This window comes from Vidua macroura, chromosome 6, assembly GCF_024509145.1.
Source record: "Vidua macroura isolate BioBank_ID:100142 chromosome 6, ASM2450914v1, whole genome shotgun sequence".
Classification (NCBI taxonomy): Eukaryota; Metazoa; Chordata; class Aves; order Passeriformes; family Viduidae; genus Vidua; species Vidua macroura.
The window spans coordinates 52,777,470-52,911,898 of NC_071576.1; the positions used below are offsets into that span (position 1 = coordinate 52,777,470).

A 134,429-nucleotide genomic window follows, 5' to 3' on the forward strand; every position below is an offset into this window, starting at 1 on the left:
TGCTTAAAGTTTGCTTCTCCACACTGTAACAGCTGGAGACTTGCTTTGCTTTAAAGAACATAAAATAATTGGGAAAAGTATCTGGCGTTCACACACGCACATGAAATTCTGCCATGCTCTCAAGGTACCAAGCCAACACCAGAATGGCTGCCACGGCATCTCAATGCCCTGACTCTTCCCCTGCTTGCCAAAATTAGGCTTGCATGAGTGCCAACATCTGGTGTAAGCCATACTGTACTTTGGATCTGTGCCTTGTCACCACCTGGAAGAAAGACTATATTAAAGCCTGGAACTGAAAGGCATTTGCTTTTGTGAGCTGTAGGGAACATAACATTTCTGTTTGTGTCTGCTGCTCTGAGTATTTCACATTCAATAATAAACTGAGAGGACTGCATGTATCTAAATCTAAACTAACTACTTAATGATGGAACTTTTTATAACTTAGTCAACAGCAGCTAGCAGTCAAACCTAATGGCAGCAGATGGACTTCATGGTGTCTATTCCAAACCCTTTGCTACTCTGCTAGTCCCTCCAAATTCCACTCTTGTTGCAATCTCTTTGTTTTAAAAAAGCACAGTTGCCTTCTTTCTCCTAATATTTGCTCAGCTGCTTTACCCAGAGGGTTGTATTGCAAGGGATTACAAAGGCTTAGTCTGCAGCTGGACCACTGAGTCCTCACTGCCTTTGTTGTCCCTCCAGCATACTGGCTCTTGAAGCAAACATCCAGCTTCTCACCTGTATTTTCAAATTAGATGAAGGATTTTCTCAGCACTGCTTTTCTTTTTTGGGAGGTTTCTCATTTGTCCTCTGTAGTTGCATCTACATTGCCAACTGCCCTAGAATGCCAAGTCCCCTCATCATGGCCTGGTATCTTCCCTTTCTCTGAGTTGTGTCCTTTACAACAGAGTAGGTAATAATAGAAAACAGGCCCTGACATGCTATCATTTACCCTGCCTGCAAGTATGAATCATGGACTCTGCAGCTTCTCTTACTTCACTGTTCATTTTTGGGCTTGGTTTGGGGATTTTTGGTCAGTGAGGTTTCTTTCTTTTTCTTGATCACTCAATGGCTAGAATTTTTGTACGCTAGCTTGCTGTGTCTCTGTCCATGGGTTAGTTGTCTGTCCATTGGCAGCAGCATTCAGGAATAGTTGGCACTTGCAGCTCCCTGAGCATGACAGTCACTCAGCTGCTGGCTCTGAGCTGCTGTTCTAGCCCTGCCTCTGGCCACAATGCTGCCTGCTGTGTTTAGGGCTCTTTTTCAGCTACTCATTTGTGAATCTATTTCATAGGCTGGGGTCCCTGTTCACCTATGGTTTTGGTGTCTACTAGCAATGACTTCTGTAATGGGCTGTGTCATGCTACCATAGTTTTCCTGCATCTTGCAATATGCCTTTGCAGTTCCACTCATGCAGCAGGTTTACTCCAGCTCCCAAGGAGGAAGGTTCATGTGTCATGAAGATTGGTTGCTTATGTTTTTGGGATAATGTACTGAAGTCCCTCCAGGAGGCTGGGCAGGAGGTTTTCCTGGCTGTCAGACTTTGGGTTGTCCTTAGTACCAACCCTGAGTTGAGACTACCCCCGGTACTTTGTGGGTGAATAAGGGAAGATACCAGTGAGAGCCTCTCACACTTGTTCTCACCATTTGAATTCTGCTGTTGGCTTACTGCCTGAACCCAGTCTGGTGGTTGTCCTGGATCTTACAAATGGGATTCAGGGTTTTTCTATTACATTTGTTGTCCAGTTCTAATTCAGGTGGCCTGCATGGCTCCTTATCTCAGTGCCTTATGACATTTGTTGACAAGACAGTGTTAGTAACAAACACAAATCATGTGACATCAGACAGCAATATATGAACTTGAATGCTTATTTCCCATGTTAAAAAATAGACTAATATAATGTAGTTTCTGTCAAACTATCCTCTGAGCTTTTTGGAAGCATTCTGGGCATGAAGAAGCTGTATATAATCTGCTGTTCCTTCCATGTGCCAGGAGAATTCAGACATTATTCCAGAATATCCAGAATAAAGTCTTGAAGTCCAAGATTAGACTGCAGCTGTGAACATTTTGCTGTGGCACCCTGAAAAATAGAGTATGCCCCTTATAATCTTAGTGTGCCTCAGGGATAAGAGTAGTGCAAATGGAATCATCAAACCAAAAGACATACGCTCCCAAGACTCTTCTTATTCCCTGGGGAAGCTCCTCTCCCTCAAAACCAGCTAATGAGAAGTTAACTCTCAAGTAGGTCACTTCAGTTACTGCCATACCGTGGACAGCTCCAAACTAGATCAGATACAGGGTGAAAGATTTCATTTGTTTAGTAATTCATTTTACAAGGCTCTGCAGCAAATGAGTACATTAAAATTGGTTTTATAAAATAAAAAAAATGCACAGTATTTTGCTGATTTTGCTAAAATAAATCAAAGCATAACAAAATTCAGATAGGATTAAGCATGAAAAACTGCTATGCCATTTTAAAATAATTTGGTACAACACAGAAAAAATAAGGCAGATTATTTCTCTTGTTCTTGCAATAAATAGAACAACTTCTGTGAGTCTCAGACTTGAAACATTTCTAAAGTATCAGATGTAAGTAAATGGATGGGAATGCTTTACTGGCATTTGCAAGTAGATGTTGTGCTCTCCTCATTTACAGAATCTCCTCAGATGTTGTACTTCAAGCCCTCTCTGGATATTTGATTCTGTGAACAGCTGCTGAACATTCAGATTGATTGCTTTTCCTTCACATACTACTGAAGAGTTCATTTATTCCGCTGCAGTCTGGTGGGATTTATATTTGAGTACTATCCTGAGCCTGTGTTCCAGCCCAAGGCTCTTCAAAGTGCATCCATGCTGCTCAGACATGGCCCTGTGCTCAACAGCAGACCTTAGGAGACCTCGGGGGTCCAGCAGAGGCATATGCTGAGAGCACTGAATGAATATCTTTGGAGTGCAGAGAGTCTGGACAGGTCTGTTCCAGTCTGGTAGCAGCATTGGATGGTCAGTGTTGGGCTCCTTCATCCATCAGCATAGCACACAGATGGTAAAGCACTCAAATGCAAGGTGTTCTTCTGCCAACAGAGGGGAAAAGCCAGGCACAACCAAGGATGTTGCTGTCCTTTATTATTCAATCTGAGTACTAATACTCAATGACAGGCCCTGCTGAGCCTCTGGATGCAGACTAAATATTGATGCCTTAAAGACCTAGAAATAAAGCAACACATTTTAGAGACCATATTCGTATAGGATGTAATCTAAAGGCTGGTCTTTATTGGAGGCCACCAAGGGGCAGATATAGAAAGTGACCACCCCCTTGTGGGGTGAATACAGTTTTATAAGTTTAGCAAATTAGCATAATTGACAAAAATCCCCAATTACAGACATAAGTGGTGAGGTAATTCCCCCTTTTGGCTCCACCTCTTACTGTAGCCTCCATTTAGGTAGGAACTAAACTTTGTTTGTGAAAGGTGTCTCAAAGAGCTAGTTTCAACCTTGGCTCCCAGGAAGAACCAAGATAGGTTAGAGGCCCTGGATGCCCTGTCTCGGAGCCTCTGGATTGTGCTTTGTCTTTCTACCTATCAGGGTAGGGAGAAGTACGGGGGCTAGCTAGGAGCTATATAACTACATAGCAATAGACCTATGAATATATATGAAGGAAATAGAAAAGCAAAAATCATTCTGGCATCAATATGATTGTTGGGGCAGCAAGCTCAGCAGCTCATGTTTGTAGACAACACGTGCCTTCACTACCCTCTCAGAGGCAGCACCCAACAGGCACATTCCTAAGTTCCTGAGTTCACCAGGCCCAGATCTTCATGGAATCTTGGTATGGTTTGAGTTGGAAGATCATCTTGTTCCAAGTCCCTGGCATAGACAGGGACATGTTATACTAGACCAGGTTGCTCAGTGCCCTGTCCCAGCTGATCTTGAGCATTTCCAGAGACAGAGCATTCACAGCTTCTCTGGGCATGTGTCTTCCCATTGCTTCAGTAATTGCTGTCTTCACTGTGGTTCAATAATTTAAAAACTGGGAAACGGTACTCACTACTTTCCCAAGATCTTCATGCCAGAATGAGGATTTCTTTTAAAAGTAATTCTAAAATAATTAATCACAATTTTCTTTTCCTTTTCCATTTATTTTTCCTTAGTTTTAAAGTTAATGATGCAACATTTAAGATAAGGGGTGTTAGGCAATATCCACTAAAGAACTTCTTCAGCCCCATCCAGCTGGTGCTTGGTTGTAAAAAGCAATGCTGCATTTCATTTAATTTTAGAGCTGAACAGAAGCCCCTGTAACTGTCCTAGGGACTGGGTCAACTGACTTGTATGTCTAGAGCAGTCATGGAAAGGTACTAGTCTAGATATAAAACTGTATAAAAAATGAGGCAGCTGCAATAATTACATAGCACTTCCCTTTTCTTATGACAAAGTCTCACTTTAGATGAAGGAAGAAACTGGATTTTCTACCAAGATGAGTGGAAGTGCAGTAAGACCTCGGTGCCAGTACTGCCCAACTGCAGGAAGGGCTGGGCTCAGCTGTCCTGGCTGGTGTTGGAGATCCCTGCTCAGGAGAGGAGCGTGCTTTGGGCTTTGCATCAGTGCCTGCCTGACCAGAAAGAGGCCACTTCTTGGGGATGACTGCCCCCTCCATCAAGGAAAAGGTCTATGAGGTTGGAGCTTCTCTGGTGGTATAGATGGAGGTCACAGGAGTGTGGGCTGTAGGCTGTAAAAATGATTCTACAAACCCAGTAAAAACTGGGAATGCCTCTGTGAAATTTATTTTGTCAGTCTAAATTTCAGTTAGTTCTAAATTACTGATTATTCATCAGTCTAGTTCTAAATTACAACAGATTAAAGATGACTCAGAGATCCTAGGCCCACACAATTTCACATTGTGATTCTTGCCCAGAGTTTACCTAAGGACCTGGTATTTTGCACTCTGGCAGACTCAAAGTTCATGGACACCCTCTGATGCTCTGCTCTGACCATTGGTTTTTACAGAGTCACACCAGAATAAATTTTTTTCTGAAAGGATGAGCAAAGCTACTAAACACAGAGTGGGGACTGAAACTGGGAGTTGATGGTGTTCTATAAAATGGTTCTGTACTGGCTGCAGTAGGTTCAGTACTTGTTTTAACACTGTTAGAAGGGAGCCGGTCTTTTGCCCTGGATTTTGTTGCAGGGCAACACCAAGTATAGGTTTATTCATCCTCTAAGTGGCATCAAAGAAGTGCAGCGCCACTATTTGTTGTCTTTAGTGTGGTTTTGCCTCTAATTTTACACACATGGTTCATGTGGGATGGTGCCTTGTCCCATTCCTGTCCTGTGCTGCCCCAGTTCTTTGCTGTGTGGGACAGTCCTGGGGGTTTGCTGGAGCTTATGGTCTCTTTCACGTTTTTCAACAGGTTAAAGCCAAGTGGAAACGTCCTTATATGTGTATTAGTACCTGGACTGAAGTTGGGTCATCTTGGCCTTCTGCATTTCGTTGTCTTCATGTTCTGAGTAAGTCCAGCAGGATGTAGGCTACAAAAAAGAAAGGAGGGGAAAGGTGTAAAGAGAGCTCTTTTGGCATTTGAAACAGCACATCTGGACTTTGCATTGTCTGATTTTCTCCCTCTAACCCAGTCTCCATCCTCTCTTGGAATAATTTGGATTATGTTTTTTTTCCCCATCCAATCCCCTCAGTGTTTTGGTTTTTAGTTTTTTTCTGCATTTTTTTGTTTGTTTGCTTTGGTGGTTTTTTTTTACTTGATTTTTTTTCCTTATGAAAGCTGGGACAATTTACCTCAAATACTTGAAGCAAAGATGAATCCAGTTTTTAAGAACTCACAGGGGTCTGTTTTTAAGAAACTCGGGGGGCTCGTGTTTGCACAGGGCAGAAAGTCCCCAAGCAGATGTTGCTGCTCCTCCAGAAATGTGCATGGATATTGAGAAGTGTAGCTCTTTGTAGCTTCCTCCCAAACGGCAACTGCTAAGTAAGGTGCCCTTAACTGTAGTCTTTTAGTAGCCAAAACCATAAAGTGGAAAATGGGCAGCTGAAGGGTCTCAGTGACCTCCAAGAGGCCCAGAGAAGGACGGCACTGTGGTGAGAGGTGATGGATGACATCAGAGTCCTGCTGGGGCCAAGACTCTGCTAAAACTTCATGTGATGTAAAGAGATGGAAGACACCTTCCACCAACTTCATAACAGTTTCCTAAGGAAAAGCAGCTGCCTCTTGCCCTTCCCTCCTAAAATAAAACAGGGCTGCTTCCTGTTTTGCATTGTTGACATCACATTTTAAATGGTGCTGTCTGTTGGGGGAAGTAGAGGGGGAGATGCACGGGGGTCACCATTCTTACTCTTCACGTGCTCCTCTCAGAGGGTACTGCCTGCAAGCTGCACTCAGGGCAAGTATGTCATGTAAATCTTCTAGTGGGTTCCTCCCACTCCAACTCCTTCCAAATGAAACTGGATCTGGAGAGCCTCTGAAAGCAGCTGGGATGTTACAGTTCAGCAGAAACTGACCTTGGGCCACCCCAAGGGATATAACTGGTACCTCTGTACCCTCAAATGATCCCAAGGAGCCAAGTGGGGGATGATAAATTATAGTAGGGCCTAATTTTTGAGCCCCATGGGAGCCCAAAGGTCTTTTTGGGTATCAAGATGATCTCAGCAGATGTCCTGAAGCACATTTGGTCCCCAAGTAACTTCAAGAGACACTGTGGGCTCACAGGGACATCTCAGGGGACTTCTGAGAAAGAAATACAGCACAGGATGGGCCTGAGCTGACCTGCAGAGTTCGATTTGGTGCATGGACATCTGGAACTGACCTCTAGGAGCTAATATGGTAACCCCAAAACAACATGCACAGCATGTGTGTCTGGGGGCAAAAGAAGTCAACAGTTAGGACATGGGCATCATCTGTGGTTGCTAATGAGCACAGAGAGTTGCTTGAGATCACCAATTAATAGATGGAGTTACTAGAGGTCACCTTTACTCCAAAATTTTGGCTCATGGTCAACTGAAGTCACTAATTATCACACAGAGTTACCCCTGTACCCAAAATTTCAGCTTGGGGTCATCTGAGATCACCAATTATCACATAGGGTTACTAGACGTGAGCTGTATCCCAAAATTTTGGCTCATGGTCACCTGAGATCACTAATCATCACATAAAGTTATTAGAGAGAAATATTATGCCAAAATTTCAGTTTGTGGTCATCTGAGACCAACCAGTCACTGGCTCTTTGGGGTATCAGTTGAGGTCACCAAATTAACAGACATTTAATTAAATTAATTTATAACAACAAGAGTCTCTGCTGAGCGTTGTTCAAAGACATAAAGGAGAATTACTGCTGGGGACAGTGTCAAACACATAAAACCACAAAACTTATTTTATACCATGGTTATTAATTTCAAAAATTGCAGACATGTTCACTATCTCTCCAGCTGCTCCCATCCATCACTTCCATTAGGCCATCCCTTCCAGTCATCCAACACTATCTTAACAGTGCATTTTCAACTGCAGTATGATGTGAAAGCAAATGCCTGATTTTTTACTACAAAAATAAGGGCAGGAAAAACAGATAGGAATTAATACTTATAATCTTAGGGAGAATTATTTTTCCCAACCCTCTACCTCCTTAACCATGCTCTGTTTAACAAAATGTGCTTCCTAAACTTCATTGCCTACTGTGCACTAAGAACACAAGACACTATACAGGTGTCATAGGTGCTGTGTTTTAAGCAGGGGAAAACATGGCAGATATCTGCCATCTATGCAATACTACATACAGAGCTCTTCTCTGTAGCACAGAATTCAAACCACATTTTTCAACTATAAAAAAGAAAGCCAAACCTTGCTGTGTTCAGACCTTCTTGTCTTTAGCCAGGGTTTAGAAGATACATTGGAGATGATTCCATTTCACTGAAACTGTGCAGAGATGCAGCACAAACAGGAGCCCTCTTCACTGCCTCAAGGCAGAAGTGGATGCAACAATGAGAATAATGGTCTGTCTGGAAGGACAAAATTGTTTGATCAGATCAAAAACATTTTTCAGGAGAAAACTCAGAAACCAGGGAACAAAAATAAAAATTCCTTTTTTAATCATCCAAAATGTGCTGAGTTCAGCTTGGACTTTAAAAGGAACAAGTAAGTTGCTAACACTGCAACCAAGACTAGGTATGATTCACGCTAGGTACGATTCTTCACACCTTCAGTTAACCACAGCATGTTCATTTGTGTCAGCTGAGACACAGACAGGTCTCCAGCCTACAAACTGCAAATCCCATAAGGAGCTGCTGCTTAAACTAGTTTAGTGCTGAATTAATTGTCGATGGTAAATAACGACTGAAGTAATGCAGTGATTTATGTAACATTTAAAGTCACACCTGCACTCATATTGGGCAGGTTGGAGTGTACACCAATTCAGTGATTCTGGATTTGTATCTTTGGCATCCTCAGTCATGAGGATAACCTGACTCTTTCCATGATGACATACTCTACTTGCCAACCCACAGCCCTTCCAGTGAAATCCTGCTGCACAGTAGCAAAATTTGACACGCCAGCGAGAACACAGCTGCTCACAGAAACAAGGTTTAATGCTCATCCAATACATGGATTCTACCTTCCACTTGCCCTCTATTTCATTCACAGCTCCCTTCTTTTTGCACTGTTCTCCAGCTTCTTTCCTTGGAAACCAAGCCCCTCCACTTCCTCTTCTACTTTGGGCCAGCAAATTCCTGCAGTGGGAACAGGGGCCTAGATATGAAAAAAAATTCCCCCCAAAGGAGGGAGTTATCTCCTGGTGCTGTGCTAACGAAGGGCTGTGGCTGATAGAATTGTAATGCTTAAATAAAAGCAGAAAAGACATGGAACCATGTGCCATGGGGAACTGGGTTGCTTTATAGAAATAAAAGAAGGGATGAATAGGTGAGACAGTCTCTCATCACTAGACATGACTTCACCTATAGACTCTCCTCCTCCCTCCCAGCAATGACACTGGCTTTCTTTCATAGCATTTCATGCATTTCAAAGGGCCAATAGCATAAAAGGATTCCAAAAATAGGTTACAGCCTGAAACCAAAAAGCAGCTGTTTCATTAGCAACAAGAGAAGCAGAAGGGGAAAGAATTGTAGGACAGAGCTCCCTAAGTGTGCCAAATGACTTGCATTTCATGTATTTTATGCTATCTAACAGACATTCTTCTAGAATCAGGACACATTTCAGATGTACAGGAACTGATATAGCTGGAACGTGCTGTGTGTGCTCCTTTCTCCTTACACCAAGAAGGATTACTGAGAATCAGAGTCTTGGGACATGACTATCAGCACTCCCTTTTATAGGACATCCTACAGGATCATCTTGCACTGGAACAGGAAGCTTGCATCACTGCTTCCTGGGTTCTGAGTAACAGCTGGACACATACTCTGAACTTGTGCTTACAAAGTATCACTGTCACAAGGTAGATCCTCTGCCTCCTACACATCCCTGGACTTCTCCCATAGAGAAGAAATCCTATCCATGAAGATCAACATTCGCCCTTTATCCAAAGCCTCTGCAATTCATCACAGGCAAAGTTCATCATCTGTCTTGGAATGGCAGCCTGGAATCAAAATGCAAATGGTGAGCAGAACGAAGAGTGATTCAGTGTCCTCAGACTAGCCAGGATTCACTGTGTTAGGTGGCAAGAGAGGATACAGAAACTCATCCTATGTGTGTAAGTACACAGATATTCCAGTTTAGAACAGGTACAGGATTCAGACTGAGTTTAGAGATGGCAGATCTCAGAGCTCATTACATCATTAGACAGCTGGTCTAACGATTCAGGTCAGAACTGAGATGAAAATAAATATCCAGCAGTTTGTACTGACCACTGACACTATATGATGTGAAAAGGGATGAAACAAGTAGAAGATAAATCCTTCTGATTAAAAAGCAAGGGCAGGAAGAGAGATGTACCAATATTCAAGCTACAAGCAAGGCTTGGAAATGAGAAATTCAATCCTAGTTCTATTAGACAGCTGAATTGATCACAAATGCCTCATTTCTCAGTCTTCATATAACCCACCCCTAGGGCCAACTCACCCTGAGACTGTCATAGCAGAGACCCCCCTGTAAGAGCACTCAGCAGTGGGACAGCTGATCTTCCCAGAATTTTGCCAGGCAGGGTGTGGGCAGCCAGCAGCCACTGATGGCTTGTGTCCTGTGGTGTCCTCAAGGAGTGCAGCTCCTCGAGTAGCCAGAGGCTCAGAGATGTGCCACACATGAGTTCTGTTCCCATGGAAAACATCATGAGACCACATCAGCTGTGGGAAAATGGTGTGGGAGACAAAGCAGTCTCTCATCATTCTTGTACTTCATCCCTACTGACATGCTTTGCTGCCTGCACCTGGTCCCTGCACATGGACCCCCACTGGGGAATTCCTGCTCCTTTCATCAGCTTAGGAATGCTCAGCAGGACCCAGCCTTCCCTATTGCTGCCTCTCCAGCCCCACAGCAAGCTCTGGGTACGACGTGGGAAGCAGAGGTGTGTGGGTCACACGCAGGGATCTGTTATTCCAGGTCCCACAGCAGTGACTACTGAGGTGCAGCGGACATTCCTGCATCTGTGCAAGGGAGCTTAGTTTCAGCAAAAGGTAAGGAAAGTCAGCAGCCTCAGAGGAGTTACAGAGAATTACCAGGTCTAGCTGCATCAAGAGCGGTCCAGACAGACAGCCATAAGGAAAAGGAGGGTTGGGATAGGGCAAGGGAGGGAAAGGAATTTGTCAATAAAACAGCAGATAATTGAGAGGGAAAGCAACTGAAACTCCTTTTCTTTTTCCAGATAGATGGAGCTTGTTACAGATGGAGACCGTACTGCTCCTAGACAAGGACCAATGATACTTTTGACAGTACAAAATGACCACGGCCAATTCAAGTGTTCAGCTGCCAAAGTCATACCTGAAAATATGCTGCTCTGTGGGCAAAGAAAGCAGAAGTGCTTTCTGCACTGCCTCTCTCACTGTTTGCCTCAGTTTTAGCCTTGGAAGACACCCAGTGCTTTAAAGACCTAGGCAGATGGGGTAGAACTAATCCAAATAAATCAATTAAGAGGTCCACATCTGAGCTACTTGGATTAGACTCTCTCCTGAATTGTTAATGGACATCATACAATTCATCATGCACTAAAATAGAGAGCTAAAATAGGACAGGTGACTCATGCCTAAAAATAGATAATCACTTCCATTAAGTAATAAGGGAAGCCTGGAGTGCCCAGTTCAGCTGCAAATGTATATGCATCACAGGTGTCTTTTTTCTGCAAGCAGTATTCTTAATAACACATTGTGAAAGACCAGGGGCTCATAAAAACACTACTGTGGGAAATCAAATTACATTCTCTTAATTTGAGCCCACTCACCATCACTATATGAAGCTGACATCCCTGATAAAAGCGGTCTTTGTTTGATATTTTGAGCAATAAAAGAATTTTCCCAATCTTGAAGGGGCCTGGCTAAGCCACACATCCTTATTATCCAAGCTCTGGTGCAATATTATGACCTTCCTTGCCACATCTGCTGATTTACATAATTGTCCCTCACCAGGTGACAAATTTCACTCTTCTCTTTGTCAAAGAGAATTTAGCTTTTAGAAGCAGTGAGGTATCACACTTCCCAAATAGATGCTATTTTTCTTAATGTTTTGCAAGCACTGCAGAGACAGTGCAAGCAATGACTCAGCTCCATAACACCTACCTAAAAATGGAGGGAAAAGGGGTTAACCAATGTGTACATAAATGTATCCAACAAAAGCAGCTGGCTGTCTGGGCTTTGGGCAATCTGTCAGAGATGAGTACTCCCTCCCACTGTCTTGTGATCTTCTTTTCTTTATTATTAATAGTAATATTTATTGTTATTATTTTGTAGGAAAGGGTTTAATCTTATTTTACGTATGTTTTTAGTCTGTTTATTGTTCTCCACGTTTGTCCTTCAGGGAGGAAGAAGAAATGTTTCAAAACACACTGAAAGACTATGGCTCATACCCACCTCATGTACACAAATTCAGTATACAAAAGACCAGGAAAAAATACTGTTGCTAAGCACATGAACCCTCTTTTATCTGAAACAGAGTAAAAGACACTGCTTCTGACTCTGAAACAAATTCTGTAATGTGACATATTAGCTAGAAGGTGCAGTGTTCTCTCTCTGTTGTTGTACCCAATTCTTGGTTGCATTTTGAAATAAACATCATAGTTTGAAATATGGGTTAGCAGAATCTTCCAATCAAATTTTTAATTATTTTATTTCATTATACTGGTGAAGCAAACAGGTGTATTTCTCTTCCTCACTGGTACCCTGCAGCAGATGGTTCAGAGAAGCTATTTCATTCAAATAACCCCACTAATTTCACATTCTGTTTACAACTTGCATATGGCAAGAGGAGCACCTCACCTCACAGACTTCCAGCATGCTGTGCTGGTCAAAATGAGGGCAGTGTGTTTTCATGAAATCTTATTCCTCCAGTCTCCATCAGAATACAGAATATTTGGGGCTTCTTTTTGCAGCGCCCAACCCTTCAACAGTGATTCAGTGCAAGCAATACTGACCTTCCCAGAGCTGAGCCTACCTGGGGGTCATCCAGGGTCTTGCCTACGTGTCTATCTTCTCCTGACATCAGCCTGGCTCTTGATCTTCTGCTTCCCAAATCAGCTACAGGAGGTAGGAGGGATGGGGCTCCCCATGTGAGTGGTACAAGTCAGCACCAGAAATGGTAGAAATGCCTCTTATCCCCAGTTGCCTCAGGACTATCTGAAGGTTATGTCATGTTGCTTTGACTTCTCACAAAAAAGGTATTTTCAACATTGCTCCATTCATCACTCATTTTACAACATTCAAATAAACCAGAGGAGTACTCTTAACATTGAAGAATTCATTTAGAAATACATGACTTTTCACCTATTTTATCTATGGAATCATGAAATGCTGTAAAATGTGCCATTTTTTACACAGACACCCCCTGAAGAAGTTCACTGCTGTGATTTTATTGAGTTCCCCATCAGCTTAGGACAATGTGTAAAAAGCTAACTTAGCTGGACAATCTATAAAATATTGCTTTGAAAATCATTATCATTCCTCTGCATTTTTAAATTATGACCCTACCTTATCACAAGGTCTTCTAATAGCCAGAATTCATAAAAGATGGGAATGTTTTTTCTAAGTAAATTTATATATTTTTGTTACAAATTTTTATTTTAATTATAGATTTTAAATAATAGAAAACAGCCTTTGAAGTTATGGACATGATAAAAAAAAAAAACAAAAAAAAACAAAACAAAACACAAAAGGAGGAGAAGAGTTTTTATAGAAAACTCATATAACTGACTAGAGATGAAGTAAGTGAAATGCCAGAGAAAGGACATAATAACACTAGGAGCAAGTTGATCTGTACCTCACAGAAGTTAAAACTGGATCCCTTCTAAAGAGTTTTAAACTCACCTGATAAAATACCACATAAAAATTATGTATAAGGCAAATAACTGAAAAGATGGAAAAACTGTAAGGCAGGGGAAAGGCAGAATTAGCATCTTCACCATAGTTTTATTGCTGCTTGCTTGCTGTAGTGGCACCCAGAGCCCTACAGCCAGTGAGGGCACACAGACTGCAGGAGCCAGAATTAACTCCTCATGGAGCCTCATCCTTTGTCCTCCCATAGCAACAACTGACAAACTCCTTTGCACTCATTAAAAATCCCTCTCTGCTCATGCTCTTGGGACCTTATTCTGCAAATATGGTGCATAGAGAATTTGATGTTATTTGCATAATTCTAAAAAATTAATGATGAAGATGCTGAAAAATGGAAAACAGATGCTGTAAAAAGCAAACCAAAGCAACACAGACATACCACAGATATGTTGCTCTATCACTCTGCTGAAACCTTGAATTGGAAAACCACCTCTTCCCCTTTTGTGGGCAATTATGCTCCCCAGCAAGCCCACTTTCACTTCAACCCTTATCAGAGCAAGGTTTCACAGCTACTTGCTCTGATAATGGGAGCAGTGCAGTGGGTCACGCTTTGGATGCCCCTCCTGTGGGAAGCCCTCAGGACCTGGGGCCAGCACCCTGCATGGCTTGGGGTGTTGACAGACAGACAGACACCCTCGGTGCACCCCATTCTGGCCTGAGACATTGCTCAGGAACTCCCCGGTCACTTGGGAACACCATGCACAAGGATGGAAAAAAAAAGGCTCTGCTGATCATTGCTTACCAACACAGGACTCCCCGGAAGGAGAGTAGCTTCCATTGTCATGGAAACCGCTTCTGCACTCACAGTGGTACCACCCTGGGAGGTTAACACAGCGTGAATGGTTGTGACACTCAATGATCCCCTCTGCACACTCATCAATATCTGCCTCAGAGAAAAACACAAGCCAGCCAGGAAATTAATTTCCTTTGACACCAATACTGTAGGTTTGATTTTTTTTTTCTTTTTTAATCTTATTGGTTTGGAGTTTTTTTAAAGATTTCCTTTAATAGATGGATCAAGGTTTATTACAGTTCCAAACAACAGACATTTAAAACATGACTCACAGAACAACAATAAAAAATAACAATAATACATCATGTAATCTATTACAGACAAGACATTCTTTTACACCATGATTTGCTGAAAATGCAAAGCAAACATGCAGATTTTTTGTTCCTTGTTAGGTTTTTTGTGGTTTGGATTTTTGTTTGCTTTTTTAACTCAGAAATTACATTTGTCTGTGCATTTAAAGCGTTGCAGAACAGGTTGTCCACTGAAAAGGCAGTTTCAGCAATATTCCTGCTTTACAAACTGCCTGTGCCAGGACACCTTGGAAAGAAAAGGCATTTTCTTCAGGATTTGTGTTGCCAGCATTCAGCTGCAATATTGGCAGCTATCTGGAATTGAAGGTGTTCAGAACATTTCACAAACACTGGTTAATCTCTTTTGTTTATATGATCAAAATAAATACCCAGTACAAGTGTAACTGCGTGTGACAAACAGAAAAAGCAGTCCATGTTTCAGCTGCAATAAAACGTTTAGCTGGAAAAGAGTGAGGCAAATGGCAGCAAGTCTGTAGCAATGGAAAGATACAGCATGATGAATACCCTGCTGAGGTTCAATAAATGTGCTGGTTTTAGAAAGGGGTTTCTCAAATTTCTGTAACATGTTTAATAGAGACTTCGTAATTGCCAGTAACCTTGGCTAATCATGGCTGGCACCTGGCTGCTTCTCCCCTTTGAGCATTTTTCAGCACATTTTGTAGGGTTGTAATTAAAATTAGCAAATTAATTATATGCTAACCTTGTGGTAATTTAAGAAGTCATTATATTTTCATTCCTCTATTCAGCTCAAGCTTTTTTTTTTTTTTTTTTTTTTTTTTTTAAATTTTGGACAGTTTTCAGCTGAGTAACTTATCAATTAAAAGAAGACTCAAATTATTCCCAAATAATTCCCACTTTCACCCACTGAGAATTTTTTTCTTGGCACACTTAAAATGTGCATAAAACTGTGCATACAAAACCAAAAAATCTGGGTGAAAATAGGTTTGGAAACAACATTTAGCTCCACAAGCATCAAGGACAAGTGTCTCATGATCCTGATGCAAGACTGATGCAAGGTGATTAACTAACCACAGAATGTAGCTTTTATCTCAATTTCCAAAATACATACACCAATATGGTTTCATGGACTGCACTGGAGTCATGTTGATGTACGTGGAAATCGATTTGAATGAAGTATCCTTCAACACAATCCCATTGTCTTACATCTTACAAGCAATACCATAGAGAAGTTTGATTTTTCCTCATTTCAGTAACAATACTTATTCTTGTTGAAATATAGCTGAAAAACCTAAAAAACGCTGTTTTCCAAGATTCGTGTTCACCCTCACTCAAGCATGAACCAAGTTATCTACATAACAGGATCATAAATGCTATTTATTTCTAGCTTTATTCAGCTCCCATCTAACAATAAAGTCAATTTTTAAATGCTTTACGATCTGTCACTGCTGTCACCTTTTCTGTACTTTGTACTTTGTGGAAGTTAATTTTAGTGTTAAAACACTGCACGAATGTAGCTGTCCATCAACGGTGAGTGCTGCTTGCAAACTCAGACACTTTCAATTCATTACAGCAAATGGAATTTATAACCATGATCTTTTCACATGTCATGGCTGATGAAACAGGTTTAATCCTATTTGGAAAGTGAATGACTTTGCTACTGCAGGTCAATTGCACATGAATCCTTCTTCTTACTTTCCTTTCTTTCCCAGTGTTGGATTGGAGAATGTTTCTGTTTTTAAAGATTGCTTTCTTGTGTCAGTCCTGTACTGAACTTCAATCTGTTCAATTTTACATTTTTAATTTTAAAAATTAACAGAGATTTCCTAAAGTTCATTTCTAAGCTTAAGCCCATTCAAGAGTATATGATTTAGGTTCATGGCAAAGGACACTAACTGACTAGCAGTCTACTTTTCAGAAAGCCTGTCTGCCAGGGTACCAAAACTAAGCAGAAGACTTCAACAGAAGAAGAGCCGTTAGGTTATGCCTGTACATGATGTCAAAAGGTAAAATAATACACAGAACTCCTTCAAGACTAGATGACTTTACTGTGGCAGTACCATACTTGTTACAGCTTTTGCTCCCTCATGCGTAGGGAGATGCTAACCAATTTCTTCAACCAGCAGAGCTAGGTAAAAAAGACTTGCTTTCAGTTTTACAGGTTCTTCCTTTACTTCCTCAATCTCCTTAAACCACTGGAGCTATGCCAGCATTGTCCTACACATGCTGGGGGCAGTGGGCAAAGGACAAGAGAAGCTATGTAGGCTTTTTGGGAAAATATGCCATGTCACACACCACTGGTGTGGAAGCAGCTAGTAAAAAACTCTTCAAGCTCTACTTCCCACCACTACCTCTCCCCTTTAGGTTAAGCTCAGCATTCCTCCTTGTTCCCCAGCCCAGCCTTCTCCTGCATGCAGGTGCTGGATACAGGCTGGGAGGATGGTGGAGGAAGGAGAATGGGGAATCAATTCTCCCTCTGCTTCTGCAGCAGGTTAGGATTCCTTTGGGAGCACATCAGCAGCAGCACCATGAAGAGCATGACAAGCATGAAGAGCATGAACACCATGACGTGCATGAAGAGCCGTATCAACAAGGAAAACCCTTAACAGCATCTCTGCTTATCTAACACATTACTGTTTCTTGAAATGGTGCACATGAACACTAAAAGGGTTGGAAATCCCATGATGAGCTCTACAAGCTTCTCCTATGATCCTGTATGATCCTACAAGCTTCTCCTATGATCCATGTGTTTGTAGCATGTGTATAAACACAGGTCTGCAGGAATAGGAAAATCTTGTGGATGTTTTAGAAACTGAGATTTATGATGCTCAGAATACCAAGAGGGAAAAGCAAATAACAGCTTCATAAAATGGTGTGTCATACACCATGACATTATTTAGTTCAGTTAATAGACCATTTCCAGCAGGACATCCTATGTCTTTTCAAAACACTTTTTTTGAGCATTTCTTCTGCACAGAGAAATGTTGATGTAGATAAGAGCCAATTCAGGGAATAAGAATCAATTCACTTCTCTTCATCACTGCTTTTCCATCTTTAGATTCTAGCACCATATTTGCCTCAGGATAGAAGTCTTTCTATCCAAGTCTGGTTTGGGGTTTTGCTATAGAATTTGAGTTAGATATACACACTATTTTTGTGTGTGCAGATGCTTACCAAAATGTGCTATATGTACTTTCTTTTTAAAGTTATGTTAAGCTGAAATGGAAGTGTACAGTTTTGACCTGTGAGTGAAAACAGTTGTCATGGTTGGACACTGGCGCAATGCCAGCGTCCCTATGAAAATGTACTTTCTTTAAATAAATGTTGTGAGATGTTATCAGGAATAGAGCAGAGCAGGCCTAAGCTTAATAACAAAGGAAAAAAACTTTATTAAACTACTACTAATACAGAAAACACATAAACTAAATCTAGGATGAAGACTTTTTAAAACACCCCTCCTCTTCCCAATTTCTAAAAACAGTCATGAAACATCACCCGGGATTCTTGATCAAATTACCACCCTTCAGGTAATCTATACTCAAACTATCAAGGGAGAGAGAAGTCTCTCTTGCACTACAGACCCCCCAGGAAACACAGCTGCTACTCTGTGTTTCCCTGTCACACATGGCAACCGCCTGGAAAAGAAATCTGCCAGTGTGACACTCTCCATTCCATGTCACAGTGCTCTCACTACCGTGCATGGACAGACTGCTCATAGGGCTCCTTTAAGGATGCTTTGCCACAGACCTAAAGATACAACAGTTCAGTTTCTCATCCTGGGACTACAGTCCCCCCCCATTTTCCCCTGGGGCCGAGGGGTCTAAAAACAGGACTCATCTTCTTCCCAAAGACAGAGGGTATCACCATTCCCTCCTCAGCTTTCTTCGTTTCTCGTCATTCTTGTGCTGTTCGAAGCTGAAACAGGTCTCCCTGGGTCACTACTGCATCCCCCTAAAATGCAGTCTCTATTGCAGGAGATTTTGGTTCAGTCCATGGCTAACAAGAAAAGTCCAGCTAAAAGCTACTTCATCATCTCCTCCCACCTAAATATTTCTTCTTCTAACATCTCAGTTCCCGGACTATCTCTCTTCTACTACAAATCAAGGAGGAGTAATACTTTTACAAAGCCCTCATTTCCTGGAAAGGGTTAAACGTTCAGACTCCCTGGACGGCTGATATCTCGGTCCGGTGTTCCGCCGCCTCCCACGCTGGACATCCCCCCCCTTCTCTTTCTCCTCTGCCGGCAAATTTCCAGGTGCCGCCAGGCTCTCTGTCTCTTTCCCTCTTGGGGGGGGGGGGGGGGGACAAAGGCATCTCCACTTCTCTCCACCCTTCCGTCCACAGGAGCTAGCTCAGTTCCAGACTCTCAGCCCCTCGGCCTACCTGGACAAGGCCGCGTGGCTTCCCCTCCCCCACCCAGCCTAAGGCTGGGCAGGGGAGGTCTGCACTCTCTGATGACCAGAACCAAAGAAACAGTTCTCCTGAGAGTTCTTACTTTTAACCCCCTGTGTTCTCAGAAGCGTGTCTATACTTTCAGTGGTCACTCCAAGTGCTAATATTTAAACCTAACCACTGATTAGTTTGACCCAACTTCCTAGAAAAAATTCACTTCCATATCAAACCACGACAACAGTGTAGAAATTCTAATCTTTTTTCAAAGGAGCACATTAAAACCTAATCAGAAATTCTGTCACTTCACACAGGCCAGAAGAAATAATTGATGGGCATCTTTTGGCTGTGTTGCCATGCTGCAGGTGTTGCTTGCCCTCGATGCTCCTGGCAGCAGGATGGGCAGTTTTGTATGGACTTTCTGCAGGTCTGTGTTAGTATCCAGATAGTCTAAAACAAAGTGCTTGTGAGAAACTGCCTATTTAATGTTTCCTTGGGAAGTGGAAAGTTTCATAATCTTAATTTTCCTCTGCAGTCTCTGGCTAAGTATCTGCGCTACCTTTGCATTAAGGGTGGTATTTTTCTTTTCTTGCTCTAAGACACGGCTGCTCTTACTACCATGACATTGTTTTGTAGTTTTTTTCATTCAAGCCTTGTTATAACATCCATGTAAAAGGAGATCTCATACAAACCATCCTGTTGCCTGCTTTTACCCTACTCAGTCATTTGACTGCCTTTAGTAGAAAACTGTTAATGGATGTGCAACACTCCACTATAGTGGCTTTGCAAATGCCCATAAATAGCACATTTTTGTATTGGAGAATAAAGGCACCACTTGGTTTCATAAAAGCTCTTGCAAGATATTAATTCTGTCCTTTAAGGACAGGTCTGTAATTTTTACTTTTAGCAGCTTCTTGCATTATTCATACAGGTATTTATGCAGACAAGATAAATAGGATAATTTATCTCAAAATAAAACACAATGGCTTCAGAACCCTGTGAAAAAGTAAAATTAAATTAATTCAATCTTTTCTAATGTCCTACCATGTTTAAGTCACTGTGTGATAATACTAAAAGGAAACCTGTGCAGTGTCATGTAACAGCTAGCAGTCTACAGTTTCAATGAGACAGAAGAGTTTTATTGTAGAAGGGTCTATTCATCAAGCCATTACTGCATTCTTTTTCATGCAAAAAAATATACATTCCTTATCTTTAGTTTCCACTGACTAGGAGACCAATAAGCAGGAAAAGCGTGTACTAACAAGAAAGGATCACAGAGGTCTCAAGCTCCCTGAATTAAAATTGTACCTTGAAAGCTGACTCCATTGCTTCCAGAGCATTTCAGCTTTGTTTTCCACATCATAGTATTTTTCTTCAACATAAAAACACCAGAAAAATGCACCCAGACAACTGAGGCATTCGTTATATTTAAAATACAGCCTCTTCTCATCTCCTACTCCAGCCTAAGCCTCACTTCCACAAGACAGAGATAGCAAGAAAGGGATGGCACTGACAGCACTATGCATACAGCGTCCCTGCTGCAAAAGGATTCATTCCACTATTTCAAATAAACCCTGAAAGCAAAGACAACTACTTTGGATGAGAACAGATGAAAAAATCTCTTTCTCTCTAAAAAACTCCAGCAAACCCCACCCCGTCTGCCTACCACTTCAGTTTTACATAAACTTTTATAAAGACTGAATTTTATCCTTTATTATTAACCCTTATATTTTTTTAGATCATTAAACCTCTATATTAGCTTTGACAGTTCACTACAAGAGGGGCCTGCCTTTATTTTTAAACATATGCAATACAAAACAGAAATACAGTGCCAGCAGGCACCCTTAAAGTCTGCTAGATTTTCCCAGTCGAAACAGGAGAGGCTAAAACACTCTGACCTTGTCCCAGGTTTGCAACCTAGTGTGCCTGGAATACCAAGGATACAGCTGGTACTGCAATTCAGCTGTTAAACAAATGGTAACTTAGAGAACACAGATAACTCTGTAATTAAGTTACATTTGAATAATGACTGGTGGCTGTTCCTCAGCCTCATGGGGCCACTTCATTCTTAAGACAACAGAGATACTGAAAACAGGGAAGGACAGGAAAGACATCTGTCTGAGAACTATCTGCTGGCATTTTTAATAATCAAGTTTTAGTTTCACAGTTTTAGGTATCTCAGGTGATAAAGACTGCCCCCATCTCTGCCTGAAGCCAGCAGCAAGCTTTGGAATAACTGCTTAGGAAATTTTTCCTTGACATTTAGCCTCCTTTTTAATTATGTTCATTTTAACTCATTTGGAGACTCAGGGCAAACAATTAACACCAAATAACATATTCCTCTCTCTTCAGTAGTCATGGCTGTTTTCACAGACTGATTTTAATTGCTTTATATTTATATTGGCCTTTGCAATTCCTTCTCAGGCAGGAATAGTTTTGCCTGTATAAATGGTACAGGCTTTGGTCCATTTTTCTATTTTTAGGATACAGTGGTAAACCATAAAATTTTTCATTTGTTAAGATAATGAATGACACTCACATTCATGAATAATCAAACCACACAAACAGTTTAATAGTACTATATGGCTTTCAGGGATGAAATGTGTGCTCACTATCCTTTATAATTAAAGAACAGCTGTAATATGCTTTATTGTGTAATTTTGGACTGGTATAAAGATTTTTAATCATTTGAAACTCACATGCAAATTCAGAATTATGAGCTCACCAAGAATAAATGGAATTAAACCAATATCAGCATAATAACACAGACTAGTTGTACCAGCATTTTTTAAGATTAATTCTTTTAATATATAACACCTAATTTATTGAAATTAATTTTAGTACTTTATATACTTATACACAGTCCAAGATGATGTCTTTATTATTTTAGTGCATCTCTCTCTCATACCCTCATATTCATTGATTACCGTGCTAAATATGCAGCACACTTGGAGTACGCAACTGAAAGATCCTGGCTCATTCAAATAAATCTCACTTCACAGGACTGGAGTTGAAAAGAATTTTTTCTTCTCATATCTAAAGATTATTGGGTGATGTGGGACATAAGAACTGGAACAAGACCCTTCAGTAGAAAAGCCTGGCAGGGTAAAGAACTGTTTCATATTTAGTCTGGCATTTGAGTTTTCATTACAAACAGGATTTTAATTATCACTCCACAAGCCAGAAAAAGACTGTCTTCACAATTAGTGGGTTAAGTTTCAACCTGAGGCAGAGACTTTCTGTCAAATTTGAGGCTGATGGTCAATTTGTCTTTCAAACTACATCATCTTGAAAACAGCAGGGCTACTAGCCCAGAATTTAATGTATTCCAGCTCTTGGAACCATAGTGCCAGCCAAGCACAATGTAGCTGTTTGAAGATGGGCATGGGGAACACACAGGTCAAAATAACCTGTTTGCCAACTCCAGCCATTACTGAACTAATGACACTGAACTTGAGGACAGAAGTTCAGCTCATTGCCTACTAACACCTTGTACCCGCTGGCAGTATCCACAGTTCTCCAGGAACATCCTTGCTCTTTTTGACATTATGCTGTTCCTAAACATACGGAAGCACTTTGTCAGGACTCCAAACTCAGTGTTTTTCTACCTCTTGAGGAACAGTGTGTGGTCTTCATGCTACAGGTACTCATGCAAATCAATCTGGAAGCATTTCTGCAGAGAAACTGAACCACAGACCACTAGTAAATCAACAACCACCATGATTTAATTTCTGTAATATATATTAATATATATTTATTGGTAGAGAGATATAATGTGCAATTAACAGGTGAGATAAATAAGGCAGAGAGAGATACAAATACCTTTCCAAAGTTGTCCAAAGCCAAACTGTGAGAAACTTCTCAATTTTATAATTCCATTCCACTCTCCTGCCATTTAGGTCACCATTCTCTATTCCCTATAAAAATATTCTCAAGCAAGGCCAACCTTTGCTACCTTCCTGATTCATGAATGTGAGCTTTTTTTTTTTTTTTTTAATTTTTTAAGTATCTTCATCCACGACTGCTAATTCAATTAAATTGTGATCCTGGAGTTGTACCGGCATATATAATATATAAGCAACTATTCAGAGTATTAGATATGCATACTAGAATAAAATGACAACCAAGATCAATAGGAGAGGATTGTTATGTCAATTAACTTTAAACAATGGAGCCCTCAGCACAGAGAGGTATTCTTCTACACAGCCAGGGTTATACACATTTTTTTAAAGAAAGTTCAAACCCATTCCTAAAGCAAACTACTTTCACACACACAGCTGCTTGTTATTGCTACTGGAGGCCAAGAGAGACATGCCACCACCCTCCTAGGAATCTGTGCCCATGGTTATCACCCTGGGCAAACCAGTCTTTATTGGTTTCTGCAGAGTAGAACACCAACATCAGCAGACCTTAAAAGGGACCTTCCCTCACACCCTGCTCTGGGAGGAGGGGAGATGTGCCACACCTCAAGCACAGGGAGTCATCCTAAATAAAAAATTTGAGATTAAGAATATTAGTAGCCACTCTGTAAGAGATGTACAACCACAAACAGAAATGCTCTGCCTAATGTCTCTGACCAAAAGCAGCAGCTACAGCTGGGTCAAGCACGTGTTTCGAGGAGCCCAGCTCCAGGGCAGGATTATTGGAGCACTCCAGTTAGTTGGGTCTCAATAAAGCTTATTTCAGAGTTTTAGTTACAATGGCTTTGGCATGAAGTGCAGGGCTGGGCATCCCTGATAAAGTAGATAAACTGGATACATACAGAAGCAGAATTTACGGCCTCTAGGACATTCCACATGTGAAAACAGGAGCATTCACAGACATACAATTATAGCATTTAATGAGGGGCTACACAGTAGGACATCTACATTCTTCACAGCCCCATTACAAGTGACTAAATTGCTTTGGAGATCCATGCTTTTCCAACGATGCCATCTCAGTATACTCACCAATAAAAACAGAGTAATAATACCCTTAAAGTTCATGGAAGCTTACTGATTGAAAAGAAAAAGAACCGGGGAAGATAATTTCTTTAAACATTTGTCTTAGAGCTCATCTGGTATTTTTATCAAAGACACAAAAAAGGAGGCACAGCTTTGGTTGGTTAGACTGGTACAACTTTGGAAAGCACTGCCAATGCCAGGAAATACTGGAATTTCGTTCTGAAAGAAAGGAAAAGTCTTGCCTAATAGAAACTGAACAAAAAGTAATGATATAATGTGCTTTGTGATTCTGCTCAAGAGCCTAGTATAATAATAAGTATTTCTACTAAAAGTAGGGAAATTATCAGTGAGAAATTAGTGGGGAGGATGAAGACCATGTTAATCAGTCAGAGGATCATAGAATAAGGAAGATTAGCTTTGTAGAAAAAGGCAAAAGCTATCTAGAATTTATCAACAGAAGCATTTGTAACAACAACATAAAGCTATTAATGCCATGAAACAAGCCACAGTGATGCTTATCTCAATACAATTCTTTTTCAGCTCTGCTCAAGAATAAAAAAAAAAAAGGCAAGTGAAGAGAGGCACTAAGACATACAACAATCTGTTTTATGAAATATACTGTTCCTCACTTATTTTGCCTGGCACATTCAAAGCCAAGAGGAGATATTATCCCTTTGTGTAAACTCATTAGGACAAGTGATAAAAAGGGTTTTGTTTTTTTTTTCATTTAAGAGGAAAAATGACAAGTGGCAGAACACCAATACAAGTGAATATTAACTGTCAGGAGTAAGTCTTGAATAGAAATCAGTGGAGGACTCCTAGCCATAAGAAAGCAATATCTGAAATATCATTTTAAACTGAGGAGCAAGATAGTAACTATTTATTTTTAAAGAAATAGCTATTTTTAGGACAGATCTGACAAATCCATAAAGAGGACTATGTGACACAGTCTCTCATGGTAAGTGAGAACTAAATTAGATCATCTGAAAGCTCCTTATGCAGGTATAAAGTGCTAGAGACTTTATTATTTAATTAATGATAGACGTTAATATACAATAAAATACCAAAGGAGACAACATTGTTTATTTTTCAAGATATGAGATACCACATGGCAAACTCTGAGCCATTTTTCCCTTTCCTGTCTAAACAGAACTTGCCTGATTTCCATTGTAATTTTATTCTTTGTTATCAAATCCTGGCCATCACGTACCAAGAACCCTTGCTTCTTCCCAGACCAGCCAAGCAGCGCTCTGATACAAAACATGGGCTTCCTTCAGACAGCAGGACTGAGGAAAGGAAAAGTAATGATGACTCAACACATATTTTTCAAAAATGTTTGTTGCAAATGCAACTTCTGCAATGTTGCTGGAAACCAGCCAGATCTAGCTGGATATAAACCTCATCTCCGCCAAGGAACTACCTTCTCCTTCACATAAGACCCAATAGATCCTAAGAGCTAATTTAAAAACATTACAATTTCTTGTTCAAATGTGCAATTAAGAAGAGAAATGAAGATTGAGATTAGCAATGGCAGAAGATCTCTAAAGTTTATATTACACAATTAACATTTTAAATAGAGTGGGTCAAAATAACAAGGCTTTTTAGTTGTTTGCAACATTGGAAAGTGAAACAACCATGCTTCAGGTCAAATAATGCTTCCTTTATTTTTTAGCATTATTTTAATGTTTTCAAGGGTTTGTAAAAGCTGTTTCACATTGAAAATGGGAAACATTTGCAGAGGTTTCCAATGCTGCTCCCATGCTTACAAACAGATACAAAATCACACCGGACTCTTACATCTGGAATCGCCATACAGGAACTCTTGGTGTGTTGTCAATTACTCTCTCTATGTGTGCAGGCAGATTTATTCTCCTGGAAACAACTCATTTAATCAACCTCTGACTACTGAAATTAATGAAAGTTCAGGGCTCAAGGTTACAAATTATCATCTCACAATGCTCATTAAGAGGACTGCTGAGCAGCAGTGTCATACAGAAATATTCTGATTTATTTAGCAGAAAGTGGGTAACTAATGCAGGCCAATTTTCAAGAAATTAGTAGAGATGAAATAGAGTTGAGTCATTATGCTCAAGGCTGTTCTACCTTGAACATTTTTGCTGGCCCAGCTCCTCTTCCCTGACCATCCATGCCAGGAGAACTAAGCAGCAGAGTAAGACCTGGAGCAGATCACAGCCTGAGTGTGATGCCATACCAGAATGAAATCAAAGCCATCATCACCTTGGAAGGAAGGGACAAAAGCACTGTGTATCCTCTCCTGATGTTCACATTCCTGAGGGTCTTACCTACTGTATTATGTCCACCAAAGAGCAGGTAACAAGGTTAATGGCAACGTGGATCAACTCAAGATCCAGAGGAGAGGACAGCAAAATAGATGAGAGGTCTAGAAAACACGGATTCAAGGCAACAGTGGGAGGGAAAATAATATATAGGTGAATATAAACTGAAGATACTAGAAGAGGTCTTAATTCTGAAGAGAACTGAAGTAGTATGCTAAATTATAGCAAAATAGATTTAAGATATTAAGTCTCAAGTTCCTATTCTGTCCCTGACTTCAGCAAACTCAGGAAGTGAGAAAATTCTAATTTCCTTACACATCTCTCATTACTTTAGTGCTCTGGTAAATGGAGCTATCTGGGGAAGAAGAAAAAGCAATAGAAATTCCTGAATTCAGGTCTTGGCATTGAAGAAAGGAAGAGCCAAATGCCCCAGATACTGTGTTTAAAATTGTTTCTGGCCCACTGGGAGATACATTTTTATATCCTACTATGAATTTAAGCACAGTTTGATACTTGTAAAAGCCTTCCTAATCCTCTTCCTGGCAATAACTCAGTGGCCTACCACAGCCAGTTTGGCAGGATTCTTTTCTATTTCAGCTTTTTACCTTGGTTTTCCCAAGGTGTCTCACAGATCACAAAGCATCTGGAATTTTGCTGAAGAACCATTCCATTAAAGAGTTTTACCTCAGAGAACTGGAGTTTGCCAGCTCCCTAGAATCAGGATCTCAAAAATTTCCTGAGCAGAGGATGACACTTTGTTCAGCCAGGTTCACAGATGAAGCATTAATTGTGTCAATGAGAAACCTCAATAGAAGAAAGAAAAAAATTAAGTCACAGATTCCAAGAAGATGTACTCAACTGCAATTCATTACTGCCAACTAACTCAACAAAGTTACACTATGGTAAAACCAGTTTGAGGCAAAGAATTTGATCTTATTCTGATCAAAGGCAGCAATATATTTGATCCCATTTTAAGGCAGTTCTCTACATTTTTTATTTGGTAAATAGAAATTTTAAGGGTATTAAATGCAAAATGCCACAAACCATACATACATAGAATGGAATATATAAATTACATCACAAGATATTGAAGGATATCTCCATGACATTTTCACTGAAGAAACTCACAGCTCTGTTATTGTCTAGAAAGCTGTCTGTTAACTCCTAGGTAACGTCTGATTCATAATTAAAATAACACTAGCATATTCCATTTGCATTTTTAATGAATTTCCAAAACTATTTTGGACATTAGCTAGCAAGGTGATATTGTGGAGGAAAGAAACACAAGCTCTTGTACATGAGTAGCAATGAGTGAGAAGAATCAGATGAGAGTGAACTTTAACAACAAACCTGGCCAACACAGAGGCAGTGTGGAAAAAGGTAAAGAAGAAATCCATCCCCCATACTACCACCTATATTTCTCAACTGCTAGAAAGACACTTGGTTTTTGGAGTACAGCAATCCGGTAAAGGTGGTGTTAAGCATGAGTTTATGCCCGTTCTCATCACCACTCCTACGAAGAACATTTGAGAGTTGAAGTTGTTCAGCCTAGAGAGGAAAAACCTCCAGGAGGATCTCACTGTGGCTTTTCAATAATTGCAGGGGGCCTATAAGAAAGAGGGGATAAGCCTGTTGTGATAAGACAAGGAGTAATAGTTTTAAACTAAAAAGGATCAATTTAGATTAGGTAAAGGGATAAAGTTTTATACTGTGGATGGCAAAACACTAGAAGAGGTTTCCCAGAGAGGTGGTGGATGCCCCATCCCTGGGAACATTCAAGATCAGATGGGACAGGGACCTGAGCAACCTGATCTAGTTGAAGAAGTCCCTGCTCATTGCAGGGGGTTTGGACTAGATGAACTTTGAAGACCTCTTCCAGCCCAAACCATTCTATGGTTTCCCAGTGAAAGCAACTCAAGCCGTACTATGCCTGCCAAGCAATCCTAGGCTGGCTGAAAAAGATGCCTTTTTTGAGAGGAGGTTTAGGAAACGCTTCTTGCTGCTTCTCTGCTATTATTTGTCTCTTCTAAGGGGAGACAGGAGGGGAATTCAAAATTCTTCCCCCTCCCTCCTACCTCAGAGAGGCACCAGATGCCTCACTTGGCTGCAGAATGCCACTGCCTCTCCACAGGGGAATGGTGGGGAGCACCAGTCCTGCTGTGGTTCTTGGCTTGGCTGAAATGGAGCCCCAGCTACGCTCATGAGAGGGGAAAAGGAGGAGTTCTCACACCTCCCCAGAACAGCTCCAAGAGCAGCAGATCCACAGAGAGGCTCTCTGCAGAGCAAGGAAGCCAAACCTTTTGAGGTGTCACCTTCCAGCTGGGCTGGCCGTAAAAGAGACAGAGAGAAAATTCAGTGTGAGATAAGCCTGAAGCATAACCGGCTACTGGGGCTGCTCCTATAAAAGAAGAAACACTGTTATGATCGAACCATCAAAGCATCTGGTTACAACTTGGCAGTGGTTTGTATATGAGCAGGTGATACCTTAAAAACCAATATATTTTCTTCTTTTATTATGAGGTAAAAACAGTGGAACTATGTATTTTGGACTTGTTGTATTAGTGAAAGAAAAAGGGACTCTCAGGCAGAAATGGACCCTGAAAACCAGAGCATTTTAACAGAAGTGTCAGTCACAGTCTGTAATTACTTCCACTCCAAATTATGACACAGGTGTTGACTGAGATTTTTAAAGCAACATATGCAGCAATACCAGGTGGCTAATCTGCAGATTACTAGGACCAAGAAAATTCATTCATGATGTTGCCATCATTCATGCCTCTTCCTGTTCATGAAGTGAACTGAACATATTGTAAATGCGGCTCTTGCTTAAGCCTTATTTTAATCACTTCTAAATTGGATACGGTTCTCTCTTCACCTTGTCCTTTTACAGTATTACCTAGCCTCCTAAAAATCATCATAAATCACCTGTGAAGGTCATGCATTAGAGTGCTTTCAGAAGTAAGACTCATAAACCTTGTCAAAACGTACACGCTGCGGGGTGGTGTTTTGAATTGGAATATAACCATTGCCTTTTAATCACAAGACATTTTCTAAGAAACTGTTTTATGTGAAAGAACAGCGCTCACATATGAATTAACAGCTGAATTTCTATCATACCTGTCTATGTTGATTTTGTCAACAGAACTACATTTTCCTTCAGCCTATGGCTGAATGATCCTAAATGACAGTAAAAAAAAAGCCCTGATTTTCCCCAGAGATCTGCCAAGATCAAAGGACTGGGAAGGTCAGCTTTCATGAATGTTTCCATGGGCAACTGGTCATACCAGAACTGGATGTAGGGAACCTTGTGGAGATACTGATTTTTAACAGCAGTAATGATAGAACTGCATTCTCCTGTAAAGAAGTAGCACTTCTGACCTTGCTCACCTTTGACATCTAAAATGTGTCAACATATTGTTCAATGCAGAGAGCTTTGAAATATTCACAAAATCAGAACTGACACAATTTCTTGTAATTAAAGGAATGAAAATATTGTGAAACATTCCAAGCCTCAGACCAGGTCATAACTGTAGAACATTAGCTTTGTGACACCATACCTGTGGTCACAAAGCTTACATTCCACAAGTATGACCTGGTCAGAAAGCAGCTCTGCCCTTTCTCTACTGCATGCTCAGGACTGAATATCTGTCCAGCTCACCCAGAGACTCCCAGCCAGCTCACACACTGAGCCTGAATGGCACTTTGAAACAGAAATGGGGCAAGCAGGGGAATGAAACTGCGTTTAGTCAGTGGCTGAGCATTCTGCACAGAGTGCACAAAATTCTGTTGAAATTCTGTATGATTTTCAATCTAAAAATACTCAGATAACATGTAAAGAGTGACAAAATGTACTGCCAAATCTCTACTATTATTAACACACTTAATATCCTACCATTAAGCTAAACTGACTGTGTTGACCATGGTTCTCTAAGGAAGTATTTGTATTTTTCCAGCACAGGAGTAGATGAGGTTGGAACCCAAGCTATCTGTCCACACTGAGCAGCAACTCTTATCTTTCCTTCAGATGTGTGGGTCAGATAGAAAGAAGATACAGAATGCAGAACTGCCCACCTCAGAAAGGCAGCACATTCTTTACCATTTCTTTAGCTCTTCTGGTGCTCAAGTGGTTTGTTTAGGGCTTCACTAGACACAAAAACTCCCCTCCCCACCCCCCCCCCCCCCCCCCCCGCCAAAAAATGGTGTTTAAGAGAAAAGGTTAAATCACCCTGTGTGTTCTGGCTGAGAGAACTACACATAAAAGAAATCCATTCATACCTGCCATGAACAAGAACAACAGTATTAACTGAAGAATAACATTTAAGCAGCCAAAATATTTAACTCAAGGCACTGGGAGAAATTATCTGATATTCAGAGGATTACATATGTCTTTTGATTAGCACAGCCAGTACTCTGTTTCATATCCTTGACTAGAAAGACCAAATCAGCATAATCTTATAGTATACATATAAAAACCTGTAAGGTTTTTTTATAAAAAAGAGATGCAAGTTTTGGCTTTCCGTAAATCTGAGATCATTCTCCTCCCTCAAAAAAAAATGTATTTAACTAACAATGATAGAGTAATTTGACATGGCAAAATACAGCCTTCTTTTCTTTGAAGGAATGGAATTCACCTAGAATGGTTATCAACAAGGAAAGCAGTTCCTGAAACTCAAGACCTACAGATCAACTTGATATGGCCGTTTTTCTTCTCTGTTATACCGTCTCAGACCAGATAAGGAAAAAACAAGAGAGAACATGGGGCAGTCAGGGAAACACACAATAATCTTCAGCAGAGAATCAAAACAAGCGTTGAGCAAACTAACTCTGGGTTTCATTTTCTTATAAAAGAAATGCATTTGTTTCCCAGGGTGCTTGAGCAGCAGGACATCTATGAGTAACCAAAATAATGTGCACCTCAAGCCCAAAAGTGCCATTATTTATTTTAGTCACAGAGTGTAAGAAGCTGTCTTCACAAAGCAGCTTCTTTCCACCCTTCCCCAGACTACTTGCTGCATTTTAAGAACAGACACACAAACCCATTTGGAGGATCACATCTAATTAGTTTTTGTTGAATTGCATGCAGCATTCCCTGAGCATTATGTGGATTTGACACACTCTAAGACTCTAGTTCAGCTGTCTGTTAAAAGTTAAAAATATTTAAGGTCTTGCTCCCTTTTTTTCCTTTCCATATTGATTCTGTAAGATAAGACAAATGCCAAAGAAAACCACTGTTTAGCTACAGAGATGAACAACAACATTCAAGGGCAGAGTGGGTGGGTAAGAGAATGAAAAATAACTCAAATGCTCTGGCTCACCAAGAATGAAGCACAAATAAAATCGAGCAAAAAGGCCAGTAAGAGTTATCATCACAAGGTTCTTCATGCAGCCCCAAGCAAGCTCCACTACAGTTGAAAGCAGTCAATCAGAGTGCTTTAAAACTCATTAGGATCCTCGTTTTATCAGTCACACACCAACACATTCGATCTTTTTTCCTAAACCTGGAGAAAGCATCTGTTTTCTTTCCTCCCTGGGCAAATCCGTCTTTCTGCACCAAGACAACAGCCCACAGAAAAGTGAGCCACAATGAAGACCGTGCTGTCGTCAGCTCCAGGAAAAGCCATGGCCTAGCTCTAGCTCTACCAACAGATTCCTTTCAATAAAGTCAACAATTTCAAACATCAGCTGAGAAATTCACAATTTTCAGTTGCACAAACACCACTCTCACACGGCAGCTGACTGCCATCGGATTTATGAGATCCTCAATTTCCAGGTATGTCCATAAAATCTACCACAAAGTTTGCAGTACAAAAAAAAAGGGATAGAGGTTAAGAGACCTCTCTTGACCAAGCAAATTGCATAGTCTCATTTCAATTGTGGGACCATTTTTCATCTATACTCACAGAGGAAAGTAGGAAGAGGTAGAAAAGAACAATTATAGTTTAAGCTTGTATCAAAGGGTTTTATAAAATGCATTTTTGTTTGTTTGCCTGTTTTTGTGGATTGAAAGAAAAACAAGAAAAAAACCAGTATTTCAGAGGAGTAGCTGCTATCATATTCATGGAGGTGCATGATCTTGTTTCAAAGAATTGGGACAGTGAGAACAGTTCCAGACTTACTGTTCTTATTCAGACTTCCAGCAGTGAAACCACTGATACATTTCCTACAGTTTCTTCCTCACAGCATCCTGTTATAAGTTAAGAACAGATAGAAACATCTATCTCTCACACAATAAAAGCATGAAGTGTTTTTGGAGAAGTATGCCCCACAGTTTTGATTTCAAGAAAATAGTTGAGCATTCTCACTGGTATTCTGTAGGTGGAGGTTCTTTTGTTTAGATCTCTGTTATTTCTCACTCACACATAAAACCCAGAACAGACTGTAAGAGACCTCAATGAACATAAGGGGTGACATTAAACATGTCTGAAATTTAGAATAATCTACTGCTCTTGGAAAGAGACAACTATAACTCTTGAGTGTTACACAGTTTTGTTTTTTTTTTTTAATAGACAAACTACAACCTTATAATATATCCCAATATTTATAAAGCTTGATGCTCACAACATCAGATAAGTGACTCATATATTCTGAACCAAATGTTACTTTCAAAATGTTTTTTGAATACATATTACCACTTAATATTCCTTTCATTAATTGCACTTTTTGGATTAATTTTCCCGGGCTAGCATTTCATTGAGCTGTACTTTACATCATTATTAGACAATTGAAAGCCACATGACTACTCGTAGTGGAAGATAACTTACTGTGGTAAAGACTGACAAAGTCTTTTATCACTCTGTCAGATAAATCAGGTTCTCACAAAATCCCTCTTCCTCAAATTTAATAGGTCAAGGTTTTCAGCCTGTTTCAGTACAACTAACAGTATAAATGAAAAGCTTATGAAAACCAGAAAGCCTATAGGTCTTTACAGGTTGATAAAATACTTTGATTTTTACCTTTTGCTTCTGATATGGTCAGTCCTTCACATTAGGTATAATTTTTTAAATTGATATTCAAAAGTAAGACATTCTAATAGTGAAAAGTAAAACATTTAGGGAGTTACTCCTTGGTTTGGTTGGACCCTTTTCTTCATGACTCTAAAAAAGCTATCTTTCCTTCAGTGGAAAACAGAAATTGGTTGTTGCACATACAGGCAGTTATTTTTAGCTTTGACTGACAAAATTCTTCCTTCCTTTTACTTCTCAATTTGGCTTAGAAAAAATGTCTATGCCCTTTAAGTCTGGCACTTAATATACAGAAGTGTAAAGAAGAGTAGAACATGAAATCTAGAAATGTGAATACACTGTATAGAAGTTTCTTTAACTAGATTGAATTTAGCATTCATGAAAAATTACATTAAATGCAATGAGGTGACATGTCTTCCATTTTCCCACAAGTTAACAGAGTAGCAATGCCAACTATATCACATTTCTTGCTTTGGATGTTCCTTCTCCCTGGAAGAATTTCCTCCAATGGAGCTATTTCAATTTATTTTTACAGTGAATCAGTTCACTGTTGAAGCTATACTGCAAATGGACTAAGTGACCAATTTAATCTTGTGGATTGTACCAAGAAGATATAATAATGGATTTAACACAGCGGTTAATTTATTTAACACACACTAAGGCAACTTTTAGCACAACTAGGACAACCTACAACTGTAACAAAGAAATGTGTCTTTTTATAGTGGCTGGACGAGGGAGTGGTGGACTACCTCCTTCTGTAATGTTGTATTTAACTCTTTTCACATTTGCAAACTATATATATCACGGAGAGGATCTGAAAAAATCTCCTACAGTCAATTCAGTGAGACAGACATTAGAGATAGAGAAATTCTGTTCAGTATTAATTAGATTCTGCATCCTCAGTGACCCACCATCATCCATCTACACATTCAACCTTCTTTCATCTTATTCAGTAATGTATACACCTAATAAAACCTGCTGAGAAAAGATAAGGGGAGGAGGGATTGAAAAAAAAAAAAATCAAATCTCTCTTCAAAAAGAAACCTATGACTCAAGCCATCTCAAAAGGGAGGCTTTAGGAATAGCCAGGTATTATCACACCATATCTGACTCCCTAACCTGCAAATGATTAATGGCATCACTGAGGGAGTTGTTACTGCTATCAGCACACACACCTCAAATAGCATCAGCTGTGACCTCTATCGAAGTTGGAGATTTCTCTATAGAAGAACAAGATTTCAGATGGGAAAATGGAAGAAAACTTCTGAGGGATGAATAAAATCTTTAATTTCTCCACACAGTTAATGGAAAGAATTGAAAAACTCTGTGTTGGATATTCCAAGGGTGAAAACCAAAACAACAAAAGGTGGGGGAAAGAAAGGCTTTTCTAGAAAATTGAAGTCCCATCTCAAAAAGCAGCTTCCATTCACTTTAGAATTCAAACCTGCCAGGGTTGTAACAGACAAAAACCAAAAATCTCTTGAAATACACAGAGATTTTCCCCCCATTTTTAATTCATTTTGGACTGACTGATAGGCTTTCCAGAGCTGTGGCTGGCACAAGAAGTGGACAGGACAGGTGTCCTGGGAGAATGAGTATCAAGGAAAAAGGCCCCTGCCCGGTCACACTACTGTAATGGAAGATTAATCTTTCTCTAACATCAGAATCAAAACCAAGCACAAGGTAATGAAATTTATAGATGGCACAAAACTGGGAGTTACAATGTCAGAATGCACCAGGAGCGTTTAGTAAATATTTTTATTGTCTCTCTCTGTGTAATTTCACTCTTCATCTGGATGCCACACATGCACCAAAGCCTCTCTGTCTCTTCCCTTCTTAGCTGAACAGGGGAGAGAAAATATAGCAGAAGTTCATGAGTTGAGATAAGGACAGAAGAGATCACTTACCAAATACTGTCAGGGGCAAAACAGGCGAGAATTAGAGATATTAATTGAATTTATCAATAAAAGGATCAGAGCAGGATAGTGAAAAGTAAAATAAACCGTAAAACCACCTTCTGTCCATCCCTCCTTTCTTCCCAGGCTCTACCTCCTCCCCCTCAGCAGCACAGGGAGATGGGGAATGGAAGCTATGGCCAGATCATCACAGGTTTTTTCTGTTGCTAGAAGAAGCATCCTGCCCCCGCTGCAGTGTGAGGTACCTCCCATGGGAGATAGTTCCCCATGAATTTCTCCAATGTGGGTCACTCTACCACAGCGTGCAGTCCTTCCAGGTACACCCTGCTCCAACATGGGTCCCCCAGGGTCACAAATCCTACCAGGACTACCAGCATGGACTCCCCTCTCCATGGGTCTGCAGGTCCCTGCCAGGTCCCTGCTCCAGCATGGGCTTCCCACAGGTTCACAGCCTCCTTTGGGCATCCCCCTGCTCTGGTGTGGGCTCCTCCATGGGCTGCAGGTGGATCTGTGCATCCCTGTGCCCTCCATGGGCTGCAGGGACACAGCTGCCTCACCAGGGGCTCCAGGGGAATCTCAGCTCCAGTGCCTGGAGCAGCTCCTGCCCCTCCTTCAGCCCTGACCTGGCTGTCTGCAGGGCTGTTCCCCTCACATGTTCTCAGCCTGCTCTTCTCTGACTGCAACTACTTCTGCACAATACCTTTCCCTCCTTCTTAAATCTGTTATCAGAGGCATTACTCCCATCACTGGTTGGCTGGGCCTTGGCCAGCAGCAGGTCCATTCTGGAAGTGGCTGGCCTTGGCTCTGCTGGACATGGGAGAAGCTTCTGGCAGCTTCTCACAAAAGCCAACCCTGTGGCCTTGACAACTGCCAAAACCTGGCCCCTCAAACCCAATATAACTACTAAACTCACTTTCTGCAGGGGCTGACACAGCTCACAGGACAGTCTTTACCCAATCTATGGCAATGAGAAAACAAGCAAACCAACCAACACCAGAGAAAACACTAGGTCTCCTTCTAGGAAACCTAATCACAAACAATTGACAGAGACCAAGTTTTCCTTACATAACCACTACTGATAGCTAAACATCTCTCCCACACTGCAGTACCACCTGTGCTCCAAAACATCTAATGAAAAAGTAGAAGATCTTCATAAAACATTGGAATTCAATCCTCCTAAGTAGTCATGTAAGCAAGTAAAATAAACATACTGGCCATACATTGACTTGTGTGATAAACAGTGTTAATACTTTGGTAAAACTCAAGAGAAGAACCAACCTTCTCCTCACAACTACAAAGCAATTTCACTTCTGAGCCTGAAAACTTCTATTGGTTTTCAAGGTCAGTGACTCAAATGCAAAAGAAAGTACAGACTCATGCTGGCAACTTGTTGAAACACTGTCTTGAAAATGAGAAAAATCTATTTAATCTCTCTTGAACTGAGTGTGTCTACATCCCAAGTTGGCAATGAACAGGCAGGCTATTATAAAGAAGCTGGGGGGCTGCAACACATGCAGGAGTGATACGTGGGATTCTGATCAGAGTGTGAGTGCCCTCCCAGTTTTCTCGGATCTAAAAGCACCTCTGCCTACCAGATTTGCAACAAGATGATGTGGGAGGGCTGCAAGAACCAGTAAATGGCCCTGCTGAACTGTGCTGTCCAGTTCAGAGATACCACTGCTTCCAAGACAGTCCAGTGAGAATGGTGGATGAGCTCACCTTCACACATCCACACACCTGTACTCCACCTAAGAGTCATTCGCATTTAAAACTATGGAATTACCATCAAAAGCTGTAGGGATCCATAAGCTATCACAGAAATATGGCCATCTATGATATTAAGACATGGGTGCCACTCCACGTTTGCCAGACAGCTATTTCAACTGGTAATTTCTCTGACATTGCTAAAGAAGGCAGAATTCAATTACACCGGCTGAAACAGGATACAGGTTCAACTGGATCTTTGATGACCAGCAGTGTTTAGGGCTTTCATTTCATGTCTCATTCAAAAGATACATGAGTACCATTCTGAAGATGAGATTGCCAACAGAGAATGTCTCTTCAGGAAAAAAATCAACCAAGAAAGGTAATTTCACTCTTTCACATATAAACTTTACCATTCTGTTTGTCTCTGAAATGACTGATCTACTTAGTAGATACTACATGCTGAAAGAAATAATTCAGATGTTGCACATCTTAAGCAGTAGGAAACTCCAGCTATTGAACTGCCTGAATTGCTAAATCAGAAGTTCCTTTTTAAAAGTAAAAAAATTATTGATGCATTTAGGAAGAACTCTATTTCTGCAAATGTGAAGGACTGAATGATTTTTATCATAACATTATAAAAAGATTGAAAATAACATTGACATATAGCTCCCGCAGGTTCAGTGTGGCTGTTATTTTAAAGTTGCTTCAATCATAATGGAACTAGCAAAGGAAATATTCAATCAGAACCATATGAGTTTCCTTTTATGCTTCATACCTACCCCACCTTAAGCACAGTATTATTTTAACATCTTGCATATTCCTTCTCTGGGGACTACAGGCATGGGGAAAAAAGCCTATCAAAAGCAACAGGAAACTGCAGAGTGAGTTAGTGAGCACTAAACCTGGAACGGGCTTTAATGCCACACTGACAGATTAGTAAGCTTCTTCCAAACACAACAGGTATTACTCTATTGATTTTACTTATTTTTAATATGATACCAGGTATGGTATGTTGGATTATCCAGAAAAAGTCTACTGTGAAGGGAAGTCTTTGGGTACATTAGGTACTTTCTGCAGCAAACTGACACATCACTAGCAAAGGAACAACAGATTATAAAAATGTTTCACTTGATACAGAAAAAGCCTGGGAGGGGAAAAGAAAGTTTCTAAGGTTCCGTATCAGCAAAACTTCTATTTCATTTCTTCTCTGCACATACATGTGAGTACAATCCTAAGGATAAACTTGTTTTCTCGACTCCACATGCTGCATGTAATTTAGCAGATTCTGCAAAGAGTCACCTCCTTTAGTTGTGGCTTCTTCACTGCAGTGTAGTATTGTACAATTCATGAGATCTTCCTGGAGTAGACTGTTGAAAACCATGGGTTTTACTCTTGCAAAAACAGATACTCTGACAGATTGAAATTCAACACAATTGTGGATGTTACAGAGGTTATGTCAGTAAAGAGGGGATGGCACTTCCTTCAGCAAGGGTTTAACTCACATTTTCACCCTGACTCCTTAAAGCAAAATCATTGGATTAGTTATCCTCATTGAACATAAGCTACAATCTACAGAAGTCACCTAAGAAAGTGATTTATCCCATTTTATTCAGCTTCCAAGGATTACATGAATGGGGACATGATCTCTTTCTCCAAATGTTAGCCCAATGCTTTTGCGGTGATGAATTCTGATCAACATGGGAAAAGCTCTCGCCCAAGAGTCGCCCAGCTGTGTGTTCTCCCTTCCTCCTGCCGCTTCCACTTTTACACTATGTTTACAGGAGCTCGGAAAGAGTAGAAAAGAGAAATGAGCTCCACAGCAAATTCCTGGAAGAAAAATCCATCTAAGGCCAGGAGGCTCATGTGGCTCCTTCCTGCAAAGCTGAACCTATAGGGAGCATGGGGTGGGAAAGGCGGCCATCAGGACACAGAGCTGGACACTGATCCTTCCTGGATTTCCCTGGAACTGCTGTCCCAGGCAAGGATGATGCTGAATATCCTCCTGGATATGTCCCAGGAAGGTCCCTGTTCCCTGGTGTGGGATGGGAGGGGTAGAGGTGGCCGTCTCACACTCATCCCGCTCATTCCCCCCCGTCCTGGCCTTGCCCCCGGGGTGTTGATCCCCTTTTTAGAATGTCAAGCCCTGTTCCCACGGGGAGAGACCTTGGTAGCAACCATGTGCATATTAAAACTTTGTTAGGGGCTGGGAGCACTGGTGAGGGAGGGGCTGCTCCTGGTGTCCTGAAAGTCGGCCCTTGCTGAGTGCCAGGGGCTTCCTGCCTGCTGGGCTGGGGGAACACCCTCTCTCAGCTCAGCCCCACAGATTCCCACTGCCCCTTCAAGACAGCATATGCTAGAGACACATCTCCTGCTGCTGTCCCTAGGCAAGGGGGCTCGTGGCTCATGCCAGAGCCTTCTTCCTCCCTGGGGAGCCTCCTCCCAGTAAGGGAGGAGCCCCCCACAGCCCAGGACTCTCCAGCTGAGTCCCCCTAGAGCCAGGCCGCCGTCTGAGCCCCACCTGCCCTGGGCCAAGCTGGGATTGGCGGCCGTCTTGGCCACAGCGACCACAAATAAATGGAGCCTCAAAGCTCTGACGAGAGGAAAAGGGCCAGCAAAGCCTCAGCTCGCAGCACGAGGAGAGCAGACTTCAGGCTGCTCGGGGAACTGCTAAGCAAGGTCCCCGAGGAAAATGTTTTTGAAGGTACTGGGCTCCATCAGTGCTGGTCGCTTTGGAAACATCACCTCCTAAGGCCACAGGAGCAGGCGATGCCCAAATGTGGGAAGCCAAGCAGGCGAGGCAGAAGGCTGGCTTGCCTGGACAGGCATCTTCTCTGGGCAAGAGGATGCAAAAGGAAGCTGTGTGCCCCGTGGAATCCAGGTCAGGAGAAGAATACACAGATGCTTCTAGCCACCGTAGGGAGAAATTTGGTGTGGCGAAAGCTGGTGTGGTGGAGCTGAAGGTGGCCAGAAATGTGGGGCACAATAAAAAGAGGGGTTTTAAATACATTAATGGAAAAAAAAACCATTGTAGAAATAACATTGTCCCCTTCCAGGATGTGGATGGTCACCTCACAAACAAGGACAGAGACGCGGCAAAGCTGTTTAAGGTGCATTCTTTGGTTTAAGGTGCCTCTGTCCTCAACGCTCATCCCTCCCTTCCCAGTGGAAAACACTGCACTGGCGTACCAAGGGACACTGCAAAGTCCTTGAAGAGGGCAAGCCCTGCTCAGCAGAAACCAAACCACCCCTGTTTGATGCACAGCATTCCCATCCAAACCCAACACGTGCCAGCTATTGGGAAGAAAGAAAGCGAATCCCAGTCCAAGCCAGAGCAGTGGGAGCACAATGAGCGCTCCTTGGCAAATCCCGATTTATTTAGAGCAGAAGCGCAGCAGAAGTCAGTGAGCTGCTAACAAGGAACTCTTGGTGCCCTCGACAGCCAGTTCAGGAGAGCTCCCCAGAGACAGAGGAACTTCAGCTCCCTTTGTCTCTGGAGGATCTTCTCAGGCACAGAGTACGGGTGTTTCCAGCTGGTAACGCTGAAACGTCCTGGGAGCCGTGGGCTTGACGCTGCTGGCAGCAGCACTCTTCCTGACGCGCCGCTGGCTCCAGGGAAGGATTCCTTGCAACAGGCTGAGCTCCCATTCTTCCTTCCCTGGCCATGTCCATCTTCAGCCATTTGCCGGTTCTGCTGATCCCTGAGGCGGGCTGGGCTGTGATGCCACAAAGGGGCTGAGTGCTGGCGTCAGGCAGGGCTGTGACGTCCCAGGGCTGTGCTGGCCGCAGCACTGTGACATCACCGGGCCGGCGCTATATAAGACGGGCCAGCGCCCGCAGCTGCCAGTGCAGTCGCGATGGGACGTGCCGGAGCCATGGGTGACGGTGACATCCTGATGACTGCGCTTGTCCTGCTGCTGGCCGCTGTGGCTGTCTGGTGGGCCTTTGGCCACCGGCAACCATGGAGCCGGCAGACACGGAGAGCAAAGAGGAGCAAGCGCCCCAGGGTGCGGCCCAGAGGCTCACGGAGGACGCGAGGAGCCCTTGCGGCTCCCAGGTTCCCCAGGCCTCGGGCGACTCCTCGCAAGCGGCCACGTGCTCCCGCGAGCCCCCTGGGCAGCCCCTGCAGCTGCGGCCCCTGCGTGGCAGTGGCCCAGGAGCTGCAGGAACTGATGCTGCTGCTCTGGGATGGCAAGGGGACATGTGTGCCGCTCTACTCTGGGATGTGGCAGGCGTTGTGGAAAGAACTGGAGGAGCTGCTGCAGCGAGGCCACCTGCCCTGCTGTGGCTTGTCCAGCTCCTGCAGAAGCCTCCATCCCTTCAAGAGGCTGCTCCCAGCAAGATTCTCCATCCCTGGGAGAGCCTCAAGGCCTGCAAGGATGGCACAGCAGGGGGGAGCCGCCATCCATGCAGGAACCTCAGGCTGTCAGAGCCCCTGCATCCTGCCAGGAGCCTCTGCAATCTCTGACAGCCTCCACCCCTCGCAGAGGCTCAGTGAGACCTGTCAGCCTGCAGAAGGTGCAGAGCCCGTGGACAGGTCTCCCAGCTCCCTTGGACTCGCGGACTTCAACAACACGGGCCCAATCCTGACCATTGACGTGGCAGGGGAAAGCCCAGAAGTCCAAATGGGAGCCCAGCCCGATGCAGGGGAGCCGTCTCAGGAGCAGCTGGCGGAGCAGCAAGCGTCCTGGAGCCGGCAGTGGTCATCCCACAGCGGCCAGGACGCTGTGCCGGTTGTGCCAGCTGGCGACAGCTCGAGCCTGGTGGTGGAGACCAGCCTCCAGACACCAAGGAGGTTCCTCCATCTCCAGGAAGCTGCCCCAAGAGAGCCCTCGACTGCCAGGAAGGGCTTTCTAATAGCAGGTGAGATCTCCTGAGGAGCTGTCTGAGGCACCCCCGGGGCTCTCCAGGGGCACGGCCAGGCCAGGCCAGGCCAGGGCCCCTGAGAGCAGCCTAGTCGCTGGCTGTTTCCAGTGCCTCTGATGGCACGGCTTGAAAAAGGCCCGTCTGCTTTGCAGCTGCTCCTGGGACGCCCCTGTGTGAAGCCTCGGGCTGTAGCCCCGGCCCTCGTCAAGAGGAGAGTCCAGCCCACGACGCCGGGGACGACGACGGTGCCGCCCTGCCCCGCTGCACTGGAGCTCCTGCAGCCGCCTGTGCGCGCGGCCCTGGCCCAGCTCTGCCGCTCGCCGGCCCGTCGGCCGCCGGGCGGCAGCCACTGCCCGGCGCGCAGCAGGAAGCAGGTGAGAGCAAGGCGGCCGGCGGTGGCCCGGCCCGCTTCCCTGGCGGGCGCTTGCGGGGGGTTCCTGGGCGCAAGGCTGATGGCTCGCTCTTGGCCGCAGGGCAAAAGAAGCAGCTGCAGGAGCTGTACCAGCTGGGCCCGCAGCTGGGCAGCGGTGGCTTCGGCACCGTTTTCTCGGGCATCCGCCTCTCCGATGGGAGCCCGGTGAGTGGCCGCGATGGCCGGGCGTGGGAGGAGGGGCAGCGGTGGGGAGGGGCAAGGCTGGAGCTCAGCCCTGCTCTCTCGATGGCTTGCAGGTGGCCATCAAACGTGTGGCCCGGCAGAGCGTCCTGCAGTGGGTCGAGCTGGTGAGGGAGCGGGGCCAGCGGGACAGAGCGGTGCGGGGCGGGCAGGGAGAGTCCCGGGGCGCCGATTGGGAGTGGGAGGCGGCGGATGGCGGGGGCAGCGTGGGAGCCGCGGCATCGCGGGCCTGGGCATGCCAAACGCCAGCGGTGGGGCCGGGCAGGGGGCACCCCCAAGCATCCCCTGGGAGGGAGGAAACCCAAGCACCAGGGAGGCTGCGCAAGGGGGCACTGGGGCATCCCAGGCAGGGCGCAGCGCAGCCTCAGGGCAGCACCAGGCCTGCTGGGGGCACTGATTTCCTCCTCCTCACAGCCCGACGGCACCCGCGTGCCCATGGAGATCGTGCTTATGGAGAAGGTGGGCTCTGACTGCCACAACATCATCCAGCTCCTCGACTGGTTTGAGCTGCCTGACAGCTTTGTGCTGGTGATGGAGCGTCCGGAGGCATCGCAGGATCTCCTGCAGTTCCTGCAGGAGCACGAGTTCCTGTGCGAGGAGATGGCGCGCTGGCTTTTCTACCAGGTGCTGGAGGCCGTGCGGCACTGCACCGCCTGCGGCGTCCTGCACCGGGACATCAAGCCAGAGAACCTCCTCGTGGTCCCGGAGAGTGGCGACCTGAAGCTCATCGACTTCGGTTGCGGCACCTTCCTCCAGGAGCAGGTCTTCACGCGGTTTGCCGGTGAGCCCATGGCCTGGGCCCTGCTCTCGGTGCCAGGCACTGCACGGCCCCGTTCCCTCCTGGGACGGGGCAGATGCCGTGCTCCAGGAGCCGGCTGCCGGCCCTGCCGACAGAGGGGGGCGGCAAAAGCCAGCTCCCGGCCCCTGGGCTCAGCAGGCCCACAAGGGCCTGGGCTGCTCCGCTGGCCTTCTTTGCCTTGCAGAATGGTTTCTTGCCTTTGGCCAGCTGGCTGGGGGACGCGGGGTGGCCTTGGGGGGGAAGCTGTGGCCGCGGGTGCAGCCCCTGCCTCAGCCAGGAGGCTGGCGCCAGGCTCTGGAAGGCAGCAGCCTGCGCCTGGACAGCGCCGCCTGTCTCCCCTAGGAACGCACGCGTACAGCCCGCCCGAGTGGATCTGCCTTGGCTGCTACCACGGCCATGGGGCGACCGTCTGGTCCCTGGGCGTACTGCTGTACGTCATGGTCTGCGGGAGCCTCCCCTTCAGGGACGACCATGACATCGTGCTGGGGCAGCTCTTCTTCTGGCAGCAGGTCTCTCCAGGTTGGTACCCGGCCTCAAGAAGGCGGGCTTTGGCAGATGACGGCGCGCAGCCCGGCGTGGCCCTCGCGCAGCTCCGCGGGACGTCGTTCTGCCCTCAAGGGCCGGCCGCAGGAGGCGGCCCCTGCCAACGGGCTCGGCGTGGCACGGGCGGCCGAAGGAGGCGGCCGTGCCCTGCCGTGCCGCTCTCCCGCGCAGGGCAGAGTCGGTCGGGAGGCCGGCGCAGCCCTGAGCACACGCGGCGCGGCCCGGGCCCTGCAGGCGACGGGGGCAGCTGGGCAGGAGACTTCTGTCAGTGACCGGCGCTTTCTGGCTTCTCTCCCCAGAGTGCCAACATCTGATCCAGTGGTGTTTGGCCAAGCACCCTGAGGACAGGCCAGAGCTGGAGGAGATCTTGCGCCACCCTTGGGTGCAGGGCAGGCGTTTTTGATGCCTTGCCGGAGCCTCTGCAGCACCCGCTTTCCGAGTCCCACGCAGGACTGAGGACCCCACAAATAAAACAACAAATCCAATGCGCCGTGTCAAGTCTGGTCCTTGTCAGCAACTTCAGCTAAAGAAACCTCTTGGGAAAAGGGGACATCGGAGTGCTGCCTTCAGTCTTGGTCAAGCTTTCCATGCCTTTCCTCCAGGGTGGTACTTTTGTGTCTTCAAGCACAGGCTGTAGTGCGGGTAGGAGGCGCTTTACCAAGCCAAGAAATGCAACCAAGGCAAGAAACAACAGCGGCCCTTTCAAAGTGGCAGGGCTTCTTGGCATCTCCTGAAGTGACACACTTGCATTCCACACAGTGCATTCCAAGGCTCGGCGGGTTTCAGGGACAGAGACGTCTCCTCTCCAAAGCCCTGAGAAGAATCAGAAGCAGCAGAACGTCATTTCAAGTTGAGCCCCGATGAGCTCTTCCTCTTTCTTTCCCTCCCTTTGGCAGCAGGCCAATGCACACCAGGCCTCATGGCTCATGCCAGAGCCTTCTTCCTCCCTGGGGAGCCTCCTCCCAGTAAGGGAGGAGCCCCCCACAGCCCAGGACTCTCCAGCTGAGTCCCCCTAGAGCCAGGCCGCCGTCTGAGCCCCACCTGCCCTGGGCCAAGCTGGGATTGGCGGCCGTCTTGGCCACAGCGACCACAAATAAATGGAACCTCAAAGCTCTGACGAGAGGAAAAGGGCCAGCAAAGCCTCAGCTCGCAGCACGAGGAGAGCAGACTTCAGGCTGCTCGGGGAACTGCTAAGCAAGGTCCCCGAGGAAAATGTTTTTGAAGGTACTGGGCTCCATCAGTGCTGGTCGCTTTGGAAACATCACCTCCTAAGGCCACAGGAGCAGGCGATGCCCAAATGTGGGAAGCCAAGCAGGCGAGGCAGAAGGCTGGCTTGCCTGGACAGGCATCTTCTCTGGGCAAGAGGATGCAAAAGGAAGCTGTGTGCCCCGTGGAATCCAGGTCAGGAGAAGAATACACAGATGCTTCTAGCCACCGTAGGGAGAAATTTGGTGTGGTGAAAGCTGGTGTGGTGGAGCTGAAGGTGGCCAGAAATGTGGAGCACAATAAAAAGAGGGGTTTTAAACACATTAATGGAAAAAAAAAAAACAACATTGTAGAAACAACATTGTCTCCTTCCAGGATGTGGACGGTCACCTCACAAACAAGGACAGAGACGCGGCAAAGCTGTTTAAGGTGCATTCTTTGGTTTAAGGTGCCTCTGTCCTCAACGCTCATCCCTCCCTTCCCAGTGGAAAACACTGCACTGGCGTACCAAGGGACACTGCAAAGTCCTTGAAGAGGGCAAGCCCTGCTCAGCAGAAACCAAACCACCCCTGTTTGATGCACAGCATTCCCATCCAAACCCAACACGTGCCAGCTATTGGGAAGAAAGAAAGCGAATCCCAGTCCAAGCCAGAGCAGTGGGAGCACAATGAGCGCTCCTTGGCGAATCCCGATTTATTTAGAGCAGAGGCGCAGCAGAAGTCAGTGAGCTGCTAACAAGGAACTCTTGGTGCCCTCGACAGCCAGTTCAGGAGAGCTCCCCAGAAACAGAGGAACTTCAGCTCCCTTTGTCTCTGGAGGATCTTCTCAGGCACAGAGTACGGGTGTTTCCAGCTGGTAACGCTGAAACATCCTGGGAGCCGTGGGCTTGACGCTGCTGGCAGCAGCACTCTTCCTGACGCGCCGCTGGCTCCAGGGAAGGATTCCTTGCAACAGGCTGAGCTCCCATTCTTCCTTCCCTGGCCATGTCCACCTTCAGCCATTTGCCGGTTCTGCTGATCCCTGAGGCGGGCTGGGCTGTGATGCCACAAAGGGGCTGAGCGCTGGCGTCAGGCAGGGCTGTGACGTCCCAGGGCTGTGCTGGCCGCAGCACTGTGACATCACCGGGCCGGCGCTATATAAGACGGACCAGCGCCTGCAGCTGCCAGTGCAGTTGCGATGGGACGTGCCGGAGCCATGGGTGACGGTGACATCCTGATGACTGCGCTTGTCCTGCTGCTGGCCGCTGTGGCTGTCTGGTGGGCCTTTGGCCACCGGCAACCATGGAGCCGGCAGACACGGACAGCAAAGAGGAGCAAGCGCCCCAGAGGCTCACGGAGGACGCGAGGAGCCCTTGCGGCTCCCAGGTTCCCCAGGCCTCGGGCGACTCCTCGCAAGCGGCCACGTGCTCCCGCGAGCCCCCTGGGCAGCCCCTGCAGCTGCGGCCCCTGCGTGGCAGTGGCCCAGGAGCTGCAGGAACTGATGCTGCTGCTCTGGGATGGCAAGGGGACATGTGTGCCGCTCTACTCTGGGATGTGGCAGGCGTTGTGGAAAGAACTGGAGGAGCTGCTGCAGCGAGGCCACCTGCCCTGCTGTGGCTTGTCCAGCTCCTGCAGAAGCCTCCATCCCTTCAAGAGGCTGCTCCCAGCAAGATTCTCCATCCCTGGGAGAGCCTCAAGGCCTGCAAGGATGGCACAGCAGGGGGGAGCCGCCATCCATGCAGGAACCTCAGGCTGTCAGAGCCCCTGCATCCTGCCAGGAGCCTCTGCAATCTCTGACAGCCTCCACCCCTCGCAGAGGCTCAGTGAGACCTGTCAGCCTGCAGAAGGTGCAGAGCCCGTGGACAGGTCTCCCAGCTCCCTTGGACTCGCGGACTTCAACAACACGGGCCCAATCCTGACCATTGACGTGGCAGGGGAAAGCCCAGAAGTCCAAATGGGAGCCCAGCCCGATGCAGGGGAGCCGTCTCAGGAGCAGCTGGCGGAGCAGCAAGCGTCCTGGAGCCGGCAGTGGTCATCCCACAGCGGCCAGGACGCTGTGCCGGTTGTGCCAGCTGGCGACAGCTCGAGCCTGGTGGTGGAGACCAGCCTCCAGACACCAAGGAGGTTCCTCCATCTCCAGGAAGCTGCCCCAAGAGAGCCCTCGACTGCCAGGAAGGGCTTTCTAATAGCAGGTGAGATCTCCTGAGGAGCTGTCTGAGGCACCCCCGGGGCTCTCCAGGGGCACGGCCAGGCCAGGCCAGGCCAGGGCCCCTGAGAGCAGCCTAGTCGCTGGCTGTTTCCAGTGCCTCTGATGGCACGGCTTGAAAAAGGCCCGTCTGCTTTGCAGCTGCTCCTGGGACGCCCCTGTGTGAAGCCTCGGGCTGTAGCCCCGGCCCTCGTCAAGAGGAGAGTCCAGCCCACGACGCCGGGGACGACGACGGTGCCGCCCTGCCCCGCTGCACTGGAGCTCCTGCAGCCGCCTGTGCGCGCGGCCCTGGCCCAGCTCTGCCGCTCGCCGGCCCGTCGGCCGCCGGGCGGCAGCCACTGCCCGGCGCGCAGCAGGAAGCAGGTGAGAGCAAGGCGGCCGGCGGTGGCCCGGCCCGCTTCCCTGGCGGGCGCTTGCGGGGGGTTCCTGGGCGCAAGGCTGATGGCTCGCTCTTGGCCGCAGGGCAAAAGAAGCAGCTGCAGGAGCTGTACCAGCTGGGCCCGCAGCTGGGCAGCGGTGGCTTCGGCACCGTTTTCTCGGGCATCCGCCTCTCCGATGGGAGCCCGGTGAGTGGCCGCGATGGCCGGGCGTGGGAGGAGGGGCAGCGGTGGGGAGGGGCAAGGCTGGAGCTCAGCCCTGCTCTCTCGATGGCTTGCAGGTGGCCATCAAACGTGTGGCCCGGCAGAGCGTCCTGCAGTGGGTCGAGCTGGTGAGGGAGCGGGGCCAGCGGGACAGAGCGGTGCGGGGCGGGCAGGGAGAGTCCCGGGGCGCCGATTGGGAGTGGGAGGCGGCGGATGGCGGGGGCAGCGTGGGAGCCGCGGCATCGCGGGCCTGGGCATGCCAAACGCCAGCGGTGGGGCCGGGCAGGGGGCACCCCCAAGCATCCCCTGGGAGGGAGGAAACCCAAGCACCAGGGAGGCTGCGCAAGGGGGCACTGGGGCATCCCAGGCAGGGCGCAGCGCAGCCTCAGGGCAGCACCAGGCCTGCTGGGGGCACTGATTTCCTCCTCCTCACAGCCCGACGGCACCCGCGTGCCCATGGAGATCGTGCTTATGGAGAAGGTGGGCTCTGACTGCCACAACATCATCCAGCTCCTCGACTGGTTTGAGCTGCCTGACAGCTTTGTGCTGGTGATGGAGCGTCCGGAGGCATCGCAGGATCTCCTGCAGTTCCTGCAGGAGCACGAGTTCCTGTGCGAGGAGATGGCGCGCTGGCTTTTCTACCAGGTGCTGGAGGCCGTGCGGCACTGCACCGCCTGCGGCGTCCTGCACCGGGACATCAAGCCAGAGAACCTCCTCGTGGTCCCGGAGAGTGGCGACCTGAAGCTCATCGACTTCGGTTGCGGCACCTTCCTCCAGGAGCAGGTCTTCACGCGGTTTGCCGGTGAGCCCATGGCCTGGGCCCTGCTCTCGGTGCCAGGCACTGCACGGCCCCGTTCCCTCCTGGGACGGGGCAGATGCCGTGCTCCAGGAGCCGGCTGCCGGCCCTGCCGACAGAGGGGGGCGGCAAAAGCCAGCTCCCGGCCCCTGGGCTCAGCAGGCCCACAAGGGCCTGGGCTGCTCCGCTGGCCTTCTTTGCCTTGCAGAATGGTTTCTTGCCTTTGGCCAGCTGGCTGGGGGACGCGGGGTGGCCTTGGGGGGGAAGCTGTGGCCGCGGGTGCAGCCCCTGCCTCAGCCAGGAGGCTGGCGCCAGGCTCTGGAAGGCAGCAGCCTGCGCCTGGACAGCGCCGCCTGTCTCCCCTAGGAACGCACGCGTACAGCCCGCCCGAGTGGATCTGCCTTGGCTGCTACCACGGCCATGGGGCGACCGTCTGGTCCCTGGGCGTACTGCTGTACGTCATGGTCTGCGGGAGCCTCCCCTTCAGGGACGACCATGACATCGTGCTGGGGCAGCTCTTCTTCTGGCAGCAGGTCTCTCCAGGTTGGTACCCGGCCTCAAGAAGGCGGGCTTTGGCAGATGACGGCGCGCAGCCCGGCGTGGCCCTCGCGCAGCTCCGCGGGACGTCGTTCTGCCCTCAAGGGCCGGCCGCAGGAGGCGGCCCCTGCCAACGGGCTCGGCGTGGCACGGGCGGCCGAAGGAGGCGGCCGTGCCCTGCCGTGCCGCTCTCCCGCGCAGGGCAGAGTCGGTCGGGAGGCCGGCGCAGCCCTGAGCACACGCGGCGCGGCCCGGGCCCTGCAGGCGACGGGGGCAGCTGGGCAGGAGACTTCTGTCAGTGACCGGCGCTTTCTGGCTTCTCTCCCCAGAGTGCCAACATCTGATCCAGTGGTGTTTGGCCAAGCACCCTGAGGACAGGCCAGAGCTGGAGGAGATCTTGCGCCACCCTTGGGTGCAGGGCAGGCGTTTTTGATGCCTTGCCGGAGCCTCTGCAGCACCCGCTTTCCGAGTCCCACGCAGGACTGAGGACCCCACAAATAAAACAGCAAATCCAATGCGCCGTGTCAAGTCTGGTCCTTGTCAGCAACTTCAGCTAAAGAAACCTCTTGGGAAAAGGGGACATCGGAGTGCTGCCTTCAGTCTTGGTCAAGCTTTCCATGCCTTTCCTCCAGGGTGGTACTTTTGTGTCTTCAAGCACAGGCTGTAGTGCGGGTAGGAGGCGCTTTACCAAGCCAAGAAATGCAACCAAGGCAAGAAACAACAGCGGCCCTTTCAAAGTGGCAGGGCTTCTTGGCATCTCCTGAAGTGACACACTTGCATTCCACACAGTGCATTCCAAGGCTCGGCGGGTTTCAGGGACAGAGACGTCTCCTCTCCAAAGCCCTGAGAAGAATCAGAAGCAGCAGAACGTCATTTCAAGTTGAGCCCCGATGAGCTCTTCCTCTTTCTTTCCCTCCCTTTGGCAGCAGGCCAATGCACACCAGGCCTCATGGCTCATGCCAGAGCCTTCTTCCTCCCTGGGGAGCCTCCTCCCAGTAAGGGAGGAGCCCCCCACAGCCCAGGACTCTCCAGCTGAGTCCCCCTAGAGCCAGGCCGCCGTCTGAGCCCCACCTGCCCTGGGCCAAGCTGGGATTGGCGGCCGTCTTGGCCACAGCGACCACAAATAAATGGAACCTCAAAGCTCTGACGAGAGGAAAAGGGCCAGCAAAGCCTCAGCTCGCAGCACGAGGAGAGCAGACTTCAGGCTGCTCGGGGAACTGCTAAGCAAGGTCCCCGAGGAAAATGTTTTTGAAGGTACTGGGCTCCATCAGTGCTGGTCGCTTTGGAAACATCACCTCCTAAGGCCACAGGAGCAGGCGATGCCCAAATGTGGGAAGCCAAGCAGGCGAGGCAGAAGGCTGGCTTGCCTGGACAGGCATCTTCTCTGGGCAAGAGGATGCAAAAGGAAGCTGTGTGCCCCGTGGAATCCAGGTCAGGAGAAGAATACACAGATGCTTCTAGCCACCGTAGGGAGAAATTTGGTGTGGTGAAAGCTGGTGTGGTGGAGCTGAAGGTGGCCAGAAATGTGGAGCACAATAAAAAGAGGGGTTTTAAACACATTAATGGAAAAAAAAAAAACAACATTGTAGAAACAACATTGTCTCCTTCCAGGATGTGGACGGTCACCTCACAAACAAGGACAGAGACGCGGCAAAGCTGTTTAAGGTGCATTCTTTGGTTTAAGGTGCCTCTGTCCTCAACGCTCATCCCTCCCTTCCCAGTGGAAAACACTGCACTGGCGTACCAAGGGACACTGCAAAGTCCTTGAAGAGGGCAAGCCCTGCTCAGCAGAAACCAAACCACCCCTGTTTGATGCACAGCATTCCCATCCAAACCCAACACGTGCCAGCTATTGGGAAGAAAGAAAGCGAATCCCAGTCCAAGCCAGAGCAGTGGGAGCACAATGAGCGCTCCTTGGCGAATCCCGATTTATTTAGAGCAGAGGCGCAGCAGAAGTCAGTGAGCTGCTAACAAGGAACTCTTGGTGCCCTCGACAGCCAGTTCAGGAGAGCTCCCCAGAAACAGAGGAACTTCAGCTCCCTTTGTCTCTGGAGGATCTTCTCAGGCACAGAGTACGGGTGTTTCCAGCTGGTAACGCTGAAACATCCTGGGAGCCGTGGGCTTGACGCTGCTGGCAGCAGCACTCTTCCTGACGCGCCGCTGGCTCCAGGGAAGGATTCCTTGCAACAGGCTGAGCTCCCATTCTTCCTTCCCTGGCCATGTCCACCTTCAGCCATTTGCCGGTTCTGCTGATCCCTGAGGCGGGCTGGGCTGTGATGCCACAAAGGGGCTGAGCGCTGGCGTCAGGCAGGGCTGTGACGTCCCAGGGCTGTGCTGGCCGCAGCACTGTGACATCACCGGGCCGGCGCTATATAAGACGGACCAGCGCCTGCAGCTGCCAGTGCAGTTGCGATGGGACGTGCCGGAGCCATGGGTGACGGTGACATCCTGATGACTGCGCTTGTCCTGCTGCTGGCCGCTGTGGCTGTCTGGTGGGCCTTTGGCCACCGGCAACCATGGAGCCGGCAGACACGGAGAGCAAAGAGGAGCAAGCGCCCCAGAGGCTCACGGAGGACGCGAGGAGCCCTTGCGGCTCCCAGGTTCCCCAGGCCTCGGGCGACTCCTCGCAAGCGGCCACGTGCTCCCGCGAGCCCCCTGGGCAGCCCCTGCAGCTGCGGCCCCTGCGTGGCAGTGGCCCAGGAGCTGCAGGAACTGATGCTGCTGCTCTGGGATGGCAAGGGGACATGTGTGCCGCTCTACTCTGGGATGTGGCAGGCGTTGTGGAAAGAACTGGAGGAGCTGCTGCAGCGAGGCCACCTGCCCTGCTGTGGCTTGTCCAGCTCCTGCAGAAGCCTCCATCCCTTCAAGAGGCTGCTCCCAGCAAGATTCTCCATCCCTGGGAGAGCCTCAAGGCCTGCAAGGATGGCACAGCAGGGGGGAGCCGCCATCCATGCAGGAACCTCAGGCTGTCAGAGCCCCTGCATCCTGCCAGGAGCCTCTGCAATCTCTGACAGCCTCCACCCCTCGCAGAGGCTCAGTGAGACCTGTCAGCCTGCAGAAGGTGCAGAGCCCGTGGACAGGTCTCCCAGCTCCCTTGGACTCGCGGACTTCAACAACACGGGCCCAATCCTGACCATTGACGTGGCAGGGGAAAGCCCAGAAGTCCAAATGGGAGCCCAGCCCGATGCAGGGGAGCCGTCTCAGGAGCAGCTGGCGGAGCAGCAAGCGTCCTGGAGCCGGCAGTGGTCATCCCACAGCGGCCAGGACGCTGTGCCGGTTGTGCCAGCTGGCGACAGCTCGAGCCTGGTGGTGGAGACCAGCCTCCAGACACCAAGGAGGTTCCTCCATCTCCAGGAAGCTGCCCCAAGAGAGCCCTCGACTGCCAGGAAGGGCTTTCTAATAGCAGGTGAGATCTCCTGAGGAGCTGTCTGAGGCACCCCCGGGGCTCTCCAGGGGCACGGCCAGGCCAGGCCAGGCCAGGGCCCCTGAGAGCAGCCTAGTCGCTGGCTGTTTCCAGTGCCTCTGATGGCACGGCTTGAAAAAGGCCCGTCTGCTTTGCAGCTGCTCCTGGGACGCCCCTGTGTGAAGCCTCGGGCTGTAGCCCCGGCCCTCGTCAAGAGGAGAGTCCAGCCCACGACGCCGGGGACGACGACGGTGCCGCCCTGCCCCGCTGCACTGGAGCTCCTGCAGCCGCCTGTGCGCGCGGCCCTGGCCCAGCTCTGCCGCTCGCCGGCCCGTCGGCCGCCGGGCGGCAGCCACTGCCCGGCGCGCAGCAGGAAGCAGGTGAGAGCAAGGCGGCCGGCGGTGGCCCGGCCCGCTTCCCTGGCGGGCGCTTGCGGGGGGTTCCTGGGCGCAAGGCTGATGGCTCGCTCTTGGCCGCAGGGCAAAAGAAGCAGCTGCAGGAGCTGTACCAGCTGGGCCCGCAGCTGGGCAGCGGTGGCTTCGGCACCGTTTTCTCGGGCATCCGCCTCTCCGATGGGAGCCCGGTGAGTGGCCGCGATGGCCGGGCGTGGGAGGAGGGGCAGCGGTGGGGAGGGGCAAGGCTGGAGCTCAGCCCTGCTCTCTCGATGGCTTGCAGGTGGCCATCAAACGTGTGGCCCGGCAGAGCGTCCTGCAGTGGGTCGAGCTGGTGAGGGAGCGGGGCCAGCGGGACAGAGCGGTGCGGGGCGGGCAGGGAGAGTCCCGGGGCGCCGATTGGGAGTGGGAGGCGGCGGATGGCGGGGGCAGCGTGGGAGCCGCGGCATCGCGGGCCTGGGCATGCCAAACGCCAGCGGTGGGGCCGGGCAGGGGGCACCCCCAAGCATCCCCTGGGAGGGAGGAAACCCAAGCACCAGGGAGGCTGCGCAAGGGGGCACTGGGGCATCCCAGGCAGGGCGCAGCGCAGCCTCAGGGCAGCACCAGGCCTGCTGGGGGCACTGATTTCCTCCTCCTCACAGCCCGACGGCACCCGCGTGCCCATGGAGATCGTGCTTATGGAGAAGGTGGGCTCTGACTGCCACAACATCATCCAGCTCCTCGACTGGTTTGAGCTGCCTGACAGCTTTGTGCTGGTGATGGAGCGTCCGGAGGCATCGCAGGATCTCCTGCAGTTCCTGCAGGAGCACGAGTTCCTGTGCGAGGAGATGGCGCGCTGGCTTTTCTACCAGGTGCTGGAGGCCGTGCGGCACTGCACCGCCTGCGGCGTCCTGCACCGGGACATCAAGCCAGAGAACCTCCTCGTGGTCCCGGAGAGTGGCGACCTGAAGCTCATCGACTTCGGTTGCGGCACCTTCCTCCAGGAGCAGGTCTTCACGCGGTTTGCCGGTGAGCCCATGGCCTGGGCCCTGCTCTCGGTGCCAGGCACTGCACGGCCCCGTTCCCTCCTGGGACGGGGCAGATGCCGTGCTCCAGGAGCCGGCTGCCGGCCCTGCCGACAGAGGGGGGCGGCAAAAGCCAGCTCCCGGCCCCTGGGCTCAGCAGGCCCACAAGGGCCTGGGCTGCTCCGCTGGCCTTCTTTGCCTTGCAGAATGGTTTCTTGCCTTTGGCCAGCTGGCTGGGGGACGCGGGGTGGCCTTGGGGGGGAAGCTGTGGCCGCGGGTGCAGCCCCTGCCTCAGCCAGGAGGCTGGCGCCAGGCTCTGGAAGGCAGCAGCCTGCGCCTGGACAGCGCCGCCTGTCTCCCCTAGGAACGCACGCGTACAGCCCGCCCGAGTGGATCTGCCTTGGCTGCTACCACGGCCATGGGGCGACCGTCTGGTCCCTGGGCGTACTGCTGTACGTCATGGTCTGCGGGAGCCTCCCCTTCAGGGACGACCATGACATCGTGCTGGGGCAGCTCTTCTTCTGGCAGCAGGTCTCTCCAGGTTGGTACCCGGCCTCAAGAAGGCGGGCTTTGGCAGATGACGGCGCGCAGCCCGGCGTGGCCCTCGCGCAGCTCCGCGGGACGTCGTTCTGCCCTCAAGGGCCGGCCGCAGGAGGCGGCCCCTGCCAACGGGCTCGGCGTGGCACGGGCGGCCGAAGGAGGCGGCCGTGCCCTGCCGTGCCGCTCTCCCGCGCAGGGCAGAGTCGGTCGGGAGGCCGGCGCAGCCCTGAGCACACGCGGCGCGGCCCGGGCCCTGCAGGCGACGGGGGCAGCTGGGCAGGAGACTTCTGTCAGTGACCGGCGCTTTCTGGCTTCTCTCCCCAGAGTGCCAACATCTGATCCAGTGGTGTTTGGCCAAGCACCCTGAGGACAGGCCAGAGCTGGAGGAGATCTTGCGCCACCCTTGGGTGCAGGGCAGGCGTTTTTGATGCCTTGCCGGAGCCTCTGCAGCACCCGCTTTCCGAGTCCCACGCAGGACTGAGGACCCCACAAATAAAACAACAAATCCAATGCGCCGTGTCAAGTCTGGTCCTTGTCAGCAACTTCAGCTAAAGAAACCTCTTGGGAAAAGGGGACATCGGAGTGCTGCCTTCAGTCTTGGTCAAGCTTTCCATGCCTTTCCTCCAGGGTGGTACTTTTGTGTCTTCAAGCACAGGCTGTAGTGCGGGTAGGAGGCGCTTTACCAAGCCAAGAAATGCAACCAAGGCAAGAAACAACAGCGGCCCTTTCAAAGTGGCAGGGCTTCTTGGCATCTCCTGAAGTGACACACTTGCATTCCACACAGTGCATTCCAAGGCTCGGCGGGTTTCAGGGACAGAGACGTCTCCTCTCCAAAGCCCTGAGAAGAATCAGAAGCAGCAGAACGTCATTTCAAGTTGAGCCCCGATGAGCTCTTCCTCTTTCTTTCCCTCCCTTTGGCAGCAGGCCAATGCACACCAGGCCTCATGGCTCATGCCAGAGCCTTCTTCCTCCCTGGGGAGCCTCCTCCCAGTAAGGGAGGAGCCCCCCACAGCCCAGGACTCTCCAGCTGAGTCCCCCTAGAGCCAGGCCGCCGTCTGAGCCCCACCTGCCCTGGGCCAAGCTGGGATTGGCGGCCGTCTTGGCCACAGCGACCACAAATAAATGGAACCTCAAAGCTCTGACGAGAGGAAAAGGGCCAGCAAAGCCTCAGCTCGCAGCACGAGGAGAGCAGACTTCAGGCTGCTCGGGGAACTGCTAAGCAAGGTCCCCGAGGAAAATGTTTTTGAAGGTACTGGGCTCCATCAGTGCTGGTCGCTTTGGAAACATCACCTCCTAAGGCCACAGGAGCAGGCGATGCCCAAATGTGGGAAGCCAAGCAGGCGAGGCAGAAGGCTGGCTTGCCTGGACAGGCATCTTCTCTGGGCAAGAGGATGCAAAAGGAAGCTGTGTGCCCCGTGGAATCCAGGTCAGGAGAAGAATACACAGATGCTTCTAGCCACCGTAGGGAGAAATTTGGTGTGGTGAAAGCTGGTGTGGTGGAGCTGAAGGTGGCCAGAAATGTGGAGCACAATAAAAAGAGGGGTTTTAAACACATTAATGGAAAAAAAAAAAACAACATTGTAGAAACAACATTGTCTCCTTCCAGGATGTGGACGGTCACCTCACAAACAAGGACAGAGACGCGGCAAAGCTGTTTAAGGTGCATTCTTTGGTTTAAGGTGCCTCTGTCCTCAACGCTCATCCCTCCCTTCCCAGTGGAAAACACTGCACTGGCGTACCAAGGGACACTGCAAAGTCCTTGAAGAGGGCAAGCCCTGCTCAGCAGAAACCAAACCACCCCTGTTTGATGCACAGCATTCCCATCCAAACCCAACACGTGCCAGCTATTGGGAAGAAAGAAAGCGAATCCCAGTCCAAGCCAGAGCAGTGGGAGCACAATGAGCGCTCCTTGGCGAATCCCGATTTATTTAGAGCAGAGGCGCAGCAGAAGTCAGTGAGCTGCTAACAAGGAACTCTTGGTGCCCTCGACAGCCAGTTCAGGAGAGCTCCCCAGAAACAGAGGAACTTCAGCTCCCTTTGTCTCTGGAGGATCTTCTCAGGCACAGAGTACGGGTGTTTCCAGCTGGTAACGCTGAAACATCCTGGGAGCCGTGGGCTTGACGCTGCTGGCAGCAGCACTCTTCCTGACGCGCCGCTGGCTCCAGGGAAGGATTCCTTGCAACAGGCTGAGCTCCCATTCTTCCTTCCCTGGCCATGTCCACCTTCAGCCATTTGCCGGTTCTGCTGATCCCTGAGGCGGGCTGGGCTGTGATGCCACAAAGGGGCTGAGCGCTGGCGTCAGGCAGGGCTGTGACGTCCCAGGGCTGTGCTGGCCGCAGCACTGTGACATCACCGGGCCGGCGCTATATAAGACGGACCAGCGCCTGCAGCTGCCAGTGCAGTTGCGATGGGACGTGCCGGAGCCATGGGTGACGGTGACATCCTGATGACTGCGCTTGTCCTGCTGCTGGCCGCTGTGGCTGTCTGGTGGGCCTTTGGCCACCGGCAACCATGGAGCCGGCAGACACGGAGAGCAAAGAGGAGCAAGCGCCCCAGAGGCTCACGGAGGACGCGAGGAGCCCTTGCGGCTCCCAGGTTCCCCAGGCCTCGGGCGACTCCTCGCAAGCGGCCACGTGCTCCCGCGAGCCCCCTGGGCAGCCCCTGCAGCTGCGGCCCCTGCGTGGCAGTGGCCCAGGAGCTGCAGGAACTGATGCTGCTGCTCTGGGATGGCAAGGGGACATGTGTGCCGCTCTACTCTGGGATGTGGCAGGCGTTGTGGAAAGAACTGGAGGAGCTGCTGCAGCGAGGCCACCTGCCCTGCTGTGGCTTGTCCAGCTCCTGCAGAAGCCTCCATCCCTTCAAGAGGCTGCTCCCAGCAAGATTCTCCATCCCTGGGAGAGCCTCAAGGCCTGCAAGGATGGCACAGCAGGGGGGAGCCGCCATCCATGCAGGAACCTCAGGCTGTCAGAGCCCCTGCATCCTGCCAGGAGCCTCTGCAATCTCTGACAGCCTCCACCCCTCGCAGAGGCTCAGTGAGACCTGTCAGCCTGCAGAAGGTGCAGAGCCCGTGGACAGGTCTCCCAGCTCCCTTGGACTCGCGGACTTCAACAACACGGGCCCAATCCTGACCATTGACGTGGCAGGGGAAAGCCCAGAAGTCCAAATGGGAGCCCAGCCCGATGCAGGGGAGCCGTCTCAGGAGCAGCTGGCGGAGCAGCAAGCGTCCTGGAGCCGGCAGTGGTCATCCCACAGCGGCCAGGACGCTGTGCCGGTTGTGCCAGCTGGCGACAGCTCGAGCCTGGTGGTGGAGACCAGCCTCCAGACACCAAGGAGGTTCCTCCATCTCCAGGAAGCTGCCCCAAGAGAGCCCTCGACTGCCAGGAAGGGCTTTCTAATAGCAGGTGAGATCTCCTGAGGAGCTGTCTGAGGCACCCCCGGGGCTCTCCAGGGGCACGGCCAGGCCAGGCCAGGCCAGGGCCCCTGAGAGCAGCCTAGTCGCTGGCTGTTTCCAGTGCCTCTGATGGCACGGCTTGAAAAAGGCCCGTCTGCTTTGCAGCTGCTCCTGGGACGCCCCTGTGTGAAGCCTCGGGCTGTAGCCCCGGCCCTCGTCAAGAGGAGAGTCCAGCCCACGATGCCGGGGACGACGACGGTGCCGCCCTGCCCCGCTGCACTGGAGCTCCTGCAGCCGCCTGTGCGCGCGGCCCTGGCCCAGCTCTGCCGCTCGCCGGCCCGTCGGCCGCCGGGCGGCAGCCACTGCCCGGCGCGCAGCAGGAAGCAGGTGAGAGCAAGGCGGCCGGCGGTGGCCCGGCCCGCTTCACTGGCGGGCGCTTGCGGGGGGTTCCTGGGCGCAAGGCTGATGGCTCGCTCTTGGCCGCAGGGCAAAAGAAGCAGCTGCAGGAGCTGTACCAGCTGGGCCCGCAGCTGGGCAGCGGTGGCTTCGGCACCGTTTTCTCGGGCATCCGCCTCTCCGATGGGAGCCCGGTGAGTGGCCGCGATGGCCGGGCGTGGGAGGAGGGGCAGCGGTGGGGAGGGGCAAGGCTGGAGCTCAGCCCTGCTCTCTCGATGGCTTGCAGGTGGCCATCAAACGTGTGGCCCGGCAGAGCGTCCTGCAGTGGGTCGAGCTGGTGAGGGAGCGGGGCCAGCGGGACAGAGCGGTGCGGGGCGGGCAGGGAGAGTCCCGGGGCGCCGATTGGGAGTGGGAGGCGGCGGATGGCGGGGGCAGCGTGGGAGCCACGGCATCGCGGGCCTGGGCATGCCAAACGCCAGCGGTGGGGCCGGGCAGGGGGCACCCCCAAGCATCCCCTGGGAGGGAGGAAACCCAAGCACCAGGGAGGCTGCGCAAGGGGGCACTGGGGCATCCCAGGCAGGGCGCAGCGCAGCCTCAGGGCAGCACCAGGCCTGCTGGGGGCACTGATTTCCTCCTCCTCACAGCCCGACGGCACCCGCGTGCCCATGGAGATCGTGCTTATGGAGAAGGTGGGCTCTGACTGCCACAACATCATCCAGCTCCTCGACTGGTTTGAGCTGCCTGACAGCTTTGTGCTGGTGATGGAGCGTCCGGAGGCATCGCAGGATCTCCTGCAGTTCCTGCAGGAGCACGAGTTCCTGTGCGAGGAGATGGCGCGCTGGCTTTTCTACCAGGTGCTGGAGGCCGTGCGGCACTGCACCGCCTGCGGCGTCCTGCACCGGGACATCAAGCCAGAGAACCTCCTCGTGGTCCCGGAGAGTGGCGACCTGAAGCTCATCGACTTCGGTTGCGGCACCTTCCTCCAGGAGCAGGTCTTCACGCGGTTTGCCGGTGAGCCCATGGCCTGGGCCCTGCTCTCGGTGCCAGGCACTGCACGGCCCCGTTCCCTCCTGGGACGGGGCAGATGCCGTGCTCCAGGAGCCGGCTGCCGGCCCTGCCGACAGAGGGGGGCGGCAAAAGCCAGCTCCCGGCCCCTGGGCTCAGCAGGCCCACAAGGGCCTGGGCTGCTCCGCTGGCCTTCTTTGCCTTGCAGAATGGTTTCTTGCCTTTGGCCAGCTGGCTGGGGGACGCGGGGTGGCCTTGGGGGGGAAGCTGTGGCCGCGGGTGCAGCCCCTGCCTCAGCCAGGAGGCTGGCGCCAGGCTCTGGAAGGCAGCAGCCTGCGCCTGGACAGCGCCGCCTGTCTCCCCTAGGAACGCACGCGTACAGCCCGCCCGAGTGGATCTGCCTTGGCTGCTACCACGGCCATGGGGCGACCGTCTGGTCCCTGGGCGTACTGCTGTACGTCATGGTCTGCGGGAGCCTCCCCTTCAGGGACGACCATGACATCGTGCTGGGGCAGCTCTTCTTCTGGCAGCAGGTCTCTCCAGGTTGGTACCCGGCCTCAAGAAGGCGGGCTTTGGCAGATGACGGCGCGCAGCCCGGCGTGGCCCTCGCGCAGCTCCGCGGGACGTCGTTCTGCCCTCAAGGGCCGGCCGCAGGAGGCGGCCCCTGCCAACGGGCTCGGCGTGGCACGGGCGGCCGAAGGAGGCGGCCGTGCCCTGCCGTGCCGCTCTCCCGCGCAGGGCAGAGTCGGTCGGGAGGCCGGCGCAGCCCTGAGCACACGCGGCGCGGCCCGGGCCCTGCAGGCGACGGGGGCAGCTGGGCAGGAGACTTCTGTCAGTGACCGGCGCTTTCTGGCTTCTCTCCCCAGAGTGCCAACATCTGATCCAGTGGTGTTTGGCCAAGCACCCTGAGGACAGGCCAGAGCTGGAGGAGATCTTGCGCCACCCTTGGGTGCAGGGCAGGCGTTTTTGATGCCTTGCCGGAGCCTCTGCAGCACCCGCTTTCCGAGTCCCACGCAGGACTGAGGACCCCACAAATAAAACAACAAATCCAATGCGCTGTGTCAAGTCTGGTCCTTGTCAGCAACTTCAGCTAAAGAAACCTCTTGGGAAAAGGGGACATCGGAGTGCTGCCTTCAGTCTTGGTCAAGCTTTCCATGCCTTTCCTCCAGGGTGGTACTTTTGTGTCTTCAAGCACAGGCTGTAGTGCGGGTAGGAGGCGCTTTACCAAGCCAAGAAATGCAACCAAGGCAAGAAACAACAGCGGCCCTTTCAAAGTGGCAGGGCTTCTTGGCATCTCCTGAAGTGACACACGGGCCCGTGTGTGCATTCCAAGGCTCGGCGGGTTTCAGGGACAGAGACGTCTCCTCTCCAAAGCCCTGAGAAGAATCAGAAGCAGCAGAACGTCATTTCAAGTTGAGCCCCGATGAGCTCTTCCTCTTTCTTTCCCTCCCTTTGGCAGCAGGCCAATGCACACCAGGCCTCGTGGCTCATGCCAGAGCCTTCTTCCTCCCTGGGGAACCTCCTCCCAGTAAGGGAGGAGCCCCCCACAGCCCAGGACTCTCCAGCTGAGTCCCCCTAGAGCCAGGCCGCCGTCTGAGCCCCACCTGCCCTGGGCCAAGCTGGGATTGGCGGCCGTCTTGGCCACAGCGACCACAAATAAATGGAACCTCAAAGCTCTGACGAGAGGAAAAGGGCCAGCAAAGCCTCAGCTCGCAGCACGAGGAGAGCAGACTTCAGGCTGCTCGGGGAACTGCTAAGCAAGGTCCCCGAGGAAAATGTTTTTGAAGGTACTGGGCTCCATCAGTGCTGGTCGCTTTGGAAACATCACCTCCTAAGGCCACAGGAGCAGGCGATGCCCAAATGTGGGAAGCCAAGCAGGCGAGGCAGAAGGCTGGCTTGCCTGGACAGGCATCTTCTCTGGGCAAGAGGATGCAAAAGGAAGCTGTGTGCCCCGTGGAATCCAGGTCAGGAGAAGAATACACAGATGCTTCTAGCCACCGTAGGGAGAAATTTGGTGTGGTGAAAGCTGGTGTGGTGGAGCTGAAGGTGGCCAGAAATGTGGAGCACAATAAAAAGAGGGGTTTTAAACACATTAATGGAAAAAAAAAAAACAACATTGTAGAAACAACATTGTCTCCTTCCAGGATGTGGACGGTCACCTCACAAACAAGGACAGAGATGCGGCAAAGCTGTTTAAGGTGCATTCTTTGGTTTAAGGTGCCTCTGTCCTCAACGCTCATCCCTCCCTTCCCAGTGGAAAACACTGCACTGGCGTACCAAGGGACACTGCAAAGTCCTTGAAGAGGGCAAGCCCTGCTCAGCAGAAACCAAACCACCCCTGTTTGATGCACAGCATTCCCATCCAAACCCAACACGTGCCAGCTATTGGGAAGAAAGAAAGCGAATCCCAGTCCAAGCCAGAGCAGTGGGAGCACAATGAGCGCTCCTTGGCGAATCCCGATTTATTTAGAGCAGAGGCGCAGCAGAAGTCAGTGAGCTGCTAACAAGGAACTCTTGGTGCCCTCGACAGCCAGTTCAGGAGAGCTCCCCAGAAACAGAGGAACTTCAGCTCCCTTTGTCTCTGGAGGATCTTCTCAGGCACAGAGTACGGGTGTTTCCAGCTGGTAACGCTGAAACATCCTGGGAGCCGTGGGCTTGACGCTGCTGGCAGCAGCACTCTTCCTGACGCGCCGCTGGCTCCAGGGAAGGATTCCTTGCAACAGGCTGAGCTCCCATTCTTCCTTCCCTGGCCATGTCCACCTTCAGCCATTTGCCGGTTCTGCTGATCCCTGAGGCGGGCTGGGCTGTGATGCCACAAAGGGGCTGAGCGCTGGCGTCAGGCAGGGCTGTGACGTCCCAGGGCTGTGCTGGCCGCAGCACTGTGACATCACCGGGCCGGCGCTATATAAGACGGACCAGCGCCTGCAGCTGCCAGTGCAGTTGCGATGGGACGTGCCGGAGCCATGGGTGACGGTGACATCCTGATGACTGCGCTTGTCCTGCTGCTGGCCGCTGTGGCTGTCTGGTGGGCCTTTGGCCACCGGCAACCATGGAGCCGGCAGACACGGAGAGCAAAGAGGAGCAAGCGCCCCAGAGGCTCACGGAGGACGCGAGGAGCCCTTGCGGCTCCCAGGTTCCCCAGGCCTCGGGCGACTCCTCGCAAGCGGCCACGTGCTCCCGCGAGCCCCCTGGGCAGCCCCTGCAGCTGCGGCCCCTGCGTGGCAGTGGCCCAGGAGCTGCAGGAACTGATGCTGCTGCTCTGGGATGGCAAGGGGACATGTGTGCCGCTCTACTCTGGGATGTGGCAGGCGTTGTGGAAAGAACTGGAGGAGCTGCTGCAGCGAGGCCACCTGCCCTGCTGTGGCTTGTCCAGCTCCTGCAGAAGCCTCCATCCCTTCAAGAGGCTGCTCCCAGCAAGATTCTCCATCCCTGGGAGAGCCTCAAGGCCTGCAAGGATGGCACAGCAGGGGGGAGCCGCCATCCATGCAGGAACCTCAGGCTGTCAGAGCCCCTGCATCCTGCCAGGAGCCTCTGCAATCTCTGACAGCCTCCACCCCTCGCAGAGGCTCAGTGAGACCTGTCAGCCTGCAGAAGGTGCAGAGCCCGTGGACAGGTCTCCCAGCTCCCTTGGACTCGCGGACTTCAACAACACGGGCCCAATCCTGACCATTGACGTGGCAGGGGAAAGCCCAGAAGTCCAAATGGGAGCCCAGCCCGATGCAGGGGAGCCGTCTCAGGAGAAGCTGGCGGAGCAGCAAGCGTCCTGGAGCCGGCAGTGGTCATCCCACAGCGGCCAGGACGCTGTGCCGGTTGTGCCAGCTGGCGACAGCTCGAGCCTGGTGGTGGAGACCAGCCTCCAGACACCAAGGAGGTTCCTCCATCTCCAGGAAGCTGCCCCAAGAGAGCCCTCGACTGCCAGGAAGGGCTTTCTAATAGCAGGTGAGATCTCCTGAGGAGCTGTCTGAGGCACCCCCGGGGCTCTCCAGGGGCACGGCCAGGCCAGGCCAGGCCAGGGCCCCTGAGAGCAGCCTAGTCGCTGGCTGTTTCCAGTGCCTCTGATGGCACGGCTTGAAAAAGGCCCGTCTGCTTTGCAGCTGCTCCTGGGACGCCCCTGTGTGAAGCCTCGGGCTGTAGCCCCGGCCCTCGTCAAGAGGAGAGTCCAGCCCACGATGCCGGGGACGACGACGGTGCCGCCCTGCCCCGCTGCACTGGAGCTCCTGCAGCCGCCTGTGCGCGCGGCCCTGGCCCAGCTCTGCCGCTCGCCGGCCCGTCGGCCGCCGGGCGGCAGCCACTGCCCGGCGCGCAGCAGGAAGCAGGTGAGAGCAAGGCGGCCGGCGGTGGCCCGGCCCGCTTCACTGGCGGGCGCTTGCGGGGGGTTCCTGGGCGCAAGGCTGATGGCTCGCTCTTGGCCGCAGGGCAAAAGAAGCAGCTGCAGGAGCTGTACCAGCTGGGCCCGCAGCTGGGCAGCGGTGGCTTCGGCACCGTTTTCTCGGGCATCCGCCTCCCCGATGGGAGCCCGGTGAGTGGCCGCGATGGCCGGGCGTGGGAGGAGGGGCAGCGGTGGGGAGGGGCAAGGCTGGAGCTCAGCCCTGCTCTCTCGATGGCTTGCAGGTGGCCATCAAACGTGTGGCCCGGCAGAGCGTCCTGCAGTGGGTCGAGCTGGTGAGGGAGCGGGGCCAGCGGGACAGAGCGGTGCGGGGCGGGCAGGGAGAGTCCCGGGGCGCCGATTGGGAGTGGGAGGCGGCGGATGGCGGGGGCAGCGTGGGAGCCACGGCATCGCGGGCCTGGGCATGCCAAACGCCAGCGGTGGGGCCGGGCAGGGGGCACCCCCAAGCATCCCCTGGGAGGGAGGAAACCCAAGCACCAGGGAGGCTGCGCAAGGGGGCACTGGGGCATCCCAGGCAGGGCGCGGCGCAGCCTCAGGGCAGCACCAGGCCTGCTGGGGGCACTGATTTCCTCCTCCTCACAGCCCGACGGCACCCGCGTGCCCATGGAGATCGTGCTTATGGAGAAGGTGGGCTCTGACTGCCACAACATCATCCAGCTCCTCGACTGGTTTGAGCTGCCTGACAGCTTTGTGCTGGTGATGGAGCGTCCGGAGGCATCGCAGGATCTCCTGCAGTTCCTGCAGGAGCACGAGTTCCTGTGCGAGGAGATGGCGCGCTGGCTTTTCTACCAGGTGCTGGAGGCCGTGCGGCACTGCACCGCCTGCGGCGTCCTGCACCGGGACATCAAGCCAGAGAACCTCCTCGTGGTCCCGGAGAGTGGCGACCTGAAGCTCATCGACTTCGGTTGCGGCACCTTCCTCCAGGAGCAGGTCTTCACGCGGTTTGCCGGTGAGCCCATGGCCTGGGCCCTGCTCTCGGTGCCAGGCACTGCACGGCCCCGTTCCCTCCTGGGACGGGGCAGATGCCGTGCTCCAGGAGCCGGCTGCCGGCCCTGCCGACAGAGGGGGGCGGCAAAAGCCAGCTCCCGGCCCCTGGGCTCAGCAGGCCCACAAGGGCCTGGGCTGCTCCGCTGGCCTTCTTTGCCTTGCAGAATGGTTTCTTGCCTTTGGCCAGCTGGCTGGGGGACGCGGGGTGGCCTTGGGGGGGAAGCTGTGGCCGCGGGTGCAGCCCCTGCCTCAGCCAGGAGGCTGGCGCCAGGCTCTGGAAGGCAGCAGCCTGCGCCTGGACAGCGCCGCCTGTCTCCCCTAGGAACGCACGCGTACAGCCCGCCCGAGTGGATCTGCCTTGGCTGCTACCACGGCCATGGGGCGACCGTCTGGTCCCTGGGCGTACTGCTGTACGTCATGGTCTGCGGGAGCCTCCCCTTCAGGGACGACCATGACATCGTGCTGGGGCAGCTCTTCTTCTGGCAGCAGGTCTCTCCAGGTTGGTACCCGGCCTCAAGAAGGCGGGCTTTGGCAGATGACGGCGCGCAGCCCGGCGTGGCCCTCGCGCAGCTCCGCGGGACGTCGTTCTGCCCTCAAGGGCCGGCCGCAGGAGGCGGCCCCTGCCAACGGGCTCGGCGTGGCACGGGCGGCCGAAGGAGGCGGCCGTGCCCTGCCGTGCCGCTCTCCCGCGCAGGGCAGAGTCGGTCGGGAGGCCGGCGCAGCCCTGAGCACACGCGGCGCGGCCCGGGCCCTGCAGGCGACGGGGGCAGCTGGGCAGGAGACTTCTGTCAGTGACCGGCGCTTTCTGGCTTCTCTCCCCAGAGTGCCAACATCTGATCCAGTGGTGTTTGGCCAAGCACCCTGAGGACAGGCCAGAGCTGGAGGAGATCTTGCGCCACCCTTGGGTGCAGGGCAGGCGTTTTTGATGCCTTGCCGGAGCCTCTGCAGCACCCGCTTTCCGAGTCCCACGCAGGACTGAGGACCCCACAAATAAAACAACAAATCCAATGCGCCGTGTCAAGTCTGGTCCTTGTCAGCAACTTCAGCTAAAGAAACCTCTTGGGAAAAGGGGACATCGGAGTGCTGCCTTCAGTCTTGGTCAAGCTTTCCATGCCTTTCCTCCAGGGTGGTACTTTTGTGTCTTCAAGCACAGGCTGTAGTGCGGGTAGGAGGCGCTTTACCAAGCCAAGAAATGCAACCAAGGCAAGAAACAACAGCGGCCCTTTCAAAGTGGCAGGGCTTCTTGGCATCTCCTGAAGTGACACACGGGCCCGTGTGTGCATTCCAAGGCTCGGCGGGTTTCAGGGACAGAGACGTCTCCTCTCCAAAGCCCTGAGAAGAATCAGAAGCAGCAGAACGTCATTTCAAGTTGAGCCCCGATGAGCTCTTCCTCTTTCTTTCCCTCCCTTTGGCAGCAGGCCAATGCACACCAGGCCTCGTGGCTCATGCCAGAGCCTTCTTCCTCCCTGGGGAACCTCCTCCCAGTAAGGGAGGAGCCCCCCACAGCCCAGGACTCTCCAGCTGAGTCCCCCTAGAGCCAGGCCGCCGTCTGAGCCCCACCTGCCCTGGGCCAAGCTGGGATTGGCGGCCGTCTTGGCCACAGCGACCACAAATAAATGGAACCTCAAAGCTCTGACGAGAGGAAAAGGGCCAGCAAAGCCTCAGCTCGCAGCACGAGGAGAGCAGACTTCAGGCTGCTCGGGGAACTGCTAAGCAAGGTCCCCGAGGAAAATGTTTTTGAAGGTACTGGGCTCCATCAGTGCTGGTCGCTTTGGAAACATCACCTCCTAAGGCCACAGGAGCAGGCGATGCCCAAATGTGGGAAGCCAAGCAGGCGAGGCAGAAGGCTGGCTTGCCTGGACAGGCATCTTCTCTGGGCAAGAGGATGCAAAAGGAAGCTGTGTGCCCCGTGGAATCCAGGTCAGGAGAAGAATACACAGATGCTTCTAGCCACCGTAGGGAGAAATTTGGTGTGGTGAAAGCTGGTGTGGTGGAGCTGAAGGTGGCCAGAAATGTGGAGCACAATAAAAAGAGGGGTTTTAAACACATTAATGGAAAAAAAAAAAACAACATTGTAGAAACAACATTGTCTCCTTCCAGGATGTGGACGGTCACCTCACAAACAAGGACAGAGATGCGGCAAAGCTGTTTAAGGTGCATTCTTTGGTTTAAGGTGCCTCTGTCCTCAACGCTCATCCCTCCCTTCCCAGTGGAAAACACTGCACTGGCGTACCAAGGGACACTGCAAAGTCCTTGAAGAGGGCAAGCCCTGCTCAGCAGAAACCAAACCACCCCTGTTTGATGCACAGCATTCCCATCCAAACCCAACACGTGCCAGCTATTGGGAAGAAAGAAAGCGAATCCCAGTCCAAGCCAGAGCAGTGGGAGCACAATGAGCGCTCCTTGGCGAATCCCGATTTATTTAGAGCAGAGGCGCAGCAGAAGTCAGTGAGCTGCTAACAAGGAACTCTTGGTGCCCTCGACAGCCAGTTCAGGAGAGCTCCCCAGAAACAGAGGAACTTCAGCTCCCTTTGTCTCTGGAGGATCTTCTCAGGCACAGAGTACGGGTGTTTCCAGCTGGTAACGCTGAAACATCCTGGGAGCCGTGGGCTTGACGCTGCTGGCAGCAGCACTCTTCCTGACGCGCCGCTGGCTCCAGGGAAGGATTCCTTGCAACAGGCTGAGCTCCCATTCTTCCTTCCCTGGCCATGTCCACCTTCAGCCATTTGCCGGTTCTGCTGATCCCTGAGGCGGGCTGGGCTGTGATGCCACAAAGGGGCTGAGCGCTGGCGTCAGGCAGGGCTGTGACGTCCCAGGGCTGTGCTGGCCGCAGCACTGTGACATCACCGGGCCGGCGCTATATAAGACGGACCAGCGCCTGCAGCTGCCAGTGCAGTTGCGATGGGACGTGCCGGAGCCATGGGTGACGGTGACATCCTGATGACTGCGCTTGTCCTGCTGCTGGCCGCTGTGGCTGTCTGGTGGGCCTTTGGCCACCGGCAACCATGGAGCCGGCAGACACGGAGAGCAAAGAGGAGCAAGCGCCCCAGAGGCTCACGGAGGACGCGAGGAGCCCTTGCGGCTCCCAGGTTCCCCAGGCCTCGGGCGACTCCTCGCAAGCGGCCACGTGCTCCCGCGAGCCCCCTGGGCAGCCCCTGCAGCTGCGGCCCCTGCGTGGCAGTGGCCCAGGAGCTGCAGGAACTGATGCTGCTGCTCTGGGATGGCAAGGGGACATGTGTGCCGCTCTACTCTGGGATGTGGCAGGCGTTGTGGAAAGAACTGGAGGAGCTGCTGCAGCGAGGCCACCTGCCCTGCTGTGGCTTGTCCAGCTCCTGCAGAAGCCTCCATCCCTTCAAGAGGCTGCTCCCAGCAAGATTCTCCATCCCTGGGAGAGCCTCAAGGCCTGCAAGGATGGCACAGCAGGGGGGAGCCGCCATCCATGCAGGAACCTCAGGCTGTCAGAGCCCCTGCATCCTGCCAGGAGCCTCTGCAATCTCTGACAGCCTCCACCCCTCGCAGAGGCTCAGTGAGACCTGTCAGCCTGCAGAAGGTGCAGAGCCCGTGGACAGGTCTCCCAGCTCCCTTGGACTCGCGGACTTCAACAACACGGGCCCAATCCTGACCATTGACGTGGCAGGGGAAAGCCCAGAAGTCCAAATGGGAGCCCAGCCCGATGCAGGGGAGCCGTCTCAGGAGAAGCTGGCGGAGCAGCAAGCGTCCTGGAGCCGGCAGTGGTCATCCCACAGCGGCCAGGACGCTGTGCCGGTTGTGCCAGCTGGCGACAGCTCGAGCCTGGTGGTGGAGACCAGCCTCCAGACACCAAGGAGGTTCCTCCATCTCCAGGAAGCTGCCCCAAGAGAGCCCTCGACTGCCAGGAAGGGCTTTCTAATAGCAGGTGAGATCTCCTGAGGAGCTGTCTGAGGCACCCCCGGGGCTCTCCAGGGGCACGGCCAGGCCAGGCCAGGCCAGGGCCCCTGAGAGCAGCCTAGTCGCTGGCTGTTTCCAGTGCCTCTGATGGCACGGCTTGAAAAAGGCCCGTCTGCTTTGCAGCTGCTCCTGGGACGCCCCTGTGTGAAGCCTCGGGCTGTAGCCCCGGCCCTCGTCAAGAGGAGAGTCCAGCCCACGACGCCGGGGACGACGACGGTGCCGCCCTGCCCCGCTGCACTGGAGCTCCTGCAGCCGCCTGTGCGCGCGGCCCTGGCCCAGCTCTGCCGCTCGCCGGCCCGTCGGCCGCCGGGCGGCAGCCACTGCCCGGCGCGCAGCAGGAAGCAGGTGAGAGCAAGGCGGCCGGCGGTGGCCCGGCCCGCTTCACTGGCGGGCGCTTGCGGGGGGTTCCTGGGCGCAAGGCTGATGGCTCGCTCTTGGCCGCAGGGCAAAAGAAGCAGCTGCAGGAGCTGTACCAGCTGGGCCCGCAGCTGGGCAGCGGTGGCTTCGGCACCGTTTTCTCGGGCATCCGCCTCTCCGATGGGAGCCCGGTGAGTGGCCGCGATGGCCGGGCGTGGGAGGAGGGGCAGCGGTGGGGAGGGGCAAGGCTGGAGCTCAGCCCTGCTCTCTCGATGGCTTGCAGGTGGCCATCAAACGTGTGGCCCGGCAGAGCGTCCTGCAGTGGGTCGAGCTGGTGAGGGAGCGGGGCCAGCGGGACAGAGCGGTGCGGGGCGGGCAGGGAGAGTCCCGGGGCGCCGATTGGGAGTGGGAGGCGGCGGATGGCGGGGGCAGCGTGGGAGCCACGGCATCGCGGGCCTGGGCATGCCAAACGCCAGCGGTGGGGCCGGGCAGGGGGCACCCCCAAGCATCCCCTGGGAGGGAGGAAACCCAAGCACCAGGGAGGCTGCGCAAGGGGGCACTGGGGCATCCCAGGCAGGGCGCGGCGCAGCCTCAGGGCAGCACCAGGCCTGCTGGGGGCACTGATTTCCTCCTCCTCACAGCCCGACGGCACCCGCGTGCCCATGGAGATCGTGCTTATGGAGAAGGTGGGCTCTGACTGCCACAACATCATCCAGCTCCTCGACTGGTTTGAGCTGCCTGACAGCTTTGTGCTGGTGATGGAGCGTCCGGAGGCATCGCAGGATCTCCTGCAGTTCCTGCAGGAGCACGAGTTCCTGTGCGAGGAGATGGCGCGCTGGCTTTTCTACCAGGTGCTGGAGGCCGTGCGGCACTGCACCGCCTGCGGCGTCCTGCACCGGGACATCAAGCCAGAGAACCTCCTCGTGGTCCCGGAGAGTGGCGACCTGAAGCTCATCGACTTCGGTTGCGGCACCTTCCTCCAGGAGCAGGTCTTCACGCGGTTTGCCGGTGAGCCCATGGCCTGGGCCCTGCTCTCGGTGCCAGGCACTGCACGGCCCCGTTCCCTCCTGGGACGGGGCAGATGCCGTGCTCCAGGAGCCGGCTGCCGGCCCTGCCGACAGAGGGGGGCGGCAAAAGCCAGCTCCCGGCCCCTGGGCTCAGCAGGCCCACAAGGGCCTGGGCTGCTCCGCTGGCCTTCTTTGCCTTGCAGAATGGTTTCTTGCCTTTGGCCAGCTGGCTGGGGGACGCGGGGTGGCCTTGGGGGGGAAGCTGTGGCCGCGGGTGCAGCCCCTGCCTCAGCCAGGAGGCTGGCGCCAGGCTCTGGAAGGCAGCAGCCTGCGCCTGGACAGCGCCGCCTGTCTCCCCTAGGAACGCACGCGTACAGCCCGCCCGAGTGGATCTGCCTTGGCTGCTACCACGGCCATGGGGCGACCGTCTGGTCCCTGGGCGTACTGCTGTACGTCATGGTCTGCGGGAGCCTCCCCTTCAGGGACGACCATGACATCGTGCTGGGGCAGCTCTTCTTCTGGCAGCAGGTCTCTCCAGGTTGGTACCCGGCCTCAAGAAGGCGGGCTTTGGCAGATGACGGCGCGCAGCCCGGCGTGGCCCTCGCGCAGCTCCGCGGGACGTCGTTCTGCCCTCAAGGGCCGGCCGCAGGAGGCGGCCCCTGCCAACGGGCTCGGCGTGGCACGGGCGGCCGAAGGAGGCGGCCGTGCCCTGCCGTGCCGCTCTCCCGCGCAGGGCAGAGTCGGTCGGGAGGCCGGCGCAGCCCTGAGCACACGCGGCGCGGCCCGGGCCCTGCAGGCGACGGGGGCAGCTGGGCAGGAGACTTCTGTCAGTGACCGGCGCTTTCTGGCTTCTCTCCCCAGAGTGCCAACATCTGATCCAGTGGTGTTTGGCCAAGCACCCTGAGGACAGGCCAGAGCTGGAGGAGATCTTGCGCCACCCTTGGGTGCAGGGCAGGCGTTTTTGATGCCTTGCCGGAGCCTCTGCAGCACCCGCTTTCCGAGTCCCACGCAGGACTGAGGACCCCACAAATAAAACAACAAATCCAATGCGCTGTGTCAAGTCTGGTCCTTGTCAGCAACTTCAGCTAAAGAAACCTCTTGGGAAAAGGGGACATCGGAGTGCTGCCTTCAGTCTTGGTCAAGCTTTCCATGCCTTTCCTCCAGGGTGGTACTTTTGTGTCTTCAAGCACAGGCTGTAGTGCGGGTAGGAGGCGCTTTACCAAGCCAAGAAATGCAACCAAGGCAAGAAACAACAGCGGCCCTTTCAAAGTGGCAGGGCTTCTTGGCATCTCCTGAAGTGACACACGGGCCCGTGTGTGCATTCCAAGGCTCGGCGGGTTTCAGGGACAGAGACGTCTCCTCTCCAAAGCCCTGAGAAGAATCAGAAGCAGCAGAACGTCATTTCAAGTTGAGCCCCGATGAGCTCTTCCTCTTTCTTTCCCTCCCTTTGGCAGCAGGCCAATGCACACCAGGCCTCGTGGCTCATGCCAGAGCCTTCTTCCTCCCTGGGGAACCTCCTCCCAGTAAGGGAGGAGCCCCCCACAGCCCAGGACTCTCCAGCTGAGTCCCCCTAGAGCCAGGCCGCCGTCTGAGCCCCACCTGCCCTGGGCCAAGCTGGGATTGGCGGCCGTCTTGGCCACAGCGACCACAAATAAATGGAACCTCAAAGCTCTGACGAGAGGAAAAGGGCCAGCAAAGCCTCAGCTCGCAGCACGAGGAGAGCAGACTTCAGGCTGCTCGGGGAACTGCTAAGCAAGGTCCCCGAGGAAAATGTTTTTGAAGGTACTGGGCTCCATCAGTGCTGGTCGCTTTGGAAACATCACCTCCTAAGGCCACAGGAGCAGGCGATGCCCAAATGTGGGAAGCCAAGCAGGCGAGGCAGAAGGCTGGCTTGCCTGGACAGGCATCTTCTCTGGGCAAGAGGATGCAAAAGGAAGCTGTGTGCCCCGTGGAATCCAGGTCAGGAGAAGAATACACAGATGCTTCTAGCCACCGTAGGGAGAAATTTGGTGTGGTGAAAGCTGGTGTGGTGGAGCTGAAGGTGGCCAGAAATGTGGAGCACAATAAAAAGAGGGGTTTTAAACACATTAATGGAAAAAAAAAAAACAACATTGTAGAAACAACATTGTCTCCTTCCAGGATGTGGACGGTCACCTCACAAACAAGGACAGAGATGCGGCAAAGCTGTTTAAGGTGCATTCTTTGGTTTAAGGTGCCTCTGTCCTCAACGCTCATCCCTCCCTTCCCAGTGGAAAACACTGCACTGGCGTACCAAGGGACACTGCAAAGTCCTTGAAGAGGGCAAGCCCTGCTCAGCAGAAACCAAACCACCCCTGTTTGATGCACAGCATTCCCATCCAAACCCAACACGTGCCAGCTATTGGGAAGAAAGAAAGCGAATCCCAGTCCAAGCCAGAGCAGTGGGAGCACAATGAGCGCTCCTTGGCGAATCCCGATTTATTTAGAGCAGAGGCGCAGCAGAAGTCAGTGAGCTGCTAACAAGGAACTCTTGGTGCCCTCGACAGCCAGTTCAGGAGAGCTCCCCAGAAACAGAGGAACTTCAGCTCCCTTTGTCTCTGGAGGATCTTCTCAGGCACAGAGTACGGGTGTTTCCAGCTGGTAACGCTGAAACATCCTGGGAGCCGTGGGCTTGACGCTGCTGGCAGCAGCACTCTTCCTGACGCGCCGCTGGCTCCAGGGAAGGATTCCTTGCAACAGGCTGAGCTCCCATTCTTCCTTCCCTGGCCATGTCCACCTTCAGCCATTTGCCGGTTCTGCTGATCCCTGAGGCGGGCTGGGCTGTGATGCCACAAAGGGGCTGAGCGCTGGCGTCAGGCAGGGCTGTGACGTCCCAGGGCTGTGCTGGCCGCAGCACTGTGACATCACCGGGCCGGCGCTATATAAGACGGACCAGCGCCTGCAGCTGCCAGTGCAGTTGCGATGGGACGTGCCGGAGCCATGGGTGACGGTGACATCCTGATGACTGCGCTTGTCCTGCTGCTGGCCGCTGTGGCTGTCTGGTGGGCCTTTGGCCACCGGCAACCATGGAGCCGGCAGACACGGACAGCAAAGAGGAGCAAGCGCCCCAGAGGCTCACGGAGGACGCGAGGAGCCCTTGCGGCTCCCAGGTTCCCCAGGCCTCGGGCGACTCCTCGCAAGCGGCCACGTGCTCCCGCGAGCCCCCTGGGCAGCCCCTGCAGCTGCGGCCCCTGCGTGGCAGTGGCCCAGGAGCTGCAGGAACTGATGCTGCTGCTCTGGGATGGCAAGGGGACATGTGTGCCGCTCTACTCTGGGATGTGGCAGGCGTTGTGGAAAGAACTGGAGGAGCTGCTGCAGCGAGGCCACCTGCCCTGCTGTGGCTTGTCCAGCTCCTGCAGAAGCCTCCATCCCTTCAAGAGGCTGCTCCCAGCAAGATTCTCCATCCCTGGGAGAGCCTCAAGGCCTGCAAGGATGGCACAGCAGGGGGGAGCCGCCATCCATGCAGGAACCTCAGGCTGTCAGAGCCCCTGCATCCTGCCAGGAGCCTCTGCAATCTCTGACAGCCTCCACCCCTCGCAGAGGCTCAGTGAGACCTGTCAGCCTGCAGAAGGTGCAGAGCCCGTGGACAGGTCTCCCAGCTCCCTTGGACTCGCGGACTTCAACAACACGGGCCCAATCCTGACCATTGACGTGGCAGGGGAAAGCCCAGAAGTCCAAATGGGAGCCCAGCCCGATGCAGGGGAGCCGTCTCAGGAGAAGCTGGCGGAGCAGCAAGCGTCCTGGAGCCGGCAGTGGTCATCCCACAGCGGCCAGGACGCTGTGCCGGTTGTGCCAGCTGGCGACAGCTCGAGCCTGGTGGTGGAGACCAGCCTCCAGACACCAAGGAGGTTCCTCCATCTCCAGGAAGCTGCCCCAAGAGAGCCCTCGACTGCCAGGAAGGGCTTTCTAATAGCAGGTGAGATCTCCTGAGGAGCTGTCTGAGGCACCCCCGGGGCTCTCCAGGGGCACGGCCAGGCCAGGCCAGGCCAGGGCCCCTGAGAGCAGCCTAGTCGCTGGCTGTTTCCAGTGCCTCTGATGGCACGGCTTGAAAAAGGCCCGTCTGCTTTGCAGCTGCTCCTGGGACGCCCCTGTGTGAAGCCTCGGGCTGTAGCCCCGGCCCTCGTCAAGAGGAGAGTCCAGCCCACGACGCCGGGGACGACGACGGTGCCGCCCTGCCCCGCTGCACTGGAGCTCCTGCAGCCGCCTGTGCGCGTGGCCCTGGCCCAGCTCTGCCGCTCGCCGGCCCGTCGGCCGCCGGGCGGCAGCCACTGCCCGGCGCGCAGCAGGAAGCAGGTGAGAGCAAGGCGGCCGGCGGTGGCCCGGCCCGCTTCACTGGCGGGCGCTTGCGGGGGGTTCCTGGGCGCAAGGCTGATGGCTCGCTCTTGGCCGCAGGGCAAAAGAAGCAGCTGCAGGAGCTGTACCAGCTGGGCCCGCAGCTGGGCAGCGGTGGCTTCGGCACCGTTTTCTCGGGCATCCGCCTCTCCGATGGGAGCCCGGTGAGTGGCCGCGATGGCCGGGCGTGGGAGGAGGGGCAGCGGTGGGGAGGGGCAAGGCTGGAGCTCAGCCCTGCTCTCTCGATGGCTTGCAGGTGGCCATCAAACGTGTGGCCCGGCAGAGCGTCCTGCAGTGGGTCGAGCTGGTGAGGGAGCGGGGCCAGCGGGACAGAGCGGTGCGGGGCGGGCAGGGAGAGTCCCGGGGCGCCGATTGGGAGTGGGAGGCGGCGGATGGCGGGGGCAGCGTGGGAGCCGCGGCATCGCGGGCCTGGGCATGCCAAACGCCAGCGGTGGGGCCGGGCAGGGGGCACCCCCAAGCATCCCCTGGGAGGGAGGAAACCCAAGCACCAGGGAGGCTGCGCAAGGGGGCACTGGGGCATCCCAGGCAGGGCGCGGCGCAGCCTCAGGGCAGCACCAGGCCTGCTGGGGGCACTGATTTCCTCCTCCTCACAGCCCGACGGCACCCGCGTGCCCATGGAGATCGTGCTTATGGAGAAGGTGGGCTCTGACTGCCACAACATCATCCAGCTCCTCGACTGGTTTGAGCTGCCTGACAGCTTTGTGCTGGTGATGGAGCGTCCGGAGGCATCGCAGGATCTCCTGCAGTTCCTGCAGGAGCACGAGTTCCTGTGCGAGGAGATGGCGCGCTGGCTTTTCTACCAGGTGCTGGAGGCCGTGCGGCACTGCACCGCCTGCGGCGTCCTGCACCGGGACATCAAGCCAGAGAACCTCCTCGTGGTCCCGGAGAGTGGCGACCTGAAGCTCATCGACTTCGGTTGCGGCACCTTCCTCCAGGAGCAGGTCTTCACGCGGTTTGCCGGTGAGCCCATGGCCTGGGCCCTGCTCTCGGTGCCAGGCACTGCACGGCCCCGTTCCCTCCTGGGACGGGGCAGATGCCGTGCTCCAGGAGCCGGCTGCCGGCCCTGCCGACAGAGGGGGGCGGCAAAAGCCAGCTCCCGGCCCCTGGGCTCAGCAGGCCCACAAGGGCCTGGGCTGCTCCGCTGGCCTTCTTTGCCTTGCAGAATGGTTTCTTGCCTTTGGCCAGCTGGCTGGGGGACGCGGGGTGGCCTTGGGGGGGAAGCTGTGGCCGCGGGTGCAGCCCCTGCCTCAGCCAGGAGGCTGGCGCCAGGCTCTGGAAGGCAGCAGCCTGCGCCTGGACAGCGCCGCCTGTCTCCCCTAGGAACGCACGCGTACAGCCCGCCCGAGTGGATCTGCCTTGGCTGCTACCACGGCCATGGGGCGACCGTCTGGTCCCTGGGCGTGCTGCTGTACGTCATGGTCTGCGGGAGCCTCCCCTTCAGGGACGACCATGACATCGTGCTGGGGCAGCTCTTCTTCTGGCAGCAGGTCTCTCCAGGTTGGTACCTGGCCTCAAGAAGGCGGGCTTTGGCAGATGACGGCGCGCAGCCCGGCGTGGCCCTCGCGCAGCTCCGCGGGACGTCGTTCTGCCCTCAAGGGCCGGCCGCAGGAGGCGGCCCCTGCCAACGGGCTCGGCGTGGCACGGGCGGCCGAAGGAGGCGGCCGTGCCCTGCCGTGCCGCTCTCCCGCGCAGGGCAGAGTCGGTCGGGAGGCCGGCGCAGCCCTGAGCACACGCGGCGCGGCCCGGGCCCTGCAGGCGACGGGGGCAGCTGGGCAGGAGACTTCTGTCAGTGACCGGCGCTTTCTGGCTTCTCTCCCCAGAGTGCCAACATCTGATCCAGTGGTGTTTGGCCAAGCACCCTGAGGACAGGCCAGAGCTGGAGGAGATCTTGCGCCACCCTTGGGTGCAGGGCAGGCGTTTTTGATGCCTTGCCGGAGCCTCTGCAGCACCCGCTTTCCGAGTCCCACGCAGGACTGAGGACCCCACAAATAAAACAACAAATCCAATGCGCCGTGTCAAGTCTGGTCCTTGTCAGCAACTTCAGCTAAAGAAACCTCTTGGGAAAAGGGGACATCGGAGTGCTGCCTTCAGTCTTGGTCAAGCTTTCCATGCCTTTCCTCCAGGGTGGTACTTTTGTGTCTTCAAGCACAGGCTGTAGTGCGGGTAGGAGGCGCTTTACCAAGCCAAGAAATGCAACCAAGGCAAGAAACAACAGCGGCCCTTTCAAAGTGGCAGGGCTTCTTGGCATCTCCTGAAGTGACACACGGGCCCGTGTGTGCATTCCAAGGCTCGGCGGGTTTCAGGGACAGAGACGTCTCCTCTCCAAAGCCCTGAGAAGAATCAGAAGCAGCAGAACGTCATTTCAAGTTGAGCCCCGATGAGCTCTTCCTCTTTCTTTCCCTCCCTTTGGCAGCAGGCCAATGCACACCAGGCCTCGTGGCTCATGCCAGAGCCTTCTTCCTCCCTGGGGAACCTCCTCCCAGTAAGGGAGGAGCCCCCCACAGCCCAGGACTCTCCAGCTGAGTCCCCCTAGAGCCAGGCCGCCGTCTGAGCCCCACCTGCCCTGGGCCAAGCTGGGATTGGCGGCCGTCTTGGCCACAGCGACCACAAATAAATGGAACCTCAAAGCTCTGACGAGAGGAAAAGGGCCAGCAAAGCCTCAGCTCGCAGCACGAGGAGAGCAGACTTCAGGCTGCTCGGGGAACTGCTAAGCAAGGTCCCCGAGGAAAATGTTTTTGAAGGTACTGGGCTCCATCAGTGCTGGTCGCTTTGGAAACATCACCTCCTAAGGCCACAGGAGCAGGCGATGCCCAAATGTGGGAAGCCAAGCAGGCGAGGCAGAAGGCTGGCTTGCCTGGACAGGCATCTTCTCTGGGCAAGAGGATGCAAAAGGAAGCTGTGTGCCCCGTGGAATCCAGGTCAGGAGAAGAATACACAGATGCTTCTAGCCACCGTAGGGAGAAATTTGGTGTGGTGAAAGCTGGTGTGGTGGAGCTGAAGGTGGCCAGAAATGTGGAGCACAATAAAAAGAGGGGTTTTAAACACATTAATGGAAAAAAAAAAAACAACATTGTAGAAACAACATTGTCTCCTTCCAGGATGTGGACGGTCACCTCACAAACAAGGACAGAGATGCGGCAAAGCTGTTTAAGGTGCATTCTTTGGTTTAAGGTGCCTCTGTCCTCAACGCTCATCCCTCCCTTCCCAGTGGAAAACACTGCACTGGCGTACCAAGGGACACTGCAAAGTCCTTGAAGAGGGCAAGCCCTGCTCAGCAGAAACCAAACCACCCCTGTTTGATGCACAGCATTCCCATCCAAACCCAACACGTGCCAGCTATTGGGAAGAAAGAAAGCGAATCCCAGTCCAAGCCAGAGCAGTGGGAGCACAATGAGCGCTCCTTGGCGAATCCCGATTTATTTAGAGCAGAGGCGCAGCAGAAGTCAGTGAGCTGCTAACAAGGAACTCTTGGTGCCCTCGACAGCCAGTTCAGGAGAGCTCCCCAGAAACAGAGGAACTTCAGCTCCCTTTGTCTCTGGAGGATCTTCTCAGGCACAGAGTACGGGTGTTTCCAGCTGGTAACGCTGAAACATCCTGGGAGCCGTGGGCTTGACGCTGCTGGCAGCAGCACTCTTCCTGACGCGCCGCTGGCTCCAGGGAAGGATTCCTTGCAACAGGCTGAGCTCCCATTCTTCCTTCCCTGGCCATGTCCACCTTCAGCCATTTGCCGGTTCTGCTGATCCCTGAGGCGGGCTGGGCTGTGATGCCACAAAGGGGCTGAGCGCTGGCGTCAGGCAGGGCTGTGACGTCCCAGGGCTGTGCTGGCCGCAGCACTGTGACATCACCGGGCCGGCGCTATATAAGACGGACCAGCGCCTGCAGCTGCCAGTGCAGTTGCGATGGGACGTGCCGGAGCCATGGGTGACGGTGACATCCTGATGACTGCGCTTGTCCTGCTGCTGGCCGCTGTGGCTGTCTGGTGGGCCTTTGGCCACCGGCAACCATGGAGCCGGCAGACACGGAGAGCAAAGAGGAGCAAGCGCCCCAGAGGCTCACGGAGGACGCGAGGAGCCCTTGCGGCTCCCAGGTTCCCCAGGCCTCGGGCGACTCCTCGCAAGCGGCCACGTGCTCCCGCGAGCCCCCTGGGCAGCCCCTGCAGCTGCGGCCCCTGCGTGGCAGTGGCCCAGGAGCTGCAGGAACTGATGCTGCTGCTCTGGGATGGCAAGGGGACATGTGTGCCGCTCTACTCTGGGATGTGGCAGGCGTTGTGGAAAGAACTGGAGGAGCTGCTGCAGCGAGGCCACCTGCCCTGCTGTGGCTTGTCCAGCTCCTGCAGAAGCCTCCATCCCTTCAAGAGGCTGCTCCCAGCAAGATTCTCCATCCCTGGGAGAGCCTCAAGGCCTGCAAGGATGGCACAGCAGGGGGGAGCCGCCATCCATGCAGGAACCTCAGGCTGTCAGAGCCCCTGCATCCTGCCAGGAGCCTCTGCAATCTCTGACAGCCTCCACCCCTCGCAGAGGCTCAGTGAGACCTGTCAGCCTGCAGAAGGTGCAGAGCCCGTGGACAGGTCTCCCAGCTCCCTTGGACTCGCGGACTTCAACAACACGGGCCCAATCCTGACCATTGACGTGGCAGGGGAAAGCCCAGAAGTCCAAATGGGAGCCCAGCCCGATGCAGGGGAGCCGTCTCAGGAGAAGCTGGCGGAGCAGCAAGCGTCCTGGAGCCGGCAGTGGTCATCCCACAGCGGCCAGGACGCTGTGCCGGTTGTGCCAGCTGGCGACAGCTCGAGCCTGGTGGTGGAGACCAGCCTCCAGACACCAAGGAGGTTCCTCCATCTCCAGGAAGCTGCCCCAAGAGAGCCCTCGACTGCCAGGAAGGGCTTTCTAATAGCAGGTGAGATCTCCTGAGGAGCTGTCTGAGGCACCCCCGGGGCTCTCCAGGGGCACGGCCAGGCCAGGCCAGGCCAGGGCCCCTGAGAGCAGCCTAGTCGCTGGCTGTTTCCAGTGCCTCTGATGGCACGGCTTGAAAAAGGCCCGTCTGCTTTGCAGCTGCTCCTGGGACGCCCCTGTGTGAAGCCTCGGGCTGTAGCCCCGGCCCTCGTCAAGAGGAGAGTCCAGCCCACGACGCCGGGGACGACGACGGTGCCGCCCTGCCCCGCTGCACTGGAGCTCCTGCAGCCGCCTGTGCGCGTGGCCCTGGCCCAGCTCTGCCGCTCGCCGGCCCGTCGGCCGCCGGGCGGCAGCCACTGCCCGGCGCGCAGCAGGAAGCAGGTGAGAGCAAGGCGGCCGGCGGTGGCCCGGCCCGCTTCACTGGCGGGCGCTTGCGGGGGGTTCCTGGGCGCAAGGCTGATGGCTCGCTCTTGGCCGCAGGGCAAAAGAAGCAGCTGCAGGAGCTGTACCAGCTGGGCCCGCAGCTGGGCAGCGGTGGCTTCGGCACCGTTTTCTCGGGCATCCGCCTCTCCGATGGGAGCCCGGTGAGTGGCCGCGATGGCCGGGCGTGGGAGGAGGGGCAGCGGTGGGGAGGGGCAAGGCTGGAGCTCAGCCCTGCTCTCTCGATGGCTTGCAGGTGGCCATCAAACGTGTGGCCCGGCAGAGCGTCCTGCAGTGGGTCGAGCTGGTGAGGGAGCGGGGCCAGCGGGACAGAGCGGTGCGGGGCGGGCAGGGAGAGTCCCGGGGCGCCGATTGGGAGTGGGAGGCGGCGGATGGCGGGGGCAGCGTGGGAGCCGCGGCATCGCGGGCCTGGGCATGCCAAACGCCAGCGGTGGGGCCGGGCAGGGGGCACCCCCAAGCATCCCCTGGGAGGGAGGAAACCCAAGCACCAGGGAGGCTGCGCAAGGGGGCACTGGGGCATCCCAGGCAGGGCGCAGCGCAGCCTCAGGGCAGCACCAGGCCTGCTGGGGGCACTGATTTCCTCCTCCTCACAGCCCGACGGCACCCGCGTGCCCATGGAGATCGTGCTTATGGAGAAGGTGGGCTCTGACTGCCACAACATCATCCAGCTCCTCGACTGGTTTGAGCTGCCTGACAGCTTTGTGCTGGTGATGGAGCGTCCGGAGGCATCGCAGGATCTCCTGCAGTTCCTGCAGGAGCACGAGTTCCTGTGCGAGGAGATGGCGCGCTGGCTTTTCTACCAGGTGCTGGAGGCCGTGCGGCACTGCACCGCCTGCGGCGTCCTGCACCGGGACATCAAGCCAGAGAACCTCCTCGTGGTCCCGGAGAGTGGCGACCTGAAGCTCATCGACTTCGGTTGCGGCACCTTCCTCCAGGAGCAGGTCTTCACGCGGTTTGCCGGTGAGCCCATGGCCTGGGCCCTGCTCTCGGTGCCAGGCACTGCACGGCCCCGTTCCCTCCTGGGACGGGGCAGATGCCGTGCTCCAGGAGCCGGCTGCCGGCCCTGCCGACAGAGGGGGGCGGCAAAAGCCAGCTCCCGGCCCCTGGGCTCAGCAGGCCCACAAGGGCCTGGGCTGCTCCGCTGGCCTTCTTTGCCTTGCAGAATGGTTTCTTGCCTTTGGCCAGCTGGCTGGGGGACGCGGGGTGGCCTTGGGGGGGAAGCTGTGGCCGCGGGTGCAGCCCCTGCCTCAGCCAGGAGGCTGGCGCCAGGCTCTGGAAGGCAGCAGCCTGCGCCTGGACAGCGCCGCCTGTCTCCCCTAGGAACGCACGCGTACAGCCCGCCCGAGTGGATCTGCCTTGGCTGCTACCACGGCCATGGGGCGACCGTCTGGTCCCTGGGCGTGCTGCTGTACGTCATGGTCTGCGGGAGCCTCCCCTTCAGGGACGACCATGACATCGTGCTGGGGCAGCTCTTCTTCTGGCAGCAGGTCTCTCCAGGTTGGTACCTGGCCTCAAGAAGGCGGGCTTTGGCAGATGACGGCGCGCAGCCCGGCGTGGCCCTCGCGCAGCTCCGCGGGACGTCGTTCTGCCCTCAAGGGCCGGCCGCAGGAGGCGGCCCCTGCCAACGGGCTCGGCGTGGCACGGGCGGCCGAAGGAGGCGGCCGTGCCCTGCCGTGCCGCTCTCCCGCGCAGGGCAGAGTCGGTCGGGAGGCCGGCGCAGCCCTGAGCACACGCGGCGCGGCCCGGGCCCTGCAGGCGACGGGGGCAGCTGGGCAGGAGACTTCTGTCAGTGACCGGCGCTTTCTGGCTTCTCTCCCCAGAGTGCCAACATCTGATCCAGTGGTGTTTGGCCAAGCACCCTGAGGACAGGCCAGAGCTGGAGGAGATCTTGCGCCACCCTTGGGTGCAGGGCAGGCGTTTTTGATGCCTTGCCGGAGCCTCTGCAGCACCCGCTTTCCGAGTCCCACGCAGGACTGAGGACCCCACAAATAAAACAACAAATCCAATGCGCTGTGTCAAGTCTGGTCCTTGTCAGCAACTTCAGCTAAAGAAACCTCTTGGGAAAAGGGGACATCGGAGTGCTGCCTTCAGTCTTGGTCAAGCTTTCCATGCCTTTCCTCCAGGGTGGTACTTTTGTGTCTTCAAGCACAGGCTGTAGTGCGGGTAGGAGGCGCTTTACCAAGCCAAGAAATGCAACCAAGGCAAGAAACAACAGCGGCCCTTTCAAAGTGGCAGGGCTTCTTGGCATCTCCTGAAGTGACACACGGGCCCGTGTGTGCATTCCAAGGCTCGGCGGGTTTCAGGGACAGAGACGTCTCCTCTCCAAAGCCCTGAGAAGAATCAGAAGCAGCAGAACGTCATTTCAAGTTGAGCCCCGATGAGCTCTTCCTCTTTCTTTCCCTCCCTTTGGCAGCAGGCCAATGCACACCAGGCCTCGTGGCTCATGCCAGAGCCTTCTTCCTCCCTGGGGAACCTCCTCCCAGTAAGGGAGGAGCCCCCCACAGCCCAGGACTCTCCAGCTGAGTCCCCCTAGAGCCAGGCCGCCGTCTGAGCCCCACCTGCCCTGGGCCAAGCTGGGATTGGCGGCCGTCTTGGCCACAGCGACCACAAATAAATGGAACCTCAAAGCTCTGACGAGAGGAAAAGGGCCAGCAAAGCCTCAGCTCGCAGCACGAGGAGAGCAGACTTCAGGCTGCTCGGGGAACTGCTAAGCAAGGTCCCCGAGGAAAATGTTTTTGAAGGTACTGGGCTCCATCAGTGCTGGTCGCTTTGGAAACATCACCTCCTAAGGCCACAGGAGCAGGCGATGCCCAAATGTGGGAAGCCAAGCAGGCGAGGCAGAAGGCTGGCTTGCCTGGACAGGCATCTTCTCTGGGCAAGAGGATGCAAAAGGAAGCTGTGTGCCCCGTGGAATCCAGGTCAGGAGAAGAATACACAGATGCTTCTAGCCACCGTAGGGAGAAATTTGGTGTGGTGAAAGCTGGTGTGGTGGAGCTGAAGGTGGCCAGAAATGTGGAGCACAATAAAAAGAGGGGTTTTAAACACATTAATGGAAAAAAAAAAAAACAACATTGTAGAAACAACATTGTCTCCTTCCAGGATGTGGACGGTCACCTCACAAACAAGGACAGAGACGCGGCAAAGCTGTTTAAGGTGCATTCTTTGGTTTAAGGTGCCTCTGTCCTCAACGCTCATCCCTCCCTTCCCAGTGGAAAACACTGCACTGGCGTACCAAGGGACACTGCAAAGTCCTTGAAGAGGGCAAGCCCTGCTCAGCAGAAACCAAACCACCCCTGTTTGATGCACAGCATTCCCATCCAAACCCAACACGTGCCAGCTATTGGGAAGAAAGAAAGCGAATCCCAGTCCAAGCCAGAGCAGTGGGAGCACAATGAGCGCTCCTTGGCGAATCCCGATTTATTTAGAGCCGAGGCGCAGCAGAAGTCAGTGAGCTGCTAACAAGGAACTCTTGGTGCCCTCGACAGCCAGTTCAGGAGAGCTCCCCAGAAACAGAGGAACTTCAGCTCCCTTTGTCTCTGGAGGATCTTCTCAGGCACAGAGTACGGGTGTTTCCAGCTGGTAACGCTGAAACATCCTGGGAGCCGTGGGCTTGACGCTGCTGGCAGCAGCACTCTTCCTGACGCGCCGCTGGCTCCAGGGAAGGATTCCTTGCAACAGGCTGAGCTCCCATTCTTCCTTCCCTGGCCATGTCCACCTTCAGCCATTTGCCGGTTCTGCTGATCCCTGAGGCGGGCTGGGCTGTGATGCCACAAAGGGGCTGAGCGCTGGCGTCAGGCAGGGCTGTGACGTCCCAGGGCTGTGCTGGCCGCAGCACTGTGACATCACCGGGCCGGCGCTATATAAGACGGACCAGCGCCTGCAGCTGCCAGTGCAGTTGCGATGGGACGTGCCGGAGCCATGGGTGACGGTGACATCCTGATGACTGCGCTTGTCCTGCTGCTGGCCGCTGTGGCTGTCTGGTGGGCCTTTGGCCACCGGCAACCATGGAGCCGGCAGACACGGACAGCAAAGAGGAGCAAGCGCCCCAGAGGCTCACGGAGGACGCGAGGAGCCCTTGCGGCTCCCAGGTTCCCCAGGCCTCGGGCGACTCCTCGCAAGCGGCCACGTGCTCCCGCGAGCCCCCTGGGCAGCCCCTGCAGCTGCGGCCCCTGCGTGGCAGTGGCCCAGGAGCTGCAGGAACTGATGCTGCTGCTCTGGGATGGCAAGGGGACATGTGTGCCGCTCTACTCTGGGATGTGGCAGGCGTTGTGGAAAGAACTGGAGGAGCTGCTGCAGCGAGGCCACCTGCCCTGCTGTGGCTTGTCCAGCTCCTGCAGAAGCCTCCATCCCTTCAAGAGGCTGCTCCCAGCAAGATTCTCCATCCCTGGGAGAGCCTCAAGGCCTGCAAGGATGGCACAGCAGGGGGGAGCCGCCATCCATGCAGGAACCTCAGGCTGTCAGAGCCCCTGCATCCTGCCAGGAGCCTCTGCAATCTCTGACAGCCTCCACCCCTCGCAGAGGCTCAGTGAGACCTGTCAGCCTGCAGAAGGTGCAGAGCCCGTGGACAGGTCTCCCAGCTCCCTTGGACTCGCGGACTTCAACAACACGGGCCCAATCCTGACCATTGACGTGGCAGGGGAAAGCCCAGAAGTCCAAATGGGAGCCCAGCCCGATGCAGGGGAGCCGTCTCAGGAGAAGCTGGCGGAGCAGCAAGCGTCCTGGAGCCGGCAGTGGTCATCCCACAGCGGCCAGGACGCTGTGCCGGTTGTGCCAGCTGGCGACAGCTCGAGCCTGGTGGTGGAGACCAGCCTCCAGACACCAAGGAGGTTCCTCCATCTCCAGGAAGCTGCCCCAAGAGAGCCCTCGACTGCCAGGAAGGGCTTTCTAATAGCAGGTGAGATCTCCTGAGGAGCTGTCTGAGGCACCCCCGGGGCTCTCCAGGGGCACGGCCAGGCCAGGCCAGGCCAGGGCCCCTGAGAGCAGCCTAGTCGCTGGCTGTTTCCAGTGCCTCTGATGGCACGGCTTGAAAAAGGCCCGTCTGCTTTGCAGCTGCTCCTGGGACGCCCCTGTGTGAAGCCTCGGGCTGTAGCCCCGGCCCTCGTCAAGAGGAGAGTCCAGCCCACGACGCCGGGGACGACGACGGTGCCGCCCTGCCCCGCTGCACTGGAGCTCCTGCAGCCGCCTGTGCGCGCGGCCCTGGCCCAGCTCTGCTGCTCGCCGGCCTGTCGGCCGCCGGGCGGCAGCCACTGCCCGGCGCGCAGCAGGAAGCAGGTGAGAGCAAGGCGGCCGGCGGTGGCCCGGCCCGCTTCACTGGCGGGCGCTTGCGGGGGGTTCCTGGGCGCAAGGCTGATGGCTCGCTCTTGGCCGCAGGGCAAAAGAAGCAGCTGCAGGAGCTGTACCAGCTGGGCCCGCAGCTGGGCAGCGGTGGCTTCGGCACCGTTTTCTCGGGCATCCGCCTCTCCGATGGGAGCCCGGTGAGTGGCCGCGATGGCCGGGCGTGGGAGGAGGGGCAGCGGTGGGGAGGGGCAAGGCTGGAGCTCAGCCCTGCTCTCTCGATGGCTTGCAGGTGGCCATCAAACGTGTGGCCCGGCAGAGCGTCCTGCAGTGGGTCGAGCTGGTGAGGGAGCGGGGCCAGCGGGACAGAGCGGTGCGGGGCGGGCAGGGAGAGTCCCGGGGCGCCGATTGGGAGTGGGAGGCGGCGGATGGCGGGGGCAGCGTGGGAGCCGCGGCATCGCGGGCCTGGGCATGCCAAACGCCAGCGGTGGGGCCGGGCAGGGGGCACCCCCAAGCATCCCCTGGGAGGGAGGAAACCCAAGCACCAGGGAGGCTGCGCAAGGGGGCACTGGGGAATCCCAGGCAGGGCGCAGCGCAGCCTCAGGGCAGCACCAGGCCTGCTGGGGGCACTGATTTCCTCCTCCTCACAGCCCGACGGCACCCGCGTGCCCATGGAGATCGTGCTTATGGAGAAGGTGGGCTCTGACTGCCACAACATCATCCAGCTCCTCGACTGGTTTGAGCTGCCTGACAGCTTTGTGCTGGTGATGGAGCGTCCGGAGGCATCGCAGGATCTCCTGCAGTTCCTGCAGGAGCACGAGTTCCTGTGCGAGGAGATGGCGCGCTGGCTTTTCTACCAGGTGCTGGAGGCCGTGCGGCACTGCACCGCCTGCGGCGTCCTGCACCGGGACATCAAGCCAGAGAACCTCCTCGTGGTCCCGGAGAGTGGCGACCTGAAGCTCATCGACTTCGGTTGCGGCACCTTCCTCCAGGAGCAGGTCTTCACGCGGTTTGCCGGTGAGCCCATGGCCTGGGCCCTGCTCTCGGTGCCAGGCACTGCACGGCCCCGTTCCCTCCTGGGACGGGGCAGATGCCGTGCTCCAGGAGCCGGCTGCCGGCCCTGCCGACAGAGGGGGGCGGCAAAAGCCAGCTCCCGGCCCCTGGGCTCAGCAGGCCCACAAGGGCCTGGGCTGCTCCGCTGGCCTTCTTTGCCTTGCAGAATGGTTTCTTGCCTTTGGCCAGCTGGCTGGGGGACGCGGGGTGGCCTTGGGGGGGAAGCTGTGGCCGCGGGTGCAGCCCCTGCCTCAGCCAGGAGGCTGGCGCCAGGCTCTGGAAGGCAGCAGCCTGCGCCTGGACAGCGCCGCCTGTCTCCCCTAGGAACGCACGCGTACAGCCCGCCCGAGTGGATCTGCCTTGGCTGCTACCACGGCCATGGGGCGACCGTCTGGTCCCTGGGCGTGCTGCTGTACGTCATGGTCTGCGGGAGCCTCCCCTTCAGGGACGACCATGACATCGTGCTGGGGCAGCTCTTCTTCTGGCAGCAGGTCTCTCCAGGTTGGTACCCGGCCTCAAGAAGGCGGGCTTTGGCAGATGACGGCGCGCAGCCCGGCGCGGCCCTCGCGCAGCTCCGCGGGACGTCGTTCTGCCCTCAAGGGCCGGCCGCAGGAGGCGGCCCCTGCCAACGGGCTCGGCGTGGCACGGGCGGCCGAAGGAGGCGGCCGTGCCCTGCCGTGCCGCTCTCCCGCGCAGGGCAGAGTCGGTCGGGAGGCCGGCGCAGCCCTGAGCACACGCGGCGCGGCCCGGGCCCTGCAGGCGACGGGGGCAGCTGGGCAGGAGACTTCTGTCAGTGACCGGCGCTTTCTGGCTTCTCTCCCCAGAGTGCCAACATCTGATCCAGTGGTGTTTGGCCAAGCACCCTGAGGACAGGCCAGAGCTGGAGGAGATCTTGCGCCACCCTTGGGTGCAGGGCAGGCGTTTTTGATGCCTTGCCGGAGCCTCTGCAGCACCCGCTTTCCGAGTCCCACGCAGGACTGAGGACCCCACAAATAAAACAACAAATCCAATGCGCTGTGTCAAGTCTGGTCCTTGTCAGCAACTTCAGCTAAAGAAACCTCTTGGGAAAAGGGGACATCGGAGTGCTGCCTTCAGTCTTGGTCAAGCTTTCCATGCCTTTCCTCCAGGGTGGTACTTTTGTGTCTTCAAGCACAGGCTGTAGTGCGGGTAGGAGGCGCTTTACCAAGCCAAGAAATGCAACCAAGGCAAGAAACAACAGCGGCCCTTTCAAAGTGGCAGGGCTTCTTGGCATCTCCTGAAGTGACACACGGGCCCGTGTGTGCATTCCAAGGCTCGGCGGGTTTCAGGGACAGAGACGTCTCCTCTCCAAAGCCCTGAGAAGAATCAGAAGCAGCAGAACGTCATTTCAAGTTGAGCCCCGATGAGCTCTTCCTCTTTCTTTCCCTCCCTTTGGCAGCAGGCCAATGCACACCAGGCCTCGTGGCTCATGCCAGAGCCTTCTTCCTCCCTGGGGAACCTCCTCCCAGTAAGGGAGGAGCCCCCCACAGCCCAGGACTCTCCAGCTGAGTCCCCCTAGAGCCAGGCCGCCGTCTGAGCCCCACCTGCCCTGGGCCAAGCTGGGATTGGCGGCCGTCTTGGCCACAGCGACCACAAATAAATGGAACCTCAAAGCTCTGACGAGAGGAAAAGGGCCAGCAAAGCCTCAGCTCGCAGCACGAGGAGAGCAGACCTAAGGCTGCTCGGGGAACTGCTAAGCAAGGTCCCCGAGGAAAATGTTTTTGAAGGTACTGGGCTCCATCAGTGCTGGTCGCTTTGGAAACATCACCTCCTAAGGCCACAGGAGCAGGCGATGCCCAAATGTGGGAAGCCAAGCAGGCGAGGCAGAAGGCTGGCTTGCCTGGACAGGCATCTTCTCTGGGCAAGAGGATGCAAAAGGAAGCTGTGTGCCCCGTGGAATCCAGGTCAGGAGAAGAATACACAGATGCTTCTAGCCACCGTAGGGAGAAATTTGGTGTGGTGAAAGCTGGTGTGGTGGAGCTGAAGGTGGCCAGAAATGTGGAGCACAATAAAAAGAGGGGTTTTAAACACATTAATGGAAAAAAAAAAAAACAACATTGTAGAAACAACATTGTCTCCTTCCAGGATGTGGACGGTCACCTCACAAACAAGGACAGAGACGCGGCAAAGCTGTTTAAGGTGCATTCTTTGGTTTAAGGTGCCTCTGTCCTCAACGCTCATCCCTCCCTTCCCAGTGGAAAACACTGCACTGGCGTACCAAGGGACACTGCAAAGTCCTTGAAGAGGGCAAGCCCTGCTCAGCAGAAACCAAACCACCCCTGTTTGATGCACAGCATTCCCATCCAAACCCAACACGTGCCAGCTATTGGGAAGAAAGAAAGCGAATCCCAGTCCAAGCCAGAGCAGTGGGAGCACAATGAGCGCTCCTTGGCGAATCCCGATTTATTTAGAGCCGAGGCGCAGCAGAAGTCAGTGAGCTGCTAACAAGGAACTCTTGGTGCCCTCGACAGCCAGTTCAGGAGAGCTCCCCAGAAACAGAGGAACTTCAGCTCCCTTTGTCTCTGGAGGATCTTCTCAGGCACAGAGTACGGGTGTTTCCAGCTGGTAACGCTGAAACATCCTGGGAGCCGTGGGCTTGACGCTGCTGGCAGCAGCACTCTTCCTGACGCGCCGCTGGCTCCAGGGAAGGATTCCTTGCAACAGGCTGAGCTCCCATTCTTCCTTCCCTGGCCATGTCCACCTTCAGCCATTTGCCGGTTCTGCTGATCCCTGAGGCGGGCTGGGCTGTGATGCCACAAAGGGGCTGAGCGCTGGCGTCAGGCAGGGCTGTGACGTCCCAGGGCTGTGCTGGCCGCAGCACTGTGACATCACCGGGCCGGCGCTATATAAGACGGACCAGCGCCTGCAGCTGCCAGTGCAGTTGCGATGGGACGTGCCGGAGCCATGGGTGACGGTGACATCCTGATGACTGCGCTTGTCCTGCTGCTGGCCGCTGTGGCTGTCTGGTGGGCCTTTGGCCACCGGCAACCATGGAGCCGGCAGACACGGACAGCAAAGAGGAGCAAGCGCCCCAGAGGCTCACGGAGGACGCGAGGAGCCCTTGCGGCTCCCAGGTTCCCCAGGCCTCGGGCGACTCCTCGCAAGCGGCCACGTGCTCCCGCGAGCCCCCTGGGCAGCCCCTGCAGCTGCGGCCCCTGCGTGGCAGTGGCCCAGGAGCTGCAGGAACTGATGCTGCTGCTCTGGGATGGCAAGGGGACATGTGTGCCGCTCTACTCTGGGATGTGGCAGGCGTTGTGGAAAGAACTGGAGGAGCTGCTGCAGCGAGGCCACCTGCCCTGCTGTGGCTTGTCCAGCTCCTGCAGAAGCCTCCATCCCTTCAAGAGGCTGCTCCCAGCAAGATTCTCCATCCCTGGGAGAGCCTCAAGGCCTGCAAGGATGGCACAGCAGGGGGGAGCCGCCATCCATGCAGGAACCTCAGGCTGTCAGAGCCCCTGCATCCTGCCAGGAGCCTCTGCAATCTCTGACAGCCTCCACCCCTCGCAGAGGCTCAGTGAGACCTGTCAGCCTGCAGAAGGTGCAGAGCCCGTGGACAGGTCTCCCAGCTCCCTTGGACTCGCGGACTTCAACAACACGGGCCCAATCCTGACCATTGACGTGGCAGGGGAAAGCCCAGAAGTCCAAATGGGAGCCCAGCCCGATGCAGGGGAGCCGTCTCAGGAGAAGCTGGCGGAGCAGCAAGCGTCCTGGAGCCGGCAGTGGTCATCCCACAGCGGCCAGGACGCTGTGCCGGTTGTGCCAGCTGGCGACAGCTCGAGCCTGGTGGTGGAGACCAGCCTCCAGACACCAAGGAGGTTCCTCCATCTCCAGGAAGCTGCCCCAAGAGAGCCCTCGACTGCCAGGAAGGGCTTTCTAATAGCAGGTGAGATCTCCTGAGGAGCTGTCTGAGGCACCCCCGGGGCTCTCCAGGGGCACGGCCAGGCCAGGCCAGGCCAGGGCCCCTGAGAGCAGCCTAGTCGCTGGCTGTTTCCAGTGCCTCTGATGGCACGGCTTGAAAAAGGCCCGTCTGCTTTGCAGCTGCTCCTGGGACGCCCCTGTGTGAAGCCTCGGGCTGTAGCCCCGGCCCTCGTCAAGAGGAGAGTCCAGCCCACGACGCCGGGGACGACGACGGTGCCGCCCTGCCCCGCTGCACTGGAGCTCCTGCAGCCGCCTGTGCGCGCGGCCCTGGCCCAGCTCTGCCGCTCGCCAGCCCGTCGGCCGCCGGGCGGCAGCCACTGCCCGGCGCGCAGCAGGAAGCAGGTGAGAGCAAGGCGGCCCGCGGTGGCCCGGCCCGCTTCACTGGCGGGCGCTTGCAGGGGGTTCCTGGGCGCAAGGCTGATGGCTCGCTCTTGGCCGCAGGGCAAAAGAAGCAGCTGCAGGAGCTGTACCAGCTGGGCCCGCAGCTGGGCAGCGGTGGCTTCGGCACCGTTTTCTCGGGCATCCGCCTCTCCGATGGGAGCCCGGTGAGTGGCCGCGATGGCCGGGCGTGGGAGGAGGGGCAGCGGTGGGGAGGGGCAAGGCTGGAGCTCAGCCCTGCTCTCTCGATGGCTTGCAGGTGGCCATCAAACGTGTGGCCCGGCAGAGCGTCCTGCAGTGGGTCGAGCTGGTGAGGGAGCGGGGCCAGCGGGACAGAGCGGTGCGGGGCGGGCAGGGAGAGTCCCGGGGCGCCGATTGGGAGTGGGAGGCGGCGGATGGCGGGGGCAGCGTGGGAGCCGCGGCATCGCGGGCCTGGGCATGCCAAACGCCAGCGGTGGGGCCAGGCAGGGGGCACCCCCAAGCATCCCCTGGGAGGGAGGAAACCCAAGCACCAGGGAGGCTGCGCAAGGGGGCACTGGGGCATCCCAGGCAGGGCGCAGCGCAGCCTCAGGGCAGCACCAGGCCTGCTGGGGGCACTGATTTCCTCCTCCTCACAGCCCGACGGCACCCGCGTGCCCATGGAGATCGTGCTTATGGAGAAGGTGGGCTCTGACTGCCACAACATCATCCAGCTCCTCGACTGGTTTGAGCTGCCTGACAGCTTTGTGCTGGTGATGGAGCGTCCGGAGGCATCGCAGGATCTCCTGCAGTTCCTGCAGGAGCACGAGTTCCTGTGCGAGGAGATGGCGCGCTGGCTTTTCTACCAGGTGCTGGAGGCCGTGCGGCACTGCACCGCCTGCGGCGTCCTGCACCGGGACATCAAGCCAGAGAACCTCCTCGTGGTCCCGGAGAGTGGCGACCTGAAGCTCATCGACTTCGGTTGCGGCACCTTCCTCCAGGAGCAGGTCTTCACGCGGTTTGCCGGTGAGCCCATGGCCTGGGCCCTGCTCTCGGTGCCAGGCACTGCACGGCCCCGTTCCCTCCTGGGACGGGGCAGATGCCGTGCTCCAGGAGCCGGCTGCCGGCCCTGCCGACAGAGGGGGGCGGCAAAAGCCAGCTCCCGGCCCCTGGGCTCAGCAGGCCCACAAGGGCCTGGGCTGCTCCGCTGGCCTTCTTTGCCTTGCAGAATGGTTTCTTGCCTTTGGCCAGCTGGCTGGGGGACGCGGGGTGGCCTTGGGGGGGAAGCTGTGGCCGCGGGTGCAGCCCCTGCCTCAGCCAGGAGGCTGGCGCCAGGCTCTGGAAGGCAGCAGCCTGCGCCTGGACAGCGCCGCCTGTCTCCCCTAGGAACGCACGCGTACAGCCCGCCCGAGTGGATCTGCCTTGGCTGCTACCACGGCCATGGGGCGACCGTCTGGTCCCTGGGCGTACTGCTGTACGTCATGGTCTGCGGGAGCCTCCCCTTCAGGGACGACCATGACATCGTGCTGGGGCAGCTCTTCTTCTGGCAGCAGGTCTCTCCAGGTTGGTACCCGGCCTCAAGAAGGCGGGCTTTGGCAGATGACGGCGCGCAGCCCGGCGTGGCCCTCGCGCAGCTCCGCGGGACGTCGTTCTGCCCTCAAGGGCCGGCCGCAGGAGGCGGCCCCTGCCAACGGGCTCGGCGTGGCACGGGCGGCCGAAGGAGGCGGCCGTGCCCTGCCGTGCCGCTCTCCCGCGCAGGGCAGAGTCGGTCGGGAGGCCGGCGCAGCCCTGAGCACACGCGGCGCGGCCCGGGCCCTGCAGGCGACGGGGGCAGCTGGGCAGGAGACTTCTGTCAGTGACCGGCGCTTTCTGGCTTCTCTCCCCAGAGTGCCAACATCTGATCCAGTGGTGTTTGGCCAAGCACCCTGAGGACAGGCCAGAGCTGGAGGAGATCTTGCGCCACCCTTGGGTGCAGGGCAGGCGTTTTTGATGCCTTGCCGGAGCCTCTGCAGCACCCGCTTTCCGAGTCCCACGCAGGACTGAGGACCCCACAAATAAAACAACAAATCCAATGCGCCGTGTCAAGTCTGGTCCTTGTCAGCAACTTCAGCTAAAGAAACCTCTTGGGAAAAGGGGACATCGGAGTGCTGCCTTCAGTCTTGGTCAAGCTTTCCATGCCTTTCCTCCAGGGTGGTACTTTTGTGTCTTCAAGCACAGGCTGTAGTGCGGGTAGGAGGCGCTTTACCAAGCCAAGAAATGCAACCAAGGCAAGAAACAACAGCGGCCCTTTCAAAGTGGCAGGGCTTCTTGGCATCTCCTGAAGTGACACACTTGCATTCCACACAGTGCATTCCAAGGCTCGGCGGGTTTCAGGGACAGAGACGTCTCCTCTCCAAAGCCCTGAGAAGAATCAGAAGCAGCAGAACGTCATTTCAAGTTGAGCCCCGATGAGCTCTTCCTCTTTCTTTCCCTCCCTTTGGCAGCAGGCCAATGCACACCAGGCCTCATGGCTCATGCCAGAGCCTTCTTCCTCCCTGGGGAGCCTCCTCCCAGTAAGGGAGGAGCCCCCCACAGCCCAGGACTCTCCAGCTGAGTCCCCCTAGAGCCAGGCCGCCGTCTGAGCCCCACCTGCCCTGGGCCAAGCTGGGATTGGCGGCCGTCTTGGCCACAGCGACCACAAATAAATGGAACCTCAAAGCTCTGACGAGAGGAAAAGGGCCAGCAAAGCCTCAGCTCGCAGCACGAGGAGAGCAGACTTCAGGCTGCTCGGGGAACTGCTAAGCAAGGTCCCCGAGGAAAATGTTTTTGAAGGTACTGGGCTCCATCAGTGCTGGTCGCTTTGGAAACATCACCTCCTAAGGCCACAGGAGCAGGCGATGCCCAAATGTGGGAAGCCAAGCAGGCGAGGCAGAAGGCTGGCTTGCCTGGACAGGCATCTTCTCTGGGCAAGAGGATGCAAAAGGAAGCTGTGTGCCCCGTGGAATCCAGGTCAGGAGAAGAATACACAGATGCTTCTAGCCACCGTAGGGAGAAATTTGGTGTGGTGAAAGCTGGTGTGGTGGAGCTGAAGGTGGCCAGAAATGTGGAGCACAATAAAAAGAGGGGTTTTAAACACATTAATGGAAAAAAAAAAAAACAACATTGTAGAAACAACATTGTCTCCTTCCAGGATGTGGACGGTCACCTCACAAACAAGGACAGAGACGCGGCAAAGCTGTTTAAGGTGCATTCTTTGGTTTAAGGTGCCTCTGTCCTCAACGCTCATCCCTCCCTTCCCAGTGGAAAACACTGCACTGGCGTACCAAGGGACACTGCAAAGTCCTTGAAGAGGGCAAGCCCTGCTCAGCAGAAACCAAACCACCCCTGTTTGATGCACAGCATTCCCATCCAAACCCAACACGTGCCAGCTATTGGGAAGAAAGAAAGCGAATCCCAGTCCAAGCCAGAGCAGTGGGAGCACAATGAGCGCTCCTTGGCGAATCCCGATTTATTTAGAGCCGAGGCGCAGCAGAAGTCAGTGAGCTGCTAACAAGGAACTCTTGGTGCCCTCGACAGCCAGTTCAGGAGAGCTCCCCAGAAACAGAGGAACTTCAGCTCCCTTTGTCTCTGGAGGATCTTCTCAGGCACAGAGTACGGGTGTTTCCAGCTGGTAACGCTGAAACATCCTGGGAGCCGTGGGCTTGACGCTGCTGGCAGCAGCACTCTTCCTGACGCGCCGCTGGCTCCAGGGAAGGATTCCTTGCAACAGGCTGAGCTCCCATTCTTCCTTCCCTGGCCATGTCCACCTTCAGCCATTTGCCGGTTCTGCTGATCCCTGAGGCGGGCTGGGCTGTGATGCCACAAAGGGGCTGAGCGCTGGCGTCAGGCAGGGCTGTGACGTCCCAGGGCTGTGCTGGCCGCAGCACTGTGACATCACCGGGCCGGCGCTATATAAGACGGACCAGCGCCTGCAGCTGCCAGTGCAGTTGCGATGGGACGTGCCGGAGCCATGGGTGACGGTGACATCCTGATGACTGCGCTTGTCCTGCTGCTGGCCGCTGTGGCTGTCTGGTGGGCCTTTGGCCACCGGCAACCATGGAGCCGGCAGACACGGACAGCAAAGAGGAGCAAGCGCCCCAGAGGCTCACGGAGGACGCGAGGAGCCCTTGCGGCTCCCAGGTTCCCCAGGCCTCGGGCGACTCCTCGCAAGCGGCCACGTGCTCCCGCGAGCCCCCTGGGCAGCCCCTGCAGCTGCGGCCCCTGCGTGGCAGTGGCCCAGGAGCTGCAGGAACTGATGCTGCTGCTCTGGGATGGCAAGGGGACATGTGTGCCGCTCTACTCTGGGATGTGGCAGGCGTTGTGGAAAGAACTGGAGGAGCTGCTGCAGCGAGGCCACCTGCCCTGCTGTGGCTTGTCCAGCTCCTGCAGAAGCCTCCATCCCTTCAAGAGGCTGCTCCCAGCAAGATTCTCCATCCCTGGGAGAGCCTCAAGGCCTGCAAGGATGGCACAGCAGGGGGGAGCCGCCATCCATGCAGGAACCTCAGGCTGTCAGAGCCCCTGCATCCTGCCAGGAGCCTCTGCAATCTCTGACAGCCTCCACCCCTCGCAGAGGCTCAGTGAGACCTGTCAGCCTGCAGAAGGTGCAGAGCCCGTGGACAGGTCTCCCAGCTCCCTTGGACTCGCGGACTTCAACAACACGGGCCCAATCCTGACCATTGACGTGGCAGGGGAAAGCCCAGAAGTCCAAATGGGAGCCCAGCCCGATGCAGGGGAGCCGTCTCAGGAGAAGCTGGCGGAGCAGCAAGCGTCCTGGAGCCGGCAGTGGTCATCCCACAGCGGCCAGGACGCTGTGCCGGTTGTGCCAGCTGGCGACAGCTCGAGCCTGGTGGTGGAGACCAGCCTCCAGACACCAAGGAGGTTCCTCCATCTCCAGGAAGCTGCCCCAAGAGAGCCCTCGACTGCCAGGAAGGGCTTTCTAATAGCAGGTGAGATCTCCTGAGGAGCTGTCTGAGGCACCCCCGGGGCTCTCCAGGGGCACGGCCAGGCCAGGCCAGGCCAGGGCCCCTGAGAGCAGCCTAGTCGCTGGCTGTTTCCAGTGCCTCTGATGGCACGGCTTGAAAAAGGCCCGTCTGCTTTGCAGCTGCTCCTGGGACGCCCCTGTGTGAAGCCTCGGGCTGTAGCCCCGGCCCTCGTCAAGAGGAGAGTCCAGCCCACGACGCCGGGGACGACGACGGTGCCGCCCTGCCCCGCTGCACTGGAGCTCCTGCAGCCGCCTGTGCGCGCGGCCCTGGCCCAGCTCTGCTGCTCGCCGGCCTGTCGGCCGCCGGGCGGCAGCCACTGCCCGGCGCGCAGCAGGAAGCAGGTGAGAGCAAGGCGGCCCGCGGTGGCCCGGCCCGCTTCACTGGCGGGCGCTTGCGGGGGGTTCCTGGGCGCAAGGCTGATGGCTCGCTCTTGGCCGCAGGGCAAAAGAAGCAGCTGCAGGAGCTGTACCAGCTGGGCCCGCAGCTGGGCAGCGGTGGCTTCGGCACCGTTTTCTCGGGCATCCGCCTCTCCGATGGGAGCCCGGTGAGTGGCCGCGATGGCCGGGCGTGGGAGGAGGGGCAGCGGTGGGGAGGGGCAAGGCTGGAGCTCAGCCCTGCTCTCTCGATGGCTTGCAGGTGGCCATCAAACGTGTGGCCCGGCAGAGCGTCCTGCAGTGGGTCGAGCTGGTGAGGGAGCGGGGCCAGCGGGACAGAGCGGTGCGGGGCGGGCAGGGAGAGTCCCGGGGCGCCGATTGGGAGTGGGAGGCGGCGGATGGCGGGGGCAGCGTGGGAGCCGCGGCATCGCGGGCCTGGGCATGCCAAACGCCAGCGGTGGGGCCGGGCAGGGGGCACCCCCAAGCATCCCCTGGGAGGGAGGAAACCCAAGCACCAGGGAGGCTGCGCAAGGGGGCACTGGGGAATCCCAGGCAGGGCGCAGCGCAGCCTCAGGGCAGCACCAGGCCTGCTGGGGGCACTGATTTCCTCCTCCTCACAGCCCGACGGCACCCGCGTGCCCATGGAGATCGTGCTTATGGAGAAGGTGGGCTCTGACTGCCACAACATCATCCAGCTCCTCGACTGGTTTGAGCTGCCTGACAGCTTTGTGCTGGTGATGGAGCGTCCGGAGGCATCGCAGGATCTCCTGCAGTTCCTGCAGGAGCACGAGTTCCTGTGCGAGGAGATGGCGCGCTGGCTTTTCTACCAGGTGCTGGAGGCCGTGCGGCACTGCACCGCCTGCGGCGTCCTGCACCGGGACATCAAGCCAGAGAACCTCCTCGTGGTCCCGGAGAGTGGCGACCTGAAGCTCATCGACTTCGGTTGCGGCACCTTCCTCCAGGAGCAGGTCTTCACGCGGTTTGCCGGTGAGCCCATGGCCTGGGCCCTGCTCTCGGTGCCAGGCACTGCACGGCCCCGTTCCCTCCTGGGACGGGGCAGATGCCGTGCTCCAGGAGCCGGCTGCCGGCCCTGCCGACAGAGGGGGGCGGCAAAAGCCAGCTCCCGGCCCCTGGGCTCAGCAGGCCCACAAGGGCCTGGGCTGCTCCGCTGGCCTTCTTTGCCTTGCAGAATGGTTTCTTGCCTTTGGCCAGCTGGCTGGGGGACGCGGGGTGGCCTTGGGGGGGAAGCTGTGGCCGCGGGTGCAGCCCCTGCCTCAGCCAGGAGGCTGGCGCCAGGCTCTGGAAGGCAGCAGCCTGCGCCTGGACAGCGCCGCCTGTCTCCCCTAGGAACGCACGCGTACAGCCCGCCCGAGTGGATCTGCCTTGGCTGCTACCACGGCCATGGGGCGACCGTCTGGTCCCTGGGCGTGCTGCTGTACGTCATGGTCTGCGGGAGCCTCCCCTTCAGGGACGACCATGACATCGTGCTGGGGCAGCTCTTCTTCTGGCAGCAGGTCTCTCCAGGTTGGTACCCGGCCTCAAGAAGGCGGGCTTTGGCAGATGACGGCGCGCAGCCCGGCGCGGCCCTCGCGCAGCTCCGCGGGACGTCGTTCTGCCCTCAAGGGCCGGCCGCAGGAGGCGGCCCCTGCCAACGGGCTCGGCGTGGCACGGGCGGCCGAAGGAGGCGGCCGTGCCCTGCCGTGCCGCTCTCCCGCGCAGGGCAGAGTCGGTCGGGAGGCCGGCGCAGCCCTGAGCACACGCGGCGCGGCCCGGGCCCTGCAGGCGACGGGGGCAGCTGGGCAGGAGACTTCTGTCAGTGACCGGCGCTTTCTGGCTTCTCTCCCCAGAGTGCCAACATCTGATCCAGTGGTGTTTGGCCAAGCACCCTGAGGACAGGCCAGAGCTGGAGGAGATCTTGCGCCACCCTTGGGTGCAGGGCAGGCGTTTTTGATGCCTTGCCGGAGCCTCTGCAGCACCCGCTTTCCGAGTCCCACGCAGGACTGAGGACCCCACAAATAAAACAACAAATCCAATGCGCTGTGTCAAGTCTGGTCCTTGTCAGCAACTTCAGCTAAAGAAACCTCTTGGGAAAAGGGGACATCGGAGTGCTGCCTTCAGTCTTGGTCAAGCTTTCCATGCCTTTCCTCCAGGGTGGTACTTTTGTGTCTTCAAGCACAGGCTGTAGTGCGGGTAGGAGGCGCTTTACCAAGCCAAGAAATGCAACCAAGGCAAGAAACAACAGCGGCCCTTTCAAAGTGGCAGGGCTTCTTGGCATCTCCTGAAGTGACACACGGGCCCGTGTGTGCATTCCAAGGCTCGGCGGGTTTCAGGGACAGAGACGTCTCCTCTCCAAAGCCCTGAGAAGAATCAGAAGCAGCAGAACGTCATTTCAAGTTGAGCCCCGATGAGCTCTTCCTCTTTCTTTCCCTCCCTTTGGCAGCAGGCCAATGCACACCAGGCCTCGTGGCTCATGCCAGAGCCTTCTTCCTCCCTGGGGAACCTCCTCCCAGTAAGGGAGGAGCCCCCCACAGCCCAGGACTCTCCAGCTGAGTCCCCCTAGAGCCAGGCCGCCGTCTGAGCCCCACCTGCCCTGGGCCAAGCTGGGATTGGCGGCCGTCTTGGCCACAGCGACCACAAATAAATGGAACCTCAAAGCTCTGACGAGAGGAAAAGGGCCAGCAAAGCCTCAGCTCGCAGCACGAGGAGAGCAGACCTAAGGCTGCTCGGGGAACTGCTAAGCAAGGTCCCCGAGGAAAATGTTTTTGAAGGTACTGGGCTCCATCAGTGCTGGTCGCTTTGGAAACATCACCTCCTAAGGCCACAGGAGCAGGCGATGCCCAAATGTGGGAAGCCAAGCAGGCGAGGCAGAAGGCTGGCTTGCCTGGACAGGCATCTTCTCTGGGCAAGAGGATGCAAAAGGAAGCTGTGTGCCCCGTGGAATCCAGGTCAGGAGAAGAATACACAGATGCTTCTAGCCACCGTAGGGAGAAATTTGGTGTGGTGAAAGCTGGTGTGGTGGAGCTGAAGGTGGCCAGAAATGTGGAGCACAATAAAAAGAGGGGTTTTAAACACATTAATGGAAAAAAAAAAAAACAACATTGTAGAAACAACATTGTCTCCTTCCAGGATGTGGACGGTCACCTCACAAACAAGGACAGAGACGCGGCAAAGCTGTTTAAGGTGCATTCTTTGGTTTAAGGTGCCTCTGTCCTCAACGCTCATCCCTCCCTTCCCAGTGGAAAACACTGCACTGGCGTACCAAGGGACACTGCAAAGTCCTTGAAGAGGGCAAGCCCTGCTCAGCAGAAACCAAACCACCCCTGTTTGATGCACAGCATTCCCATCCAAACCCAACACGTGCCAGCTATTGGGAAGAAAGAAAGCGAATCCCAGTCCAAGCCAGAGCAGTGGGAGCACAATGAGCGCTCCTTGGCGAATCCCGATTTATTTAGAGCCGAGGCGCAGCAGAAGTCAGTGAGCTGCTAACAAGGAACTCTTGGTGCCCTCGACAGCCAGTTCAGGAGAGCTCCCCAGAAACAGAGGAACTTCAGCTCCCTTTGTCTCTGGAGGATCTTCTCAGGCACAGAGTACGGGTGTTTCCAGCTGGTAACGCTGAAACATCCTGGGAGCCGTGGGCTTGACGCTGCTGGCAGCAGCACTCTTCCTGACGCGCCGCTGGCTCCAGGGAAGGATTCCTTGCAACAGGCTGAGCTCCCATTCTTCCTTCCCTGGCCATGTCCACCTTCAGCCATTTGCCGGTTCTGCTGATCCCTGAGGCGGGCTGGGCTGTGATGCCACAAAGGGGCTGAGCGCTGGCGTCAGGCAGGGCTGTGACGTCCCAGGGCTGTGCTGGCCGCAGCACTGTGACATCACCGGGCCGGCGCTATATAAGACGGACCAGCGCCTGCAGCTGCCAGTGCAGTTGCGATGGGACGTGCCGGAGCCATGGGTGACGGTGACATCCTGATGACTGCGCTTGTCCTGCTGCTGGCCGCTGTGGCTGTCTGGTGGGCCTTTGGCCACCGGCAACCATGGAGCCGGCAGACACGGAGAGCAAAGAGGAGCAAGCGCCCCAGAGGCTCACGGAGGACGCGAGGAGCCCTTGCGGCTCCCAGGTTCCCCAGGCCTCGGGCGACTCCTCGCAAGCGGCCACGTGCTCCCGCGAGCCCCCTGGGCAGCCCCTGCAGCTGCGGCCCCTGCGTGGCAGTGGCCCAGGAGCTGCAGGAACTGATGCTGCTGCTCTGGGATGGCAAGGGGACATGTGTGCCGCTCTACTCTGGGATGTGGCAGGCGTTGTGGAAAGAACTGGAGGAGCTGCTGCAGCGAGGCCACCTGCCCTGCTGTGGCTTGTCCAGCTCCTGCAGAAGCCTCCATCCCTTCAAGAGGCTGCTCCCAGCAAGATTCTCCATCCCTGGGAGAGCCTCAAGGCCTGCAAGGATGGCACAGCAGGGGGGAGCCGCCATCCATGCAGGAACCTCAGGCTGTCAGAGCCCCTGCATCCTGCCAGGAGCCTCTGCAATCTCTGACAGCCTCCACCCCTCGCAGAGGCTCAGTGAGACCTGTCAGCCTGCAGAAGGTGCAGAGCCCGTGGACAGGTCTCCCAGCTCCCTTGGACTCGCGGACTTCAACAACACGGGCCCAATCCTGACCATTGACGTGGCAGGGGAAAGCCCAGAAGTCCAAATGGGAGCCCAGCCCGATGCAGGGGAGCCGTCTCAGGAGAAGCTGGCGGAGCAGCAAGCGTCCTGGAGCCGGCAGTGGTCATCCCACAGCGGCCAGGACGCTGTGCCGGTTGTGCCAGCTGGCGACAGCTCGAGCCTGGTGGTGGAGACCAGCCTCCAGACACCAAGGAGGTTCCTCCATCTCCAGGAAGCTGCCCCAAGAGAGCCCTCGACTGCCAGGAAGGGCTTTCTAATAGCAGGTGAGATCTCCTGAGGAGCTGTCTGAGGCACCCCCGGGGCTCTCCAGGGGCACGGCCAGGCCAGGCCAGGCCAGGGCCCCTGAGAGCAGCCTAGTCGCTGGCTGTTTCCAGTGCCTCTGATGGCACGGCTTGAAAAAGGCCCGTCTGCTTTGCAGCTGCTCCTGGGACGCCCCTGTGTGAAGCCTCGGGCTGTAGCCCCGGCCCTCGTCAAGAGGAGAGTCCAGCCCACGACGCCGGGGACGACGACGGTGCCGCCCTGCCCCGCTGCACTGGAGCTCCTGCAGCCGCCTGTGCGCGCGGCCCTGGCCCAGCTCTGCCGCTCGCCAGCCCGTCGGCCGCCGGGCGGCAGCCACTGCCCGGCGCGCAGCAGGAAGCAGGTGAGAGCAAGGCGGCCCGCGGTGGCCCGGCCCGCTTCACTGGCGGGCGCTTGCAGGGGGTTCCTGGGCGCAAGGCTGATGGCTCGCTCTTGGCCGCAGGGCAAAAGAAGCAGCTGCAGGAGCTGTACCAGCTGGGCCCGCAGCTGGGCAGCGGTGGCTTCGGCACCGTTTTCTCGGGCATCCGCCTCTCCGATGGGAGCCCGGTGAGTGGCCGCGATGGCCGGGCGTGGGAGGAGGGGCAGCGGTGGGGAGGGGCAAGGCTGGAGCTCAGCCCTGCTCTCTCGATGGCTTGCAGGTGGCCATCAAACGTGTGGCCCGGCAGAGCGTCCTGCAGTGGGTCGAGCTGGTGAGGGAGCGGGGCCAGCGGGACAGAGCGGTGTGGGGCGGGCAGGGAGAGTCCCGGGGCGCCGATTGGGAGTGGGAGGCGGCGGATGGCGGGGGCAGCGTGGGAGCCGCGGCATCGCGGGCCTGGGCATGCCAAACGCCAGCGGTGGGGCCAGGCAGGGGGCACCCCCAAGCATCCCCTGGGAGGGAGGAAACCCAAGCACCAGGGAGGCTGCGCAAGGGGGCACTGGGGCATCCCAGGCAGGGCGCAGCGCAGCCTCAGGGCAGCACCAGGCCTGCTGGGGGCACTGATTTCCTCCTCCTCACAGCCCGACGGCACCCGCGTGCCCATGGAGATCGTGCTTATGGAGAAGGTGGGCTCTGACTGCCACAACATCATCCAGCTCCTCGACTGGTTTGAGCTGCCTGACAGCTTTGTGCTGGTGATGGAGCGTCCGGAGGCATCGCAGGATCTCCTGCAGTTCCTGCAGGAGCACGAGTTCCTGTGCGAGGAGATGGCGCGCTGGCTTTTCTACCAGGTGCTGGAGGCCGTGCGGCACTGCACCGCCTGCGGCGTCCTGCACCGGGACATCAAGCCAGAGAACCTCCTCGTGGTCCCGGAGAGTGGCGACCTGAAGCTCATCGACTTCGGTTGCGGCACCTTCCTCCAGGAGCAGGTCTTCACGCGGTTTGCCGGTGAGCCCATGGCCTGGGCCCTGCTCTCGGTGCCAGGCACTGCACGGCCCCGTTCCCTCCTGGGACGGGGCAGATGCCGTGCTCCAGGAGCCGGCTGCCGGCCCTGCCGACAGAGGGGGGCGGCAAAAGCCAGCTCCCGGCCCCTGGGCTCAGCAGGCCCACAAGGGCCTGGGCTGCTCCGCTGGCCTTCTTTGCCTTGCAGAATGGTTTCTTGCCTTTGGCCAGCTGGCTGGGGGACGCGGGGTGGCCTTGGGGGGGAAGCTGTGGCCGCGGGTGCAGCCCCTGCCTCAGCCAGGAGGCTGGCGCCAGGCTCTGGAAGGCAGCAGCCTGCGCCTGGACAGCGCCGCCTGTCTCCCCTAGGAACGCACGCGTACAGCCCGCCCGAGTGGATCTGCCTTGGCTGCTACCACGGCCATGGGGCGACCGTCTGGTCCCTGGGCGTACTGCTGTACGTCATGGTCTGCGGGAGCCTCCCCTTCAGGGACGACCATGACATCGTGCTGGGGCAGCTCTTCTTCTGGCAGCAGGTCTCTCCAGGTTGGTACCTGGCCTCAAGAAGGCGGGCTTTGGCAGATGACGGCGCGCAGCCCGGCGTGGCCCTCGCGCAGCTCCGCGGGACGTCGTTCTGCCCTCAAGGGCCGGCCGCAGGAGGCGGCCCCTGCCAACGGGCTCGGCGTGGCACGGGCGGCCGAAGGAGGCGGCCGTGCCCTGCCGTGCCGCTCTCCCGCGCAGGGCAGAGTCGGTCGGGAGGCCGGCGCAGCCCTGAGCACACGCGGCGCGGCCCGGGCCCTGCAGGCGACGGGGGCAGCTGGGCAGGAGACTTCTGTCAGTGACCGGCGCTTTCTGGCTTCTCTCCCCAGAGTGCCAACATCTGATCCAGTGGTGTTTGGCCAAGCACCCTGAGGACAGGCCAGAGCTGGAGGAGATCTTGCGCCACCCTTGGGTGCAGGGCAGGCGTTTTTGATGCCTTGCCGGAGCCTCTGCAGCACCCGCTTTCCGAGTCCCACGCAGGACTGAGGACCCCACAAATAAAACAACAAATCCAATGCGCTGTGTCAAGTCTGGTCCTTGTCAGCAACTTCAGCTAAAGAAACCTCTTGGGAAAAGGGGACATCGGAGTGCTGCCTTCAGTCTTGGTCAAGCTTTCCATGCCTTTCCTCCAGGGTGGTACTTTTGTGTCTTCAAGCACAGGCTGTAGTGCGGGTAGGAGGCGCTTTACCAAGCCAAGAAATGCAACCAAGGCAAGAAACAACAGCGGCCCTTTCAAAGTGGCAGGGCTTCTTGGCATCTCCTGAAGTGACACACTTGCATTCCACACAGTGCATTCCAAGGCTCGGCGGGTTTCAGGGACAGAGACGTCTCCTCTCCAAAGCCCTGAGAAGAATCAGAAGCAGCAGAACGTCATTTCAAGTTGAGCCCCGATGAGCTCTTCCTCTTTCTTTCCCTCCCTTTGGCAGCAGGCCAATGCACACCAGGCCTCATGGCTCATGCCAGAGCCTTCTTCCTCCCTGGGGAGCCTCCTCCCAGTAAGGGAGGAGCCCCCCACAGCCCAGGACTCTCCAGCTGAGTCCCCCTAGAGCCAGGCCGCCGTCTGAGCCCCACCTGCCCTGGGCCAAGCTGGGATTGGCGGCCGTCTTGGCCACAGCGACCACAAATAAATGGAACCTCAAAGCTCTGACGAGAGGAAAAGGGCCAGCAAAGCCTCAGCTCGCAGCACGAGGAGAGCAGACTTCAGGCTGCTCGGGGAACTGCTAAGCAAGGTCCCCGAGGAAAATGTTTTTGAAGGTACTGGGCTCCATCAGTGCTGGTCGCTTTGGAAACATCACCTCCTAAGGCCACAGGAGCAGGCGATGCCCAAATGTGGGAAGCCAAGCAGGCGAGGCAGAAGGCTGGCTTGCCTGGACAGGCATCTTCTCTGGGCAAGAGGATGCAAAAGGAAGCTGTGTGCCCCGTGGAATCCAGGTCAGGAGAAGAATACACAGATGCTTCTAGCCACCGTAGGGAGAAATTTGGTGTGGTGAAAGCTGGTGTGGTGGAGCTGAAGGTGGCCAGAAATGTGGAGCACAATAAAAAGAGGGGTTTTAAACACATTAATGGAAAAAAAAAAAACAACATTGTAGAAACAACATTGTCTCCTTCCAGGATGTGGACGGTCACCTCACAAACAAGGACAGAGACGCGGCAAAGCTGTTTAAGGTGCATTCTTTGGTTTAAGGTGCCTCTGTCCTCAACGCTCATCCCTCCCTTCCCAGTGGAAAACACTGCACTGGCGTACCAAGGGACACTGCAAAGTCCTTGAAGAGGGCAAGCCCTGCTCAGCAGAAACCAAACCACCCCTGTTTGATGCACAGCATTCCCATCCAAACCCAACACGTGCCAGCTATTGGGAAGAAAGAAAGCGAATCCCAGTCCAAGCCAGAGCAGTGGGAGCACAATGAGCGCTCCTTGGCGAATCCCGATTTATTTAGAGCAGAGGCGCAGCAGAAGTCAGTGAGCTGCTAACAAGGAACTCTTGGTGCCCTCGACAGCCAGTTCAGGAGAGCTCCCCAGAAACAGAGGAACTTCAGCTCCCTTTGTCTCTGGAGGATCTTCTCAGGCACAGAGTACGGGTGTTTCCAGCTGGTAACGCTGAAACATCCTGGGAGCCGTGGGCTTGACGCTGCTGGCAGCAGCACTCTTCCTGACGCGCCGCTGGCTCCAGGGAAGGATTCCTTGCAACAGGCTGAGCTCCCATTCTTCCTTCCCTGGCCATGTCCACCTTCAGCCATTTGCCGGTTCTGCTGATCCCTGAGGCGGGCTGGGCTGTGATGCCACAAAGGGGCTGAGCGCTGGCGTCAGGCAGGGCTGTGACGTCCCAGGGCTGTGCTGGCCGCAGCACTGTGACATCACCGGGCCGGCGCTATATAAGACGGACCAGCGCCTGCAGCTGCCAGTGCAGTTGCGATGGGACGTGCCGGAGCCATGGGTGACGGTGACATCCTGATGACTGCGCTTGTCCTGCTGCTGGCCGCTGTGGCTGTCTGGTGGGCCTTTGGCCACCGGCAACCATGGAGCCGGCAGACACGGACAGCAAAGAGGAGCAAGCGCCCCAGAGGCTCACGGAGGACGCGAGGAGCCCTTGCGGCTCCCAGGTTCCCCAGGCCTCGGGCGACTCCTCGCAAGCGGCCACGTGCTCCCGCGAGCCCCCTGGGCAGCCCCTGCAGCTGCGGCCCCTGCGTGGCAGTGGCCCAGGAGCTGCAGGAACTGATGCTGCTGCTCTGGGATGGCAAGGGGACATGTGTGCCGCTCTACTCTGGGATGTGGCAGGCGTTGTGGAAAGAACTGGAGGAGCTGCTGCAGCGAGGCCACCTGCCCTGCTGTGGCTTGTCCAGCTCCTGCAGAAGCCTCCATCCCTTCAAGAGGCTGCTCCCAGCAAGATTCTCCATCCCTGGGAGAGCCTCAAGGCCTGCAAGGATGGCACAGCAGGGGGGAGCCGCCATCCATGCAGGAACCTCAGGCTGTCAGAGCCCCTGCATCCTGCCAGGAGCCTCTGCAATCTCTGACAGCCTCCACCCCTCGCAGAGGCTCAGTGAGACCTGTCAGCCTGCAGAAGGTGCAGAGCCCGTGGACAGGTCTCCCAGCTCCCTTGGACTCGCGGACTTCAACAACACGGGCCCAATCCTGACCATTGACGTGGCAGGGGAAAGCCCAGAAGTCCAAATGGGAGCCCAGCCCGATGCAGGGGAGCCGTCTCAGGAGAAGCTGGCGGAGCAGCAAGCGTCCTGGAGCCGGCAGTGGTCATCCCACAGCGGCCAGGACGCTGTGCCGGTTGTGCCAGCTGGCGACAGCTCGAGCCTGGTGGTGGAGACCAGCCTCCAGACACCAAGGAGGTTCCTCCATCTCCAGGAAGCTGCCCCAAGAGAGCCCTCGACTGCCAGGAAGGGCTTTCTAATAGCAGGTGAGATCTCCTGAGGAGCTGTCTGAGGCACCCCCGGGGCTCTCCAGGGGCACGGCCAGGCCAGGCCAGGCCAGGGCCCCTGAGAGCAGCCTAGTCGCTGGCTGTTTCCAGTGCCTCTGATGGCACGGCTTGAAAAAGGCCCGTCTGCTTTGCAGCTGCTCCTGGGACGCCCCTGTGTGAAGCCTCGGGCTGTAGCCCCGGCCCTCGTCAAGAGGAGAGTCCAGCCCACGACGCCGGGGACGACGACGGTGCCGCCCTGCCCCGCTGCACTGGAGCTCCTGCAGCCGCCTGTGCGCGCGGCCCTGGCCCAGCTCTGCCGCTCGCCGGCCCGTCGGCCGCCGGGCGGCGGCCACTGCCCGGCGCGCAGCAGGAAGCAGGTGAGAGCAAGGCGGCCCGCGGTGGCCCGGCCCGCTTCACTGGCGGGCGCTTGCGGGGGGTTCCTGGGCGCAAGGCTGATGGCTCGCTCTTGGCCGCAGGGCAAAAGAAGCAGCTGCAGGAGCTGTACCAGCTGGGCCCGCAGCTGGGCAGCGGTGGCTTCGGCACCGTTTTCTCGGGCATCCGCCTCTCCGATGGGAGCCCGGTGAGTGGCCGCGATGGCCGGGCGTGGGAGGAGGGGCAGCGGTGGGGAGGGGCAAGGCTGGAGCTCAGCCCTGCTCTCTCGATGGCTTGCAGGTGGCCATCAAACGTGTGGCCCGGCAGAGCGTCCTGCAGTGGGTCGAGCTGGTGAGGGAGCGGGGCCAGCGGGACAGAGCGGTGCGGGGCGGGCAGGGAGAGTCCCGGGGCGCCGATTGGGAGTGGGAGGCGGCGGATGGCGGGGGCAGCGTGGGAGCCGCGGCATCGCGGGCCTGGGCATGCCAAACGCCAGCGGTGGGGCCGGGCAGGGGGCACCCCCAAGCATCCCCTGGGAGGGAGGAAACCCAAGCACCAGGGAGGCTGCGCAAGGGGGCACTGGGGAATCCCAGGCAGGGCGCAGCGCAGCCTCAGGGCAGCACCAGGCCTGCTGGGGGCACTGATTTCCTCCTCCTCACAGCCCGACGGCACCCGCGTGCCCATGGAGATCGTGCTTATGGAGAAGGTGGGCTCTGACTGCCACAACATCATCCAGCTCCTCGACTGGTTTGAGCTGCCTGACAGCTTTGTGCTGGTGATGGAGCGTCCGGAGGCATCGCAGGATCTCCTGCAGTTCCTGCAGGAGCACGAGTTCCTGTGCGAGGAGATGGCGCGCTGGCTTTTCTACCAGGTGCTGGAGGCCGTGCGGCACTGCACCGCCTGCGGCGTCCTGCACCGGGACATCAAGCCAGAGAACCTCCTCGTGGTCCCGGAGAGTGGCGACCTGAAGCTCATCGACTTCGGTTGCGGCACCTTCCTCCAGGAGCAGGTCTTCACGCGGTTTGCCGGTGAGCCCATGGCCTGGGCCCTGCTCTCGGTGCCAGGCACTGCACGGCCCCGTTCCCTCCTGGGACGGGGCAGATGCCGTGCTCCAGGAGCCGGCTGCCGGCCCTGCCGACAGAGGGGGGCGGCAAAAGCCAGCTCCCGGCCCCTGGGCTCAGCAGGCCCACAAGGGCCTGGGCTGCTCCGCTGGCCTTCTTTGCCTTGCAGAATGGTTTCTTGCCTTTGGCCAGCTGGCTGGGGGACGCGGGGTGGCCTTGGGGGGGAAGCTGTGGCCGCGGGTGCAGCCCCTGCCTCAGCCAGGAGGCTGGCGCCAGGCTCTGGAAGGCAGCAGCCTGCGCCTGGACAGCGCCGCCTGTCTCCCCTAGGAACGCACGCGTACAGCCCGCCCGAGTGGATCTGCCTTGGCTGCTACCACGGCCATGGGGCGACCGTCTGGTCCCTGGGCGTGCTGCTGTACGTCATGGTCTGCGGGAGCCTCCCCTTCAGGGACGACCATGACATCGTGCTGGGGCAGCTCTTCTTCTGGCAGCAGGTCTCTCCAGGTTGGTACCCGGCCTCAAGAAGGCGGGCTTTGGCAGATGACGGCGCGCAGCCCGGCGTGGCCCTCGCGCAGCTCCGCGGGACGTCGTTCTGCCCTCAAGGGCCGGCCGCAGGAGGCGGCCCCTGCCAACGGGCTCGGCGTGGCACGGGCGGCCGAAGGAGGCGGCCGTGCCCTGCCGTGCCGCTCTCCCGCGCAGGGCAGAGTCGGTCGGGAGGCCGGCGCAGCCCTGAGCACACGCGGCGCGGCCCGGGCCCTGCAGGCGACGGGGGCAGCTGGGCAGGAGACTTCTGTCAGTGACCGGCGCTTTCTGGCTTCTCTCCCCAGAGTGCCAACATCTGATCCAGTGGTGTTTGGCCAAGCACCCTGAGGACAGGCCAGAGCTGGAGGAGATCTTGCGCCACCCTTGGGTGCAGGGCAGGCGTTTTTGATGCCTTGCCGGAGCCTCTGCAGCACCCGCTTTCCGAGTCCCACGCAGGACTGAGGACCCCACAAATAAAACAACAAATCCAATGCGCTGTGTCAAGTCTGGTCCTTGTCAGCAACTTCAGCTAAAGAAACCTCTTGGGAAAAGGGGACATCGGAGTGCTGTCTTCAGTCTTGGTCAAGCTTTCCATGCCTTTCCTCCAGGGTGGTACTTTTGTGTCTTCAAGCACAGGCTGTAGTGCGGGTAGGAGGCGCTTTACCAAGCCAAGAAATGCAACCAAGGCAAGAAACAACAGCGGCCCTTTCAAAGTGGCAGGGCTTCTTGGCATCTCCTGAAGTGACACACGGGCCCGTGTGTGCATTCCAAGGCTCGGCGGGTTTCAGGGACAGAGACGTCTCCTCTCCAAAGCCCTGAGAAGAATCAGAAGCAGCAGAACGTCATTTCAAGTTGAGCCCCGATGAGCTCTTCCTCTTTCTTTCCCTCCCTTTGGCAGCAGGCCAATGCACACCAGGCCTCGTGGCTCATGCCAGAGCCTTCTTCCTCCCTGGGGAACCTCCTCCCAGTAAGGGAGGAGCCCCCCACAGCCCAGGACTCTCCAGCTGAGTCCCCCTAGAGCCAGGCCGCCGTCTGAGCCCCACCTGCCCTGGGCCAAGCTGGGATTGGCGGCCGTCTTGGCCACAGCGACCACAAATAAATGGAACCTCAAAGCTCTGACGAGAGGAAAAGGGCCAGCAAAGCCTCAGCTCGCAGCACGAGGAGAGCAGACTTCAGGCTGCTCGGGGAACTGCTAAGCAAGGTCCCCGAGGAAAATGTTTTTGAAGGTACTGGGCTCCATCAGTGCTGGTCGCTTTGGAAACATCACCTCCTAAGGCCACAGGAGCAGGCGATGCCCAAATGTGGGAAGCCAAGCAGGCGAGGCAGAAGGCTGGCTTGCCTGGACAGGCATCTTCTCTGGGCAAGAGGATGCAAAAGGAAGCTGTGTGCCCCGTGGAATCCAGGTCAGGAGAAGAATACACAGATGCTTCTAGCCACCGTAGGGAGAAATTTGGTGTGGTGAAAGCTGGTGTGGTGGAGCTGAAGGTGGCCAGAAATGTGGGGCACAATAAAAAGAGGGGTTTTAAATACATTAATGGAAAAAAAAACCATTGTAGAAATAACATTGTCCCCTTCCAGGATGTGGATGGTCACCTCACAAACAAGAACAGAGACATGGCAAAGCTCTTTAAGGTGTATTCTTTGCCTCAGTCTTCAACGCTAATCCCTCCATTCCCTCTGAAAAACATGGATTATCTCATTGGACCCTCCAGAAACCAGAGGAGGGCAACCCCTGTCAGCAACATCCAAACCATCTGTGTGCTATCCACTACATTCCCATCCTAAATCAAAACACAGCTCTGTGCCAGTCACTGAGAAGAAAATTGATCCTATGCCATTGAAAACCAGTACATCAGCCAGTTCTTCACCCAGCACTCCCTGTCCCTGCTTATCTCACACCTGGACACCTGCTCCAGATGTATTCTGTGAGGGACAGGATCAAAACTCTATTTAAGTTCCTGAAATAGAACCTGCATTGACTTCCCACCATCCATGAGATGGGTGACGTTATGGCAGCAGAATAATCCATCAGTTAGACAGGAATTTCCCTTGGTTATCTCATGCTGCCCATGAGACATGGCTGCATGGCTGACACTGGCACTGTCCTTCCATCACTTCCCAGTAGTTCCAAGTATGACCTTCCCCATCATTTTTCCTGCTATCCAGATTAGATTTTCAGGGCTGGAGTTTCCTGGAAAGTCCAAGCCCTTCCTGTCAAGTCAGATTCAGCTAGAGAGCATTGAGTCAGCATGCAACTCCTTGTCTTTCAGGACCTTGGGCAGATGATTTAGGGGCTTCCTGTTGGGACATATTGAAATGCATCCCATCCAACACCACAGCCTCATAGATACTGTCCTGGTCCAAGTTGTCCCAGGCAATTCCAAATGGAGGATTCTCCCATTGGACATCCTTCAGCACCCAGAGAAGGTAGTGATAGTTGGCAGAGCCAGGATCTGTGGGACAAGGACACTGGGAACAGCTAAAAGCAGAGAGGATGCTCAGAGAGCAAAATTCCCACAGGATTTTGCCACTCCAAGTGGGCCAAGGCATGCTTGGCATGGCTTTGGGCATCAGGGTCCTGCTGCCCCTGGTGGGCTGCACAGCCACAAGGGCTGAGCTGAGTGTCACAGAAATACTGTGGGCAGGACACGGGATCCCAATGACCTCCCATCCCCAGTGCCAGCTTGCTGGTTACATTTATTTCATTCACTTAAAGCATTCTTGTACTGTAATTTTTCAGGGGAAAAAATCTTATATTTAAAAAAAATGCAGGAAAACTGACTTTTTGTCAGAATTAAACACACAATAAGCTGTACAACATCAGCATGATTTTTCTCATGTGGTTTTCTCCACTCCCTTCACTTGTCAGAGTATTTCTCAAAAAGAAATTGGCTTCTTATGCTTGTTTTGATGAATGAGGCACATTTTCCCTCACTACATCCTGATTAACCTCAATGAGATCACTCATTAAGTATCTTACCATTCAATATTTTGAACTTCAGCAGAAACATGGCTCCACACAGTAAAATTCTCAGTTGTACACATTTTCTTAAGAGACTGAATTCTCTACTCAGTTTCAACAGGATCTTTCTCCTAGATTAGCTAGTTAGATTAAGGAGTTGAAAATGTCATATTCATCATCGGCAGCTTCGTTACACAGATTGTTCCACACAAAAAACCCACTCTAGATGCTCTTTTATTTCACTAGAGCCATTTATTATTCATTTCACCGAATTCAGTTGCACCAGATCCTAAGGCTTCCTTGAGGTGAAATTCCCATTGAAGCCAAAATGATTCCTGTGTTAAAAATTTTAAGTACCTCTCTATGCCTGCTTGAGTTTTATTGAGTCTGGAGTTTTATTTCTAGGTTATCAGCAAATTTAAATATTCATGGTTGATTCTCCAGTCCGGAGATGGCTATTAATAAGAAAAAGTAAGGTGGCAAAGAGCTTATGAAACTCAGTAATGTTCCCTAAATACTACCTGTAGCTGGAGAGCTTGAGGTATTTTTATTCTGTTTGTATCTGGTCTACTACCTAATTCTGGTACTTCTCTGTAGAATTTTCCACTAATGTAGGCATCTGCCTGGAAAAAAAGTTTTAAAAAAACAAAGGGGTCATAATGTCCTGGCAAAATAAGCTATAAATTATCATTACTGCATTGCACTCAAAAGCAGACTTGCTGGGTTTTGTTTTTTTAATCACAGTAAAATGAGATGTCATTTGTAGTTAATTCACCATGAAGTTGGTATTTTAAAGGAACTCTCTTTTCTGTACGGCTCACATCACAAGGAAAACTTCATATATGGAAACTTCTTAGTTGCAAAACAGAAATTTCATTAACATATGAATATTTCTGTTTGCTCAAATAGAAGAATTTGCCCAGAATTGTGAACACTTCATAGTTCTGTTTTCTTTAAGTAGATTCAATGGTGATTCTGCCACTTGAAACAAATTTAAACCCCACTGCTTGAGTCCTCAGAATCCAAGAGGAACCTGAAGCAGATATGGCTGCACACAGAACATGTGAGAGATGTTCCTCGTGATAAACTGAACAGATGCTAAATTAGGGACTGAGAACTCTTATGAAAGGACTAAAGCAGCACAACCTCTAACAGGGAACCAATTCCAATGCCTCAGTCTCAGCAAGGCTTTTGTACAAAATTTGGCCAGATAAGCTCTCAGCTGCAGGAAGTTCAGCAGGAACATAGGGCTTTTATATTTAGAGTTCAGAGTTTGCTGCTCCTAATCTAAACATGATGATCCTCCTGTAGTACTTAATTAGAATTTATGGTTGAATAAATGTTGCAGTTTGTGTTTATTTCATTAAGTTATTGTTAAATGGTTCATTCAGTTATTCCCCCCACGTTTTTCCCAAGTTTTTTATACAGATACAACAGTTCTCTGGACTGGACCACTTCTCCAGCAAGCACAAATCACTGCTACATTCCTTTTAAATTAGTTATAAATCTACAGCAGTGAGAAAATCTGTGACAGCAAAGAGATCAGGATCTGGATTCTGACAAGTTACGTGAATCATGGGTTTTAAATGAGCTATTTCTATATCTGATGTGCATTCTAAATCACCTTGAACAATCTCATGCAGAGAACAGGCTCTGAGCACCAGGAAGCACTGTGCCCTTAGAGAGGCTGTAAAAGAGGGCTGCACATTGCTGGGTGTGCAGAGCTTGGCTCTCAGTACAATGCAGTGGGTTGAGAGGCACCCACCCACCACAGCTGCTCTGTCACTGCCTCTCTGGACAGAGGAGAGAAAATAGAACCAGGGGCTCATGGGTTGAGATCAGGACTGAGAGAGAGAGATCACCCCCTGAATACCTTCATGGGCAAAACAGATTCAAGCTGCAGATATTAACTGAATTTATTACTAACAAAATCAAAGGATAACGAGAAATGAAATAAACCTTAATAAATCTTTCCCCCCATCGTCACTCCTTCCCAGGCTTTAGCTCTTCCTCCCCAGCAGCATAAACAGCTGGGGAGTAGCCCCCTCAGTTCCAAGACCTACTCACACAAATCCAACAGATACAAAAATAATTACATCTGAATTTCAACACCTCACACAACTTAATCTATGCAATGAAGCTAAGAACAACACCAGAATGAGTTTAAAAAGTACGTGGCAAATTTACAAAGTGAGTTCATATAATTCAAAATCCAAACACCAACATAGCCATTACAATGACTGTACCACATTTGATAAATATCTAATCATGAACAAAAATACAAAGATTCTTATATTAAAATTTCAAATTCTCATTTTCATTAGTACAGTGGATTTAGGACTACAGAAAATTTAGTCCTAAAGGCTTCAATAATGCTGTCTGAGTCTGTGTTTTAGAATGCTAGTTTTAGAATGAAAAAAAAATTATAATCATTCTAATTGCACTGCTGCACAAATACCTACTGGTTTAAAATTATTAAATCAATTATATGTAGAATGCCTCACGCAAAAATTGTGACTATCCCAATGTCTTACACTTGCCATGGTATTTTCATTTTTTTCTTCTTTAGCTCTTACTAAAAATACTCAAGTATTTTTCCTATCAGGAGAAATTCTATAACAGATAAAAATTATTTTATCTTTAATCATCTGTTTACTACACCATCACTATACTGCCTACACTTTGGAAGATACACAACTTCTGTCATGGACACATCTTTCCGATTATTAAATATATTTCAGACTAAGAAATATAAAAATACCTGCTTTGAAACAAAGAAAACAGCAGTGCAAGACAGCTCTCAAAGTGCCATTGGCTAAAGCAACATGTCCACCCAATTATAATTTGTGATTAAAACAATGTAAAAGAGGCCAACTCATTGACTGACATCAAACAGAAGCAATTGTTAAGCCTGAGATGTACTCTTGTTGCCAGGAAACATTCTATGTGTATTATGAATAAAGACTTCCTATGATTATCCCCACTGTCATATAGAAAATAAGAGTAATTATTCAAAATCTGGTTGCTTTTTATATACAGGTCCAAATACTTTATTCCTGAAGTGACCAGTAAGTCCACCAGTAACAAGCTTGCTTCTAAACACACATCCTAAAAGCAAAAATACATAAGGACCCACAGTGCAATTAAGAAACCAAATTCCAGAATACACCAGAATTGAGTCACTTATAAGGAAATAAAAGCTCTAGTCTTTAAGACTCCACCATATATTGAGTTTTAATCCCTTAAGTGTTTCCTGTGAAATGTTGCAGAAAAATGTAACAGGGGAAAAAAAATCATAGTCTATGCTCTGGCAGAGTAAGCTATTATACAGCCTAAATATTAATTAGAATAAACACTGGTTTGATTTTTATTTCACAATACCTGATGTTTTTCTGCCCAAGCATCAGTCCTATTGCATACATTTGCTTTATGGTGTATGATTGTAACTAAATCCACCTCATTTAATCATTCCAATAAATCTGCACCTCAGTAGAAACCACTAAATGAGATGTTAATAGCACACTAAATATACCTGTTAGACAGATTGTACATGCAAAATATGTAAGTACAGTGAAGAGTATTTGCACTTGATTAAGTGCTAGACTTCTGTTCATTCTCCACAACAAATCTACATGAGAAAGAGTAGCAAACACACCTTGTCCATGTTTCTGAACAACTGCTCCTGTTTAGCATCTGAATATGTTCAAGGCCACTTCTATCTTTCTGATACTGTATAAGGATGTCTGTGGGTAGAATTTATGCTTTAAAACAAACATTTTCAACAAAATACCAAGAGTTAGGGCAAGGCTTGTATACTAACTACATCTAAATCTCCTTGTACAAAAGAAAACAGCTAATTGCAACAAAACCTGGATGGCAACTTGCACATTGTTCCTGGTAAAATATGATGGGTGGGGGCTTATTTAAGGTATTTCATCCCAAATGCTATCAATTACTTTAAGAAACCTTATGATGTGCTGTAGAGCACAAGTTCTACAATAAACTCTGCTAAGCTGTAGGACTGTACATTCCACAGCAAGTGTTCTCTGCCTCCCCTCTCACTGAGGCAGAGGAGACTGTGGAGCACAAAGTCTTTTATTTTTAAACAAATGGCACATATTACTTCAACATGTCACTTCCACAGCATGAGGTGCAAGGCTGCCAAGCAGAACTGGAACTTATCAGGACAAAAAGCAGAGAAGGACATTTTCCCCTGATATATTTTCCAGCCTCCCAGATTCAAGCCCTGTCAAGATTACACACAGAAACACTACAACATAATACAGACCAAGAGCCTCTAAGGTCCAGAAATGGTATTCATATCTGTATTCACTACCCTTGGTTCTTCAGCTGAAGCCATGACAGTGAGTTTTACTCATTTCATAGATGACAGTGTTTTATGTTCATACACACAATCGTGTCTATGGATGATGAGTTATTCATAAACCTTGTTGTCCCAGGAAACCAAAACTGTCCTAGGAAACTGAAACTTCTTTCCTCTAACTGCTGCCACTAAGCATTGACTCCCACGAGATCCAGCCTGACAGGCACACTTCAAAATACCATGCTGTACCAAGTAGCCACCACTTGCCTACCACAACTCTCTTTAACTAGAGCACTCAGTTGCTAAACCAATTTATATCACCTTTCCCTTCTACTTGAAGTGCAGCCTTAATGCTGCACTACTACATCCTATCCTGAAGTTTAGTGAAACTGCTCCAATTGTCTTTATTCTACCCCTACCTATGAATTCTAAAATTCATTTAGAGAATTCCAGTTAAAGGGCATGACATGTCTTCCACTACCCACCTATAACATTTTCTATGTCCCAAATCACTCTTACTTCTTTTTATTTTTTCCAAAGTTTCCTTCATAGAAAAAAGTTATTTAACAAATTTGTAGAATCAGAATCTCTCTCTAGTCAAGTAGGTATACCTCTGTCCTCTGCTTTTGACGCTGTAATTTCTTCCAGAATGGATCTCTGGTTTACTTACCATTTTCTGAAGAAATCCTAATATATAATCTACCTGATTCTGGGTCCATTGTTCTGTCCAGTTTACTGATGGTGATGGCACAGCATTGTCCTGCCTTATCATTTTAGCTCACCTCAGCTTCATTCTGCTCTCATCTATTACCCAAATTTCAGTGTCTGCCTGAGATGCTCAAGTTTGCTTCTTAAAGTGAAATTGAGAGTATCCACAGGAAATCTTATTTGTCTCTAGTTTATTGTCTCACTGTCTACATATAAATAACTATGTGTTTGTAGAGTTTTTATTGCATTCATCTCCACTTCTCTTTCCATTTTTGGTGTCACTAAAACTATGGCAGTATCTCTTTTAATGCTGAAGTGCCTTCAAGTCTTGGTCTGTGCCCTTTCTGCACCACCCTCCTCCGTGACCGTTTCCACATCTTTGACACAGTTTGGTTTTTAATTAATCAGCCCAGTGTACTACATTTACAGTAATGCAATTCCTTATGCACAGGATCTTTTGCTAGTTAAGATGTGCGACTGTCTGATTATACAGGTTTGGGGTTTTTTAAATATTCTATTTCCTCTTCAATATTTGGGTTTTTTGTTTGTTTTTTTTTTTTTTTCATAAATCCCCAGCAATCACTATATTTATGTCCATATTATTTCTGTTCCTTTTTATTTCTCTGTGCTTTTCACAAAAATTACAAACAACACAAATTCCTGCCAGAGTAATTGAGTTGTATTTGCCAGTAGTCCAAAATGCAATTGAATTCAACTAAATATGTTTTCTTTTCTAAAACAAATATAACAGTATCCTGGGTTTTTTATAAAGACTATCAGTGTGTTATTCACTAAATCCAAAGAGGATCATTACTCTGATTTTACATTTTATAACTACTGCTAAAATAGATTGTTGAAATGGAATGCAGAATCATGCACAAAGCCAATCCTTTTCTCTCATCATAAAACCATCATTTTTCCATTTATGGTTTTGCCGAACAATATTAATAAGATTTCCTACTGAACCATAGAGATGCATTATTTCAGTAGTAGTTGAAACCACTGTTTTGTGTCTGTACACATCTCTAACATGTAAACATTTATAGAACACTTGCAGATGTCTCAAGGAGAATAGAAACATTTACCTTATCTTCAGATGGTATTACAGCAAAAATATCACCTTGACTTTTATCTATGTTTTTCCAGTCTGTATTGCCTGAAGATAAAGCCCTAAAATACTACAAGCCAACAGCAGTTTATAGCTGTCCTGACATGCTCACACCTCTTTCCTTGTGCCAGCATTTTTGCAAAGAAACACTGTGGCAGGTAAGTGATGACATATCGCTGTTGAACTTAGTAAAAAAGAGGCAGAAGTGGTGTTTCTGCTATCATGGGCAAAATGGGAACATTTCTTCAATTAGCATACCAAACTTCTGAAAACCTCATGTAACCACAGAACCACAGGCTCAGAAAATCAAACCAGTACTTTATATTGTGTGTTTTATAATTTACTAAAATGCAGATGATTTTAATAGTAGCTTGTTAGCAGTAATGACTATTCCATGCAGTGCTGGATTATTCTTGTCCTTAGTGACTTCAATAATTATTAAACTGCAAACCCCTTTCTATAATTTCCAGTCATCTTTCCAATTTATGCTTCCTAGTCAGAATATAAGAACACATTTCCCTGTATTTCTATGCATACCTATCTCAAAAAGGCAACTACAACTACACTTACATGTGCAATTCAAGGTATACTAAACATATATATATACAATATGTAATATTTCTATATACAAAAATATATATTCTAGTAGCTCAAGTTTCAATAGAACTTTGAGAGTAAAAACATTATCACATTTCTCTAGTGCCATTTCATTACTACAACATTACTAGGTTAATAAATATGCAGTAGGAGTTTTACTTCGAGTTTTTGGCACATTAAAGGTATGCAAATGAAGAAAACCAGTGTGAAAACATAGATTTTATTAACTAATCCAAACATCCCAATTTCAAAGAAATATAATTAATGAAATAATAATAATAAGAAGAAAATATTACAGTAAGGCTGTTCAGTACTCAGGCTTCTCGGAAACTCAAGTCGTCTGTGCTGCAATTCATATTTACTGTAATCAAAGACTGCAGTGAGTTTCTCCCTGGTATCACTTGTTGATCTTCAATACAAAAAGGCTGAGGTTTAACTTGCCCAACACTTCCAGTACATTTTTCTAGTCTTTATTCAATCCTTAACTAACCATTTTACTTTTAAGTGCAGGGATGCTCTGGCATTGGTGGAAAGTAGCCAGATAAAAGTCATATCAAAACCAATCTGATGGTTGCTAATTCAGCAGCTGACAGGACAATCTTGGTGGAGGACTTCAGCTTGAAACAAGAATGGCATCAAAGCTCATTGTCCTTTAAGGAATTGTTTGGCCAATTTACAAGAGTCTGAAAAATTAATATTCAGCCTGTTGTGCCTGAAATTGTACAGAATGTTTTATTCAGTACATTCCTCAAATTCAATTGTTGTCATTTCAAAAAAACAAAAACCCTAAAATTTAGATTTCTATTACTGTAATTCTGTTCAGGAAGCATGAAAACCCAGAAAAGACAAAAGCCAGCTTTTTCTGAGACAAATATAATTCATCAATGCATGAGCTGCAACTCAGTAGTACTTCAAGACAGAGCCTTCACTAATCCAACCCTCCTTTGTCCTTACATGAGATATTTGCTTCTCTTTCTCTACCAAAAGAAAAACATGAAACCAATCCTAAATAAATGACATGCCATAAATGAATGCTTCACAGAAAGCAGAGTTGGCTATCATTATTTCTTGTTTACAAAACTCAGAAATCTTCAAAATACACATTTAAAGATTTATATGTTTAAAAAAAGTCATGATTCTGATGCAACTAGTCAAATAACAACTACCTGTTGCTAGCATAAAATATAATTATCCTAATTTAAAACACATCCCATTAAAACTTAAAAGCCAAAGGTGACAGCACATAGCATCCACATTTTATAAAACATGAACACCACTCAAAAGCTGAGTTATACTAGCTCAAATGACAGTATTCAGTGCAGCCAATAAAATGTTCTTTTCTCCTCCCATTCCAAAAATATTTCCTTCTTCCTAAGAAGTCATACACAAACCAATTCCCACCATTTGCCAGAAGACGTCTCAAAGCAAACCACTGCAAAATCCAGCCATCATAAGTTACCAGAATGCAGCTGACTGTCAGCAAATACTAATAAAGCCTGACAAGTTTATGGTGTCTCTACAATAACAGGCTTACCTCGGCAGATGGTCCCGTTGCCCACGTAGCCGGGTTTGCAGGTGCAGCTGTGTCCCCTGATGGTGTTAGTGCAGATTGCATTCTCATCACAGTTGTGCTGCCCACTGCCACACTCATCATGCTCTAAGTGGGGAAGGGAAAAAAGGAAAAAAAAAAGAAAATTACAAGATGCAGTGACCTTTGCAGTGAACTGACGTGGCATTTGAAAACCAAGTGGGAGAACCAGGATGCTGCAATGGCTGAGTGCTTGGCACGGAAGTCAGCTATGGGCTTGCTCCTGTTCAGAAACCCAAAATGTGCATGGCAACAGTAGATTATTTAGGTTTAAAAACAGAAGAAAAAGAATGGGTGAGGAGGCAAAGTAGGGCTTTGACAAAAAACTATGAAGAAGATTATCAGGGAAAAATATCTGCTGTGAAGATTAACCTTTACATCACTGTCCATCACCAGCAGCAATGATCATAAATACAAGCTAAGTAACACAAGAGGGGCCCTACCAGCCTGCCCTTTAACTACACAGCTCAGTCGTCACAACTGCTTGCTCTCATTCAGGTTGAACTGACTCTTTCTCTAACAGCACATAGTAACATTTCACATTTTTAGAGCACCAATCATACCACTGAGCCTCAAAGAGGCTCCCACCAGACAAACAGGCCATATTTTGCTTTCATCCAGCAAGTCCAGCTGCTACCCCGAGCCAAATTTGCTACAGCTCCTGCACTTCACTCTCCTGCTACCTTTTTGTTCTTGTAAAGCACCAGTTAGAGGTGATGAGCTACCTGACCCCAAAGCTTTCTGCTTCTCCCTGCAATTACAAGGAACTTCCCTCATACAGGATTGCGCAAAGAAGGCCTGAATATTTTACACTTTTGCACTGGTGCCTTTACAATTTTCTTCAGTGGACTCAAAAGCATGCAATGAATTTTCTTAAAACCACACAACAGATAATTGACATTAAAAAAAAATCAGAATCTGGAACCCTTCTTTGCAGCCTTCATTTATGCAGCTGCAATCATCAGGCTGATATCCATATGCTGAAAGGTAAAAGCTATGCTTTCCTGGAATTAGGATTTGCTTAAGCTTTTTACCAGTGCATCAGTGTGTTCAAAGGACTACAGACAAGTCTAGCCTTCTATAGACCACAGAGAGGCAGTGCCTCTAAAACACGAGCAAAATACTTGGTTTTGCAGACTAAACAAAGCCCTTTGGAAGAGTCTCTCCAGTGAGAACAGCAGCATCACAGGCTTTGACAGGCTGCAATTAACCTCTGCAATGCTCTCACTCTGCCACAGTACAGAACAACAGCCAATTTAAAGATAATTCAAGACATGTAAGATTTGAATGGTGAATTCTAAGGAATCCACTAAACCAAATACTTCTGGAACCTTGTTGATAATTATTTGCAGAACATATATCCAACATGTTTTCCATTTTTCAAATACATCTGACAGCAAAATGATATGGATTGCAACTATTTTCTCTTAAATAGCATCAAAGCAATATATCAGCCTCTCACTCTTTGCTTTTAGCAAGAAACACACAAACTCTCATAAGTGCCTGGCTCCAGCTGATAAACTCATGCCTGAATTTATACTTGTTAGTTTATGTTGCTCCCTAGCTCTGCTTAGTAATTCACTGCAGCTTCTTGCCAGTTTTCAGAGGCCTTACATATTCAGAATGCCAGAGCTCTTGAAGGGCTGCCTGTTCTCTCCTTCATCTTTAAGGAAACTGTACCACAGTTTGATTCTTTGCTGCTTTGGTCTCATGGTACTCAGGCTGCTGGGTCAGACGCAAAAAGGATCAAGCTATCCTCCAAGGAGGCTCTCTACAGCAGCTGAAGCTGAATTATGCTTTCTTTTAAAAGAGACACCCTCTCCATAATCTCTCCCTCCTCCTCCTACTCCTAACTGTCACAAGCTTTCCCGTGTTAGTATTCAAACTATAATGAGAATGCCTTTGCAACAGGCCCATGTGTGTACACAAGAACATTCTTACTCCAACAACTGCCAAAATTAGTCTATTACCTTCTCAGCACTTGAAGTATAAATAAAGATTTCACAGTGGTACCAGATGTGGTTTTCCAAAATGCACAGGAGAGGATAAGTCTGCTGGGTTGTTCTAGGACTCTGACAACATAAATCATTATTTAGCATTTCTGCAGATACACAGATGCTGGAAATATCAAAAGATTTAGCATCTATCCCCGATAGAGCAGCTATCCCACAGTAATATTTTGTAAACAGAGGTCAGTTTTATCAAAGCTGATGTAATTTAAAGAGTCAGCAACAATCTGAACATGGGAACTTGCCCTTCATGAGACACCCTGACAGTGCTAGCACAAGGAGGACTAAGGGAACTCCATCTGCATGAGGAATCCCAAGATTTCTTAGCAGCAATATGGCTGCAACGATGGGAACTTCAAGTGAAGTTTTCCCTGGTGTAGAGATGTCTATAGCTGATGTTGCTACAGGCCTAATAAGAATGAGAAAGCATTGATTTCCTGCCAAGGTACAAAACTCTTTTCATCCAGATGAAAAATCCTTAAGAATGTCTCAGTAGTAAGTTTTCCTGGGTTTTATGTGCCCTCACAGGAGCTCATCCTTTGGAACACTTGCGTGTTCACAATGGGAAGGGAGCAGGGAAACGCTCATGCTCTGTTTAAACTCAAATAAGATTGTGACTAATTTGCAAAGAATATCGCTTTCATACACACATTGCTTTCCAAAAATCCCCATTCGAGCACATCAGACAGAGCCTGCTTTTGCTTTAATGTTATGGTAAATACTGACTAGACACCAAGCAAAACTGGCAGAGAAGGACCCCGCACAGCAAGAGAAAGGAGTCACAGACAGCATCATTCCAAAGCACCAAAGAGGGCAGAGGCAAGACAAAAAGCCCAGGTCTGTCTTATTTTGACTATTTCCCTTGTAGCTGGAAATGAGAAGCACAAGAAAGGGACTCTAGCAAAGAAAACAAAAGTAACTTTTAGTTTCTTATACATGCATATATGTAAACAAATGAGCTGCCATGCTCAGGAATGAAACTGTCACTATTAAGTCTGACTGAAGTCATCCATCTCTCTGACTTCTATTTGCTATATAATATACACAAAATGAGTTCATGATCAAAGATGAAAAAATGAAAAGAATAGGCTTACTGAAAAGGACAGAATTCCTTGACCCAACTCTCATTCACCTGGATTATTAATGTTTATTTCATGATCAGCTACCACTGATGAACAGCTACAACAGCAGCACCATTCTTTTCTTACAGGCAAGTTAATTTGTTTATGAAATCTCTGTGAACTGCCTTCAACATCAGCATTTCTGTTACTCAGGATTGTTGTGCATCTATTTCATGCTTTATGGCAAAGCCACAAGATCAGTTAGTTTATTGAGCCTTTTTTCCCCGTCTCTAAAAACCAAGGCTATTACAAGATGCTGCTTTTTCCCTAGCATTTATCATTCTTCTGAAATCCTCAAATACTGAAGATTTTATAGAAAATTAAAGGATTTCAATCTTCTATTACAAAAAAAGAGGGAAGAATCAAGTGTCCACTGCTCATTTCCTTTGTATTTTATTTATTCTTCCTGTAAGTAGAGAGGGGGGATGGAAGGATACATCATCTCTGATGCTTCAACTCTCCTAGCCCTATTTCCTACCCACCAAGCTACTGCTAAGACCAGAAAAAATACACTTTTAAACTTAATATTTTCTTTCTGGACAAAAACTGCCTAAAATTTTCAAAAGCTTTCATGAACTTTTCCAAAATGTTAGAGAGGACCTTCTGTGAATTTTCTCAGTTCAACACCTAGCTCAGGCTATCTTGTAAAGAAATAACTATGAAGTTCATTTTTTCTTCAGCCTTCACCTGAGAATGGCCATCTGCCTCCAAAAGCATTTGTAAGAAATTGATCATCATTTTACAAAAACACACATCCATCACCTGTGTTGTATGATTCTATACATCACCTCAGAAGTCCACACCAACAGTATCACAGGTCTAATGTTGATATGTGGGTAGTTTTACACCAACACATGCACAGCTGTAGAAAACAAGTATTATAGTTACCTCTACCTTGTTGTTCAGAAGCAGCCTAATCAAAGATTATCTTGACAGTGACAGAATTCATTTCAATACTACATGGCCTTAGAGAGATAACAATCACATAAAAAGTGAAGTTAATTCACCAGAAAATAGTTTCAAGTAGCTGGTTAGGGATTGCACATCCTGTTCTAAGAAGCCCCAATGCATCCCACAGGCAGCAGAAAACGCCCCTGCACCAAAACACAGCCTGGTCTGAGCACGCTGATACCAGAGCACACCCAGAAGCTCCCCAGGCTCAGCACAGTGGGCAAACAACCCCTTCCCATGGAAGACACAAGGACATGGAATGAGTAAGAAATTGTTGAAGACCAGGCTGCCAAGACAGCCGTGACCACTCTGCATCCCCCTGCGTGTGCTTGAGGAGATGGACCCCAACCAGGCACAGAGCCCAGCACAGCAACAGCTGCCATGCACAGGTGTAAAACCAACAAAGGAGAGACACCTGAGGCACAAGGAGAGCAGGAACACAAGTGCCAACAGAAGAACTGCTGTGAAAGGTCAAGGCTCTCTACCAGCTGTACCAGCTCCACCTTCAGCAGCAGCAGACCATTCAACCACGCCACGTTTCAGCTGTGAAACCACTTGTTTAAATTTTAACTAAACTTTCAGCTGTCTTCAAAACACAAGTGTCTATTTAAGGCTAAGGAAGATAACCCAGACCAGGCTGTAGCAGCTCCTGCACACCTCAAATGAGTTATCATTCCAGCTGCTGATTTGTGATCACTTCAGTAGTATAAACAGAAATATTCAAACAAGGACAAAAAAAAGTCAGCAACCTTCATGTACATATATTTCTGTCAAATCCTTTTTACCACAACTTTTCCAGACTAATCTTTGTGAAGGAACCTCAAAAATACTTTTGTTTTGTGGTACTTAAAAAATACTTTCTGTTGTGGGCTAAACTGAACTGGAAGACTGCAGAAGGAAAAGCACTGGGGGCAGAAGGAAAAATGCCAGACAAAGATTTTGCTTGCCTGAGGTAAAACATTCTGCATAAAGCCACCTACGTGACACTGCAAAATTGTTTGTAAGTAAAAACAACCATAAAAAAATAATTCTGAACATACGCAAGGTACAAAAAAGGTTTTGTCATGTATTTATGAAAGCAAATGGAAACATATCTAAACATACATATAAACATTTACAATAAACTGCAAATTTTCTCCCTTCATATGTACATGAAATGCAGTGTTTGTGAAAAGCTCTAGGCAGCTCTGACAATTAACATCAGAAGTATCAGTAAAAAAATAACATAGTTCTATACTTTTGAAGTTTTGGGTATTATAAATACCCACATTCTTACAAAAGAGATAAGAGATTTATTTTTCAATAAAATAATTTTCTATTCATTATCTAAGAGGAATATGGCCTTTGCTTATATTCTGTTTGTATCTTTTTTAACACATTTTCCAGAACTACCACAGAATTTATAAGATGCCTCTACTTTCCCATGCTGAAAGACATAACACTGTTAGCACTTACTAGATGTGTATGGGCTATGAAGGCAGGATGTAGACAACTTTAGCTTTCTCGCTTTTTTTTTTTTTTTTTTCCTGTGCATGCTTGGAATAACTCAAGAATTTGTATTGTTTGTGCTTTAACTAAAATGCCTAATTGAAAATTAGAACCCTGTGTTCTAGCAATAACCACACAGTGAAGCTAAGAACCTTTTGGTCAAGAGTCATAAAATCAGGACAGCTTTCCTTTGTGCAAAAACACATAAAGGATTTCAAACCTATAATTTCTAAAAGGCACACAACATAGGATTTATTTTTAAGCAGGAATGCTGAAATTTTTATCTTCATTTTCTTAAAATAGAGATGCTCTTCAAAACAGACAGACACTAGGATGGAATTACAGGAGACATTCTATTGTAGGGTCTTTCACTATAGCTACTTTCACTTTTTATTACAAGAAAAGGCCCCAATTTAAACTTGCTTACAAGATAGAAACAATTTTCTTATTGTAAGGATTCTCTTTCATTACTTCCTCAAAGCCTTCATACTTCAATAATAAAACATTCATCTTTGGAATACACTGTGCAAAGATTCTGACTATCCATTTATTCATATTTTCATAACATTGAAAAGAAATCTAAGTTGTTCGCTAAATTGTTAAGATAACAGCCAGCTTGTGGGGTGCAAAACCACAAACAAAGCAAACATTTCTATGACCAAGAGACTCAAGAGAGACAACTCCAGAACAGCAAGGTCATTGAATGCCACCATTTTTTATTAATACAGATACCATTTGTCTAGAGTACATGTAGGCTAATGTAAAATTAATTATCTGGCAGTCATTAAGCAATGGTCTCTGAAAACTCAGAAAGGAGAAAGCCATCTCTCAAAATACTTCCAAAAAGCCACAACCCTTTGTTGCAGGTCATTAGAATTCTATGTAATAACTAAGGCTTTAAAAATGATAGATTAAAAAAAAATTAATTTAGGCAGAATTGTGGACTTAGTGGAATCAGGATTTCAGCTTATAAGCTTATAAGAAGTTGTGATGAAACAAAAGGAATAGCTTTTAAACAGATTGAATAAAAGGAAGCTTTATTCTGAACACACAGGAAGAATCTCCCACAGAAAACCAAGGCAATTAGAAACAAGATGCATACATCAAACAAGAAATTACATTGCAGATAGATGGTAAGCTGGTGAATGATAATAGCTAATTGTGAATTCAGAAAACTCTGGGTAAAAAAACAAAATTAAATGTGTTTTTCTACTCATGAGAATCAGAGAAATAAATTAATTTTATCTATACCCATTCCCAACTTCAGCATCCAAGCTCACCCTGCCCATTTCCACAAGAAAACAGGAAGAAGGAACAGAGTGCAGAACAGAAAAGCCCACTGTTTCCTTCTGCAACTCTATCCCTATGAGCACTTAAACATCCAAAATGTTGGCAGAAGTACCCCATTTGCCATTCTTTTAATAAGAAACTAAGATGCCTTTGTATTTTATGACACAACAAACACCTTCGGGTGTTAAACATGAAATTATTTAGACTACATTCTAAAAAAGTAGGCACATGCTACTCTTGGGTAATTAGGAGGAAATAGTGGGATTTAATTTGAATATAGAATTCCAAATGTGCCCGCAGTTGCCTCTTGGAATCAAACTCCTTCTACAACCTGAAGGAGTTCTGCTCTGCCACATCCCTTCTTGCACTCAAGTTCTCCATGTGATCCTCTCAGTTTGTGAGATGGGCAGGCCAGAGGCACACACAGGATTCAAGACTCCAGAACATCATGAATTTATACAACAGTATAATAATATTGATCAACTGGTTCTCAATGCCTTTCCCAAAGGATCTCACTATTCTGCTCAGCTTTGACCACAGCTGAGCAGTGAGCTGACATTTTCAGCATCTCTTCTCTGAATGGTAATGGCTAATTTAGAGCATTTGTGTATGTACCTATCTTTTTTTCCCCCCCAAGGGAAAGGTACTTTATACCCTGATCCTCTGTTCTGCCTCACTACCTTATAAAAACAACTGCCAATAGTACCTATTTGAATTTCCATGAGATGAGTTCACTGAGCAGTGAAGAAATTCTAAATTGTTGTAATAAAAAAGTTTATTTTTGACTCAATCAAGATGAATAACAGGTAGCCTTGCTGACAGTAATACTGCATTTGTTTTCTGGAAGAGGAGAAGAAAAAAATCATTGATCTTTTGCTAGCACACTATAAGATATCTGCACATATACCTTAAATGCCTATATAACTTCTTGTAAGGAAGTGAGAAGAGAGACATTTGGTTTTACTGTTTTCTGAACACAATCATAAAAAAGAAAACAAGAAATCAAAGTAAGAAGTGGAAAAGCTGAAGAAGTGAAATCTTGAAAAATTAAGACACATTTCACCCCAATCAGAAGCTCACCAGGATTAAAGAAAAAAAAGCATTGAACAAAGTAGATCAAATGTCTGAAAATGCAAGAATCACTGGAAGTGTACATGGTTGTTTTATCTTTATATTTAAATATTATTTCCCTAGTCTTTTAAGTGCATTTAAATTGAGTAGACAAGTCAAAATAGTAAAGAATATTAAAATTATCAAAAGCAGCTAGTAGTTTATTAATGTGAAGAGTCACAGTATAAAGAGTAATCTTTTACATTGAATTTTCATGCCCTACATAATAGCAAAATATTAGTAATATTGATATACACAGAAATTTCAAAATAACCCCTTATCAGCGGCTGATAATAAAACAGCAATCTACATGACATACTCAGCTGGGTACTCTGCTGCAGTTTTGTGGACTTATTTTTGAAAGCCAGATTATTCATGTCATTAGCAATGTGCATCTTTAATTCTCAAACTTGCCAGCAAACTTTGAGCACAATTGTGGAGACAGGCATTGGATGCAATTCAGACAGGATCTACACAAAACATTCATTACAAGAGTTTGAAGATCTGCTTATTGCATATGAGATGCAAACAAAAAACTCCATAAGGAAGAAACCACACTTCATTGTCAAAAAAAAACAAATCTTGTGTTAGCTTTTTGATGGCAAAGTCCTCCCATCAAAGCAATGAGCTCTTCTGCAAGTACAATTTTGCACTGAACAAAGAGCTGGCATATGCAGCCACTCAGAGCCTGCAGGAGTGAGGCTGAACTCCACAAACACCAGATGACTTTTCAGATCTAAAATTTAGTAAGGATTGCACATTGACTGCCTTACAGACCCTGAGTAATCCCTAAATTAAATGGTAATAGAGTGCATAGGAGCTTCATTTCTGGTCCTACAAGCTCAGAATTAATCTCTCAAATTCTTCCACAGGTTGAAGGAAGTATACAACCTATTGCTCCAATATAAAACCATTTTTAAGACTAAGGGATATCAATTATTATGACAAAGCCTCAGAGGAACAGGAAATTATTCACAAAATCAACAAAAATGTGATGATACTGTACACATGGGGAATGTGTTGAAAAGCAAATAGATGTGTCCTCATCTGCAAGAACAAAAACACCTTAAAACTGTTTCTCCTTACCAGATTTATATATCAGAATAACCAGTTTAAGCAGTTACTTCTAGAGATATGCAGTAACCTATTGTGCATGTCTGTCTCTTATTCACTTATTTATTTACTTAAGGAATCCCAAAGAAATTCCAGATTTCATAAAAGACACAGTATGGCCTTGAAGTGCAATGGTCAGTCAGAGCACATGTCCATGTGCTGGGATTGTGTTCTGAGCTCTACCTCACACAAGTCATCCTGACTGAATTATAAAGCAGAACAGTGGTTTTTAATTGGAACATGCTAAGCAGTATCATCATCTTGATTATTACTAGGGGATGTTAAATTTCTAATACAATCCCTTGCTTTTTCATCAACTAGTTAAGCATCAAGGCACTGGACTTTTATGAGGCACCTTGATTGCATATATTGATTTGTGTATTTATAAACCACTAGTTATTCCAAATTTCTCTATGTAGTTGTTGCTTTTCTTGACATAGTTACAAAGTAGGTAATTTCATATAGAAAGCAAATAAAGCCTTGAATTACATGTGGTGTACCACGCCGAGAAAAAGCAGCTCGGCAGCTCCAACTAGACTGCAGCATGGCATTAATATTGATAGAGACAAGAACAACACACCAGTTCTGTGAAGTTCTCAATTTCTCTAAATCATAGGGCATTCACTTAGGAAAATAACAAAATCACATGTGATGACAGTATCTGAAGTACCTGAGACACTGTCTAGCAAGTGCCACTGCCTAATTTACAGCTTTCAGGAGAGATGCTTGTTAACATTAAATCTTAAGATACCGTTTTATTTTGCTTCATTGTTGTAAAAAGCTGAATATGTTCCAAGCACCTGCACTGGGTCAGGAAGAAAGCCCTCAAGCAATATGCTTCATTTTATTTATATAGCAATATAACAGGACAGGCTGCTTTTTATCCATAAAATTGTGAAAGCTGCATACTTCTATCAAGTTGATACCAGAATCTCATCTTTCAGGTGTTTTCAGTTCAACAATACCTGAAAGCTGTACTCTGCAGAAATCTCAAAATCAGTAATACAGAAAGAATGTCATATACCTTTGGATGCAATTTTTAGCCAACATTTCATCACGGCTTCATGAACTCATATGGCTGATGAAAGTTCTGTAAAGCTTCAGTTTCCAGCACTCCACGATGCTTTAACTACCGTATGAAAAGGAATTTCAAAAAGCAACACATACCCCATTTCAAACAAGCACAAACTCCCCTTAGTGCTATTGCAATACAGTAAGGTGGAATTGTTTCTAAATGAACTTTCATGTGAGACAGATGTGTCAATCTGCTGACACAAGAACACATAAAATCACATGTAGGGCTCTGTAGCAGAGTTCAAGCACAATGAGGACAGGATGTGTATTAATTCTCTGCACCCATCAGAGATGCAAAGCAAAGGCTTTAGGAGTGCTGGAGTGTGTGTAACAGGTAATATGAAGGTCAAAACCACTTAGCATTCTTCTCCTGATCTTCTGGTCATGAAGTTAGACATAATTAAGCCATTAGGTTTTCCTTTATGTTTTATGTACTACTTTTTAAATAAGCAAATGCTGCCAATTTTAAGCTTTTAATCAAGCAAAGACAGAATCTTGCTTCTTACTGAAAGCAAACAGGAAATGTCAAACCATACAATCATTTAGGCTGGAAAAGACCCCTAAGATCAGTGAGTCCAACCATCAACCCAGCACTGCCAAACCCACCAATGAACCATAACCCCAGGTGCCACATCTCCCCATCTTTTAAATACCTTCAGGAGGGTGACTCAACTACTTCCCTGGATAAACATCATCATATTGCAGGAAAATACATCAATCTGACCAAAAACAAAACAAAACAAAAAAACCTTGGTTGTAACTACTGCAAGAAAGCCAGCGAGTGTTGACTGACATTCTCAAAAATGGATGTTGAAAAAATCAATTTTAGGTATTTAGGTATCTAAATTACTAAATGATTTCTTCTCTCAGAGTGCTGAAAATCTAACTTCCTCTTATGGATTTAACTAGGATAAATGGGTTCTCAGCACTTCAAAATTTTAAAAACAGAAAAAATCAAAACAAGTAAGGTTGGTTCTTTATGTCACTCCTGGGTGCAAATCTTCAGTTAACTCCTTTAGCCTCACAAAAATACTACAGAGCTTTAACATGGAATGAAGTAATCAAATTACTTTACCCCTTCAGATGTGCAAATTCAGCATCATATATACTCTCCACTCACAGAATTATTTTTTATTTGAAAGCAGAAATAGAAACTAGTGCATTTCATAGGATATCTATTTTTTCCTTGGAGTTATTCTAGCACAATAGTGATCACAATAGGCCCCTACTTGTCATATGAGATCTGACAAGATCACAACCTGAGCTCCTTTGGCTGCAACTCTACCCTCTTACATCAGCAAAACAGTGCACAGTTTGAAGATCCCGCTGCTAAGACAAAAGATGGATCAAACAGAATTTATATACCATACATTGTACAGGTTTGCACAACTAACTTACCAAAGGATAATCACAGCAGAACAAAAAAAGGGAATTCAAACATAGGATTTTACAAGGGAACTGATGAGGCAAGAAAGGAGTATTTTCCCCAAGAAACTTAGAATATAATTTTGGGGATAAAGAGGCAGTAAGTTGAAGTACCTAAAACCATCAAACACCACCGAAAGCATTGCAGAAATATGCTGGAGGTTCAGAGCAGGAGCCCCCAGAGCATGAAGTCCCAATTACTTCCAGGCTCCCTTCTCTGTGTTACTGACTCAGAAATCTCTCTGCTAGGATAGGACAGGTGAGAAAGTGGGGCTAAATGATCACAAAGGAAGATTAAACTTCAGGAGGAGGGTTAGAATGTTTCTCCAAAAAATGTGACCTAAATCAAACAAGAGAAAATATGAGAAATGAGACTCAAGTAAGGGTGAACTTGGAAAGAACAATTTTCATGTTCACAAGGAACAACCTCCACACAAAACACATGTACCTATGCACACCACGGAGTAATGTACTGCTTATAATTTAATTCCAGCATGTGTTGCAGCAAAGAAAAGCAGCATTACATACAGCATTCCAGTTCAGAAAAGGGAGTAATGATTCTGTCAGCTAAACTGAGCACAGGTCTTCCTGTAGAACATGCTCAAAGCAGAAGGCACAATCTAAGGGTGAGAACATCTGGCACAAGCTGAATTCCAGCCCTCTCTCTCATTAACTGACTGTATGATGGAGATACTTTCGTCAAGAAATGGTCAGAAAGGTGTTATGTCACTGAAAAGCTCTAATATAATGAAATGGTTCACCAACAGACAAGAAGGAAAAAGAGAATGGATTTGGAATATTTGAACCATTTGAAACAAAATCTAAGGGAATCTAAGGGAAACCAGGCATTTTTTACTGTTGGGTGACAGGTAAATATTTTGACATGCTGGAGCACTGCTGACATTTCAGGGCTAGCTTGCATGTACAAGTACTATAAAATAATCAAGAGACAATTTGAAACGGGTTGCTGATAACCACAAACAAGGAATGGCTGAAACAAATCAGATAAAAGCCCATTAGGAAAATGATAGATGTAAACTTACTGTCACAGGTTAAGCATCAGAAAGACAATCACTGAAAAATTATTTGGAGGAAGGTGTCAGGAGGTACATGCCCAGACATTACTCTTCACAGAATTTCAAGAAATGAAAAGATCAAACTAATTAAACACAGAATCACAGAGCATGCTGTGTTGGAAGGGATCCACAAGGATCATCAAAGTCCAACTCCTGGCCCTGCACAGCACCGTTCACAAGAGTCACATCATGTGCTTGAGAGTGTTGTCCTAATGCTTCCTGAACTCTCCCAGGCTTGGTGCTCTGACCACTTCTCTGGGCAGCCTGTTCCACTGCCCAACCACCCCAACCAAGGGGGAAGAACCTTTTTTGAACATCCAACCTAAACCTCCCCTGACACAACTTCAGGCCATTCCCTCAGGTCCTGTCATTCGTCACCAGAGAAAAAAACAAAGGCATACGTTACACATTAAATAACATTCCTGCTCTAGATACTGTCCCTAATCCCTGCAAAGGTATTTTGTGCCTTCACTATATCCTAGCAGAACACCCCTGTTCAGAGAAGAAAAGGCAAGGTTCCTTGGTCCTCTCCCTGCTCCTGTCCCACAGTTAGAGGAAGGGAGGAAAGTGATACAAATATGGCTTGCACATAATTTTGATAAAGACTGTAATTTCAGTCCTTTTAACATCTTCCATTTAGGGGCTCAAACCTAATTACAATCATTAACAATCAGTGTCTCGTGTGTCACTTCTTTGACAGATGACAAATGTCTACAAGTAACAGCAAATACTGTCACAGTAAAAGAAGAAATTGTCTTTCCATCAGATCCCTGAGCTCTGCTGCACAAGTGCTGAAATCAGCACTAAATTAGCATTAGAATAATTGAGTAACTTTGCCCATAGAGGACCATGGAGCTTTTAGTTTCAACTGTTCCTCAGAAAACCTGAACACAGAGAGAGCCTACAGCATCACGGTGATAAATTCCCTGGAGGAAATCTCCTACCATAAGCTCCGATGCATACAGATGGGATGGATGTCAGCTAGGAGCCTCCATCTAATTTCCATCTTGCAGCAACAGAAGCAGGATCCTTGTGCACAAGCACTCCAATGCCACAGAAGGAGATCATTCAATTAATATGTTAAAAATTAATAGCAATTTGAGTAGTTAAATATTAATAGTTTAATTTGGAAGGAGAAAAAAGGATTTCTTCTGATACTAATTTGACCCTGCATCCTAGGTGACAGCATGAAAAAGATGCCAGGTGAATAAAATTAGTGTAAAAAAACAATTGCCTGGAACCACAAATTGAATTTCAATGGGATACCTCATGCTGCTGCAACCCAAGGAAGTCAGCTTGTGAGGCACACCTCGCTGGATTTACATGCAGTTCAGAAAATCAAGAGGATAGAAATGCATTTCAAATATTTATTAAGAGGCAAGATAAGGTCAACCACGATCTTAATCTTAGAGCTGAAAAATTATACATATGCAGTACAGTTTCTTTTAACTCTCCTGTAATAAGAAAAAAGTAATCTATTTCAGCCAGAAAAAGCTTTTCTAATTGATAGGGCATCCTAAAGAGTATTCACACTGGGAAAGACGAACAACATGTCACCAAGTCTTGTCACCAGTGACCATACCAACACTGGCAAAACTGCTGCATTTTCCAAGAGCTTTTGGAAAGCAGCCACACAGAACAGAAAAAAACGTCAGTGCAGTTAAGCCTGTAAGAGGCCTGAATTACAATGCAAAGTTCCTATCCCTACCCATAACTGAAATTGTTCCAAATTCCAGCAAGGACTGCGTGGGCCTTCAGAAACAACCCAGCACAGCTGAGGGGAATGGGGGAATACAAGGGGAAAATAAGCTTTGGGAGATCCCTCCTCTTCTTTTCACCAAAAAAACTGTGAAAACTGTGAATTGAGCTCCTAAATAACTATGGCGTAATACAAAAAAAAAAAAAAAAAAAAAAAAGTGAAAATGAAGAGACACAGAGAAAATGTGTCTCATGGAGTGTGTTTAATATAGACAGATGACACCTTGAGACAAGCCTGTAGCAGCCTGTAGTGAAGAGCCAGCCAAACAAGACATCTTCTAGACATGAATGTTTCCCTAAAACTTTACTAGCCCCTATGGAAAAGGGGCACATTTGGAGTGGGTGAAGCAATCACTGGCTCCAGACTCACATCTTTTGTTTCTAACATAAAGAACCCGTCTTCTGTTTCTAACATAAAGAACAGTGACTATCGTAGCTTGTGATCCTATTTCTCATTCTTTTTCTGAACAATTAATGGGGAAGGTTCATATTTTAGGCTTATTGTCTTTAAAATACTTACTTGGCATTATTACAGCCTGTGACATTGTGTTGCAAAGTTTTCAAAACCCTTTGAAAGGGAAACCTTTATTATTCTGTGATGCTCACTGAGTGCCATTTCTTGCCTGAGAAGGCACAATGTAGGTTGCAGTATAAAAATAACAATTATTATTGGGTTTTTTTAATTTTATTTTGTATCAAGAGATGGTCGTTAAGTACAGCAGGATTATCTCCTCATCTTGGACAGGCCTTTCTCATTTTCTGTGTAGGCTGGAACAGATCACCACATGTTACATCAGTGCTGGTATGATAACCAATGGGCCAGGCACAGAAATACAACAGGGATTAAAAAATTGTGAACAGCAATAATGGAAATAAAACAAACCAGAAAAGGTGGGGGAGGGGCTACATGTACATGTACAGAGGAAGAAAACTTGTAACTCAGATTTCTATCGGTTGTACACAGAAAGAGAAGGCAGCAGGAGAATAAGATATGAACTAGTTTCACTTGGTAAAGGTACAGGAGGACAAAGACATGGAACATAATACAATAGCATGCTAATAGCTTTAGATTCTCTGGGAAAAGGAAACAAACAAAAAAACTCACTAAGGAGAAACAAATGTAATTCAGTTCTGGAAAATAAATAAGAGTTAATATTGGGGCTCAGAAAGAATAAAC

General features: G+C 52.2%; 13 protein-coding genes and 3 long non-coding RNA genes across 18 annotated transcripts; 14 read left to right on the top strand and 2 right to left on the bottom strand.

Annotated features, from left to right (window-relative positions):
• The first annotated feature begins 2,869 nt into the window (after window positions 1–2,869).
• LOC128809551 (uncharacterized) lies at window positions 2,870–11,085 on the top strand. The gene is made up of 4 exons (XR_008437765.1): window positions 2,870–3,041; window positions 4,429–4,668; window positions 5,404–5,500; window positions 10,805–11,085. It is a non-coding gene; the product is annotated as an uncharacterized LOC128809551 (long non-coding RNA).
• LOC128809552 (uncharacterized) lies at window positions 7,916–9,769 on the bottom strand. Its single transcript, XR_008437766.1, has 3 exons — window positions 9,424–9,769; window positions 8,606–8,720; window positions 7,916–7,994 (listed from the first exon to the last, which is right to left on the bottom strand). It is a non-coding gene; the product is annotated as an uncharacterized LOC128809552 (long non-coding RNA).
• A 13,633-nt stretch (window positions 11,086–24,718) lies between the features above and the next one.
• Window positions 24,719–28,525, bottom strand: LOC128809550 (uncharacterized). Of its 3 annotated transcripts, none has more exons than XR_008437763.1 (4): window positions 28,467–28,525; window positions 26,854–26,973; window positions 25,976–26,110; window positions 24,719–25,158 (listed from the first exon to the last, which is right to left on the bottom strand). It is a non-coding gene; the product is annotated as an uncharacterized LOC128809550 (long non-coding RNA). The 3 variants fall into 3 exon arrangements; XR_008437764.1 differs by having other exon boundaries at window positions 25,976–26,273; XR_008437762.1 differs by having other exon boundaries at window positions 28,245–28,509.
• A 12,187-nt stretch (window positions 28,526–40,712) lies between these two features.
• Window positions 40,713–44,057, top strand: LOC128809010 (serine/threonine-protein kinase pim-2-like). The gene is made up of 7 exons (XM_053980702.1): window positions 40,713–40,899; window positions 41,165–41,614; window positions 41,770–42,194; window positions 42,287–42,337; window positions 42,645–43,011; window positions 43,372–43,548; window positions 43,872–44,057. The coding sequence occupies exons 1-7, from the start codon at window positions 40,713–40,715 to the stop codon at window positions 43,973–43,975; spliced, it is 1,761 nt and encodes a 586-aa protein (XP_053836677.1). The 3' UTR covers window positions 43,976–44,057.
• A 2,001-nt stretch (window positions 44,058–46,058) lies between these two features.
• Window positions 46,059–49,246, top strand: LOC128809011 (uncharacterized). Its single transcript, XM_053980703.1, has 6 exons — window positions 46,059–46,233; window positions 46,499–46,948; window positions 47,104–47,528; window positions 47,621–47,671; window positions 47,979–48,345; window positions 48,706–49,246. The coding sequence occupies exons 1-6, from the start codon at window positions 46,059–46,061 to the stop codon at window positions 49,176–49,178; spliced, it is 1,941 nt and encodes a 646-aa protein (XP_053836678.1). The 3' UTR covers window positions 49,179–49,246.
• Window positions 49,247–51,392: 2,146 nt separating this feature from the next.
• LOC128809012 (serine/threonine-protein kinase pim-2-like) lies at window positions 51,393–54,725 on the top strand. Its single transcript, XM_053980705.1, has 7 exons — window positions 51,393–51,567; window positions 51,833–52,282; window positions 52,438–52,862; window positions 52,955–53,005; window positions 53,313–53,679; window positions 54,040–54,216; window positions 54,540–54,725. The coding sequence occupies exons 1-7, from the start codon at window positions 51,393–51,395 to the stop codon at window positions 54,641–54,643; spliced, it is 1,749 nt and encodes a 582-aa protein (XP_053836680.1). The 3' UTR covers window positions 54,644–54,725.
• Window positions 54,726–56,726: 2,001 nt separating this feature from the next.
• On the top strand, window positions 56,727–60,059 carry LOC128809013 (serine/threonine-protein kinase pim-2-like). Its single transcript, XM_053980706.1, has 8 exons — window positions 56,727–56,901; window positions 57,167–57,616; window positions 57,772–57,993; window positions 58,093–58,196; window positions 58,289–58,339; window positions 58,647–59,013; window positions 59,374–59,550; window positions 59,874–60,059. The coding sequence occupies exons 1-8, from the start codon at window positions 56,727–56,729 to the stop codon at window positions 59,975–59,977; spliced, it is 1,650 nt and encodes a 549-aa protein (XP_053836681.1). The 3' UTR covers window positions 59,978–60,059.
• Window positions 60,060–62,056: 1,997 nt separating this feature from the next.
• On the top strand, window positions 62,057–65,244 carry LOC128809014 (serine/threonine-protein kinase par-1-like). Its single transcript, XM_053980707.1, has 6 exons — window positions 62,057–62,274; window positions 62,555–62,946; window positions 63,102–63,323; window positions 63,467–63,669; window positions 63,977–64,343; window positions 64,704–65,244. The coding sequence occupies exons 1-6, from the start codon at window positions 62,057–62,059 to the stop codon at window positions 65,174–65,176; spliced, it is 1,875 nt and encodes a 624-aa protein (XP_053836682.1). The 3' UTR covers window positions 65,177–65,244.
• A 2,142-nt stretch (window positions 65,245–67,386) lies between these two features.
• On the top strand, window positions 67,387–70,719 carry LOC128809015 (serine/threonine-protein kinase pim-2-like). The gene is made up of 8 exons (XM_053980708.1): window positions 67,387–67,561; window positions 67,827–68,276; window positions 68,432–68,653; window positions 68,753–68,856; window positions 68,949–68,999; window positions 69,307–69,673; window positions 70,034–70,210; window positions 70,534–70,719. The coding sequence occupies exons 1-8, from the start codon at window positions 67,387–67,389 to the stop codon at window positions 70,635–70,637; spliced, it is 1,650 nt and encodes a 549-aa protein (XP_053836683.1). The 3' UTR covers window positions 70,638–70,719.
• A 1,997-nt stretch (window positions 70,720–72,716) lies between these two features.
• Window positions 72,717–76,049, top strand: LOC128809016 (serine/threonine-protein kinase pim-2-like). The gene is made up of 8 exons (XM_053980709.1): window positions 72,717–72,891; window positions 73,157–73,606; window positions 73,762–73,983; window positions 74,083–74,186; window positions 74,279–74,329; window positions 74,637–75,003; window positions 75,364–75,540; window positions 75,864–76,049. Exons 1-8 carry the CDS (start codon window positions 72,717–72,719, stop codon window positions 75,965–75,967), a joined length of 1,650 nt encoding a protein of 549 aa, XP_053836684.1. The 3' UTR covers window positions 75,968–76,049.
• A 1,997-nt stretch (window positions 76,050–78,046) lies between these two features.
• On the top strand, window positions 78,047–81,379 carry LOC128809017 (serine/threonine-protein kinase pim-2-like). The gene is made up of 8 exons (XM_053980710.1): window positions 78,047–78,221; window positions 78,487–78,936; window positions 79,092–79,313; window positions 79,413–79,516; window positions 79,609–79,659; window positions 79,967–80,333; window positions 80,694–80,870; window positions 81,194–81,379. Exons 1-8 carry the CDS (start codon window positions 78,047–78,049, stop codon window positions 81,295–81,297), a joined length of 1,650 nt encoding a protein of 549 aa, XP_053836685.1. The 3' UTR covers window positions 81,298–81,379.
• Window positions 81,380–83,377: 1,998 nt separating this feature from the next.
• On the top strand, window positions 83,378–86,710 carry LOC128809018 (serine/threonine-protein kinase pim-1-like). Its single transcript, XM_053980711.1, has 8 exons — window positions 83,378–83,552; window positions 83,818–84,267; window positions 84,423–84,644; window positions 84,744–84,847; window positions 84,940–84,990; window positions 85,298–85,664; window positions 86,025–86,201; window positions 86,525–86,710. The coding sequence occupies exons 1-8, from the start codon at window positions 83,378–83,380 to the stop codon at window positions 86,626–86,628; spliced, it is 1,650 nt and encodes a 549-aa protein (XP_053836686.1). The 3' UTR covers window positions 86,629–86,710.
• Window positions 86,711–88,708: 1,998 nt separating this feature from the next.
• Window positions 88,709–92,041, top strand: LOC128809019 (serine/threonine-protein kinase pim-2-like). Its single transcript, XM_053980713.1, has 8 exons — window positions 88,709–88,883; window positions 89,149–89,598; window positions 89,754–89,975; window positions 90,075–90,178; window positions 90,271–90,321; window positions 90,629–90,995; window positions 91,356–91,532; window positions 91,856–92,041. The coding sequence occupies exons 1-8, from the start codon at window positions 88,709–88,711 to the stop codon at window positions 91,957–91,959; spliced, it is 1,650 nt and encodes a 549-aa protein (XP_053836688.1). The 3' UTR covers window positions 91,960–92,041.
• Window positions 92,042–94,043: 2,002 nt separating this feature from the next.
• LOC128809020 (serine/threonine-protein kinase pim-1-like) lies at window positions 94,044–97,376 on the top strand. Its single transcript, XM_053980714.1, has 7 exons — window positions 94,044–94,218; window positions 94,484–94,933; window positions 95,089–95,310; window positions 95,410–95,513; window positions 95,964–96,330; window positions 96,691–96,867; window positions 97,191–97,376. The coding sequence occupies exons 1-7, from the start codon at window positions 94,044–94,046 to the stop codon at window positions 97,292–97,294; spliced, it is 1,599 nt and encodes a 532-aa protein (XP_053836689.1). The 3' UTR covers window positions 97,295–97,376.
• A 1,998-nt stretch (window positions 97,377–99,374) lies between these two features.
• On the top strand, window positions 99,375–102,707 carry LOC128809021 (myosin light chain kinase 3-like). The gene is made up of 6 exons (XM_053980715.1): window positions 99,375–99,549; window positions 99,815–100,264; window positions 100,420–100,641; window positions 100,741–100,844; window positions 101,295–102,198; window positions 102,522–102,707. Exons 1-6 carry the CDS (start codon window positions 99,375–99,377, stop codon window positions 102,623–102,625), a joined length of 1,959 nt encoding a protein of 652 aa, XP_053836690.1. The 3' UTR covers window positions 102,626–102,707.
• A 2,001-nt stretch (window positions 102,708–104,708) lies between these two features.
• On the top strand, window positions 104,709–108,041 carry LOC128809022 (serine/threonine-protein kinase pim-3-like). Its single transcript, XM_053980716.1, has 7 exons — window positions 104,709–104,883; window positions 105,149–105,598; window positions 105,754–105,975; window positions 106,075–106,178; window positions 106,629–106,995; window positions 107,356–107,532; window positions 107,856–108,041. Exons 1-7 carry the CDS (start codon window positions 104,709–104,711, stop codon window positions 107,957–107,959), a joined length of 1,599 nt encoding a protein of 532 aa, XP_053836691.1. The 3' UTR covers window positions 107,960–108,041.
• Window positions 108,042–134,429: the final 26,388 nt, after the last annotated feature.

Bases quoted from the DNA above. Each gene is read 5' to 3' on its own strand.
- LOC128809010 (XM_053980702.1), top strand. From the start codon at position 40,713: ATGGAGCCGGCAGACACGGAGAGCAAAGAGGAGCAAGCGCCCCAGGGT. The intron at 40,900-41,164 runs GTGGCCCAGGAG...CCATCCATGCAG, and splicing joins GCTGCGGCCCCTGCGTGGCA to GAACCTCAGGCTGTCAGAGC. The intron at 43,012-43,371 runs GTGAGCCCATGG...TGTCTCCCCTAG, and splicing joins GGTCTTCACGCGGTTTGCCG to GAACGCACGCGTACAGCCCG.
- LOC128809011 (XM_053980703.1), top strand. From the start codon at position 46,059: ATGGAGCCGGCAGACACGGACAGCAAAGAGGAGCAAGCGCCCCAGAGG. The intron at 46,234-46,498 runs GTGGCCCAGGAG...CCATCCATGCAG, and splicing joins GCTGCGGCCCCTGCGTGGCA to GAACCTCAGGCTGTCAGAGC. The intron at 48,346-48,705 runs GTGAGCCCATGG...TGTCTCCCCTAG, and splicing joins GGTCTTCACGCGGTTTGCCG to GAACGCACGCGTACAGCCCG.
- LOC128809012 (XM_053980705.1), top strand. From the start codon at position 51,393: ATGGAGCCGGCAGACACGGAGAGCAAAGAGGAGCAAGCGCCCCAGAGG. The intron at 53,680-54,039 runs GTGAGCCCATGG...TGTCTCCCCTAG, and splicing joins GGTCTTCACGCGGTTTGCCG to GAACGCACGCGTACAGCCCG. The intron at 54,217-54,539 runs GTTGGTACCCGG...TTCTCTCCCCAG, and splicing joins CTGGCAGCAGGTCTCTCCAG to AGTGCCAACATCTGATCCAG.
- LOC128809013 (XM_053980706.1), top strand. From the start codon at position 56,727: ATGGAGCCGGCAGACACGGAGAGCAAAGAGGAGCAAGCGCCCCAGAGG. The intron at 57,994-58,092 runs GTGAGAGCAAGG...TCTTGGCCGCAG, and splicing joins CGGCGCGCAGCAGGAAGCAG to GGCAAAAGAAGCAGCTGCAG. The intron at 59,014-59,373 runs GTGAGCCCATGG...TGTCTCCCCTAG, and splicing joins GGTCTTCACGCGGTTTGCCG to GAACGCACGCGTACAGCCCG.
- LOC128809014 (XM_053980707.1), top strand. From the start codon at position 62,057: ATGGAGCCGGCAGACACGGAGAGCAAAGAGGAGCAAGCGCCCCAGAGG. The intron at 62,275-62,554 runs GCAAGGGGACAT...AATCTCTGACAG, and splicing joins GATGCTGCTGCTCTGGGATG to CCTCCACCCCTCGCAGAGGC. The intron at 63,670-63,976 runs GTGAGGGAGCGG...TCCTCCTCACAG, and splicing joins TCCTGCAGTGGGTCGAGCTG to CCCGACGGCACCCGCGTGCC.
- LOC128809015 (XM_053980708.1), top strand. From the start codon at position 67,387: ATGGAGCCGGCAGACACGGAGAGCAAAGAGGAGCAAGCGCCCCAGAGG. The intron at 68,277-68,431 runs GTGAGATCTCCT...TCTGCTTTGCAG, and splicing joins GAAGGGCTTTCTAATAGCAG to CTGCTCCTGGGACGCCCCTG. The intron at 69,000-69,306 runs GTGAGGGAGCGG...TCCTCCTCACAG, and splicing joins TCCTGCAGTGGGTCGAGCTG to CCCGACGGCACCCGCGTGCC.
- LOC128809016 (XM_053980709.1), top strand. From the start codon at position 72,717: ATGGAGCCGGCAGACACGGACAGCAAAGAGGAGCAAGCGCCCCAGAGG. The intron at 72,892-73,156 runs GTGGCCCAGGAG...CCATCCATGCAG, and splicing joins GCTGCGGCCCCTGCGTGGCA to GAACCTCAGGCTGTCAGAGC. The intron at 75,541-75,863 runs GTTGGTACCTGG...TTCTCTCCCCAG, and splicing joins CTGGCAGCAGGTCTCTCCAG to AGTGCCAACATCTGATCCAG.
- LOC128809017 (XM_053980710.1), top strand. From the start codon at position 78,047: ATGGAGCCGGCAGACACGGAGAGCAAAGAGGAGCAAGCGCCCCAGAGG. The intron at 79,314-79,412 runs GTGAGAGCAAGG...TCTTGGCCGCAG, and splicing joins CGGCGCGCAGCAGGAAGCAG to GGCAAAAGAAGCAGCTGCAG. The intron at 80,871-81,193 runs GTTGGTACCTGG...TTCTCTCCCCAG, and splicing joins CTGGCAGCAGGTCTCTCCAG to AGTGCCAACATCTGATCCAG.
- LOC128809018 (XM_053980711.1), top strand. From the start codon at position 83,378: ATGGAGCCGGCAGACACGGACAGCAAAGAGGAGCAAGCGCCCCAGAGG. The intron at 84,848-84,939 runs GTGAGTGGCCGC...GATGGCTTGCAG, and splicing joins GCCTCTCCGATGGGAGCCCG to GTGGCCATCAAACGTGTGGC. The intron at 85,665-86,024 runs GTGAGCCCATGG...TGTCTCCCCTAG, and splicing joins GGTCTTCACGCGGTTTGCCG to GAACGCACGCGTACAGCCCG.
- LOC128809019 (XM_053980713.1), top strand. From the start codon at position 88,709: ATGGAGCCGGCAGACACGGACAGCAAAGAGGAGCAAGCGCCCCAGAGG. The intron at 90,179-90,270 runs GTGAGTGGCCGC...GATGGCTTGCAG, and splicing joins GCCTCTCCGATGGGAGCCCG to GTGGCCATCAAACGTGTGGC. The intron at 90,996-91,355 runs GTGAGCCCATGG...TGTCTCCCCTAG, and splicing joins GGTCTTCACGCGGTTTGCCG to GAACGCACGCGTACAGCCCG.
- LOC128809020 (XM_053980714.1), top strand. From the start codon at position 94,044: ATGGAGCCGGCAGACACGGACAGCAAAGAGGAGCAAGCGCCCCAGAGG. The intron at 94,219-94,483 runs GTGGCCCAGGAG...CCATCCATGCAG, and splicing joins GCTGCGGCCCCTGCGTGGCA to GAACCTCAGGCTGTCAGAGC. The intron at 96,868-97,190 runs GTTGGTACCCGG...TTCTCTCCCCAG, and splicing joins CTGGCAGCAGGTCTCTCCAG to AGTGCCAACATCTGATCCAG.
- LOC128809021 (XM_053980715.1), top strand. From the start codon at position 99,375: ATGGAGCCGGCAGACACGGAGAGCAAAGAGGAGCAAGCGCCCCAGAGG. The intron at 100,642-100,740 runs GTGAGAGCAAGG...TCTTGGCCGCAG, and splicing joins CGGCGCGCAGCAGGAAGCAG to GGCAAAAGAAGCAGCTGCAG. The intron at 102,199-102,521 runs GTTGGTACCTGG...TTCTCTCCCCAG, and splicing joins CTGGCAGCAGGTCTCTCCAG to AGTGCCAACATCTGATCCAG.
- LOC128809022 (XM_053980716.1), top strand. From the start codon at position 104,709: ATGGAGCCGGCAGACACGGACAGCAAAGAGGAGCAAGCGCCCCAGAGG. The intron at 106,179-106,628 runs GTGAGTGGCCGC...TCCTCCTCACAG, and splicing joins GCCTCTCCGATGGGAGCCCG to CCCGACGGCACCCGCGTGCC. The intron at 107,533-107,855 runs GTTGGTACCCGG...TTCTCTCCCCAG, and splicing joins CTGGCAGCAGGTCTCTCCAG to AGTGCCAACATCTGATCCAG.